General features: G+C 41.5%; 1 protein-coding gene across 1 annotated transcript; it reads right to left on the bottom strand.

The window, feature by feature from the left end:
• Positions 1 to 46,158: 46,158 nt before the first annotated feature.
• On the bottom strand, positions 46,159 to 107,495 carry mtx2 (metaxin 2). Its single transcript, XM_078552038.1, has 10 exons — positions 107,356 to 107,495; positions 96,451 to 96,498; positions 95,646 to 95,692; positions 66,318 to 66,390; positions 60,316 to 60,392; positions 59,722 to 59,814; positions 59,484 to 59,522; positions 55,856 to 55,981; positions 47,337 to 47,413; positions 46,159 to 46,670 (listed from the first exon to the last, which is right to left on the bottom strand). Exons 1-10 carry the CDS (start codon positions 107,393 to 107,395, stop codon positions 46,460 to 46,462), a joined length of 831 nt encoding a protein of 276 aa, XP_078408164.1. The 5' UTR covers positions 107,396 to 107,495; the 3' UTR covers positions 46,159 to 46,459.
• Positions 107,496 to 144,179: the final 36,684 nt, after the last annotated feature.

Raw genomic sequence — 144,179 nt, forward strand, 5'->3', positions numbered from 1 at the left:
GTCGTTAGTGCTCGGACAAATTACAGCTCCATCTTTGTGTTAGTACTAATTACAGCTTCATCTTCGTGGTTAGCACTGGTACAAATTACAGCCCCATCATTGTGATTGGTGCTTGTTCAAATTACAGCCTCATCTTCGTGGCTAGTGAAGGTTCAAATTACAGCCTCATCTTCATGGTTAGTGCTGGTACAAATTACAGCCACATCTAAGAGGCTAGTGGTGGTACAAATTACAGCCCCATCTTCGTGGCTAGTGGTGGTACAAATTACAACCCCATCATCGTGGTTAGTACTGGCACAAATTACAGCCTTATCTAAGTGGTTAGTGCTGGTACAAATTGCAGCCTCATCTTTGTAGTTAGTGCTGGTACAAATTACAACCCCATTACCATGGTTAGTGCTGGTACAAATTACAGTCCCATCTTCGTGGTTAGTGCTGGCACAAATTACAGCCCCATCTGAGTGGTTAGTGCTGGTACAAATTACAGCCCCGTCTTCGTGGTTATTGCTGGCACAAATTACAGCCCCATCATTGTGATTGGTGCTGGTTGAAATTACAGCCTCATCTTCGTGGCCAGTGGTGGTACAAATTACAGCCTCATCTTCGTGGTTAGTGCTGGCACAAATTAAAGCCCCATCTTCGATGTTAGTGCTGGTGCAAATTACAGCCTCATCTTCATGGTTAGTGCTGGCGCATATTACATCCCCATCTTCATGGTTAGTGCTGGCGCAAATTACAACCCCATTACCATGGTTAGTGCTGGTGCAAATTACAGTCCCATCTTCGTGGTTAGTGCTGGCACAAATTACAGCCTCATCTGAGTGGTTAGTGCTGGTACAAATTACAGCCCCGTCTTCATGGTTATTGCTGGCACAAATTACAGCCCCATCATTGTGATTGGTGCTGGTACAAATTACAGCCTCATCTTCGTGGTTAGTGCTGGCACAAATTAAAGCCCCATCTTCGATGTTAGTGCTGGTGCAAATTACAGCCTCATCTTTGTGGTTAGTGCTGGCGCATATTACAGCCCCATCTGAGTGGTTAGTGTTGGTTCAAATTACAGCCTCATCTGAGTGGTTAGTGCTGGTCCAAATTACAGCCCCATCTGATTGGTTAGTGCTGGAAAAAATACAGCCTCATCTGATTGGTTAGTGCTGGTACGTATTACAGCCCCATCTGAGTGGTTTGTGCTGGAAAACATACAGCCTCATCTTCATGGTTAGTGCTGGTACAAATTGCAGCCTCATCTTCGTAGTTCGTGCTGGTACAAATTACAACCCCATTACCATGGTTAGTGCTGGTACAAATTACAGTCCCATCTTCGTGGTTAGTGCTGGCACAAATTGCAGCCCCATCTAAGTGGTTAGTGCTGGTACAACTTACAGCCACATCTAAGTGGCTAGTAGTGGTATAAATTACAGGCCCATTTTCGTGGTTTGTGCTGGTACAAATTACAGCCCCATCTTCGTGCTTGGTGCTGGTACAAATTACAGCCCCATCGTTGTGATTGGTGCTGGTTCAAATTACAGCCTCATCTTCGTGGCTAGTGGTGGTACAAATTCCAACCCCATCATCGTGGTTAGTACTGGCACAAATTACAGCCTCATCTAAGTGGTTAGTGCTGGTACAAATTACAGCCTCATCTTCGTGGTTATTGCTGGCACAAATTGCAGCCCCATCATTGTGATTGGTGCTGGTTCAAATTACAGCCTCATCTTCGTGGCCAGTGGTGGTACAAATTACAGCCTCATCTTCGTGGTTAGTGCTGGCACAAATTAAAGCCCCATCTTCGATGTTAGTGCTGGTGCAAATTACAGCCTCATCTAAGTGGTTAGTGCTGGTACAAATTACAGCCTCATTTTCGTGGTTAGTGCTGGCACAAATTACAGCCCCCATCTTCGTGCTTGGTGCTGGTACTAATTACAGCTTCAACTTTGTGCTTAGCGCTGGTATAAATTACAGCCGCATCTGAGTGATTAGTGCTGGTCCAAATTACAGCCCCATCTGAGTGGTTAGTGCTGGTACAAATTACAGCCTCATCTTCATGGTTTGTGCTGATACAAATTACAGCCCCATCTTCGTAGTTAGTACTGGCACAAATTACAGCCTCATCTAAGTGCTTAGTGCTGGTACAAATTACAGCCTCATCTTCGTAGTTAATGCTGGTACAAATTACAACCCCATCATCATGGTTAATGCTGGCACAAATTACAGCCCCATCTTCGTCGTTAGTGCTCGGACAAATTACAGCTCCATCATTGTGTTAGTACTAATTACAGCTTCATCTTCGTGGTTAGTGCTGGCACAAATTACAGCCCCATCATTGTGATTGGTGCTTGTTCAAATTACAGCCTCATCTTCGTGGCTAGTGAAGGTTCAAATTACAGCCTCATCTTCATGGTTAGTGCTGGTACAAATTACAGCCACATCTAAGTGGCTAGTGGTGGTACAAATTACAGCCCCATCTTCGTGGCTAGTGGTGGTACAAATTACAACCCCATCATCGTGGTTAGTACTGGCACAAATTACAGCCTCATCTAAGTGGTTAGTGCTGGTACAAATTGCAGCCTCATCTTTGTAGTTAGTGCTGGTACAAATTACAACCCCATTACCATGGTTAGTGCTGGTACAAATTACAGTCCCATCTTCGTGGTTAGTGCTGGCACAAATGGCAGCCCCATCTGAGTGGTTAGTGCTGGTACACATTACAGCCACATCTAAGTGGCTAGTAGTGGTATAAATTACAGCCCCATTTTCGTGGTTTGTGCTGGTACAAATTACAGCCTCATCTTCGTGCTTGGTGCTGGTACAAATTACAGCCCCATCGTTGTGATTGGTGCTGGTTCAAATTACAGCCTCATCTTCGTGGCTAGTGGTGGTACAAATTCCAACCCCATCATCGTGGTTAGTACTGGCACAAATTACAGCCTCATCTAAGTGGTTAGTGCTGGTACAAATTACAGCCTCATCTTCGTGGTTATTGCTGGCACAGATTACAGCCCCATCATTGTGATTGGTGCTGGTTCAAATTACAGCCTCATCTTCGTGGCCAGTGGTGGTACAAATTACAGCCTCATCTTCGTGGTTAGTGCTGGCACAAATTAAAGCCCCATCTTCGATGTTAGTGCTGGTGCAAATTACAGCCTCATCTTCGTGGTTAGTGCTGGCGCATATTACATCCCCATCTGGGTGGTTAGTGCTGGTTCAAATTACAGCCCCATCTGAGTGGTTAGTGCTGGTCCAAATTACAGCCCCATCTGAGTGGTTAGTGCTGGTACAAATTACAGCCTCATCTTCATGGTTTGTGCTGATACAAATTACAGCCCCATCTTCGTAGTTAGTACTGGCACAAATTACAGCCTCATCTAAGTGCTTAGTGCTGGTACAAATTACAGCCTCATCTTCGTAGTTAGTGCTGGTACAAATTACAACCCCATCATCATGGTTAATGCTGGCACAAATTACAGCCCCATCTTCGTCGTTAGTGCTCGGACAAATTACAGCTCCATCTTTGTGTTGGTACTAATTACAGCTTCATCTTCGTGGTTAGCACTGGTACAAATTACAGCCCCATCATTGTGATTGGTGCTTGTTCAAATTACAGCCTCATCTTCGTAGCTAGTGAAGGTTCAAATTACAGCTTCATCTTCATGGTTAGTGCTGGTACAAATTACAGCCACATCTAAGTGGCTAGTGGTGGTACAAATTACAGCCCCATCTTCGTGGCTAGTGGTGGTACAAATTTCAACCCCATCATCGTGGTTAGTACTGGCACAAATTACAGCCTCATCTAAGTGGTTAGTGCTGGTACAAATTGCAGCCTCATCTTCGTAGTTAGTGCTGGTACAAATTACAGCCGCATCTGAGTGGTTAGTGCTGGTACATATTACAGCCCCCATCTTCGTGGCTAGTGCTGGTACAAATTACAGCCCCATCGTTGTGATTGGTGCTGGTTCAAATTACAGCCCCATCTTCGTGGCCAGTGGTGCTACAAATTACAGCCTCATCTTCGTGGTTAGTGCTGGCACAAATTAAAGCCCCATCTTCGATGTTAGTGCTGGTGCAAATTACAGCCTCATCTTCGTGGTTAGTGCTGGCGCAAATTACAACCCCATTACCATGGTTAGTGCTGGTACAAATTACAGTCCCATCTTTGTGGTTAGTGCTGGTACAAATTACAGCCCCGTCTTCATGGTTATTGCTGGCACAAATTACAGCCCCATCATTGTGATTGGTGCTGGTTCAAATTACAGCCTCATCTTCGTGGCCAGTGGTGCTACAAATTACAGCCTCATCTTCGTGTTTAGTGCTGGCACAAATTAAAGCCCCATCTTCGATGTTAGTGCTGGTGCAAATTACAGCCTCATCTTCGTGGTTAGTGCTGGCGCATATTACATCCCCATCTGAGTGGTTAGTGCTGGCGCAAATTAGAGCCCCATCTGAGTGGTTAGTGCTGGTTCAAATTACAGCCTAGTGCTGGTCCAAATTACAGCCCCATCTGATTGGTTAGTGCTGGAAAAAATACAGCCTCATCTGATTGGTTAGTGCTGGTACAAATTACAGCTGCATGTGAGTGGTTATTGCTTGTACAAATTACAGCCACATCTAAGTGGCTAGTAGTGGTATAAATTACAGCCCCATTTTCGTGGTTTGTGCTGGTACAAATTACAGCCGCATCTGAGTGGTTAGTGCTGGTATAAATTACAGCCCCGTCTTCGTGGTTATTACTGGCACAGATTACAGCCCCATCTTCGTGCTGGTACTAATTACAGCTTCATCTTCGTGGTTAGCGCTGGTACAAATTACAGCCGCAACTGAGTGGTTAGTGCTGGTACATATTACAGCCCCCATTTTCGTGGTTAGTGCTGGTACAAATTACAACCTCATCTTCGTGGCTAGTGATGGTTCAAATTACAGCCTCATCTTCGTGGCTAGTGGTGGTACAAATTACAACCCCAACATTGTGGTTAGTACTGGCACAAATTACAACCCCATCATTATGGTTAGTACTGGCACAAATTCCAGCCTCATCTAAGTGCTTAGTGCTGGTACAAATTGCAGCCTCATCTTCATAGTTAGTGCTGGTACAAATTACAACCCCATCATCATGGTTAGTGCTGGCACAAATTACAGTCCCATCTTTGTGGTTAGTGCTGGCACAAATTACAGCCCCATCTTTGTGCTAGTACTAATTACAGCCCCGTCTTCGTGGTTATTGCTGGCACAAATTACAGCCCCATCTTCGTGCTGGTACTAATTACAGCTTCATCTTCGTGGTTAGCGCTGGTACAAATTACAGCCACATCTGAGTGGTTAGTGCTGGTACATATTACAGCCCCCATCTTCGTGGTTAGTGCTGGTACAAATTACAGCCCCATCGTTGTGATTGGTGCTGATTCAAATTACAACCTCATCTTCGTGGCTAGTGCTGGTTCAAATTACAGCCTCATGTTCGTGGTTTGTGCTGGTACAAATTACAGTTCCATCTAAGTGATTAGTGCTGGTAGAAGATACAGCCTCATCTGAGTGCTTAGTGCTGGTGCAAATTACAGCCCCATCTAACTGGTTAGAGCTAGTATAAAATACAGCTCATCTGAGTCATTAGTACTGGTATAAAATATAGCTTATCTGAGTGGTTAGTGCTGGTACAAATTACTCTCCCACCTGAGTAGTTAGTGCTGGTAGAAAATACAGTCCCAACTTCGTGGTTAGTGCTGGTACAAATTAGAACCTCATCTTCGCAGTTAGTGCTGGTACAAATTACAGCTTCATTTTAGTGGTTAGTGTCCAATCTCATTTTAGCATTGGTACAATACAAACTACAGCCTTATTTTAGGGACTACTGCAGATACAAATTACAGCCTTACCCTAGGGAATATGGAGCAATGAGAGCTTTGCTTTAAGGTTAGGGCTAGTAGAAAGTGTGGTTTACAGAATAACATTTTTATTTTGATTTCTATAAACTGTAGCTTACTGCAGCATTATAACAGGGAATATAGGAGTATTAAATGTATTGTCCTTTTATTTTCTAAAATAATTAAGTGATCCTTAGGATTGTTCTGACTTTTATTTTGGTCAGCCAGGTATTTGACAAGCACACACCTTTTACCGATACTAAAGGATCTACTAACCTAACACAAGAGGATTGCACATAGATAATTTCTATTTGAATGTTGTAAGTTGTGGAATCTCTTTCCATAATGTTCTCATTATCTAAACCCAGAGAAGAAGGTGGCAAGAACCAAAGCTTAGAAAACACCAAGTATGTATAAGGATATGACTAGAGTTGAATCAGCTAAACCCACAGCTGGCCCAGAAGTTCTCCTGTGTAGCATAATGAGTAACACAATTCATCATAAATGTATGGATGCCTTGACATCACAGAGTGATTTCACAGTCTATTTACTTAAGAGAATCCTATCCATTAGAGTATTAATTTGAAAAGTTATCTCAACAGCATTTGACATATCGATCTGCACACTATCCTCCTCCATCGCTATTCCTCTGCTCTCTGGCCCTGTGTGGTTCTAACCTACCTATCTAAACATAGCCACTGCATCTCCTGTAACAGCTCCTCTTCATATCTCTGCACCATTAGTTCCCTAGTTCTCCATGAATCTATTGTTACAATCAGGTGAGGAGGGGTCAAATGGCTCCCCCTTTTCCTTCTCCTCATTTTTGCAAAAGTTTTCTTTTAAAAAGGATATACTTGCCAATCCAGTGAATGTTTAACTGTTTACATGCTGTGAGAATAAAATACACACGCAGACAGGTTTCCTTGAGTTTTTTTTAAAAAGAGAATAGTATCTATTGTACTTAAACTAGTTGAAGAAAAAGAATAAAAATGCTTCACCTTTCACACACACACACAAACAACTCAAAGTGTGCACACACACAAATAAATTGCAGAGTGGGAGGATAGATTAAACAATTTATAAAGTCCAGTAAAGTTAAAGGATATGGTTCCTGAAGGTTGCTGACTTCGTGGGCTTCATGCTCAACTCAATGGTCCTTTGGGGTTGGCACCAAGGTAGTTTAAAGATGTAGATGGATGACTTTTTGTTCTTCTGAAGATAGCAGTTGCGGGGTTGAGTTCTTGGTAAAATCTCTGTCTGTAGCACTTGGACAGTCAAAAAACAGCAGACAGGGTTCAAACTTGTAAGTTTTCTGGAAAGAGAGAGAGAGAGAGAGGCCCACATGGGGATTTTGCTTCTTCAGTGTCTTGTGTGCTTAGTCTGCAGTAAAAATAGGTGCTTAAACACACCAAGGGTTAGCTGGCTTGTCACATGACCCTCTCTCTACAACTGCCCAGTGATCCAAATATGATCATGCTTAATGTATTCCAGTTGTAACTTGATTAGATTATCACTGGGAATCCTCAGCCAGAGTCTATTGCCTGAAATAATTATATCTAATGCCAGTTCCCCACTCAGTTGAGTCTGGATGTCCTGCAAATGGGGACAGAAGATGTGGTTGATTCACATTTCACTAAGGTCTTTGATGGACTCTTGCAGACAGGTAGGCTACACTTATTAGCTTTGTAATGTAGAATGTACAGTGATGCATCTTTGATTGTGATCTAAGTCCTTCAAATGTGGCTTTAGTCCTTTTTAAAATTTGATTAGTAGGTTCCAGCCAGTAAATTCATAGTCATTTTTTTAATAAAACACGGTTTCACAACACTATCCTTGCCCCACTCTTCCACCTCTTGTACATGTTGTCTTTCAGTGACTTCATCCATATCGGGTTGGGTTCCGTATCTATGGCTGATAACAGCCAATACCAGCTTCAACTCTATAATAACCTCCATGATATTCAACTGACTTTTCCCTATTTCTTATGTTCGTACATTTTTATGTTATATACATGTATATGTATATATGTATATGTACACATGTATATGTACATGTATGTTATATACACTTGACTTGTACTTTCCTGAGTATTGGAATTGAGTGATTCAAGATGATTGAGTGATTATCTGATTGATGTATTTAAAATGCTTAAAAGATTTGATAGGATAGATACAAAGAAACTAGTTGTTCTGTTGAGGGAATCAAGAAAAGGACATAATCATAAAACTAGAGCTATGCCATTCAGGAGTGAAATCAGGAAACACTTTTTGTTCCACAAGGAGGTTGATAGATATCTAGAAATCTTCTTCTATAAGCTGTGTACTCTGGGACAGTTGGAGCCTTCAAGTTAGTTATATAGATTTTTGTTAGTAAGGGTCTGAAAGAATGTGGAGCAAATGGAGTGGATATGTGGATCAGCTATGGTCCAACTCCATGGTGGACTAGGCCCCCTGCGTGAAAGACTTATTTCTGTTCCAAATGTTCTTATGTCATCCATCCTAAACTCCAACCTTGCTTTGATATGTTTCCTTATTTATTTCCACTGTCAAGTCTCTTGAGTTTTATTTTATGGAAATTGTTGAGAAAGAGAATTGGCACCAAAGGATTGCAATAGGTCACTTTCAGGTGTGATCACTATTGCTTCTCGATAAGCAAAGCTCAGGCTGTCTCAGCAGTTTTCCCTTCGTCCCAGACACTGATCTCACTTGCCCACTTTGTATTTAGATCGGGCTGTGAGAAGTCGCTTAACCTTGCTCAAATCCCTCTGTTTCTTCAGAAAGAAGAGCGAAATAAACCAAGGCCCAGCCTCTGCAACACAGACGCTCTTTTCACTAATTCCCACAGAAAACCCGAATCACGTGAATGATTTTTTTGGAAGCAGACTAAATAGATAAGTCACGTGGATAGACCCCGCTCCTTTCACAGAGATTCTGCATTGTTTCTAGCATTAGAATAAGTCTTAACTCTCAAAAGGAATGTTAAACCAGGGCAAATTAAAATAGTGTAAGCTAAATATATTACTCCGATGGGATACGTCGTTGCACACTACTATCGCAACATTATCCCTTAGAGGGTGGAGTTTATTGACTGCCAATGTTAATAATATTACGTAGGCTTGTGTGCGATTGACTGGAATCGCTGTAAATTACAGCTTCGACTCTTTCTATAAATGTCGCCTCTACTTTGTTTCGGCAGCATCTGCCAGGCCATCATTACAGTATTCTTACACTCAACATTTGTCTTAATATATAAGGGATACATCTTCCAGCAGCTGCAGTTTCGGTATCAAACAGGACGTTATTTTACAGATTTCTGAAACAAGCCGGATTCAGTAAATGTTTTCCACACCGACTGTACTCGACGGGTGAAAAGGACACCGTTTTGTAACTGGTGTGCAGTCAATGTTCAATATGACAATGGTTACGCTTTAAAACTTTAACCCGGTGTTTAAACCAGTTCTTTAACTAAATGATTTATAATGGAATATTTCAAAAGATCCTTCTATACTTTTGTTTTTGTCTGTAGACAACGGTAAAAATGTTCAGATGGCATTGAAACCTAGTTCTTGTCAATAAATGGCCCACGGACAATATTAACACGCTCTCTGTACATTATAGCTCTTAACCGCAAATGCTTACAAAATATAATTGATACAGGTAGCGGAGGGACACCAAATGCATTCTCATTATAAATGCAAGCACCTGACAACCAATCAAAGCAGTTTGATAATAGATGTGGGAGATGTACTTTACAGGCCATGTAGAAAAATTGAATCAGTTAATGGCTAAACATTAATCATGTATTGTCCAGCTGAATATGTGCCAATCACTTTTGACCAGGCCTGTTACTCCCTGGATTTGCATATAAGACACCATTGTGACATAATCTGATTTTTCAATGACGTTGATTGAGGGATAAATCAACACCTCTGTTTCTCTTCACAATTGTGCCATTGTGTTGTTTATGTCCACCTGAGAGCGCACAGGACCGTGGTTTAATGTCTCAACCAAAACTTGGTTTCTTGACAATGCATAGCAGTATCCACTTATGATTGTACTTCCAGAACAAGAAAGCACCATCATGTTCATTTATGCACAACCTAATCCTTTGCCTAATTTCATGCCTATGCACCAACCATCTTTTACTCCTGCTGCTGGGAGTCACTAAAACAAAAGCCAATAGCTGATTCAGAAGTTCAATTCAAAATTCATATTCAACATCACACTGGTTCGAATGTATGGCCTAGGAAGTCCCAGACTGACATATTTTCATATGTCTTTATATCACTATTTTCTGGAAATCAAGTCATGTGTCCCTGAAGGACTCCAAGGAATCAGGCACTACCTTCATTAGAATTCAGTTTATCCTTCATTTTCTGAACAAGCAACCCCACTCCTGATTCTTATTTGTATGGATGACCCCCTACTTCTGCCTGACATCATCATCTCATACAATATCATGACATCTATCCTTTAACATTAATAACAAGATCAGGATCTTTCTAAGCTTTCATTTTTCTTTTGTCTTCTTTCATTAATCTCTCCAGTGAATATAAAGAATTATGTCTATCTGCACAGCTTAATGATCTCAGACCAGAATCATCCTCATTTTCCTCCTCTCTACCTTTTTTATCACAAAGTTCTTTATCATCACAAAGTCCTTCATGAGGACATTACACACGATTCTTTAAATAAGTTCTTATCAAAGCCTTATAGAACTCCATTATAGTGGTCATAGATTTGTAATGAATACAGTTTGCTTTGGCTGCAGCCTCCTGACAATGAATGTGAAGGGAGTGCTCAGTGATCACTACCAGGTCTTATCCTCTTTAATTTCCCTTTAACCGACACCTACTCATGTTTATTGTCATTATTAAGTGCAGCTAAGTGCATAACGGCAAATTTGTCAACATTGTAAAGCATTTGGCTGTCTAGGATCCACTTTCTCAATCAATCCACATTCATTTGCACACAATCTAGTATGGTCCACTGTGCTGCTTATATTCTCTGCCAGATCATTAATTAATATGAAGCACCAAAGAGGACCCAGCACTGAACCCTGAGACACCCTACTCATCATCATATCCTATTGGGAACCAATACCATTTACAACCACCTATTGTTTATGATCCCTTCTGCAGTGTTTATCCATATTTCCATTTCACCTCCCATCTTTCTTTTCTTCTTTCTGCTTCTTCTGCTTCTGCTTACTTGAGGTCGCCACAATGCTGGTTGATCACCCTTCTCTGCTTCCTCCTGTCAATCAGCCATTCCTCTTCCAACCCCACTGTACTTAAGTCTCATATCTTTCGTATCTTTCCAATTGGTTTTAGGCCTTCCTCTTTGCCTTCTTACTGGCAGTCCCATCCCCATTACTCGCCTGACCACATTTCCTCTCTCTCTCTCCTCAACAGATGACCATAGCATTTCAATCTCTTTTCGCCTCCCACACTCTAAGGTCTAATTTTCTCACACATATCTCATGTGATATTTTATTGAAAGCATTTTGAAAGTCCAATGATATCTATTGGATCTCCAATGTGATTACGTATTCAAAAACTGGATCAGGTTTGTCTACCCTGCTTCCCAAAACCATATACCCTGAGCATTCTAAATGCCCATTTATAGCATCCTTTATGAAGTTGCCAATGACTTCTCCACTACGGAGCATAGAACTCATTAAAGTTCCCAGGAGTGACATTAATTCTATTTTGAATAAGGGAAATACAGATGCTTTCCTGCAATTCCAAGAGATCTAATGGAGGTGTCTGCCTAACCAAGGGGAATTAGGTCCTAAAGCAGCCATGATCACATTGAGTAACAGAATAGGCTTGAGGGGCTACGGAAGGACATGTTTGTATATGGGGATGGAATCAGTCATAGGATAGAGCAAACACATTGAACTATCGAATGGTACAGCACAGAAAGAGGCCATTTGATTCATCATGCCTGTACCAGCCCGTTAGGAAAGTTATCCAATAAATTCCACTCCACTGCTCTTTCCCCATAGCTCTATAGTATTTCTCTTCAATTGTTCATCCAATTCCCTTTTGAATCTTACTATTAAATTTGCTTCAACCACCCTTATAGGCAGTCCTTTCCAGATCACAACACTTTCCATGGACAAAAATGTTTCCTCATGTCACCTCTGGTTCTTTTGCCAATCACCTTAAATCTGATCTCTGGTTACTGACCCTTTTGCCACTGTAACTAGTTTCTGCATGTTTATTCTATCCAAACCATTCATGATTTTGAACACTTCTATCAAATCTCCTCCTAAACTTTTCCGCTCAAGGAGAACAATACCAGTTTCTCCAATCTCTCCACATAACTGAAGTCTTGTCATCCCTGGTACCATTCCAGTAAATCTCTTCTGCATCCTAAGGCATTGACATCCTTCCTAAAGTGTGGTGCCCAGAATTGGGCACAATAATCCAGCTAGGGCCCGGCCAGAGTTTTATAAAGGTTTAGCATAACTTACTTGCTTTTGTACTCCATTCCTCTATTAATCAAGCCAACAATCATAGCAGCCTCTGAGCTTATCCTGCCACCTACAAAGGTGTTTTTAAACACAGTCCCAGGCATCTCTGTTCCTTATGGGCTTGGTGGCCTTTACTCATCCTGGATTCACAAACGTGAAGGAACAATGTTATCTCTCAGTTAGTTAATGACACCCAAGGTACAGAAAATAATAAGAAATCTGAAATTTACTGTTTGTTAGCTTGCTTTTACAGGATTTCAGGGCACTTTGCAAAATGTATGTTACCCCTATCCAGTGTTACTTATGTTTTGAATGGCACGCATTTAACCTAGTAGAAATACAGAATGACCCACCATACTTTTCTGAGTAATTCTGAGTGGGAGATTACCCATTCCAGTCATCACCATCATCATAGTCTAGGATTTGCTGTGTTAGGAATTCCTCATGTGGGCATTGATCAGGTGAATTTGCCAAGTGCTGTACCTTTCAGTCTGCAATCTAACTTACTTAGAGTGCATTAGGATTATAAATAGGAAGATAGGCAGTGCTACTTGCTTTCACCCTGACATATGCAAATGAAGTCAACCAGAAATCAAGTCATATCACAGAAAGCTCAAAAAGTGCAAGGCAACCTGGGAGAAACATTTTACTGGTGAACATTAGGAAGAGATATCTTCCACGTGATCTTGCAGCAAAAATATTTTTCCTGCATTGTTTATACACCATCAATCTGTTGAAAATGATGAGAAAATTCAACCCCAAAGAGTTTAGGTACAATGTAAATGCTTGTCTTTTTTACTATTTCATCTTTCCATTCATTCCAGTAGTGCAAATTACAGCTTACTTTTTGCCAATTTTCTCCCATCATCCCCTCCTAGATGCATTGATTATTTTAGTGCTACAGTTCCATTGAAATCAGTCACTCTCAGGTATTGTCCCAAGAGGTATAATTAGTGGTTGATATCACCATGGAGATTTGATTGTGAGGTATCGCGACCAAACTCCAGTCCATCTTGATACAACATCCACAAATAAGCACTTTCCAGGAGGGGATCACTGAATAAGGATCAGGAACAGGAACCCATTCATGAATTTTGTGTCTTTAGTCCAAGGATGTTTTGCCAACTGTAGCATCCCAATTGCATTGCAGCTGAAATGAGCTGGCTCAACACAGCCTAGCTAACTGGTCTATATCATTTAGTTACTTTATTAATTTACCATTTGGAAATAACTTTCTTTTTAAACATATTTTTCAAATAATAAATTGGTGAGGAAGTACAGCAATGCCCCTTTGTACTTATCAGTATCCACGATGAACAATTTAAGCAGGTTTGAAATACAGACTACAGAACAGCACAGGTAACATAGTTATCTAATTAAGATTTATGTTTTGGGTTGCTTTGTACCTCAGTGGAAAAACTAGCAATGAATTTCAGTGTAATGTTACAGAGTTTTGCAACCAGATTTGCTAATACCAATGCAAAATTTCCTTTGGAGAGTTAAGGATTTTTTTTAATGCCTTTTTCCTTACTGTAAGGTCCTTGGTATTTCTAAGGCTTACTATGTTGTGAATTAAGTTGGAATCATCTGGTTGCATCACACATGTGTTAAACCCACTATATATTCCATTACCTTTGCTTCAAATTATGCTTCAATATTCTCAGTTAGACGCACAAAAGAACATTTTAACAATCATCTTAAGAGACAACCAAGTTGGCAAGTAGATTTATTTTACACTGAATAAACAGGAACGTGTTGAAGCTGAAGCCAATGTAAATGAGGGGATAAAAGGTGAAGAGAAACTTGCAGTTTTTACAGTGGTAAAACAGAGCCCTTTTACCAAGGTTAAAACATTATTGTTATATAGCAGAAAAGAGCCCTTATAATCCAGTTTTATGCCACAGCCTTCCATAGAGATTTTATTCAATCCTATGCATGTCTGGAGCAGGAAAGAAATTCAAAGACCTTGAAGGTTCTGAGACCAGCTTATGAGCGACAAATGTTTGAAAGCCAATAGTATTAAATCCCTTCAGCTTGAGCTTCATGAAAAGATATATTGGTCAAATGTTTCAATTATTCATGGTCAATAGTCAGAACATAGGAACAGGAGTAGGGCATTCAGCACCTCAAGTTCTGCATTCAATGAGATCGTAGCTGATTTCTATCCTAATGCTATCCACCCACGTTGGTTTCTCATTCCTTAATATCCTTAAACTAGCAAAAATCTACCAATCTCAGACATATTTATGAATTAACCTAGTATTTATTGTTTTTTGTGGGAAAGAGTTCCAAATGTTGGCTTTTTGCTTCGAAAAAAAAGAGCCAATTTCATCAAAAGAAGTGGAATCTTAGAATTGTTTTTATGGCATAAGATGATGAGAAAAAGAAGCCATTCAGTATAAGTTATCCAACTAAGGAACTTCATTCAACTTTACTGTCATTACTTGCATTCGCAATAAAAAATATTTAATTTCTATTTTGGTCAATAATTTGCTTAACAGTTTTAACATTTTTTGGAAAGATAGTTACAAGTCATTCCTTTGAGGAGACCATAAAGAAAAACCTTTTCCTTTGTGACCTACGATATCTCACAGACTTTACTGGAGCATGATAAATACTGGGTGAAACTGGCTATTCAGCACTGAAGCAGTACAGTCTGTCCCTTGGTACACAGGAGATGGAAACGCTTTGTTCTGAAACACCATTAGTCCAGCCAGGAGAGGCTTTTCCTCTGCATGAGTAATTGCCAAGTCAGTACAGTAGTAAGAAGTATTTATTGCTTGTAAGTAAATAAAGCTTTTTTTTTACTGCAGCAGAATCACTGTGGTTTTAGCTTTCCCTAATGGATTTCATTGGAAACAAATTAATGATCAGTCCATTGATATTTTATAAAATAACCAGTTGTTATAAATTATAATAGAACAGATGTCTTGTCAAAGCATCACAACTTTTATTTATATTATAGATTTCAAAACCCATTTGCCTTAAAAAGTATGTTGGTGGATTCTCAAATCTCAGAAAAATGTGTTGTTTAAATTGAAAATACTGTATTTGAGAACATTTCCAAGATTTGGATTCAAAATGTCACAGTTCAAACACAGCTAAATTAAGAATTCCTGAAGTCCTGGGTATAAAGATTATTTGGGGTCCCTTTCCATCTTTTACCCTAACCCCTCAATCCATTAAAATGCAAACATGTAGTAAAATACACAAAGAGATAATCTCATGGAATATTTCTTTCTGACAGCACTGACTGTTTACCGGAATGTGATTCCTCAGATACTGTGCTCCCTTTGATATCTCACCCAAGTAACTATTATTGATGTGTGATCTTGATAGGGAAGATTGGCAGCCACTTTGGAGCCTTTGCCTGATAGCAAAACTGACGTCAGGGGAAAACTCTCTACTGGTTGAAGTCATATGTAGCACAAAGGAAGACGGTTGTGGTTGTTGGAGGTCAATCATCTCAGTCCCAGGACATTGCTGCAGGAGTTCCTCAGTCCTTGGCCCGACCATCCTCAGGTGCTTCATCTATGACCTTCCCTCCATCATAAGGTCAGAAGCGGGGATGGTTGCTCATGATTGTTCAATGTTCAGCACCATTCACAACTCCTCAGGTACTGAAACAATCCATATTCATATGCAGCAAGACCTGGACAACATTCATGCTTGGGCTCATAAGTGACAAGTAACGTATGTGCCACACAAGTACCAGGCAATAACCATCTCCAACAAGAGAGAATCTAGAATTCAATGGCAATACTATCACTGAATCCCCCACCATCATGGCATCATTGGCCAAAAACTGAACTGGGCCTGCCATAATAAATACTGTGGCTATAAGAGCAGGTCAGAGGCTGGGAATTCTGTGGCGAGTAACTCACCTCCTGACTCCCCAAAACCTGTCCACCAAGGCACAAGTCAGGAGTGTAATGGAATCCTCTCCACTTGCCTGGATGTGTGCAATTCCAATGACTCTCAAAAGCTCAACACCATCCAGGCCAAAACAGCCCACTTGATTGACACACCATCTAATAACTTAAACATTCATTCCCTTCGGCACCGACGCACAGTAGCTGCAGTGTGTACCATCTACAAGATGCAGTGCAGCAATTCACCAAGGCTCCTGCAACAGCACCTTCCAAACCTACAACTGCTACCATCTAGAAGGACAAGGGAAACCCACCACCCATAAATTCCCCTCCAAGCCACTCACCATCCTGACTTGAGGCTATATCGCCATTCCTTCACTGTCACTTGGTCAAAGTTCTGGAACTCCTCCCTAACTGCACTGTGGGTGTACCTACACCAGATGAATTGCAGTAGTTCAAAAAGGTAGCTCACCACCACCTTCTCAAGGGCAGTTGGGGATGGGCAACAAATGTAACACCCACATCCCATGAAAGAATAAAATAAAAGTCCACATAAGTGCATTTGCAGCAGCTGTTAGTCGATGGTAATCAGGAGCCCCTGGCCAATTTTTCCCTCACAACCAAAGGGTTCAGAGGCTAACTATTGGACCCCAGTTACTACCCTAACTGAGATTAGCTAACTCAACACAAATTTAGGGCTACATCTGGAATTTTCCTAGTCAATTGCCTCAGATAAAGTTATATTATTATTGAAAGAACACAGTTCTTTTTTTTTAAGTATTTTTGCTTCTTCTTTAGACATTACTCACATATGCTTAGAATGAAGTACAATCAGCCTTTCTTGTGAACAACCAGCATACAGTACTTAATATTATTGTGGCAGCTTCATCACCACAAGGACTGTAGCAGTTCAAGGAGAAGGCTCAGCAAAATGTTCTCAGGCCAATTAGGAATGGACAAAACAAGCAGACTTGTCAGCATCATCTACCTGCAGCTCACAAACAAATAAGAAAAACTAATAGGAAAAAACATATCAATTAAGGAACACATAATTTTGGCAAAATAGAGATGAAGAAGAATTCTTCAAGACAGTCAAGGAGGAATTCATTGTTTTTAAAAAAATTTTACTCCGTGTTATGTATACTGCTACGTTTAAGAACAGAGAAATAGTGGCAGAATTGTGAGCACATGTGCACAGAGCTGACCCGGACTGCAGGTAATAACAGCAAAGCTCTTGAGAGGAAAAACATCAAATTAAAATAGCAGACCTGATGTTCTGATCTAGCCATCTACCAGAAGGTGTACAATGGGCAAGACCAGCGTGAATGACTTGTCCTCTTTGTCTTTCCCAGGAGGTAAATATACTGGGGCTCCCAGGTGCTATAGGTTCAAATCTGCTCAGGGTCAAATCCTTCAGCTCAACTCAGTGCAGCTGAGGAACAGTGGACTGTACGTGATCCAGAATGGTGTGCCTTTCCAATAATTTTTCCTTGACTAATAGCTCGCTATATTTTGAAGGAATTACGCCAGAACTGTAATGTTTCTTTAGTACGTGAAGCCATATGGCATTGCAACGGCTAAATCCTCTGCCCCCACCTCCCACTAATACAAAACATTCCCACAGCCATAAATTCTTCCATCCCATTCACACCCTTTGCTCATCCCCCACTCTGGATAGAGCTGTCTCCTGAAGGCTAATGGTGTTTTACAATTGTATAGGGCTTTGGTGAGGCCACATCTGAAACAGAATCTTCTGGTCAGCGTGCGGGGGTGGGCCCGATATGCCGACACTTAAAATGATGCAGGATGACATCGGGCATGCATCCCGACATCATCGCACGCCATCGCGATATTTCGTTCGGCGGGCAAGCGCCGGAGTCGGCTGCGCGCCCGCCGAAATGTATTAAGGCAATTAAGAAATTAATTAAAGTAAAGAATGCTGCCAGTCCAACCTTAAGGTTGGCAAGCAGGAGAAAAGCCCAAGCAGCCTTCGCGTTTTTCAGGAAACCTCATCCACGGGTGGGATGAGGTTCCCTGAAGCTTTTAGAAAATAAATAAATAAATTTTCCCACCTTTACAATTTGAGCTCTACCAGCCGCGCATTACATTGGGCTGGCTTTAATTGGCCCACCCGCATAAAATCGACTCCGCGCCGCTCCCACCCAGCCCACCTGCCATAGGAAAAATCCAGGCCCTGGAGTACTTACTGTGCACTGTTTTAGTCTCCATATTGAAGGAAGAAAATGCCTGTCTTGGAGGAGGTACAGCAAAGGTTCACTAGGTTGGAGCCTGCGATGAGAAGGTTGTCCTATGATGAGAAGCTGAGTAAATTGGGTCTATACTCTCTGGAGTTTAGAAGAATGACAGGTCATCACATTGAACCACACAAGAAGCTGAAGGGGCTTGACAGGGCAGACACTGAGAGCTTGTTTTCCCTATCTGGTGAAACAAGAATATGGGCCACAGCCTCAAGATAATGGATTAATTATTTAGGACTTAGATGAGGAGAAACTTCTTCACTCAAAGGGTTGTGAATCTTTGGAATTCTCTACCACAGAGGGTTGTGGATGCTCCTTCGCTGAATATATTTAAGGCCGGGATAGACAGATGCTTGGTCTCTCAGGGAATCAAGAGATATGGGGAGCGGGCAGGAAAGTGGAGTTGATGCAGAAGATAAGCCATAATTATATTGAATGGGACAGCAGGCTCGAGGGGCCAAATGTTTACTCCTGTTCTTATTTCTTATGCTCTTATGTTTCATTTGGAATTCAGGATTCAGTAATGGAGTTGGCAGGACAATGCAGAGTTCAAATGAAGTTCTTGATTCATTTAAATTTCCATAGATATAATGGCACTGACATTGTCATAAATGCCCAAGTGAATACCCTTGTGCAACAGAAGTCTTCCTCTTCTGATTTCTGTTACACCTACGTGGTGCTAGCCCTGTGGCTTCAACTGAGCTCCAGGCAGACTGTTTGTTCCCTGCTTCAACAATTGAGGTGCCTATGGGAAATGGCCTCTAGGTTTTGGAGCCTTTTAGGGCCCCACCAAAGACTGTCTCACATGCACATCTATAGGGGCAGATTTAGCCACTGGGGCATGAGACAGCATGTGATGCACAAGGAATGAGAAGTGGGAGTATCTTGAGAAGAGTTCCCTCTTAAATTTGCCCTTTCTCCATCTTCTCAGTCATGGCCCACCTGCACTTTCCTGGTAGCCAAGAGCTGGAGAGCTGTTTGCTACACTTCAGTGAGACATTGAACAGACAAGATGAGTCTTTTCTCCATCCTGTTTAAAGTGGCGGACTGAGTGTGCAGGCCATTCATCAGGGCAAGCATGCACTCAGTTGCCTGTCACGTCTGATTGTCCAAGAAGGTCTTCCGCTGGGTGTGGACACCAGCACAAATGCTCAAGACAGCCTGTCATTCACAGCAGAGATGGACTCCTCCAAGAGTGTGCATTGCCTCTGGAAATGCTGACAGAAGTACAAACATTTCCTGTTGCTGCTCTAGAAGCGTCTTCTTCATAAATGACCCCCGAGGCTCAGCATCTGTGTCCAGTTGAGAAGGCCTTGGAGTGTCCTGCGTCTCTAATGGGGATTCTCCACTGCTATCCCTGTCTCCATCACCTGCTCCTGCCTCACCATGTGACAGCCTCACTATCTATATTGCAGCCCCCACTGTGGTGGAATGTGTTTCTGTGAAAGTGGACAGTCTTATATGCCCTCCTTTGAGGATTGCTTGGCTTCCTCCCACTCCAACTCCTCTGTCACCATTGAAGGACCTCTGGGAGATGAAATTTGAACTGACATTTGGAAAGGGTTCAAAGTCACTATCATGTGGATCTTGACATTTCAGTTTGTAGTGGTAGCAATTCAACATGAGTGACTGTCACGTGCCAAGTAGCAGTGTGATACCTAATTCTGTCGCTGACTATGTGGGAGACCCCCATTTCTCCATCACCTACGCCCATGGACTGTCCCACTCTCTCAATCTCTAATGCCCTCTCCACCACAGCAGCCAGGGTGGCTGTTACTGCGGGGCAACCCCTGATCTCTGCCTCTCCCTGGAGTTGTACATTCTCTTCTGCAATGTGAGAAAGCAGAAATTTATGAATGTGAGGAGTGGGATGAGAACATTTGTGGAGGAACGGGTTTGTTTGTTTGTTTTGCATACTTTCATACTTTTTTCCCCTTTGGAAAATGGTGTGGAGTGTTGGAAGGATTTTGCAGGCTGATTAACAGCCTACTTTGAGCCACAGGAAGACTCCTTCCTGGCCTACAGATCCCAGAGTAGGACTTGAACAAAGAGCTTTCCAGTTTAGAGGCAGAAAGGCGACCAACTGAGCAACTTTGGCACCTGATGGATGGGTGCGTGATGGTAATAAGATGCGTGTGAGGGTGAGTATTGGCTGTTCTGATGGGGATGAGAGGAGGTGCCTGGAGAGAGAGGAATGCCTGGAGCTGCAAAGTTTGTTATTTTGAGGAGTGCTGTGCAGCAGAATGTTAGGAACTTCAGAGTGAGGATGTTGGCATCTAAAATTGGTCGGCCACTCACCTTTCCTGCCCTTATGAGGTTAGTGAATCTTTTGGTCTCACAGGGAATTACGGGATATGGGGATTGGGTGGGAAAATGAAGTTGAAGCCCAAGATCAGCCATGATCATATTGAATGGCGGAGCAGACTCAACAGGCCATATGGTCTACTCCTGCTCTTAGTTCTTGTGTTCCTTTGGCAATGCATCCATGTTCTGAGATCCACACTCCTGTTGCTGACTGCCTCAGCCAGGTCTGTTTGGTTTGAGTGGTTAGCCTCTTACTCCCATCCATAGGAAACAATGCATCTCTTCAAGGCCTTACAACCTCCAGTATGACCTCCAGTGAACATTAAGAGGACTAGGGCAGCTTTCCTATGTCTTACTGCCATTGCTTTGTTTCCAGAGCTATCTAGATCCAATGCAAGGTGCAGCCATTCCGACCCCAGCTGGAGTTCCTTTAAGAGATCCTTCCATTGACAGGCGCAGGTCATCATCATGCTTCTCCGATTTTTGGGAAATCCAAAGGTTAGATGCGAATGCTGTGACTGAGTTAAACAGCCATGGCAAAACCCACTGCTTCAATAATCCAGTTCTCAGCCTGATGTAGGCCAGTTAAAGTTCCACCCATTGTTTTCATAATGACTATTAACATGGTTTGTAATTTTGCAGCATTTAGTGAGGTAAATATATTAGGAGTTCTTACAAAATATAAGGGTTAGTTATCTGAAATTGTAAGATATTTCATTTGGCCATAAGTTAACCACATCAGTTCTACAGTCCCTGTCTTTACCTTATTGGCGTTAGGCAAAAAAAATCATGTTGTTTTTTTCCTGCCCTGCTAGTGACGAAGGTTATACTAGAGGGAATATAAAGAGACTTGCTAATTGTCTGATTATATTCACAAGAGAGACTGATGTATTTCCTCTTTTTCAAATATTGTGATTCAAGCCACTGTGCAAAATAACAAACCACACCCAAGCCATTTAGTTTCAACTGATCTTTAAAAGAGTAAATCCTCTGAAATTTCATTTCAGTGAATCCTAAATGCAATGTATTGGATCACTGGTGTGGGGCGCCATGGCTGTGAACATGGGTTCACTTAGCTGGTTCCCAAGTAGTGAATCCCTGCTGCCAGCTGAGTTATCTGAAGGGTCAACCTGTCACAGTTGTACTGGGTACCTACTGAAATCCATTGACTGAGGCCTGGGAGAAAGTAATACGTGGAGAGGAGGGAGAAAAGATTAAAGGCTGATTCTTAACACCAAAAAACGGGTAACTTGGGGGTTGTATCAGAGGTTAAAATGTAAAAAACTGAAACAGGAACCCACTGTGCCTCAAAACCACCCTCTTCTGGTTTGAACAGAGGAGGGCCAAGAAGCAGGCAACCAAGATACTCATGGGAAGTGTGTTGGTCATTTGAATATTATAATGAGGCAGCCTGCCATCATTTTAACAGTGATTTGTTAAGATCCCCACAGGGACTGATAAATTTAAAAAAAGAAATTCGAACTCCCAGTTGACAGCTGAAAGGGTGAGGTGCCAACATTTCATCTTTAAGAGTTTTACTATTACAGGCTAAAAGCACTTTTGACTAAACCTTATTATTTTTGGCAACTTGTACTTTAAACTACAGAATTGAACTTTCCCTTTTTACTTTTAACACAACCAAAAAACGCACTCCATAGGTAAATTTCACTCTTAAGAACATAAGAAATAGGAGCAGGGGTAGGCCATTCAGCCCATCAAGCTGATTCCGCCATTTAATAAGATCATGGTTGATCTGATTGTGGCCTTAGCTCCTTTTTCTCGCCTGTCCCCCATAGCCCTTGACTCTTGTCAATTAAAAATCTGTCAAACTCAGCCTTGAATATATTCAATAACACAGCCTCCACTGCTCTCCGGGGGAGAGAATTCCAAACACTGACAACCCTTTGATGGAAGAAATTCCTCCTCATCTCCATCTTAAATAGGAGATGCCTTGTTTTTAAACTGTGCCCCCTAATTCTAGTTTCCCATATAAGAGGAAACATCCTCTCAGCATCTACCCTGTCAAGCTCCCTCAGAATAAGAGCACCCCTCTTTCTTCTAAACTCCAATGAGTGCAGACCCAACCTGCTCAACCTTTCTTCATAAGGCAAACTCCTCATCCCAGGAATCAGCCTAGTGAACATTCTCAGAACTGCTTCCGACGCAAGTATGTCCCTTCTTAAGTAAGGAGACCAAAACTGTACACAGTACTCTAGGTGTGGTCTCACCAATGCCCTGTACAGTTGTAGCAAGACTTCCCTACTTTTATACATTCCCCTTGCTATAAAGGATAACATTCCATTTGCCTTCCTAATTACTTGCTGTATCTGCATGCTGACATTTTATGATTCGCAAAGAAGGACACCCAGATCCCTCCATACTACAACATTATGCAGTCTTTCTCCATTTAAATAATATCCTGCTTTTCAATTCTTCCTGCTAAAGTGAACAAACTACCATTTTCCCATAATATAATCCATTTTCCACACTTTTGTCTCCACATTTAACCTATCTATATTTCTTTGCAAACTCTTTGTATCCTCCTCACAGCTTACTTTCCTACCTATTTCGTACTCCCAGTAAATTTGACTACAATACAGTTGGTCCCTTCACCCAAGAGGTTAACATAGATCGTACATAGTTGAGGTCCCAGCACTGACCCCTGTGACACTCCACTAGTTACAGTTTGCCACCTGAAAATGAGCCATTTATCCCAACTCTCTGTTTCCTGTTAGGTAGCCAGTTCTCTATCCATGCTAATGTATCACCCCCAACAGTTTGAGCTCTTATCTTATGTAGTAACCTTTATGTGGCACCTTATCAAATGCCTTATCAAATACAGTGTCCCTTAAGTAGTCATTCGATTTTTCTGGACCCAGTCCAAAGTGATTTTTCGCTCCTGAGTGTTTAGTTCCATTCCTTTCCTTTCCCAGCCTGGTAACCTTTAACCCCCAAACTGTCTTTCATGGTGACGGTTTTTGCTAATGATTCCCCCTCTGGTGCAAGGCAAGCGAATCTTCTAGCTTCATTTCAAATCCTCACAAATTTAGTCTTTTCAATCCTAGTGTGAGCTCTCACACCGATTCCTGTGCGGTGAGCCTTTCGGTTTCTAGTTGTTCTCTCTCTCTGTCCCGGATCCAGGCAGACTAACTTGTCTGTGAGATTCAGTGACATTTTAAGAATCCTTTTCCCTCTCAAAGCCCATCTGTATGGCACTGTGACTCACATGGTCTTGTATTCAGGTAGAAATGCTGATTAGCTATTCTTCAGACCTCAACTCTATTCTATCTTGGAAGTAAATTGATAGTTTAAAGCATAACTGTTTACGGCCCAACATTCTCAACGCCTTCCTGGATCTTGAGAGACTATCAGTTGAATCATTGTAAACACAGATGCTGCCATGGTCTCCAAGTGTGAACACCTTGCATCTTCTTTCTAACAAACAACCCAGATCTCCCTTGACTTTTTAACAGCCACATCGCCCAGGTCTGTTGTCAAGCAGACTGCAGAATAGGCCACATGACCCCTTCAGCTTATCCTAAGTTAAAGATACAGTCCTGAAACATAACAATCTTATAAACCTCAAATTTGTAACGCATTTTGTTTTTAACTCATTTCAGCCGTGTTCCCCAGGCATCAGAATCTCTGGCAGCAGCAAGGAAGCAGGAATGGCTGAATCCATAAGGTAGGTGTCTTTACAGCACTGCTTGTGGGCCACGAAGAGCAGAAGTATTTCTGCCAGACCCAACAAGTAAGTATCCCCCTCTTGCAATCTGTCTGCTCCCGCTGGCCACTTTCAGACCCCCACCCCCTGAACACCATTTATTCCTCTGACTACCATCTGCCCTTCCCCAGCCATCATTGAAGCGCCTCCCCCCACCAAGCCTCTAGCAATCAAAGTCCCACTTCCCACCTTTGGAGCAACCTCCCACAATTTGGACCTCCTCCCTCCCCTTGGTCAGGACCCCTCCGGTCTCTCTCACTCCCTAAATACAGCTATCTGTTCTTGTAGGCTTCAGCCCGCTGAAGCAGTGTCCAACCAGAAAGGCTCAAACCTGCCAAACCTGCCTGTGGATGGAAACATGAAAGAGAAATATTGAAAGGGGCTCTGCAGTTAAGAACTGCATAAGATTTGGGGAAATACGGTTTTCCAGGTTTCCCACCTGCACAACAACCCCCCCCCAGCACAGAGCTCACCTCCAGGCCAAAAAATTTAGCATTGGAGAGAAAAGAAACTCGAGATATCCCTTTTGGAGTTGATCTAGTAGCTTTTTCATATTAAATTTACTCCACAGTTCTACATTGCGCTCTTTTTATCAACATTTTAGTTTCTATTTACTTAGACAACTTTTTCTTCATGAAACTTTTATATCTCATGATTATACATATGAATTACATTTTTAAAAGCCCTGAAGACCAGTAGGGAGACTTCATATCAAATCTGACTGCTTGGTCGAGCGTACAAAAAAATCTCCTGATGCAAGCATTCCCCATCAGAATTTAGGGAACCTATCTATCGAAAAGCACATTTTGTGGCAGTCGAAAAGTTAAGTTCTTGTAAGCACGTGGAGTAAGTCATGGAAACCATTGAATCCTAATGAAGTAAAAAATGATTGAGAAGATATATACCAGTTTGAGGTTACTTTGACAACACAACAGATGAAGTGGAAGAAGGCTGATTTATTTCAAAACTTGAAGAGTGGGCATGTTTAAAAACAAGGTTACTTGGAATAATGTGAGGTAAAGAAATGTAAGGGGAGTATATAAATAAATAAGGCACCGTGTTGATCAAATGTAAAGAAGGATGCATGCAATCAGACATACTCACAAAAATGAAATTAGCTGTACTTAAAACACACTAGGACTGTGTTTTCCCAATACATATTAAATGGTTGAACTCAGCAGGTCTGGCAGCATCGGCGGAGAAGAAATTTCTTCTCCGCCGATGCTGCCAGACCTGCTGAGTTTTTCCAGGTAATTCTGTTTTTGTTTTGGATTTCCAGCATCCGCAGTAGCTTTTAGCTTTTTGTTTTCATATTAAATGGTTCCTTTGATTTGGTTGCTATAAAGCAGCTACTGGGCAATAATCATCAAGAGAAATTGCTTCTTTTTTTAATTGCATTAGCACATTTCATACTGTGCATTCTAAAAACATTATTGACCTGTATTTAATTAAGGACATGAATGCCTTTGTTGCATCACTGGAGGCAGCAGCACTCAGTTTTCCTGTGTGGCCTTGGTTGCACATTTTTATACAGGCTATTAGCCCAATTAACTCAAAAAAAATTTTCACTGAAGTTATATTCTTCTTTTCATATGCTTCTAACAGAAGCAGTTTTCAGAAGTTAAACGCTTGATCATTTCTTATTTTCTTTTCACTTGCAAAAAAAATCCACCTATTTTGCAAGGAACACCAATGCTTTACAAGTGGAACAGAATATAGAATTGATTTATGTTGCAGATTTTATGACTGTGGGACTACAGTGGTTATTAATATTGAGGTGTCACTAAGGGGCGTAGTCCTGCCTTTTACAACTGCATTAATGTGTAGCTACAGAAGCACCCGTTTGATTTCCAAGTTCAAGGAAAATGCACTAAGAACACAGAGACCATTAAAAAGCAATACAGCTGTGAGCCTGTGATAATAGCTCATTTCCTGGCCATTAATCTAGACATCATTTAATCACTCTCAGAAATCCATTTTTCTTCACTGCTATTTTGAGCTCAGTGCCCTATTGTCACAGGTGCAGGCGATCTGTGACTTGGTGGTATGAGCCATTCTTTAAATTAGGACAGTGCTGACATCCCTTTGGACACAACTGGTTTTCCTCTGAGAATCTGTCATTCAGTTCCAGTACACGGGCATCAAATGAGTTCAGACTCTAAACAAAGAATCTTTCAGATAAAGACAGCTGTTAGAAAGGCAATGCGAGGAAACAGAGGCTTATGGACCATAGGCAAATGGTTAGGTTCCTGTCTATACAGCTCCTCATAGACTGGCACCATTTAGTTCATTCCCTTGTTTCCTGTCATTCTTTTGTTTCCTAACTCAGTACAATGAACATCTGACATATTCACGCAATAAATTGAATGGTAACAGTTCAACATTTTGAGGCTCAACTAGTACAAGTTATGCAAAATTTTATTTTTCAATTTGTATCGGTCTTTACATTTCTGGGATTGTAATTATTAGGATTTTGCTCAGAAAGACTTGCTTTTGTGTCTTTATGGATAAAGAAGCAGAGGTTGACACACTTTTTTTTTCTGAGCACTCCGCTTCAGAGATCCATGCATATATCGGTCTTTTAAGAAATAGTATTCTCATATAATTAAAGTTAGCATAGATAAAATTGGTAACCTGGGAAACCTCAGCAGTATTTGTCACGTGAACAGTTTTAGTTCTGCTGCTTTAAACTTTTGGATTTTAATGCAAAGTCCAATCAGATCATTAGCAATCCTGGATGGAAAATTCCTCTGACCTGCTCCCTTTCAGCAGCAGTATGGCAGAAACTCTAGCTTATGGGCATAAACAGGAATGCTGCTGCAGTCCCAGCCAAGTTTCGCCAGCAAAATAGGAGCAGGTCTGAGGGATTTCCTGGTTACTATGTTTTGCTTTTTGTTTATATGCTTTATGTTCTATTGGGATCTCTGTCCCCTGGACATGGAATAGCAGCAGACACAAAATCCATAATAGCTTTTAAATGGGAAATGGATGAATATTTGAAATAGAAAAATGTAAAAGGGTTACGGAGAAAGGCCAAGGGAATGGGAGTAAGTGGATGGCTCTTTCAGAGTAATGGCACAAGCACAATGAGCCAAATTGCCTCCTTATCAACTATAAAGTTCTATGAATATTTGATATTTGTAAAGTTCATTATCTTTGGATGAAATGTTGAATCCACTGAACTGTTTTAGTTGCAAATGCTACTTATTTCATAAATGAATCACCAACATTTATATAACCCTTCAACTCAGAATAACAACCCAGGGTATTTCATATAAATGTAATCAGACACAAATGAGCACCAAGCCAAAGAAGGAGGTTACAGGAGCTTGATCAGAAGTGAGCTTAAGGAGGTTCTTAAAGCAGGCGAGGTAGAGAGATGGATGGGTTTGGAGAGGTAATTCCAGTGCATGGGCCTGGATGGCTGAATGTATGACCACCCGAGGTGAGGCAAAAGGAGGGGACATAGAGGCTACAGTTGAAGAAACAGAAATTGGTGGGAGTTGTAGGGCTTAAGCAGATAGGGAAGTGCAGACCCACAAAGGATTTAAATATAAGGATAACAATATTAAATTGGAGGAATTGGAGGATCAGAAGCCAATGTTGATCAACAAGGTCAATAGAAATGGTTGAGATGTTTTGTTGCAAGACAGGATACAGCAGTAGAGCTTTGAATGAGCTGATGTTTACAGAGGGCAGATGATGGGAGGCTGGTCAGGAGATCATTATATATATCGTCAAATCAGGAGGTGGAAAAGTCCTGGGCAGAGGGTTTCAGCAGCGATGGGCTGAGTGTGAAGATGGAGGTGGCAGTGTTAAGGAGATAGAAATAGGCATCTTTGTGATGGAGACGATAAGGAATTGGAAGCTCAACTCGAGATAGAAAAGAGGCCCCAGTTGCAAACAGTCTGATTCAATCTGAAACTGAGGCCAGGAAGGGAGTGAAATTGGTGAGGACAGTGCAGAGTTTATGGTGGGAGCCAAGGGTGAGGACTTCAGTTTTCCTAATATTCAACTGGATGAAATTTTGTCTTAGTTAAGGCCGAATATTACACAAGCAGTGGTGGGATTGAGTATGGTCATGCAAAATTAGCATTGGGCATCATCAGTGTACATGTGGAAACTTATGTATTTGATAGCATTGCAAAGTGTCAGTATGTATATGAGGAAGAAGAAGGGACCAAAATTCTTGTTGGAGTCCAGAGTTAACAATGAATGCAAAAAGAAGCCATTGCTGAGGTGTCCTGTGGGTAGGTGAGAGTAGAACCAGTTACTAGGATGTCATTTGTGATTTTGATAACAGACTTTTGAGTACTCTGGCAGGGATAGAGACCCGATTGGAGGGATTCAAAAATGGAGTTCCAGGAAAGGTGGGCATAGACTTGGGAGGCGACAACATGTTTAAGGACTTTGGAAAGGGAAGTTGGAGATGAGGCAGAACTTTACTAGTATGGTGGGGTTTTTTTTGAGAAGTGGGGTGATGATAGCAGATTTGAAGCAGAGGGTGACAGTACTTTAAGAGAAAGGGTCATTTGTAATATCAGCTAACATGGGGAAGTTGGGTGGTCAGCAGTTTAGTGGGAATAGGGTTGAGGGAGCAGGAGGTGGGTCTCATGGGCAAGATGGGCTCAAAGAAGGATTAAGGGAGATAGGGGAGAAACTGGGGAGCAATATATGTTCAGAGCTAGGACAAGAGGGGTCGTCAGAGGATATTTGGTCTATTGTGCTCGGGGAGTGGCAGAGGCAGCTGATAAGATGGTCTGAATCACAGAGGCTGTAAGTGCATGAGCTCCTCACGTTTATTGTTGGAGAGAGAGTAGAGGAGACAGGAGAGAGGGGTTTAAGAATATGGCTTGCAGCAGAGAAAAGAAGCCAGAAGTTGTCATTGCATTCCAGGATGATCTGGAATTCTGAGCAGCTTTGGTAGGCAAGAGCAGGACCAAACCTGTGATCCTGAAGATCTGCTGATAGAAGGCTAAACCAGTTGTCTATCATATCTGTTGAAGTCCACACCCCTTGGACTTAAGGGAGTGGAGATGAAGGCAACAGCCCCAGAAAGTAATGGTTTTAATGTAGACAATGGGTTAAAGGTGGGAGTGAGGGTGTGGTTGAGCAAATTAGCAGCTGCAGAAATATTGTAGTGAAAGGAATGCCAAAGGCTAGACAGTTGGGATTTTGAAAGTACAACTTATGGGAACTGGGGAATAGGCTTTTCCAGGGTTAGGTACATAAGGAAGAAAGATTGGGATAGGGAAGCGTGTTGCAGTGGAAAGTGATACAAGGAAATGATCAGAGATAACATTTCTATTGTTATTTCCTTCCCTACACTCATTTGCTCCCCTTGCATCCCACACTGTTCACAGCTGAGAGGCCTGACAAGATGTTTCACATTCCTTTGCAAGGCCGCCTTAGAATCTCTTAAAAGGAAGTGATTGAGAAGATCCATGGAATAGCTTTCTCTAAGATTCCACTCTGGAATGCCTAGTTGCTACTCAGGGCTTCCTGAGTAACACAACTGAGATTGGGAATTCAATGTTCTGGGGGATCATAAACATAGACCTCCATTTTATGGGTCTGTGGAACTGTGGTATGCTGGCCTAGAATAGCATTATCATATCCAAGAAGATTGTTTAAAATGCCTCCCATATAATAAAAACATATTTATTTAACTAGAGAAGTATTATAGGTTTGGATTTGTCTAATGAATGTTGTGTAAGTTTCAACTCTTCCAATAGCTTTTAGGCATGTCCTAAGATACCAGATTGATATCAGAATGACATAAAAACATTTAAGATAGAAAGGGGGAAATAATTGATAAACAAATTAAAATTAGCGAGGGAAAGATGCCCGGCCCAGACAGATTGCTTCCACGCACATTTAACAAAGTTAGGGAAGAGATTGCAAAGGCACCATTACATATACATATAAAACAATTCATTAGAAAAGGGAATAATGTCAGTTAATGTGATTCCTATGTTCAAAAAGGGAGGTGGGATAAATCCAGGGAGCTATAGACTAATTGGTTGATTGTTGATGGCGGGAAATATAATGCAATCCCTATTTAAAGATGCAATAGTGAAACATCTAAAAACTGAAAATATAATAATAGAGCATAGTCAACTCAGACTTTAAAAGAGAAGGTCATGCTTGATCAACTGTGTTGCATTCTTTAAATACGTAATAGAAAGGGTAGGCAAGGATAATGCGATAAACTAATATATTTAGATTTATAAAAGGCCTTCGATAAAGTAGCATTCATGAGTAAGATCACAGCATGTGGAACCAGAGGAGAAGTAGTAGAATGAATAGCAAACTGACTGCAAAAGTGAAAACAGAGAGTGCTCGCACAGGTAAAAGGATTGGTGCTTAGACACTATTGTTCACCATTTATATAGATTTGCACTCAGGAATCAGAAGTACAGTTTCAACATTTGCAGACAGGACCAAACTTGGGAAAGTAGGGGGTGGGGGAGGTGATGTAGTTAACTTAGAGGAAGACTGTAACAAGTCACAAGAAAATATTAATAAACTCACAGAATGGGTGTTTAGTTGGAAAATGGGCCTCAATATAAGTGTGAGTTTATAATTTTTGGTAGGAAGAATAGAGAGGCCACATACTCCCTGGTAAGTAAAGGGAATAAATGGATCTGGCGTGCAGATACACAAAACACTAGAAGTAGCGACACAGGTTAATAGGGCTATTTAAAAAAGCAAAGCACTGCCGTTCACTTCTAGAGGGATAGAATCGAAAAGCTAAGAAGTTACATTAAATTTATATAGACCATTGTTTAGATTGCACTTGGAAAATTGTGAACAGTTCTGGTCATGATATTATTAAAAGAATATAATGGTAATGGAGAAGGTGATTTGCTGGAATGATACCAGAACTGAGAGCTTATACCTAGCAGGAAAGATTGAATAGACTGCGGGTTTTATTCCCTGCTAAAAACTTAGGGGTGTCCTGATCAAAATCCTAAGGTTACGAAAAATAGACTTAGAGAACATGTTTCCGCATGCAGGGATGACCAGACCTAGGGGCCAAAAGCATAGGATAGTCATTAATGAATCAAATAGGAAACTCACTTCTTTAACCTGAGTGGCTAATGGAGCTCACTACCACTCACTTGAGGCAACTAACATGGACACATATAAGGGGAAGCTAGATAAATACATGAGGGTGAAAGAAATGTTGATGGTGTTAGATAAAAAGGGATGGGAGGAGGCTTGTGTGGAGCATAAAAACTAGTAGGGACCTATTGGATCTAATGTAAAAGCAAAATACTGCGGATGCTGGAAATTTGAAACAAAACAAAACTACCTGGAAAAACTCAGCTGGTCTGACAGCATCTGCGGAGAGGAATACAGTTAACGTTTCGAGTCCGTATCTTTGGCAATCCCTTCTTTACCTCCACCTATCACTGGCCTCCTATCCAGCTCTACCTGTCCCACCCCCTCTACTAGCTTATATTTCACCTCATTTCTCTATTTCCTTAGTTCTGATGAAGAGTCATTCGGACTCGAAACGTCAACTGTATCCCTCTCCGCAGATGCTGTCAGACCTGCTGAGTTTTTCCAGGTATTTTTGTTTTTGTTATTGGATCTAATGGCTTGTTTCTGTGTTGTAAATACTGAAAACATACTTTTTTAGAGTGTAGAGGTTTCCTAATGGCTCAGTAAGTTTATTCAATGAGTAGCTGAATTATACAAATCAGGAAAGTGCAAGGTTCATCTGGTTGTGTTAGATCATCTAAGCTGCAACAGAAAACAGGACTGTTATAATTTGCCTTAGTGTCTGGGTTCAGAAGGAGAAAAACAGTCAGATTTGGTCAGGAGCAAACAGGGCCATGATTCCTCCAGCAGTATAATAGTTTGTTGATGTTTAGACTTAGATTTATGTGCTGCTCACGTTCAGTAGAAAATTAGACCAGGAAGGCCCTCCTGCTGAATCCCCACCTCTAAAAGAGTCTTTCAGAATTTTTTTCATTCCCTCCCCCCACCTCAAATAAGAAATTTGGATTTTGTGGGCATGGAAATGCAAGAAATTTATAACACAGAACCTCACAATCTAAATCTAAGATAGAAGCTCACCAGTTAATTTAATTATGGCAGTTCTATATATATATATATATATGGCACATTCCAAACACCCAAAAGGCTGGATTCATCTACCTGGTAACCAATTAAAAGAAATCCTTAAGCATTTTCAAATTGTTAATTTAAACTTTTGCAACATTATCACATGATGAAGACAATTTACATATTAATTGATTTTCCATAAAAACATTTGAACGGCACCAAATTGAATTCCAAAACAACTTCAGAAATCTTAAGATTGGGAATGTGTTCTAAATCAGTTTGTGTAGCTTTGAGATCAGACAGCAGGGCACAAAATGGCTGCTGTCACCTCAGTAAAAGCTCCAACCACAACAGCAGTGAGGTGTGGTTCAGACTTAATAGGAAAATGGAAGTAATTAGTAAGGTTGCTAGCTAAAGCATGCCAAAGGATGACCTTGTATCACTCTGGCCAGGATACAGGAATTAAAATGTGCATTGAAACGGATACAGATGCTTTTATAAATTAAGAAAGCTTTTTATGATATTCAATTAAAAGTGCATAAATTATTCTTATCAGTAATTGTTTCCTACATGAGTACACCATATGGATTTTGCTGATAATCTGTGTTTTTATATATTCAAATGCTTTTACTGGTTGTGCAGAAAGCTTTTTACTGCCCTTCCTCTACCTGTGTCACTGGTAATCAGCTTGTGCAATTAGAGAGTCTCATCCAAGCTGATTTGTAATGCACCTCCCTAACATCAATACATGACATGAGAATTCAATATTTTTCTGTGGGAAAATGTTTGTCAATTTAGATTAGTGTCAGTTTTATTAAAACAAGTTTAGTTCAGATTGAAACACTTTCAGTATAAAGTACTTGGCGCATTCTGTTCAAAAATATTACTTTATCTTTCCTTAAACTAATGTTTAAATATGAACCTTTTAGGAAAAAGCTGCTTCTAACACATTAACTAAATATTAAAAGAGCATATGTGCTTAGCTTGTATCAGCCAAATGGACATTTACTACATGGTATGGAGAAAGGCATCATATTTTTCATGGATGTAAGTTGGGAGCCAGGGTTGGCTTCCTAAACCTGTAATCCTAAATGTTGTTGCTGGTTAGCTGCAAATATATCAAAATTGTGTATCTCTTTAGGAAATAAAGATCCAGAAATTTGATTGCAGTGTCTGTTTTTCAGGTGTTGCAGGACACAATATGGAGTGTGAATGCTCAGTTTGCACAAGAAATGCATCACAAATCTTATTGGTTAAGGTGCCCGATAATCACCCAGGACAATTGCCTGAAGCTCATAGTTTATGCAAATTGACAGTCTAGTTGTTTCTGGCCCCTTTGTAGAATTTGTTTGCCACAAACCATAGCATGTGCTGTTCAGCCCTGCATGTCGCAGTTTTCTTATCACACAGGAGAAAAATCACTGGTCATTAAATGAACTTCTGAACTCTGCCACCCTAAAGGTATGTTTTAAATTATTTGCTTACCCCAATATGAAGCCAGGTGGAGGATCCTGGAACAGGCGTGGCTCCACGTGAAAGCCGTGGACTGTGCCAGGCACCACTTGCCCTGACTCCTGGTTACCTGCATACCAGTGGACCTAACTGAGGACCATGGCCAGAGGCCCAAACACTTGAATTCCTCCTCTGCACCTGGTAGGCTGTTTCTGGGGCAAATTTCCCCATTTCATGAACAGACTGTATTTGTATTTAATCTCTCCATGGATAATTCTGTATCTAGTTCCTTTTTTGAGTGTCATTAAGTTTTATCAAGTTAGATTTGGTAATCTTCCAGATTGAAGGGAGTTCACTCATCAGTCAGATGTAGAAGTGACTTCTCCCAATGTTGGAGATGACCAGAGTGACCAGAAGTTGAGTATTTAAATTTATTCCATACAGCACACACACTGATTTATAAACATGTACCCCATGCAGTTCTTAATATATGTCCAGTCTCAGTTAGGGGTAAATCTAGACTATCAGTGCTTTCTCAGAATCCATTTTACTTTAACAACTTTACAGAAAGCAACATTTAGGTGTATGAGAACGATTGAGCCCATTTACATCAATAACATCACCACTTGCTAATTCAGTCTTGTGATTGGATCAATGGCATATAATGATGTTTGGATATTTACCTCAGAGATGCTACACTGTCTGAACCTGAACCTGGCCCACTCTCTTGTTGGATCCGCTCAGGAGTGGAAGCCCTGAGCGTTTTCCCAATCTAACCAAAGGCACTATTGACATTTACACATAATAGCTTATAGTAAGCATCAAATCCAGTCTCTACGAGACTCTACTAAGGTCAGCTTTTCATTAGAACTATTACCAATGACTTATTGCCTACTGTATAGTCAATTTATTATTCAATTTACAACATACTTCTTTACCCCAAAAGTTTTCACATTAGGCATTTGTGAGGGATCACAATATATGCTAACCATAACATAATTGCCCGTTAATTATTGCTCACTCACTCATCTAGAACCAATTCATCCAATTCAGGGCCATGGGGAGTCAGAGCCTATCCTGACAGGTAATGGGCACTAGGCAGGGTACACCGAGGATGTCCCACCAATCCATCACAGAGTACACACTCACACGCACTGGGAGGTTATTTAACGTAGCTAATCCACCTATGCAGTATGACTTTGGACAGTGGGAGGAAACCGGAGCAGTTGGTGAAAACCCATACATACACAGGGAGAATGTGCAAATTCGACACAGACAGACACCAGAGGTCAGGATCAAACCCAGGTCCCTGGAGCTGTGAGGCAGCAGCGCTAACCACTGTGCCACCATGCCGGCCCTATATTAATTATTGCCTTTTTTGTGGAATTTAAATAGATTTGTTGGATATTACCTAGCTCACAGCCAACGAAGGACTTTTGAAGTAATCACTATTGTAAGATCCTACAAAAAGAAATGCGATAAATGACCAGTGAACCTGTTTTAGTTATGTTATCAAAACAGAAAGAATTTCCATTTTATAATGCCTTTCAAGACCTCAGGGCATCACAAAATGCTTTGCAAGAAATTAAGTACTTTTGAAGTGCAGTCACTGTTCTAATGTTGGAAACACAGCAACCAATTTGCGCACATCAAAGACGAACAAATTGTAATTAAATTTAATGTTGCGATCATCTGTGTTAGGTGTTGATTGAGGTATAAATGTTGGCCAGGATACTGCAAGAACTCCCCTGCTGTTCTATGAACAATGTTGTGCAATCTTTTACATTTGTCCGAGAGAACTGGTGGGGACTCAGTTTAAGGTCTCATCTGAATTATTGGAATTCTGACAGTGCAACACCCCATTAATGCCCTGAAGTATCATCCCACATTATGTGTTAGAAGTCTCTGGGAGTGGGGGTGTGGGGCAGTGGTTAAACCTACAATCTTCTGATTCAGGAAGGAATACAGTCATTGAACCAAGGCTGACCCTTAAAAGTGAAGGACAACTAGAAAACAATCAGGCTTGGATATTTAAATAAATCATAATTGGATCCAAATGTGAAATTTAGCTTCAAATTCACCCCTTTTAAGGTCCAAGTGAAAAGGTATGAAACAATATGAACATTAATCTACTTTAATATATTCTACAGTAAAAAAAACTTTTTGGCATTATTACTGTAAGAGATACTTCAGAAAAAAAAATATTTGAACATCAGAGATTTCTAGGGCACTACGAACAGATCTTTGGAGGCAACAAGGTATCTGAAAGATCAGAAGATAGAGGTTGAATTCCAACTGTGGCAATTTTAAGAAACTGGCTAAAATCTTACTAAAAATTACTAATTGATTATTTCAGAACAACAGATTGGTAAGATTTGTCAATATAAGATTAATAACTTGATACCAAAATGGTGCATGAAGTGCAAGAAAACACAATAAGTAGATTATAGTGATTCATGTTTTTGTGTGCACAGTGAAACAGATTAAACCTTCTTTCCGCAAACAAAATTTGGTAATTCTGAAGTTGTAATTTTCTTTTAGGTCTTCCTGATTTTGTTGTGATTGAGGTCAGATCTTTATCTTCACCTGTCATCTGAAGGCTAAGACCTAGGTAGCAATTGAATGAATCTTATTCTGGCCCAACTAAGTACAAGTTTTTTAGTTATCATCTTTCTAATAAATAGTTGAGTCTTAGCAGAGAGAAAAAAAATGGTGGTAACATCATCACATTTTCTTCACTGATCCTACTCCAGCAGTTCTGCACTACCAAGGTAAAAAGTATGGGAAGCTATCCGAGATGTAAGTAAAATCTACAGCTAACAACAGTTGAAGGGCTTTACCAAATTGTTGCAAACTGTAGTGGCACTGTCAATATCTTAACCTGACACATTGATACCCATTGTGTGAACGATGCCCTGTAAATGTCAAACCATTTGCAAATTATTTATGTCACTTTTCCACTATTGTTTAACAGTACATAAATGGCCTCTCCAGTGTAACACTGTCAGCAAAAAAAAGCTGAACTGAGCTTTTTCCTATAGTTGGATGTTGAGCAATCTGTACAGGGACGAACATACACAGGTTTGTCATTTGTCCAAGACTGTACATGATCTGAAGGTTTTTCACTTTAAACGCCAACCTATGTGGCAGATGATGTATGTGTTTCTTCAGTTCTGTGATTACCAGCTCAGAGCTGTGGTGCAACATTCTTCACCTCATCAGTTCCAGGAGCTGCGTTCCAACGTGGGTGAAGTATTCGCAGCAAGATGGCTTCTGACATTCAGTGAGGAGGTGGCATTCTGCTGTAATTTCGGTTTATAGATTTTTGAACAAATCTTCTGCTGCTGGCTGACTAAAACAATGTGTCTGCTGAACTATTAGTATCCATACATTATATTTGTGGACTTATCTTTTCAAAAACATCTAACTTTTATAGAAAGCTACTGTCACTATCTGAAGGTGGCAACAGACACAATTCTTCAAGCGCATAACCCAGTTTGGATTTGTAAGACCAGATAATGAGCAGCAGTTTTTCTCTGTAGTGAATCATTAATCAGAGAAATGATCCTTGCTGGTGTTTAGATGTTTTACTTAATTCCTTACCTCTGGCCTGCTGCCCCACTAGTGTCAAAATTATTATTTCTCACCCAGCAGGTGATAAATAACAACTTCAGCCATGATTAATACTGTGAATTTCTCAACCAGACTAATGTAAAAAACAAAACCTGCAGAACAAGTGGGTGATAATTGTTGTGAGAGCCATGGGAGTTGTGGTCTTGCTTGTAAAAGAAACTGCAGGAAATGAAGCGCACACTAGTAGCCCAGCTGATCCTAAGAGGCATCATTAGAGGAACATCACTAGCAGCCTTCATTTGAACATCCCTTTTCTTTCTTCTCCCAACTGTACATTTGAATCATTTGGTCAAAAATCAGTTTGTATATCTGGCTGAGGCTCATTGAAGGGACTCAGAACCTTGTGCAAAGTTCTACAAGTAAAGTGCTACACTAACAATAACAACCATAATCAATTATGCCTGGTTAGTCAAGAACTTTGATCAGCAGGCAGCTACAAAGGGATATTGCAGTCCAGCTATCTTTAATATGCAGCTTCTTTCAGGATTACTTTTTCAGTACCTGAGTAATTAATAGTAATGCATCAAAAGGCCTGGATATTTCAAAAAGTTTAAAATATTGTTACATTCTTTGTATTGTTACAACTGATATAGTGACCACATAAAGTTTTTCACAATTGGTTTGGACTCGACATTTAGTCTTTGGGCAGGGGATAAGTTGTGTTTCTCGCTTATTGTTGTTTTTTGCATTTGTGGCATGATGTGCAACATCAGCTCATTGTAAATTTGAATCATTTGGAACAAATTGAAACAATTTTGGCAACAATGCAACATATGCAACAAAAACATTCCAATACAGACCAGGCAAATTGTGCTGCATTTAGAATTAATACTTTGTTACTTTATAAAAACAATGCTTTTTATTTGATTAGTTTAAATCTTTCATAAAGTTTGCAAATTACAAATGCTTTTGTTCATTCACTTCGCTCTTCCTGCAATACGTTTTATTGCTTTTGTTCTTTGATTTCGAGCTTTCTAAACATTCAAAAGCCATCACGCTGCCCTGTGTGGATTTGCAATGTCAATTTAAAACATACCAGTCACATTATTAGCAATTCAAATATTTTCAAACATTGAGATGAAGTGCTGAGAAAAACGTACAAAATTCTGTCGTGCATTCTGTTTATACAAGTCATACTGCAAGCAGTTTCCCATCAAATAGTAACACTTGAGAATACTCTATAAATATGGTGAAATAAATCTATATTGACCAACCTTTGGGCTGACTCCATTCAGACTTTATGGATAGGCAAATCTCCAAAATACAAGTTTAAAGATGGATTATCAATTTGTCATTGGGCCCAATTAATGCTTACTAAATGAGTGATGTGCAACATCAGCTCATTGTAAATTTGAATCATCACTGATGAGTTTTAAATAGCTTGAAGTAAGATTAAATTTTATTTTTTTTGGTAGTATCTAGAACTGAGAAGAAATGGAGTATCATTGCTATAAGATTAGTTCTGTTCTACACTGAGGCAGAGCATTAGATTGTGTAGAAAATCTCATTTTAACTTGTTAAACATACTAAAATGTTTTACTCTAAAATACAATATTAAGATTGCATAAAGCAAACAATGAAATAAACCCCTTTAAATATACATAAAAGTATGCCACGGATCTTAGCTTTACATCACAAACACTTCTTTACACAATAAAAGCAAGATAACATTAAAGAAGTCTTCAGTAAAAAAGTTAATTCACAGTTCAAAGTACATATAGGAGGTGAAGCTAGAGGCTGTGGGCTAAATTTGATTGCTCCCCAAACCATGTCTGTTGCCTGCAATGTAGGCAGCATGCCAAATGTGTTGCCTGCTATTTTAAATGATTGCAGCATCTAGCCAGCACCCACTGCGTTGTTTATTGGCTGGGTATTGTTGCAGGGGACCAATATTGTGAGTGGCTAGCACCAATTAAAGCTAACCTGCACCTCTTAAGGGGAAGCTGACATTATGGCTGGTGCAGGTGTTGGGAGTCTTTTGTGAGTGGAATCCTACCTGGGAAACACTGAAGAATGGTAGAATGTGTGAGAGATAGCCTTTGAAGTTTTCAGATGTTGCACTTGGTGAAGGAAATGCAGAGCTGAGATGTTCTGCATCTTCAGGGGGGTCACATGACCTTCGAGACGCAATCAGTAAGAGCAAATAGAGGAGAGGAAAAGGCTAAGAGTAAAGCCCTGAGGACCTGGATGCAGTGCCGCAAGAATTTCAATATCCTCACAAGTGGTCAAGGTCAGTGAATCCATCTTCAAAAGTCATATGTAACACCCCCTCCCCACCCCCAACTGGCTATCTGTCACTTGTTTCTATGTTGTGCTTTCACAGAGCACTGAACCTTATTCTGCTAGTAACACATTCTGCTATCTTACCTTTATGCCACTATCAGCACCTTCTTTAATCTTTACTACTACCATTAATACGCCCTTTGTCTTGTGTCCATGACATCTTTGTCAATCTCTCCTTAGCTCCCACCTATCCCTGACCTCCTTTCTTGCTCCACCCCCACATAAACAATATAAAATCCATCACATTTCTACTTCTCTTTAGCTCTGAAGAAGAGTCATACGGACTCGAAACGTTATCTGTTTCTCTCTCCACAGATGCTGCCAGAACTGCTGAGTTTTTCCAGCATGTTCTGTTTTTATTTCAAATTTCAGCATCTGCAGTATTTTGCTTTCATTCAAAAATCATATCCTACAAACTGCACTGCTAGCATCAGACACTGCTCAATTCATCATATCCCCTCCATTCACCTACCAACAGTCTCTATCAAATCATGGCTCATATCTGACATCCATATGCTCCAACACATCGTGACACACTTTGCCCCACTGCTAGCCTCACACCCACATCTCACAGCTTGCACAGACTGCCAGATATTCAACTATGGCATCTATATCACCCAAATAGATTGCACCACACTCACTAACACACTTCCTTCTCTCTTGCAGGACAAGGTGACACATAGCTGGAGGCAGCAGGAGTTAATCAGAGGAGTTAATCATGTCCTAACCTCCTTGGAGTTGATGACTGAGGCCTTGGCCAAAATGATTGAAAATGATGGTATCTTCACACCTAATCCTCCTCCCACTCCCCTTCATCCCATGTTCTCTTCTGATTTACAAACTCAGATGGTGTAAGCATGCACCTCTTTCTACCCCCTCCCCACACGATCTTACCCAAGAAGTGTACCTTGGCCAGAAAGTGGAGGAGCAGCAAGAGTACAGTGATGAAGAAGGCAAAGCACCGCCGCTCAATTTCACACTCATAGCCACTAACTCCGATAGTAGCACCCGTATGTAATTTAGTGGAAAGTAAAGAGGCAGGATCTGCACATGGAGACACACTGGGCAGTGGCAATTACTTCATGGAGCATAGAGTATGAATTTACCATCTTCTCACCCTTGGCATTCCATCAATGCTCTTTGCTGGTGCCAATCAGCTAGCCAGCCCAGACTGCTACTGCCCACACAGAGATGGTGCAGTCTGCAGCCAGGAATTTCTGGCCCAAAGCTGCTTGAGGACGTACTCCAAGGCCATCTGCAGGCAGGCATTGAAGGAATGCACCAGGGTGATTAGTTGACTTTTGTACAGAATATGGAATGTTTCAACTTATAAATTTTGCTTGAAATGTTTATTTTGTGGTGGCATTTAATTTTGCATTGTGGCCAACTCGACAATGTGATGGTCAGTGACAGAGGGGCAGTAAGACGTGGGACAGTCGGTGAGTGGGGAATTGAGGTTATGGTTACTGGTGGGATGAATTCTTCCAGACAAATTTTCATCATGTTTATTTGGTTAACATTCAAATGCATATTCTTTTGAGAAGGATTTATCAAACTTTGAGGCAATGCAGCACATATTCACTAGAATGATGCCTGGACTCCAAGGTTTAAGCTTTGAAGCTTTGATTAAACAAGCTAGGGTTATATTCTGTGGAATTTAGAAGGTTAATGGGTGATTTGATCAAAGTTTTCAAGATGTAGATAGAGAGAAACTATTCCTGCTGGTTGGTAAGTCTGGGGCTAGGGCATGTAGTCACATAATTAGAGCCAGGCCTTTCAGGAGTGATGTTAGGAAACCATTTCTTCAAGCAAAGGGTTGTAGAATCTTGGAAATGGCAAATGATCAAATGCTAATTTTAAAACCAACATGGATAGATTTTTGTTAGCCAAAGTTACTAAGAGATACACAGCAAAGGCAAGTCAATAGAGTTAGGTCGCAGATCAGCCACGATCTTACTGAATGGTGGAATAGGCTCAAGAGTCTAACTAGCCACTTCTGTCCTGTGTATATTTAGTCTAAACTAAACTAAAGTGCAAGCCTCTACTCAGTTGGTAGCCACTTTCACCTCTGAGTCATGAGGTTATGGTTCAAGTCCCACTCCAGGACTTGAGCATAAAAATTAAGGCTGAGCAAGTGCTGCGCTGTCAGAGATGCCAACTTTGGGATGAGATGTTAAACTGAGGCCCTCTCTACCCCCTCAGGTAGATGTAAAAGATCCCATGGCACTATTTTGAAGAAGAGCCAGGGAGTTATCCCTGGTGTCCTGGCCAATATTTAACCTTCAATCAAAAGCAGATCATCTGTTAATTGTCACATTGCTGCGTGGGACCTTGCTGCTTGCAAATTAGCAGCCGCTTTTCCTACATTACAATAGTGACTTAAACTTCAAAAATACATTGGCTGTAAAGCATTGAGATGGCAGGTGGTCTTGAAAGGTGCTATATAAATGCAAGCTTTTCTTTTCTAAAATAATCGGCAGGTTAATTGATGCCACAACCAGTCAAACCGCAAGGAAAACTATTATAGGGGAAACATTTTAAACAGCTCACTAAAACTAATATTTTTCTAAATATTATATAATATGCTTATTCAGATTTTATTCAGGCCAAGAAAATCTATCATAAATGAACAGAAATTTTGTCCAAATAAAGAAACCAGGTAATAGGCTGGACTCTAAACTAAATGCAAAATACTGCAGATGCTGGAAATCTGAAACAACAGAAAATGCTGGAAAAACTCAGCAGGTCTGGCTGCATCGGTGGAGAGAGAAACAGTGTTAACGTTTTGAGTCCGTATGACCATTCTTCAGAGCTGAAGAGAGGTGGAAATGTGATTAAATTTATACTGTTTAAGGGAGGTGGGGCAGGTGGAGCTGGATAGAAGGCCAGCGATAGGTGGGGACAAATGAGGGATTGACAAAGATGTCACGAACTAAAGGACAAAGGGAGTGTTAATGATTGTGGTTAGTGCTAAAAAAGGTGCTAATAGTGGCATAAAAGAAAGCAGAAAGTGATAATAGCAGAACGAGGGTAGCATTGTGTGAAAGAACAACATGGAAGTAGTAACAGATGGCCCTGTAGGGGATGGGATGGGGGAGGGGGCGGTGGTGGGGGAAAAAAGGATAGAAAATGGGATAGAAGAGGGGATAAAAAAGGGAATTAAATCATGGATTAATGAATAAAAATAAGTGGATAAAAAATAAAAATTAATGTAGAAAAAAAGGGGGGTGGGGGGTGCAGGAGGATTTAAAAAAGCGGGTGAGGATTGGAGAGAGTTCATGGTCTGAAGTTGTTGAACTCAACATTCAGTCTGGAAGGCTGTAAAGTGCCTAATGGGAAGATGAGGTGCTGTTCCTCCAGTTTGTGTTGAGCTTCACTGGAACATTGCAGCAGGCCAAGGACGGACATGTGGGCATGAGAGCAGGGTGGTGTGTTGAAATGGCAAGCGACAGGAAGGTCTGGGTAATGCTTGCGGACAGACCGAAGGTGTTCCGCAAAGCGGTCACCCAGTCTGCATTTGGTCTCTCCAATGTAGAGGAGACTGAATTGGGAGCAGTGGATGCAGTAGACAAAATTGAACACGGTGCAAGTGAAGTGCTGCTTCACCTGAAAGGAGTGTTTAGGCCCTTGGGCAGTGAGGATGGAGGTGGTAAAGGGGCAGGTGTTGCACCTTCTGCAATTGTATGGGAAGGTGCCGTGGAAAGGGGATGAGGTGTTGGGGGTGATGGAGGAGTGGACTAGGGTGTCCCGGAGGGAACATGGAATGCTGATAGCCGGGGATGAGGAGAAGGCTTTTGGTGGTGGCATCATGTTGGAGTTGGTGGAAATGGCAGAGGATGATCCTTTGAATGCGAAGGCTGATGGGGCGATAAGTGAGGACAAGGGGGACCCTATCATGGTTCTGGGAGGGAGGGGAAGGTGTGAGGGCAGAGGTGCGGGTGATGGGTCGGACACGGCTGAGGGCCCATCAACCACAGTGGCTGGGGGGGAGGGGCAAGGGGTTGGGGGTGGGTTGGACTTCCGTTAAGGAAAAAGGAATACATGTCAGAAGCGTCGTTTTGGAAAGTGGCATCATTGGAACAGATGCGGCAGAGGCTAAGGAATTGAGAGAATGGGATGGAGTCCTTCCAGGAAGCAGGGTGTGAGGAGCTGAGGAGCTAATGGGCTTGCAATGAATATTGGTGGACAGTCTATCACCAGAAATGGACACAAAGAGGTTAAGGAAGGGAAGGGAAGTGTCTGAGATGGATCATGTGAGGTGATAGAGGGGTAGAAATTGGAAACAAAATTGATAACTTTTTCCAGGTCCAGACGAGAGCGTGAAGTGGCACCGAAACAGTCATCGATGTACTGAGTAGGACTGGAACAAGGAATGTTCCACATACTCCATAGAGAGGCATAACAGGGACCCATGCGGGTACCCATAGCCACACCTTTTATTTGGAGGAAGTGAGACAAGTTTAAGGAGAAATTGTTCAGTGAGAGAACAAGTTCAGCCAGGCGGAGGAGAGTGGTGGTGGATGGTGATTGTTCGGGCCTCTGTTCAAGGAAGAAGCGGAGAGCCCTCAGGTGGGGGATGGAGGTGTAGAGGAATTGGACGTCCATGGTGCAGGGGAGGCAGTTAGGGGCAGGGAACTGGAAATTGTTAATATGGCATAAGGCATCAAAGGAATCACAGATGTAGGTGGGAAGAGACTGGGCAAGGGGAGAGAGAACAGAGTCAAGATAGGAAGGAATGAGTTTCGTGGGGCAGGAACAGGCTGACATGATCGATCTACTGGGACATTCCTGTTTGTGGATTTTGGGGAGGTAGAAGCGGGCTGTCCGGTGTTGGGAGACTATGAGGTTGGAGGCTGGGGAGGGAAGATCTCTGGAGGAGATGAAGTCAGTGAGAACCCTGGAAACAATGGCTTGATGTTTGATGCTGGGCCATGGTCCAGGGGGAGGTTGGAAGAAGTGTCTGAGAGTTGGTGCTCAGCCTCTGCGAGGTAGAGGTTAGTATGCCAAACAACAACAGCACCACCCTTGTCAGCAGGTTTGATAAAGTCAGGTTTGGACCTAAGAGAACGGAGTGCAGCAAGTTCAGAAGGAGACAGGTTAGAGCGGGTGAGAGGGGCTGACAAATTGAGATGGCCGATGTCACGCTGACGGTTCTCAATCAAAAGATTGAGGGCAGGTAAGAGGCCAGAGGGAGGGGTCCAGGTGGAGGGAGAATACTGGAGGCGGGTGAAACAATCTGTTGAATTGGAGGGGGGGAAGAGGCCTCCTGCCCAAATAAGTAAGCACGGAGACGAAGGTGGTGGAAGAAGAGTCTGAGAGTTGGCGCTCAGCCTCTGCAAGATAGAGGTTCAACATCGTGCCTAGCCCGAAATTCATTGAGGTGAGGGCGTGAAACAAAATGTTTAGCATCAGAGAGGGGAAAGTCAGAGGGTAAATTTATTTTTTATCTACTTATTTCTATTTTTATTCATTTATCCATGGTTTTATCCCCTTTTATATCCCCCGTTCTATCCATTTTTTCCCCACCCCCACCCCCTACAGGGCCATCTGTTACTTGTTCCATGTTGTTCTTTCACACAATGCTACCCTTGTTCTGCTATTATCACATTCTGCTTTCTTACCTTTATGCCACTATCAGCACCTTTTTTAGCACTAACCAATACCGTCAACACACTCGCTGTCCTTTATAGTTCATGACATCTTTGTCAATCCCTCCTTTGTCCCCACATATCGCTGGCCTTCTATCCAGCTGCACCTGCCCCACCCCCCTTAAACAGTATAAATTTCATCACATTTCCACTTCTCTTCAGCTCTGAAGAAGGGCAATACGGAGTCGAAACATTAATTCTTGTTTCTCTCTCCACCGATGCTGAGTTTTTCCAGCATTTTCTGTTTTTGTTTGTAATAGGCTGGACTCTGTTGGCCACACTTGGACAAACGAACTACTTACAAGTGAGTGATCCTCTTTCTGGCTCATTTCTGGAGGTGGCTTTCCCATGAATGCTAATATGAAACAGGGGCTAATCACCTTGTAAATGCAAGGATCTTCTTTCAATACATACTTGTTAAACCCAAAAAGAGCAGATTACCAGTTTAGGCTATAACAGCTAACATGATAATCCTCTAATGTGCAATGCAAATTGTATCCTTTTGTGCTTGTGGGGATAATCAGAAGTCACAGTGTTTGCTAATGTTTAAAAGCACTAAGATCAAAGAGGACATTTAGAGTTTTCAGATTAATCTTTAATTGACATTTCATAGACATGTCCATCAAATTGTTCATGAAATTTATATTTAATAGAAAACAAAGCACTGGGTTCATCATGCTAACAGTTAGGGTCTGCAGATTTTTGTATAATGTTATCTATACAATATTACAGGAGACTAACTATAATTGTGTTAACCACACTGAACTTGGCAACCAACTCTTTAAATACTCCAGTTTTTTTTTGTAGCTTGATGTCATGTTAAATTATTTTATTATTTCTGACAATTTCTCATTTTGCTTAGTCCTTCCATTAATTACTTTGTAGAAGAACCTCTTGAGCACCTGGATGCTGAACTCAGAGCACTCTCTTGATCATGCTCTTCAAAGTAATGTTGTTCTATTCTTCTACAAAATTTGATGAGGTTTTCATAATTTTTCACCTTTTCACCAAGTGCATCATCGGTCAGCTGAGTTGTAAGGATTGTGAACAGGTGACCAAACACCAGTGCATCCAGTTCTGTTGGCCTGCAACACAAACATTAAAAGGTTAGCTAACCATTTATTTTCGAAGGCAACGTTGAAGCCTGTAGCAATATTCTGTCACAAAGAACAGGTTAAGGAAAGGTCACTGCAAGGGATATTAGCATACCACTCTGTTCCCCAATAAGCTGTTGGCATTTCCTAACTAAATTAAGGCGATCTCTTTAGGTTTCACAGACACAGGCCATCTTAATTTTTATTACTGTAATTTATTATACAGGTACATCAGCCTTATGAAAAAACCTGCCATTAACAGATTAATTACATTTTTCCCAAATGAACATAAATTAAATATACCAAAATAGTATGCTTAAGAATGTATGTAGGATAATGTCTTGTGATCACTGACAGTTGCTCTTCATTTCTGTGAAGAAAAAGAACAGGAGTCTGCCTCCCCTGCAGCTACTGTGCATAACAAAGCCATCCTTAAAATAGAATGTTGTACTTCAAATAGCCAAATAGATTGCTTCTGGGCATTTCATCTGCTAAAGACTCTTAACACTGTTGATAAAAGAAACTACATGGTAGTAAAATTCCTTTGTATTAGTGGCTAAACAAATGGAAAGTACACAAAAATTGAATGAATACACCACTGGCCTAAAAAGAGCACCACTTTACTACTATATCTGTAACCATAACAATGTGACTTACTGTCGAGTAAAGAAATAGGGTTGGGTTCCCAGCCTTTGAGAGAGAGCCTGACAGCATCGATCCACATCTTCGAGCACCTAATAGTCACCCAGAAGGATAAAATCAGAAGTTTACATGGGTAATATACTGAAGTCTGGCATGAAATATGATAAAATATCTCCTCACATTTGGGTCAAATACTATAAATACAAGAATTACAGTATTCTGCTTAGTTGAATACTTTTCATTCCAAACAACATTTGGAATGAAAATCTCTCCCCCCATCCCCACCCCGTTTCTCCCCCCTCCCTTTTTTTTCAATAATTCATATAGATTCTTCTTTTCCCACCTATTTCCATTATTTTTAAATCTAAAACTAAAACTTTGTTAGTCTTTCCACCCCACCCCCACTAGAGCTGTACCTTGAGTATCCTGCCTTCCATTCTTAATTAGCACTTTTCTTAGACAATATCACCACCTTCAACACCTCTTTGATCCTTTTGTCTGTGACATCTTTTGATTATCTGCTCCTATCACTGCTTGCTTATCTCCACAATCACCACACCCTCAACTTCTCTCTCCCCCCGCCCCCCCACCTTAGACCAGCTTATATTTCACCTTTCTCCTAACTATACTCAGTTCTGCCGAAGGGTCATGAAGACTCGAAACGTTAACTGATTTCTTCTCCACCGATGCTGCCAGACCTGCTGAGTTTTTCCAGGTAATTCTGTTTTTGTTTAACATTTGGAACTTTGTTAGATTTCACTGGGCTTCAAAAATTGCTAATTCTGGTGCCATATCAGATTCTAAAGGGGGAGTCTTTAACCTTATAGAACTTCAGAAAATGTTCTTCTCCACACCTCTTTATTAGCCTGTTGCTTTAATATTCCCTATTTAAAAATCAAAATATATAAGACGTGTGTGTGTGTGTGTGTGTGTGTCTGATATCATGACTAGATCAAGTCATCCCCAAAGCCATTAGCAGTCATGGCTCTGTACTTGAGACTTGCTATTAGAACAGCTTTAGTATTTCATTATTAATGTGACAAGTGACAATTTTACAGGTTGTGAAGGGAGTGTTGTAATCACATTCACAGAGCAAAATATTGATACGAACTCTTTAGTAAAGCAGGAAACCATGAATCAGGCATGGTTCAAACATGGACAAAGGAGCTAAACTCCTGAGGTGCGGTGAGAGTGACTGCCCTTGACATTAAGGCCGTATTTGAACGAGTGTGGCATCAAGGAGCCTAGCAAAACTGGAGTCAATGGGAATCAGGGGGAAAACTCTCCGCTGGTTGGAGTCATACCGAGCACAAAAGAAGATGTTTGTGGTTATTGAAGGTCAGTCATCTCAGCTCCAGGACATCACTGCAGGAGTTCCTCCGGGTAGTGTCCTTGGCCTAACCATCTTTAGCTGCTTCATCAATGACCTTCCTTCCATCATAATGTCACAAGTGGGGATGTTCGCTGATGTTCAGCACCAATGCTCCTTCGACAGCACCTTTCACTACCACTACCATCTAGAAGGACAATGACAGCAGATAGATGGGAACACCACCACCTGGAAGATCTCCTCCAAGTCACTCATCATCCTGACTTGGAAACATATTGCCGATCCTTCACTGTTGCTAGGTCAAAATCCTGGAGCTCCCTTCCTAACAGCACTGTGGATGTACCTACACCACATGGACTGCAGCGGTTCAAGAAGGCAGCTCACCACCACCTTCTCAAGGGCAACTAGGGATGGGCGATAAATGCTGGCCCAGCCAGCGAAGACCACATCCTGTGAATGAAAAAGATACAACAGATTTTTCAATATTGTGGCGGCTTCTCTTCAGGTACCATGCCCTTCGAGGGTGATGGCAACGTTGACCTCCATGTCAAATTGTGTTCTAGAGGTGTGGATGATCTTCATTGGTGGCACATTCATTCAGTTTGCGAGGCTCTTTAAAAACATCGTTCCTTGTTTACCTCGATCTCTTTTACCATCAATCTTTCCCATCAGCATCAGACTTTGTAAATCATGATTTCTTATTATGTGCCCAAGAAATTCCAACTGTCTTTTCCTGATCTTGGTCAACAGGACTTTTTTGGTCTCAGGTTTTACTAGCGCCTCTTCATTGGCAGTGTGACTTGTCCAAGATATCTTCATTATTCCCCTCAAAAACCACAACTCTTCAGCCTCAGTTCTTCCCTACATTGCTTCACCGATTGTCCAACATTCACTATTATATGTCAAAATTGGTGTGATGTGGCATTCCAAGGTTCTCTGCCTTGTTTTCATGGCTATTTTTGAGTTGAACATAACTTTTTTCGTTTTTTTGAAATGCACTCTCTGTCTGATGTTAACATACTTCCTAGGTAACAAAATTTGTCTATCGTTTGATCTTTTCATTCTTCACTGTGATTTTACATTCTGGTACGATTTTCTTTTTGGACACTCCTCAACATTTTGTTTTCCTCCACATAATAAGATTCCTTCTGGACTTATAATTCCATTAGAACTACAGTAATATGTGTTACTACAGTAATATGTGTTATGTTTGTTCTAAAAAAATACTGTCATGCATATATACTATATACTCTATACTCAGACAATACAATCATAATTTGCGCAACTTCCAGGTCTTCAAATTCGTTCATGATCAAACTAGATAAGCTACAGATAGATAAATGATGGTTTCACACCCCACAGAAATTTTATTTTGAATGTTAATGCCCATTATCCAGGGCATACCCATGATGCTTTCATTGTGCAGCAGCCTACATTATCTGACAGTCCCCAGAGAATGAGCAGATTGCTGTTGGGACAACAGAGCTACCTCATGTAACCATAATTACTGACACCAATTAGAAACCCCCACATTGCTCTTTAGCAAAAGAAATCTGCCATCCTTACCGGATCAGGCCGACATGTGACTTCAGACCCACAGCAATGTAGTTGACTCTTAAGTGTCGAATATATCATCTACAAGATGCACTGCAGCAACTCACCAAGGCTCCTTCGACAGCACCTTTCAAACCTGTGACCTCTACCACCTAGAAGGATACGGGCACAGATGCATGGGAACACTACTTCCTGCAAGTTCCTCTCCAAGCCACATACCATCCTGACTTGGAATTATATTGCCAGTGCGAGTGTACCTACAACACATATGGGCTGCAGCAGCTCAAGAAGGGGACTCACCAATTAGGGATGGGCAACTAACCCAAGAAATAATTTTTAAAAATCGCAGCAGAGTGCAAATACAATGTGGTGCACTTTGACCTTCTAGTCAAAGGGAAGGACAGGAACCTGGAAAAGGTCCTGTTAAGTGAAGTTAAGAGTAAGGAGGACTAGAAGGTCTTCTTCAGACTTTTTCCTGTTCCACAACCCTGGATTTTTGGGGTTTTTCCTTTAGCTTGGGACTGGCTATCTGTCCCCTTTGCTCCAGTCTCTCACACCAGGTCAAACATGGACAAGGAAGCCTCCTGTTGATTACCACCTGCTGCCCTCCCTCAATTGATGAATCAATATTCCTCCATGATGAACACTATTTGAAAGAAGCACTGCGTGTAACAATGGCACAGTGTACTCTGGGTGAGGGACTTCAATGTTGATAAATAGCATCACTACTGAACAAGCTGGTTGAGCCCTGAAGGACATATCCATCAAACGGGGCCTGCAGCAGAACCAAAATGAGGGAAAAATCTACTTGCTGCAGATGCATCTGTCCATGACAGTATTGGTAGTAATGACCACCACACAGTCCTATCTTCACATTGAGGACTCTCTCCATCATGTTGTGCAGCACTACCATTATGCTAAATGGGATAGAGTGCGAGTGAGCAAGAGCTTTAGAGGCAAAACTCCCGAGCTGAAGAATAGAAGAACCAGAAAGCTTCTGATCTGAGGTGGCCACGCTGACGATGCCCAAATTGAACAGGGAGTTTACAATCGTGGTGGAGATTTGAAGGGAAATCCTTTCCCAAAGCAAGCAGAAAGCCCAAAAAATCTCAACCCTTATACGAATGATTGAAACAGTACTCAATCCTAGTGGTTAATCTTTCAATTTTTAAGTGTCTGACTTATCTTACTGGGGTGTACGTCAAAATGAAGGAAAGCGGAGTTATGACATTTCATTTAGAGTAAAGCAACTGTTCTCTTTCTACTTTTAACATCTTTAACGTAACTATTTAAGGTAATGTAATCATTACTATTCATTTTCTTTGATTTTTGTGTGGTACGATTCTTTTGATTTAAACCATGAACCTCATGGCTTCATTCTTTTTCAAAGTATCTATGTTTTCGGATTCTAATAAAAACTACATCTACAGAGATCATAACACCATACCTAACAAAAATTGATCAATTTTGGTTGACCAAGCATCTTTTGGGTGCAGCTGTTCCAGGTTTCTACTTTCTGAATACAAAAGAAAAAGTGGTTTGTTTCCACTCCTAAATGGCCCAACTCCAATTTTAAGATTATGCCATCTTGTTCTGGGTTCCCACAGCAGGTCAACTGGTTATCCATTAGATCACTTCTCAATTTTCTAAATTCAAAGGAATGCAAGTGCTTTATATTGAGCTACTCAGACATCAGGAATAACCTGATTATTGTAACTTTAACCCTAAATTAAGTTATTGGCCGGGATTTTCCGGCCCCATCGTGGGCGTGACCCACCGCAGGCGAGACAGCGCCCCAGCCAGAAGTCCATTGACTTGCGGCGGGACTGGACGATCCCGGCGGCAGGCGGGTGCAGAAAATCCCACCCATGAAATCTAAAAAGCCCAAAATCCAATTTATCTAAGAATAAACACTAATATATTCTTCTGTCTCGGTGTATAATTTTTAAATCTGATTTTCAGTGTGTGAAAACTATCTTTAAATGACTGGCTTGCCAGTAAACCAAATATACAGATTTTGAAGATTGCCATAGTCACACCATAGATGTAATTAGGGAAATGCACCAACACTTGGAAAACTTAATGCCAATGATTCTGATCAACAATTCAGACCTACATTTGTCAATGCTGCCCCAATGATTCTCATTTCCTTTATTTGCCTGAGAATCACTGAATAATTTGCCATATAAACAATGTGATAGCATAATTTTGTTTGCCGGAAAGGCCAATATTTTGTCAATGAATGTTTTCCTGCATTGAAGCGGCAGGATAATTCAATAGTACTAAATTATTCTATCTTCACTACAATGCCAAGAATTAACTGTCAGGCAAATAGAGCATATTATAATAATAAAGAGGGTGTGAAGTGCTTGATTTCAATCCAAGAACTAAGGACTATCCTTGAACAGTTCAAACTACACCCCGAACTAATCACTCACGTTTAATAATACACTATCCTAAACACAAAATCCCTTTGAATGTCATAAGTTACAAGCTAAATATAGGTGAGAAGGTATCTTCATTCATCCATTTAGAAAAGCTTACAATCTCTCCATCAAAAATGATAGCAAGAATTCTATTTCAAAGGCTGACCACTCTTTGCACAAAAGAATTTATTTTAAAGAACTTATATTTATGTGAGCACAATTTACAACCTCAGCACATCCCAAAGTGCATTATAACTAATCAAGTACCTTTGAAGCATAGTCATTCTTGCAACATATACGGAAACACAGTAGCCAATTTGCGCAAAGCAATATTCTAAGAACAGCAATAACAGAAATAACCAAATAATCCATCTTAGTGATGTTGCCTGAAGGGTACATATTGGTCAGGAGACGGGGAAAACTGCACTTTTTCAAATTGTGCCATGGTATATTTTACCTTCTCCCAAGAGGGGAGAAGAGGCCTCCATTTAACGTCCCAATTGAAGGACAGTTCTTCTGACGTTATAGTATGTACTGCAGTGTCAGCTTAGATTGTGTACTCAAGTTTGTGGAGCAGAATTTCAACTCATGGCCTTCTGATTCAGAGGTGACCATGCTACTATTGATGAAAGACTGATACAAAAGGGTTGAGAGAGCAGTTGTAAGTATGCCTGTCATCAATTTGACCTCTTGTTCTATCAGTTTACCTTCTGTAACACGATTGCCTCTCAGATTTCTTAGCAAGATTCAAGAACAAAATGTTTCTCTGTATCTTGGTAACAGAAACTAAACACAGTACTACAGGTGTGGTCTGAGTGATGCATCATAAACTTTCAACATGGCATCCTCCAATTTGTGACCACTCTATTGCCACCACAACCACCACCAACCTACCCCCCTCCCCCCAATGGTTTCTAATCTACATCTACAAATTGTATTCAGGAACTCGATGTAAACTAGTCAAAATTAAATTGGAGTGGAACACCAAGGAAATTAGTCAGATAAAATCGAAGTGGGAAAAACACAGATTAAGTTTAATACAGTTAAGTATATGGCACTGCACATTTAAAAAAAAAAATTGATAACATATATTCTCCATGAACAGTCTTGAACTAGTTGAGCTAGAGAATACTTAAGTGCCTTCTTGCTGTTCAGCAACAATTAACAAACCAAATAAATGTTGAGGTAAATTGTTAAATCAATAGAGTACAAGTTAGAGGATGTTGTGCTGAACCTGTACAGTGACAACTAATATTATGTGGATCATGTTACAGATTTAAGTAATAAATTGTCAGAAGAAGTGTGCAAGGCAATAAACAGTTTCGCAGTAGATTAGCTGCCAGGGCCACAGGCTATGGCATTTAATCAAAGTGCAGGAGCAGTTTATTACTACACACTTTATAAAGTCAAAAAGCATGAGTGATTTTAAAATTGTAGCGTCCAAATTGCTTAAGTATATTTTTGTTAGTCAAGTTATTTTCACTTTCTTGGACAGTGTGACTAACAGTAGGATATGTCACCCATTGTGAAACGCTTCTGAACTTGAACTGAGTAGTGTATTTTTTCGGAATTAACAGTCATAGTATAGAACTGAGCTTACAGCTATTATGGACAGGAGGGGGGGGGTTAATTTAAACAGCTCTGATTTCCCCTCTCACCATCCCTCCGTAAACAGATTTTTGTTTTTGTAAACAGGTTTTTGATTTTGATTGCCCCCTTTATAAATGGCAGTGTATTTCCCAACCCTTCAGTTTTGGTGTGATCCAATTTCTATTAATAACCCCACAGCAAACTCCTGATAGGATGAACTCAAGGAGAGTTAGTTTATTTGCATACTCAAAACACGGGGGTGGGTGGGCACGGCCACATAGCCCCCTGCGCACTCATGCAATAAAAGAGGGATAGAGAAAAGTCAGATTTACAGGGTAAAGACCACAGAGAAAGGAATTATTGTTTCACGTGAGTCCAGAATCAGATTCCAAAGGCGTATTCCTTCACAGACAGGAAGGCTGAGCTGATGCCGGATAATTCACTTATCCAGTAGAATTGGCTTCCATGATGAAATAGGCACGCAGAGATGAATCAGTCTTATAGGCGATAGTGCTGGTGCAGAAGTTCCAGTATAAAGTGTAGATGGGGCTAGGTATTTAAACCTGGACAGAGCCCCTTTTTCTGTGCTGCTGCTTGGTGGATGGAAAGAAGACGACTGAACTTTGCAGCTCCAGAAGGCAATATTACTGGCTCCACCAGCTATGGGGGTTGTGTCACTTGACTCCCACTTCTGCTCTTTGGCTCTGACAAAGGGTTTGTCTTGGTCCCTGAAATTGTTAATGCTCCAAGTCTTAAAGTGAGGTTGCGGTGTCCTTTGTCCTAGCAGACGAATTGGCTCCGGTTGGCCAGGCCTGGCTTATGAAATGGAGATGGCCTCTGTATAGTTTCCTTTGAATTTGGATCCTGCAGCCCACAGGGTGTCGTTAGGGTCTCTTCAGATATAACGATGAGCAAATTTCTTTCATAATGTCAAATAGCCCCTTTTCTTTAAGGTCACAGACAGACATAGCTTCAGTCATTTTAAAAGGACATTGTCCAGTTTTTAAAAAATATTAGAAATTAGCCATGAGTACGGATACACGTTTATATATACTTTATAAAATTGGTGGTTTTAGCCCCCTGATACAGCAGTTACTCGATGTCACTTGATGTAGTTCTCTGTTGTGATTAATGTAATCATTTAGTCTGGTATTTTCATCTTCTATGTCCGCTTGTGTTATAAATATAGATTTTGGGAGTAAGCTAGCGCGCAAGTGAGGGAGCGGTTGGGTCGTATCGGGTGGGTAGCTCAGGGTTGTAGACATTCGCGGAGGGCCCCAGGCAGCACAAATCAGCCCATCGCAAGTTTAAGCTTTGCAGGCATTTGCAGCACATATGTGCGTCAGAACTTCTGCAGGGTCCCAATGCGCAACACAGACTTGAGTCCAGATTTCACTGCTCTAGATATTGGAAAATTCAGGCCAATGGATTTTTAAGGGAAAAAAAATCCAACATGCGAATTCTAGGATAGTTCTAAAATATCAGTTCTATCTTGCTTAACTGGATTTATTTTGAAATAGCAAATAGCTTCATGCAACACAAACTTCTGTATTATAGTCACCATTGGACTAGAATTGGAAAACAAAGTTATAAATACAACAATGGCAACTTCGGAAAAAATATTAATGACCGACCTGTTTAAGAGATTTTCCAGCCCATCCAATTGCCTTCATCTTGCGTCTTACTTCCCATTGCTTCTGATAGGCCAATATATGGTTTAAAGGCCAGGGATATGGTGAGCCATATCTCGAACGAGTTATCTTAAAACATCAAAAAGTTTGGTTCATTAAAGATCTTTCATTTTACACTATCTACAAATATCCAGCTGATCCTTTAATCGGAGTGGTACACCATTTATAGGTAGTAATAAAATTGACCAATATTGTGATCATCTTGAAATCTTATAGATAAATGGTCATACCAGCTCGACCATACCAGACTTGACTTCACATTCTTTCTCCCCAAGAATGTATTAGAGTCTCTAATTTTCTAACATTTATATTTTATCAGTGTAACTTCTGCATTCCTATCACTTGCCAGTCTTAAATTTTGTGGATGAGGTTTCCTGAAAAACGCAAAGGCCACCAACCTTAACGGGCAGTGTTGATAATTACTTTAATTAGTTTTTTTAATGGCCTTAACAGACCTTGATAGTTCGGCGGGTGTGCGACCGCTTCCAGCACGCACCCGCTGAACGAAAGATCTGAATGACGCATGGTGACGTCGGGGTGCACGCCTGACGTCACCATGCATCATTTTACACATCGGCATGCTGGGCCCGCCCCCGCATGCTGACATGAAAATTCTGGCCATTGTCTTAAGCATCCGACACAGAGTTCATCGAATTCGTTCTGAGTCATTTTCGTTATGGAGTCATCGTAAGGATCCCAACTCTGGATCAGGTGTGGCACTTCACTTTCAGAATCATCCCTCCACAACAAATCATCTTCCTCTCCATCCATTGAATTGGATATTCTGTGTTTTTTGAATGATCTGATGACACTTGGTGCACTAATAGCATCCGATGATTTGATAATAAAACCGCACAAAACACCAAGCGGCGCAGCCAATATATCAGCGTGCATCCACTTATTCCACTCAGTGCAAAAATGATCCTTGAATGTCTTATTGACACACCCACCTGAAGGTTGAACTATGAATGCTAGACCCTGAGGTATAGCTTAGCAGGCACCTCTTGATCTCATCGGTTATAAGGGGCAGAATATTGCACTCGTCGGGCAGTCAAGCACCTGACCTGAACAAGCATAAAATGACGCACGATGACGTCATTGCACACTCGCGCAATATTTCGGTTGGCAGGCACCTACAGGAGCCAGCAGCGTGCCTGCTGACAATTAACAGGCCTTTAAGGCCATTAAAGTAATAATTAAATGAAATTTTTCGCTGTCCATCCAACCTTACGGTTGGCGGGCAGGCAAAAAAAAAGGCCAAGCAGCCTCTGGATTTTTCAGGAAATCTCATCCACGGGCGGATTCCAACAGCAAATAAAAATAAAATAAAAATTTTAAAATTTCATTCATAACCTGCTCATGTGAGAGTCATATGACGGGACATGTTTTTATCATTGCTTAAGTTTTTAATCTTTAATTTAAAAAATCTTCAGCTTCCTGAAGCAGCTCTGTGCCTCAGGGAGCTTTTACTATGCGCGCCTGGGCGCATGCATGAACTTCAGTGCTCGTACTCCTCCTGCGCCCCCCACGCTGGCAGCGCTGGGTGCTGCAACGTGCGTTTCAAGGTGGCTAGCCATTAATTGGCCAGCCAGCATGAAATCGCAGTTGGAGCCCAATCGCGTGCGGTGGTCGGCTTCCCCAGTGCTCCCAGGACTGCCCACCGAGTCTGCCCGACCACCAGGAAATCCTGGTCATGGAATCTGAACATGCCCCACACTAATAAGCTGCATTCCTTGTATAGACCCCCGGGATGCCTATTCTACACATTACCAATTCATAACTTCTCTCCATCTTCATCCATCCAATTGCTGTCATGGACAGGCACAAAAACTCCTACAGGGAACTTGATGTTCAACATGTTTTACCTTCTAAAGTTACCACGGGCTTGAATTTTGTTTCGTCAGCCAGGCAGGCTAGTACCACTGTGAATCTTGTCTTTTCACGTCCTGTTTAACTAGAACTTTTTTTGAACCTTTCCACTCTACAGTTCAGTTGCTGGGCCTATCGAAATTCATGGGCGTCTCATCCATGTTGCCAATGTGACTTAATGGGTACTCGTGTTTGTGCTGCTGTCTAATGATGAATTGTTGGAAATTGGTAATTTTGGTTTTGAGGTCTTTTGGTAGTCTGAGCGATCTTGGTCTTCTGCCACAAGTTAGACTGTCTCATTCCATTAAACGGCTAAACCAACTAGCTGTTTATCTGAAATCTTTGCTGGACTCGGGGTTTGATTTGGCCCACTTAAGTGCATATATCTGCATTGTAGGTGCAGATATAACCATTCCTACAATTTTCGAGAACCCCTTCCGATACATGTTTCTCAAGATCAGGCCAATAGCTGGTCCCTGTTCTGAGAGCACATTTGGTCTTGGGCATCTTCCTCAGTGCAGATTATTTCTTTTTCCATTCTTGCAACAGTTTTTCACTAACATTGAACTCTCTCTTGCAGCACTGTTATTTGATGAGTTAGCAAACATTACAGTTTTTAGCTCGAAGCCAACTTCATACTTCATTCATTTACTGGAGGGCCCATTTCTGTTTGTCACTTGCCACTCCATGCGCAGTCTGCTCTGTGTGGTTGTGTCTTAAACTCCCACGTATCTTCCTCACAACACAGCTGCTACCGCATGTTTGATCCCATGCGCTGACTTACAAGGTAAGTAAAACATGCAGTTCTGGGGTGTAAAATTGAGGCCAGCTATCAATGCAAGTAATATTTTGTAGCTGAAAAGGCAGGGGGTAGTGGTGGTCAACTTACACACTGAGTATAAATAAAAGCATAATTTTTGGCACTGAAAAAATGGGGTCATGTTATATGCTGGGTCAACTTATACACCACAGTCTACAGTAGCTTGTAAATATTAAGAACTTTGGGCTCGTAATCATTCTTGAAATGGATATTCATAGTGAATGAACTGGGGAACAGTAGCATAGTGATAATGTTGCTGGATTAATAATCCAGAGGCCTGGACAAATGCTCTAGTAGAGACAGGAGTTCAATCTCCCTCATAGCAGATGGAGGAATTTAAATGCAATTAATTAATAAATCTGGAATAAAATGCTAACCTCATCAATAATGATCATGAAACTAGTGGATTGTCGTAAAAATCCACCTGCTTCGCTAATGTCCATCAGGGAGAAAATCTGCTGTCCTTGCCCGGTCTGGCCCACGTGATTCCAGGCCCACAATGTGGTAAATTCTTAAGTGGCCTCTGAAATACAAGTCACTCAGTTGGACGTGGCTCAGCACCAGCTGCTCAAGAGCAGTTAGGGATGGGCAGCAAATGCTGGCCTTGCCAGCGATGCTCACATCCCAAGAACAAATAAGAAAGATAGATTCTTGTGGCGCTGCAACTTTGGACTCCTTGATCCTGTCAAAATGTATCCACAGATAATCAGAATATTGCATCAAGTTACCCTGTATTAGAATACTTGTGAAAGCAGTGCACTGAAATGGAACAAATATGCAATCATTGCTGTAGTGCTAAAGCTAGCACCAATGTTGATACAAGTGCAAATTAAAGGCCCATTTGATTAAATTAATTGTTGTAAATGCTGACAGATTTCTCACCTTCGCTGATGTGCTGTCATCACACCACTGTATGTAAAGCTGCAAGGTAAAACATATTGCTAAAGTTAGTCAACAACTAATCATACATAAGACTGCAAATTGCAAAAATGCATAAAACATGACAGCTATTGTTGCAATCATTAATCATAGAAACAGAAAAGACCAACTGGGCTGTTTGTTATTGGTTTACAATATTAAGAAAACAAGAATAATAAAATAAACCTTTGATCTGGCATACCTCTGCTGTCAACAGCATATTATTCACCAGTTCAGTATAGGCTTTCATTTCAGCCTTCTGAATTTCATCCAGTCCATCACTGAGTGAGTGACCCTAAAGAGACAGATTATGCAAATACAAGAGTCAACAGTAGACAAGCTCATAATGCAGTCAAACAATAATTACCAACACTGTACATACACAACTGATTTCCTTTTAGTTGCCCACAATACCAACCATACACAAATTGTGCAAAATGAAAGTCAAAATAGTTCTAATACCTATAGATTGCACTGTAAATTTTAGGAAAAAGATAAACTCTAGGTTCACAAAACAATCCTTTGACCTTAAAAGTCCAATATTAAATTAAGTTGAACATAAATTTGGAGGATTAGAAATACCAAAACTTACCCTTGTCCGATTAATTTGGAAATTATTTTATTATGAGACAGTATTACACTTATTTATTGCACTAAAGAAAAAATGTAAAATACTCAAAATGGCAATAAATGCTTTTATATATATTGCTGAATCAACACACTTGCCAAAAGTGACAGATGAAATGGCATTTATAGTTGCACTAACAAAGTATGCTAACAGCTGTAATTTTCTTACCTTGGCTTTTGCAAACTGTACTATGGGGCCAAGTTCTGATACAACATGATTACCCACATGTATAAAGGGAGCCTTGCCTAATGCAAAACAAGATCACTCAGATTATTACAACGATTTTATAGTGTAAATGGAAACAACTACCAAAAATAACAAGGTTGAATAAATTAAAGCTAAGAATATTACTCATAAAGCGATCAAAATGTCACGAGAACAAAAACAAGAGATACACAAATTGTAAACCGACAGGCTCAATTTTGAAACATATACTAACAAATATATACCCTGGGAAAAAGAACAATGTGGAACTTCATTTGACTATTTGTTTGCTACTTTAAAAAGGCACTGTGTGTTGTGCATTTGGGCTCATTTTGCACAGCAAGAGTGTACTTCTTTATGTTTAGTCAAGCCCACTAGTATGCAACTCTAATGGTGTGAACATTTTTTCTAGGATGAAATCAGTTACTGATTACATTTCACACTTCTGAGACCATACGGTTCAACTGGTCACTGAAGCAATAGAAAATCCCGCTAGTGGAAGAACAAAGTGATTTGAAGGGTTTCAGTTTTCTTTCCATTTGCCACGTGTCCGGAAAGTGCCACGTGAGATCCTATAACACCAGGTTTAATTTATGAAGTTTGTCAACACTAGCCATCCAACTACCCACTTTGAAACTAAACATTAGCAATGCTGTCACACTAGCCTAAAGGAAAAGCGTAAACACTGCTAGTGGTGGTTAGGGTGCCATTAATTATGAATACGTGCAGAATTGGGAGTCAATTTAAAAACAGAGTTGGAGGAGCATTATTGCTTATATTCCTATTCATAAAATTCAGAAAAGTCAGAAAAGTTGATAAGCAGCATCAAAATAGTTGACATGGCCCCAAAAGGGCTGACAACTCTAAAAACAATCTATAAATGAAAAACAGCCCCAAACAAATACTTGCAACCAAGGTCACGGCTACATGGTGATTTAAGAAGTTAAATTCCTTTTCATTTAATTGAATTTCAGGAGCTTGCTTAATGTTCTACAATTTAGTTTGTTTTCTGAAACCCAACAATCTCATGTATGACATACAATAGTGCTATAATCTCGTTTAAAGCTGCTACCTGCGGAGATTGCTCACTAGGTTTGATTGATAGGCTTCTGAAGCTTCTGCTACTCATGCCAACAACCTGAAGAATCACCTTAAGAACTACTCATTTCAAGGATACTCAACAAATACAAAATTTCAGGGCATTCTTGGATAATGATAAGAAATAACAAAGGCAGTAAGCACCAATTTTGATCAGCAATGATTTGCAAACAGAGCTTAAACAACATTGAAGATCAGCATTAAATGCTGATCGTTGACGTGTGTCAATAATGGCAACTTGGGAGAGATCCCAGAAAACAACCAGAGTCTATAGAACCAGATAGCAACGAGGTTTAATTTTATGAAGGGGAAAAGGAAAGAAAAAAAGTTATTCTCTCTTTAAACTGTCAGGGGTGGTAATAAGTCAAACATGAGGGAATAAAATAATTAAATCAAAGTTATGAACTAATTCGTAACCGTAAAGTATATTAGTAGGGAGCGAACGTTAAAACTGAGGCAGGACTCCTGAGAGGGAAGCACTGTCAATTTTTTAGATGATGATCAAAAAAACGCATAGGCATTTAATTAAGTACTTTGCTTTGGCCTTTATTAAAGAGAAGAATATTGGAGAGGAAGTGAAGTCTAATGTAGTGAGAGTGAGATGAATGATATCATGATGGCTAAAGCAAAGTTTTTAGGTAAATTAGTTAGACTAAAGAAAGAATAAGCATCAGGGCCAAACAGGATTTGTCATAGGATTTGAGCATGAGACAGAAATTGCAAAGGCCCAAGAAATTATATTTCCCTGGATACTTGCACCATTAGAATGGTGCATCTACATTGTAGAATTCCTAGAATGGTGCAAAAAAAAAGTGGAAATCAAGTACTTGCACCATTATTTTGTGATCTTTGCGCCACTCCGCCATTACCCTCACCAAAAACAGTGAGGTCATTATCAGAGACCTGCCCCAGTATGGTGATTATAAACTTCCAGCACTTAAGCCAATTTTCAATAACAATGTCACTTAGATTTAAAAATAATGGTCCAAGTGGTCTGGCAGCAATGTAATTTATTGCACCAAGATTGGGCTTAGCCTCCCAGTTGTTAAAAATAGATCACCATTGCGGAGATTGAACTAGGATCTTTTGAGCATGCACTTCAGGCACCTGGGATTTTCAATATGAATATTGACACACTATATTGTATGACCAGAGCCCATTCAATTGATCAGATCATTTTCAGAATTTAAATGGCCACTTCTGTGCTCAACATCAGTAAATAAAGCCAATAGCACAGCAAACATGTTTTCTAATTAATCCAATGCACTGAGCAATTCCAATTATTTTAAACAATTTAAAGTAATTTGCTGCACATATGCCCAAAAAACATTTCAAGTCCATCTACTCAGAGGAAAGTCAGCATGCAATTACGTAAATTTCTGCTGTCCACAAAGATTTGCAATCTCCAGTGCTACTCAAAACAAAATCAAGTTCAACTTAAAAATTCAAGGTTAGTTTGTTTAAATTAATCACTTATAATGCAGCAACTTGGGAGTGGCCTGAATTCACAGATCACACACTAGTGAAACTGACAGAAATCTCAAACTTGAAAAGGGATGCATTTAAGCAGTCTGGGCTTCCATTCACTGACACCCTCCAGTGGCTCTAAATGGTGAATGTGATAGCACTTCAGCTCTTAGATCACCAATGAATGACTGATTGCCTGCCAAGCTCATTGCGGCACATTCCAATAGAAAACCAGCAAAATTTGCAGCACGTTAGCAATGGCGAGATTGGTGCACTAGATGGCAAGGTTTGCAATGTACGTCACCAATCTTGTTTTTGCAGGAAAATCTGGGCTTGTATTTCAGGGCTCTATTGATTGTGGATATGTATTAGAGGACAGGAAAGTGGTCAATATAATGCCCATCTTTAATAATAGAATACAGCTAATCCAGATAATTACTGCCTAGATATCTAACATCTATTGCAGAGAAATTTTTCAGAGTTTCTGTAAATTGCTTTGTATCTAGATAGAGCGAAAATCAAAGCAGCCAGCCTGGTTTTCAAAAGGAACACTGTGCTTGACAAACCTCATCAGACTCCTTCAGGAGGTAACAGGGAAGGTAGGGGAAATATAGTGGATGTTGTGCACATGGACTTCAAGAAAACTTTTGACAAGGTGCTACAGAGGAGATTACCAGAGAAGATCAAGGTGTATGGAATTAGGCAAGGATAGTAAACTGAATTAAAACTGTTTAGAAATTAGAAGAGAGTTATTAAAGCAGTTATTAAAAGTGGTTGAAAGTGGGTAGAGGTGTCCCAAGTTTACCAGCTCATTTCTGTTTATTGTAAGCATCAATGATTTGGACATAGGCTTAGAAAGATTGCAGTTAAAATTTGCAATGGTACCATAATATAAGGTATAGACAATTCTTTAGAAGACCAAAAGGATAATGACACAATTAAGAAACAAGCTCAAAAAAATGGCAAGCGGAATTTAATGTCAGTGAGTGTGAGGTGATGCGTTAAGCTCTATACTGTCAAACAGCAGAGAAATTTGTGGGTATAGGTTCAATGGCCATTAAAGGCAGAACCTCAGGATGATAACGCTGTAAAAACAAGCTAATGGGATTCTAGGTTTTGTGGAATTTTTAAAAAAAAATGTTTTAGTGCAAAACATGTAGAATATAAAAGTCAAGAGGAAATGATGAGCCTATGAAAAAACTTGTGTTGGGTTAGGTGTTAAAGCCTGCTATCATAGCGACAATAGATGGTACTACCTGGGACTCATCAGAGTGCTGGGTAACAGTTAAGTAACCTGGCAACCTCCAGAAAGTGCCAACAGCTTCAGGCGGATAAACGCCCGAAAGCAGAATAGTGGAGCCCCTGATGGATGAAATACATTGACAAGTGGATGAGCTAATCCTTGAATTATCCAACAGCATCCATAACCTGCAAGCCATGACTCAGCTGCACTGCATATTAAGTTAACAAAAGAGTAACTAATAGACAATTCAAAACTGAGTTTAAGTATTAATACAGAAACAAAATACTTTGGATGTTGGAAATCTGAAATAATTACAAAAAATTCTGGAAACACACAGCAGGTCAGGCCCCTCCTTAACCCTGCCAATTGCATTATTATGCCTTGTATTGTTGCCAACTGTACTATTTCATTGTACCAAGCTGAGATAAGCTAACACAACACAAATAGAACCTGGGATCTTCCTGGTTACTATGACTTCCTGGGTACTATGAAGTACACAAAGCAATGCACAACCTATAAGCAACTGGGGGAGTCATCTGTACCAATTCTACTTCTTTAGTATCTTTCTGTAGAAGATTCCATTTCCCAACTGTGAAGACAGGTAGTTAGGCTATTCAAGGCTTCTGTCAACAATGCTCTTGAACTAGTTATCAAAACATGTGACTGCAGATCACCTTGTCTTCACATTCTACTTTCATGTCAAGGGAGAGGGCAGCAAAAGAAATTCTTCAGAGATAGCCAGTTGGGATTAGAATCTATTGTTGGGGCCCTGATGAGTTATGAAACAGCATACTACCATAACAATGCCACTGTTTCTTAGAGCATTTATGAAATTTATATTCAAATTAATTCTATAGTTTATATCCAAAGCCACTGACATGAGTACTCAAGTTAACTTGTACTGTCATATAAATAATTGTGGCTTAAAATGTAAACATGTGCAGTAGTCAAAATAGATTTAAAAATTAAAATATTCAATAGTAACCGACACATTGCCCAAAGTAATTTTCAAAGAATTAGCCTAAAGTTCTCAATCACCCTTTTAGGGCCCCTTGCACAATGTAGCATTTCCCTGTTGAAGCAGTAGAGCAGCTGATTTGCTCTTAGGTCTCTAGCCAATGCTTTTCAATAATCAACTGCTAGGAGGTATGGTTGGGTGACTGCATCCTCCAAATTTCTCTTCCTTTTCCCAACACCTGATACTATGGAATTATAGGTGCGCTGTAGTAAAATACTTCTCTTTTGATAGCTCTCAGCAGTAAATATTTAGTAAAATTTTCAGCGTTTTACTTTAATCAAACTTAATAGAAATAGTCAAGCTTTTGCACAAACATAGGCAAATTATGTTTTGTTTCATATTGAAGAGAAAAAGATAAGGAATAGTGTTTTACTCAAATGCACAAAACCTGCTGTTAAGGCCAGTTCATATACAGTTCACACTAACAGCAGGCTCTGTCGTGCTTCTTTTGAATAGATTCATTCTTCATTGCCTTCACAGGCAGCCTTAGGGTAATAGATGAGGTAAAACGTATGAACAAAAGCCTCATCTGCATCCATACGATAAGTGTATCACAAAAGAATTGCAGGTCTCTTTGAACATAGTGATCTCTGAGCTTTTATTCATATGTGTTCAGGCACAAAGGAAACCCCAATAAAGGCCAAGAGCATCACATAGACACTGCTAAGATCCAAATGTCAGTCTTAAGAATTTTGAGTCTATCCACCATTTAATTTCCTTTTTCTTTACTTAGGACAATATAGATAATGGCCAGAAGTGAACTTTGCTGTAATAGATATATACTAATTTATTTAATAAAAAATGTTGGTAGGTATACATAGCATTTATAGTTATTTGTTTGAAAAATCATTCACAGTGGAATAATCTATGTAATGTGCTACTTTGCTAACAAGGTCATATCATCACAGATGATCCTAATTTACACATCTCTCAATGAAAATTCATAAACAACAGCAACCTTTAGTCATTTATTCCTCAAATAAGCAAGGCTGAGAATGAAGACAGGGGCAACGTAAAAACGTATGAAAAAAAATAGCTCATGACCAGTACTATGTTGTTTATAGGCTACAGGATTAGATATGTTGCCATGGCATCACATAAAACAACCCCTCCAGGAATTTAAGTCAGCTCCAGACTTACCAGATGGGGACATGTACTCTGCATTTGCCCTACAAACCACCTGGACTGGCAGATTGCACATCCGCAGAAATGCCTGAAATATAGCAACATTTTGTCATGAAATTAACATTTCAAAAATATTGATTATACCAACTTATGATCACACTGCAATATAGACAAATGAGAGAGTAAGCATATCTTTGGCCAGCAGAGGTGGAGCTCATCCAACTGAAAAATTATCTAAAATATCTAGATAGGTATTTTCCCCTTCCCTGCCATATAGACATATTTACAAGTCTTGAAAATACTTAATTCATGAGATTTGCGTTAAACATGCAAACTTGATATTAATGTCTTAAATCTAAAGATATAAACCATAAATAATATATTTTTTTAATTAAATGAACTAATTAGTCAAAATAACGGAACTATTGGCATAGACATGATGAGCCGAATGGCCTCCTGTGCTGTAACCATTCTATGATTTCAAAAAAAAATCTTTTCAGCTAGTAGATCGAGGGGAAGGGGCTTGGTGGATTTTCTTTGACATTTTTATAATACAATATAAAGGGCAGGTTACATTAACATTAGGTTATCACTCTAAATGATGCTTTGTGTTTACTCAGTTTCACAATCATAGAAAAGGTGCTAATAATATTTTCTATTAAAAATATAAGGGACCATACACAAGTGTTGGTATTCAAGTGCTACCTCATTTTCTCTTCATTAATTCTTCCAAATGCAATTCTAAACTAGTTCAAGCTAGAAAAAGGAAAATCTGACTGAAGTAACAGAAATATGAAGGTTTGACACATAGCAAATTTTTCATTATTTTGCTTGGCACACATGTGGTGAGTGCTTCCCCAAAGACTTACAGAAGCATAATGTTAGAGACAAACAATTTGCTGGCACTTTGCCTCAGTGTGCAATGTTGCTAACCTTCAGCCATGTTTCAAATTTTCCACCAACCATTCTGTGCTCTATATGAAAACAAACTGCATTCAAGGTAACTACCCTGAGGTAAACTTTACAATTGTGTCACCGGGTTGCTTGCTGCTGCTGCTATAAGGAGCACTGCTTGAGCTGTGGCGTATTTGTGCTGCCAGCCAGCCAGCAGACTGCACTGGCCCGGAGTGGCATACTGAGAATGGGGTCTTGTGCTAAACTGCTGACATGGAATTCTCAGGATATTTGTATTTTAAATAAGATAAATGCATCGTCAATTTGCTGTCTCTAAAGGGTAGAAAGTAGATTTTTTTGCTTCTACACTGCAGCACTTGAAACTCCTTCATATTTCTTTAACAGCATTTGTTCACATGTCAGCAAGTAAAATCAAAGAAGTAGGCTGTGCAACTTTACTTACTGTGATAAGTGGGACATTTGTTTGGTTTCTCATCTTCTCTTTGTATAAGCTAGCAGGACATAATCATTAACAACAAAGTACTGGAATATGCAATAGCATCAGCACTGAGGGCGTGATAAGCAATGCTCAGATCCCCAGAGCTGAACAATGTACAGTTACTGAAGCAGGTGCTTTATGGGGAACTGATGGATAGCAAAGGAAAGCAGGACAGACAACAAAAGGTGTTACAAAGATACACTGAAGGTTCACATAATGCAGTGCAACATGGTTGTTGACACTTGGGAAATCCTGACCCTGGCAGATGCCAATGGCATGTTTAAGTGAGAGAAGGAATGAATGGCTTTGAGCTGCCAACACCATGCCAGCATGGAGACAAGATTTTGGGAGGGGAGGGAAGGGTTAGCAAAGTCAGAGGGATTAACAGGAGAATTGTCCAGAAATGTGGTTATGTGACATTTGTAATAGACCATGTACAGGATGCAGATCAGCAAAATCATCAACAAACCCTGCAAACATGAACTTACGCTCCCTTCTTTATTGGCACCTTCACCTAGAGTATGTGGGACACACTACCCTTATTGCTATTGTTATACTGCTGTACATGCTTCATTTTTTAAATTACCAGATAATTTGTCAAAAGCATACACTGAGATTTCTAGTGGGATTAATCTGTTTCACAATCTACTTATAGAGACAGAGCCAATCACTGGCCCACTGGGGGTCAGCTAGACAGAAGCCATTATATCTTTTACTTTTGATTACCAACTCTATGCCCAGACAGATAAATTATTCTGCACCCTTTGGCCAGCTCACCAGTTCTTCCTGTTCTATTAACAAATAAGTGAACACATGACGACTCTGTGGGGTAAACCCAACCTCATAAGTTTGAGTTGCGAGTACTGGTCCAGGTTCAATGTGATTAGGAGAGTTAGTGAAGCAAAAATTATGTTGCTAGTTAGTAAAATTACCTATTCCAATTTCTTGCTGCCTATTTTTTTCTTACATATAATAGATCTAATTCATAGAGTATAGCATAAGTCACATGGTCTACCAGAGTGGTTATTTTTCTGTTAAAGATTAAGAGGACATGACAGGTCTTTTGTTATTTATAGCGACCAAATTATAGTCGCAAGGCTGAGGATAGAGAGGGGGAATAAAGGGAATTCGAAGGTGGGGAGCAAGAGCAGGGGTCACAACAGGTTAACTTGGGAGGGCCCACAAGGTAAGCACTCCTACTCTTACTGGCCAACAAGCAACGCTGGAAAAGCAAGTACCTGATGGATCGGCAGTTTTTGCTACCTTTAGCTGCCAATTTCCCAAACCTAGAGAATGCCCATTAAATCCAAATGGCTGCTAAAATCTGAGTCATGCAGCTTCTTTAAAGTACCAGTATTAAAATAACTGTCCTGCCTCTCAAGTAGAGGTTATTTGTTCACTTCCTCCCCAACTTCCCGAATCAAACCAGAAGCAAGAGTATTTGCAGTGGGCTGAATTCGGGTTTTCCATTTTTAAAAATAGGCTGGAATGGGCTGCTTCATTTTCAGATGCATTAGGAATGGAGCTGCAAAATATGGAATAATCAGTGAACAACCCCACTCCTGACACAATGATGGGAGGGTCGTTAATGAAGCAGCTGAAGAGGACTTGGCCAAGGACAGCATGTTTACCTGTGGGACCGGAGGAGTTGTAAAGTGGAAAACTATATACCAAAATCAAAATAATGAAAAAAAGGAAGTCACTAGTGCTGGTCAGAAAGAATAAATACAAATATTATGCTCAAGGTATATTACTAGTAGGAAGTATAAAATATTAGAAGTAAATGTATGTGGTTTGCTATTGCTTTATAAAAATTTATCTACAGGATGAGGGCATCACTGGCTAGGCCAGCATTTATTGCCCATCCCCAATTGCCCTCAAGAAAGCGGAGGTGAGCTGCCTTCTTGAACCGCTGCAGCCCCAGTGATGTAGGTACACCCACAGTGCTGTTAGAGAGGGAGTTCCAGGATTTTGACCCAGCAACAGTGAAGGAATGATGAAATATTTCCAAGTCAGGATGGTGAGTGGCTTGGAAGGGAGCTTACAGGTGGTGGCGTTCCCATGTACCCTCTGCCCTTGTCCTTCTAAGTGGTAGCTGTCATGCTGGAAGGTGCTGTCGAATAAGTCTTGCTGAGTTACTGCAGTGCATCTTGTAGATGCTACGCACTGCTGCTACTGTGTGTCAGTGGTGGAGGGGGTGAATGCTTGCGGAAGTGGTGGCAATCAAGTGGGCTGCTTTGTCTTAGATGGTGTCAAGCTTCTTGAGTGTTGTTGGAATTGCGATCATCCAGACATGTAGAGAGTATTCCATCACACTCCTGACTTGTGCCTTGTAGATGGTGGACAGACTTTGGGAAGTCAGAAGGTGAGTTACTCAGAATTCCCAGCCTCTGACCTGCTCTTTTAGTCACAGTATTTATATGGCTAGTCCAGTTCAGTTTCTGGTCGATGATAACCCCCAGGATGTTGATAGTGGGGGATTCAGCAATGGTAATGCCATCGAATGTCATGGGCGATGGTTAGATTCTCTCTTGTTGGAGGTGGTTATTGCCTGCCACTTGCGTGAAAGTTACTTGCCACTTGTCAGTCCAAGCCTGGATATTGTCCAGGTCTTGCTGCATTTGGACATGGACTACTTCAGTATCTGAGGAACAAAAACAAAAATACCTGTAAAAACTCAGTAGGTCTGACAGCATCTGCGGAGAGGAATACAGTTAACGTTTCGAGTCCATATGACTCTTCACCAGAACTGAAGAGTCATACAGACTCGAAACGTTAACTGTATTCCTCTCCGCAGATGCTGTCAGACCTGCTGAGTTTTTCCAGATATTTTTGTTTTTGTTTCGGATTTCCAGCATCCGCAGTTTTTTGCTTTTATCTCAGTATCTGAGGAGTCGTGAATGGTGCGGAACATTGTGCAATTATCAGCGAACATCCCCACTTCTGACCTTATGATGGAAGGAAGGTCATTGATGAAACAGATGATTGGACCTAGGACACTACCCTGAGGAACTCCTGCAGTGATGTCCTGGAAGTGAGATGATTGACCTCCAACAACCACAACCATCTTCCTTTGTGCTAAGTATGACTCCAACCAGCAGAGTTTCCATTAACTTCAGTTTTGCTAGGGCTTCTTGATGCCACACTCTATCAAATATGGTCTTGATATCAAGGGCAGTCACTCTCACCTCACCTCACCTTTGGAGCTCAGCTCTTTTGTCCATATTTGAACCAAGGCTGTAATGAGGTCAGAAGCTGAGTGACTCCGGCAGAACACAAACTGAGTGTCAGTGAGCAGGTTATTGCTAAGCAAGTGCCACTTAGTAGCACTGTCAATAACCCCTTCCATCACTTTATTGATGATCGAGAGTGGACTGCTGGGGTGGTAGTTGGCTGGGTTGGATCTGTCCTGCTTTTTTGTGTATAGGATATACCTGGGCAATTTTCCACATTGCTGGGTAGATGCCAGTGTTGTAACTGTACTGGAACAGCTTGGCTAGGGGTGCAGCAAGTTCTGGAATATAAGTCTTCAGTACTACTGCCAGAATATTGTCAGGGCCCATAGCCTTTGCAGCATCCAGTGCCTTCAGACATTTCTTGATATCATGTGGAGCGAATCGAATTGGCTGAAGACTGGCATCTATGATGCTGGGGAGCTCCGGAGGAGGCTGAGATGGATCATCCACTTGGCACTTCTGGCTGAAGATTGTTGCGAATGTGGTTGAGTACAATTCTGCTGCTGCTGTCCACAGCGCCTCATGGATGCCCAGTCTCGATTGCTAGGTCTGTTCTAAATCTATAATAAGAAGGACTTTGACAGGGTTTGCCGTCGTCATTTCCGGTGCCCAGATGGATGTGGTCCCGTCCGGTTTCATTCCTTTTTATTTACTTTTTAAGTAGTTTGATACCGCTGACAGCATTTAAGAAGTAACCACATTATTGTGGTATGTGGGTGAGACCAGGTGAGGACAGCAGATTTCCTTCCCTAAAGGGACATTAGTAAACCATATGGGTTTTTATGACAATCAACAATGGTTTCGTGGTCATCATTAGACTTTTAGTTCCATTATGAATTCAAATTCCACCATCTATGAGTGGGATTCTAACCCGGGTCCCCAGAGCATTAGCCTCTGGGTGACCAGTCGAGTGACAATACCACTATGCCGCAGCCTCCTCCTAGAAACACTTGTGAACTTGTATCTGTAAATATTTCCATCAACTCATTGAACCATAAAGTGAATTATTTAATAGTATGCATCATTTCAAAAGTTTTAGTTCCTTTTATATGATTAAATTGCATACAAATTTATCTAACTGGGATACATGTATGTTCTATTTAACATGTTAGTGATTTTTTTTCCTAGACATATAATGATCTACACTATTTCTTCTTTTAAAAAGTGATATGGGAACGTTTTGAATAAAGTAAAATTGTATTTTTTTCAGTTAGCACAGGTTAAAGTTTTGTAATGTTTCCTAAAATAGCCAATACAGAATTCACAAGTATGCCTCATATTCTATCATTCGACTATATAATTAAAAGCCTTGTATATAATCCTTCTCACACACTGAATGTGTTGGTCACTTTAGTGGCAGCACAAAAAATGACCAACACTCTATTCACACTGGCTAACCATGTGATTGGCTCAAATATAAGACAGGTATGAAAATACCAAATCAAGAACACATAATCCACAGAAAGCAAGTAAAACACATTTTTTAAAAGCTACCATAAATGAATTAACCACCAAAATCCATCAACCAACACCAGAAAAAATGTCCTTCGTATGGTCCAAGCAGCCATCTTACTTCTCTACAAATTTCCATTTTTCTTAAGTTGGTTATGTACGTTAGAAATGCTTCCATCTGAAGCCTAGAGCTTCAGTACTGCTGCACTGTGCACCTAGGCCTTGCCTGAAAGGAGAGGTTCAGCTCAGTTGTAAACTCCCATAATTTACTTACTCCACAGGTCACTCTGATGGTTAACAGTTTCAGCTCTAGGCTGATACTTTCCATTAAGTCCAATATTGTACAAACAGGAAATGTGCCAAGTTTTGATGTCACTCAAAAATAACTCTAGCTATAAAGAAGTGCAGTTTTCCACTAGACAAGCAAAAAAGTTCTCAAATTAATAAAAAAAAATCCTAAAACAGCTGACTTTATTTATCTGGTTATAGAAAATTGGACTGTGTAAAATCTGTTACATCTACCTACATAAAATAGTCTGCATTCACAGCACTTCATATTAGGTGAATTGCTTTAAGACATTTCTCAGGAACATGATAAATAGCTGTATAAATGTACTTTTTCTTAACAGACTGTATCTAACCTACTAACTAAGGTTCTGCTTGTGGGGTAAGAGGGGGCCATTGGAGCATTCGAACTATCATGTGTAATGGAGATTATGCACAACTAGCTGTGCAACTGGACTAAATAAATATTTTTCTTTACTGTTCTGGTGAGTTACTGGAGTCTGTTTTAAAGTTAACAGTTGCCGGGGAGAAAATCATTGCAACTCCTTCTTCTCTCAAGGTCTAATGGCTTTAATTTTAGAATACTGGACCTCACTCCCTGATACTTTACTGCCCTTCCTCCTTCCCTATGCAACAGTTATTCCTGCTTCCACCTCTCCCTTATTCAGAACAGTCCTTTAGTAAACATTCAGGCATGCCATAAACAAAAATCTTATATCTGCTTTATACAGCCTCCATCAAGCAATAAAATGTGCATGAGGCATGGAGGAAATGTGGGCCATGTCTGTGGGGGGAAAAGCTTTCTGATAGGCTAACCAATCAAAAAACACACTTAACAGTTTAAGCACCTCTCTGAAGAAACTTTTGCAACTCCACTCCAATATTTACCCCCAAAATGTAAATATCACAACATAAATGCACAAAGTTGAATGGTTCTGAAGAAACCATTCCCCAATCTACTCAACTTGTCCTTGACATGCCCTCCTATGCTAACCCTATAGTCCTCAATGTTGCAATAAGTTGCCCTTCCGGCCTTTCAGGCCTCTCCGTTCTCTGTTTTTTCTACTTGTGCAAATTTTGGTGCCAACTTATGGACAAATGTATTCAACTTGGACTGTGAAAAATTAGGAATTTCAGCAGTGTACCATTTTAGGTTATTCAGAAATAACTTAAATAATGAGAAATCTGCAACCAGCTCAATGAACTAGGAGAATGTTCAAACTGGAAAACAGAGCTAACCATATGCAAAATCAGAGCTGTTAGTGGTGGAGGATGCTGTCTGCAATGTGCTGGGTCAGAGGCTTCATCAACCTAAAAAATATTTGAGGCCAAATAGTCTCAAGGCAAGGACTTGATACACTAACCTTGAGCACAATGGGCAGAGTGGTAAGTCACCCACAATGTCACACAGCATAGCTAAGCAGGGAGTTTGAGTACCTCATCAAAAAGAGCTTCACACCTCATATGGAAAGACTTTGTGGTATTATTGGTGTTGTTTATTTATGCCAAACAAGTTCGCAGCAATGCCATGTCTCATGGTTGTCTTATTAGAAATCCAATTCTGGTTTTGAAACATTAATATTGTAAGCAAGTGTTTCTTGCAGCCAAAGAAAAAAATGGTTGCTAAATGTGGATTGGAGGACCAAATTATTTGATATATAAATCAGGAATTAGATGATAACCTCAATCATGTGCTGGAAATGTGCAGTTCACATTCTATATGCCTGCAAGTTAAACTTAATTAAAGGTGCCTATGCATGTCGAATGTGAAAGTGCTTTAATTTGGTATAGCAAATGCCTCCCAATTGAAGTATAAGTGATGCCAACCTTTCCCTTGCTTTAAACAATTGTTTCTACATTGAATAGGTAAGATGGAACTCCACTCATATTATGATTTTCAAAAGCTCAGTTGGAAGATTCTAAACGGACCAAGATTTCAGACATTATTATTTTGTTTCAGAAACAGTTTAAGCAATGTAAGTGAAATTTCTGCTTCTGAATTATCAGATGCATGCCGTTTATTTCTGTGCATTTAAATATTTTAAAAGTAAATTTGATTATTTTCAGGCTAAACGACACAGGCTGACAGCATGGTATTTTATTCCTTTCGGAAAGCACAGGAGTGCCTGTTGGGCAGCCTGTGTAACCTCTGACATGAAATATCTTAGTGAAAGATAATCGTTAATCTTGCGACACACTACACCCATTCATGGCATAAAGGTGTAAGTTTGAGACAATAAAGGACATCGATTTCTCTATGGAAACTGCATTCTGCTGTGAACACGAATAAAGAAAATTGGGAGAAAGCCTGAATTGTCACATTGAGATGTGCTCCTTGTCTTTTGAGAGATGTCAAGCAAAACTTATAATTTTTTGTATCCATCCAGCCATTGGAAAACAATGTTTACAATGTTGAACTCTCAGATGAGCTTATTTCCAACAGTTCATTTTTAATCTAAAAGTACTATTTACATATATATTTTCTATTACCATCTACATCACCAAAACATCTTGCAGAATCCTATCTTTTACATCTTTCCAAGTTGCTTTTTGTTCTGTTGTCTTTAAATCTTATATATGCGGTGCATGTCTTCTCTATTAATTTATAGTAAAGTTAATCATGTGCAGTTGTTTATTCTTCATCCTTTCTGCATCTTTATTTTGCAATTCTGCTTGCATAACTGCACAACCACAACCAACCTTGACAGTGCAATCTCAATCTCATATTTAGTTAGCTTTGTGAAACAGGATAAAGGCAAGGAATATTTAGAAAAACTGTATGCTTAGACTCAATGAACAATGTCACAGTTGGTCCATTGTACAGCCTGTGGTGAAGCAGTGAAGGACAGATACTAACTCAGAATTTTCGTGTTAATCTGCGGTTGCACTAAATCTTGAAATCGTAATTAGTTTCAGAGGGATAATAACAGCAAAAGAACCACAGGTGACAAGAGGAAAAACTTTTTAAGCAGTGAGTGGCTAGTATCTGGAGTGCACTGCCTGAGAGTGCGGTAGAGGCAGATTCAATCGGTGGCTTTCGAAAGGGAACTGGATAATTACCTTAAGAGAAAAAATTGCAGGGCTACAGTAAAAAGGCAGAGGAGTGGAACTAGCTGAGTTGCTCTTACTGAGAGCTGTCATGGGTGCAATGGGCCAAGTGGCCCCTTTCTGTGCCGTCTATGACAGTTTGCTATCAAAACTCCTGCAATTCCAGGTCAATATATATGATACAGTCACAAACTCCCCAAGGGAACAAAACTCAAAAAGCTCAAAAGTGTAATGGTTATCAGGAAGTTTTGATCTCATTGCTCTACAGAGTTAGTGAAGATATGAAGTGACTGCCCTGGGAGATGGCAGATAGAGGTTGATTGTATATGTGAATTCAAGGTGAAGATAAATGTTTGTCCAGCAAAAAAAGCGGTCAACTGAAATGACAAATGGACTTCTGTACAATAATTTTCAGACTTTGAGATCAATCTGATGGGCCATTATGATCTTCTCTGTTGCTATACGTTCCTAAACTTGCGATCATTGGATTGACTGAAGAATGATGAATTCAGCATTAGAAATACACAGCTGAATTTACATTACAATGGGTCCAAATATCCTCGTCAAAATCATTATACATTGGGACCCTGCTATAACACTCCACAACTCAAGAACATGCTATAGGCAAGTTCCATTCAAAGGCACTATATAAGGGTTATTCTTGGTCAATTATGGAGAAATTAAAGAATTCATGCAAATAGATGTGCTTTAACTATGCCCTGCACTTGCTTCCTATGTTCCAATAAAGTGGTGAAAAATAGTTTTATGCAAAACCTTTGAATGAAAGTCAGGAATTAACTTAAATAAACACAAAAAACGCTGGAAATGCTCAGCAGGTCTTAAGGTCATAAGAGAAAGGAGCAGGGAGCAGGAATAGGCCATTTGATCCATTGCGCCTGCTCCGCCATTCAATAAGATCATGGCTGATCTGATTATGACCTAAACTCCGCTTTCCTGCTGCCCCTCCCATAACCCTCGACTCCCTTGCCAATCAAAAATCTGTCTAACTCAGCCTTGAGTATATTCAATGACCCAGCCTCCACTGCTTGCTGGAGAAGAGAATTCCAAACATTAACAACCATCTGAGAGAAGAAATTCCTCATCTCCTTAAATAGGAGATGCCTTATTTTTTTAAACTGTGCCCCCTAGTTCTAGATCGGACTTGTCCAACCTTTTTGCCTGGGGGCCACATTTCAAAATTTTTCTCACTCAAGGGGCTGACGGGCAAATTTTGGAAAGATAGGGCAGGATTTTCCCTTCATTGAGCGGACGCAGCAATCGGGCCTGGGAGCAGCCGTGAAACAGACCACTGCCTGCGATGGGGCCCCCAATTAATGGCCAGCCAGTGTGAAACGCATGCTGAGGAGCTCAGCATTGCCGGGGTGAGGGTGGGAGGAGTGCAGATGCAGAAGTCTGCGCATGCATGGGAGAGCGCATGCTGAAAGCTCCCTGAGGGCGCAGATCTGCCTCAGGGAGCTGAAGAATTGTGGACACAAAAATAAACATTTTAAAAATAAGAGAAACATGTCCCCACATGTGACTCAGTCACATGAAGAGGGACATGTTTAAAATGATGTTCAAAGATTTGTATTTTTTAAAAATTACTTCTGGAAACTTCATCCCGCCCATGGATGAGGTTTCATAAAAAATCCAAAGGCCGCATGGCCGATTCACCCGCCTGTTGGACGGGCAGCGCAAAATATAAATTAATTACCTGCTTAAGGGCCTTAATAGGCCTCTTAATTGTCAGCAGGCTGCTGTCGACCCTCACGCGCCCCTGCCGACAGAAAGATCATGTGTGATTTTATGCCCGATCAGGTCAGGCGGGCACCCACCGCGGGACATAAAATCCTGCCCATTAAGTTTGACACAACATTAAACATGAATTTTAAAAAAACCTGAGGTATAAAAATAAACTTGCTGAACCAAAAAACAATAAGTAATAAATAAAGATGAGTATTAGAATGTAATAGGGTAAGTGTGTGTCTCCGTCTCACACCCAGTCTCAGGGTGCTCACTCACTCACTCTCACCCACTATGAGTGGATACGAGTGCATGATGATGTGTGGGGGTGAGGGTGAATGAGAACCCTCATACTGGGAGCAACCCAGACCTATGGATACACACATCCTCTGCCCCCACACCCCACCTCACACTCTCTCTCAGCAGCACCCTGACCCTCTCACACACTCACAGCACCACCCCCGCCTCACCCTCTCTCAGTACCACCCTGCCTCACCCTCTGTCAGCACCACCTCCGCCTCACCCTATCTCTCTCTGCACAACCCCACCCCTCCCTCCCTCTCTGCACAACCCCACCCCTCCCTCCCTCTCTGCACAACCCCACCCCTCCCTCCCTCTCTGCACAACCCCACCCCTCCCTCCCTCTCTGCACAACCCCACCCCTCCCTCCCTCTCTGCACAACCCCACCCCTCCCTCCCTCTCTGCACAACCCCACCCCTCCCTCCCTCTCTGCACAACCCCACCCCTCCCTCCCTCTCTGCACAACCCCACCCCTCCCTCCCTCTCTGCACAACCCCACCCCTCCCTCCTTCTCTGCACAACCCCACCCCTCCCTCCCTCTCTGCACAACCCCACCCCTCCCTCCCTCTCTGCACAACCCCACCCCTCCCTCCCTCTCTGCACAACCCCACCCCTCCCTCCCTCTATGCACAACCCCACCCCTCCCTCCCTCTCTGCACAACCCCACCCCTCCCTCCCTCTCTGCACAACCCCACCCCTCCCTCCCTCTCTGCACAACCCCACCCCTCCCTCTCTCTCTGCACAACCCCACCCCTCCCTCTCTCTCTGCACAACCCCACCCCTCCCTCTCTCTCTGCACAACCTCCCCTTCTCTCTCAGCACCACCCCCCTCACCCTCGCTCTCAGCACCACCACCCCCTCGCCCTCTCTCTCAGCACCACCACCCCCTCGTCCTCTCTCTCAGCACCACCACCCCCTTGACCTCTCTCTCAGCACCACCACCCCAGTTACCCTCTCTCTACCGCCCCCGCCCCAACCCTCAAACACTCAGTCTCCAATAATTCACTTACTCAGATGCTAGTGGGCCCTGCTCCAGCTGCCTCATGTCCCACTCCCCGGGCCCCGTATGTCAGGTTCCTGATCCTTGGTCTTCGGTTCCCCGCTCCTCGTTTCTTGGCCTGCGGCTCCTTGGCCCTGAGATCACCACTGCTGATATTCAATTCTCCTCCAATCACAGATCGCACATTTGTTGCTGATAGGTGGGAGTGAAACGGCATGTGATTGGAGGAGCAGCTCCACGCAGAATCTTCCATTCAAACTTACCTGCTTGACCAATGTTTTGAAAACTGGTTCCGGGGGCCGCATTGAGGAGCTTCACAGGCTGCATCTGGCCCAGGGGCCATACGTTGGACAAGCCTGTTCTAGGTACCCCATGAAAGGAAACATCATCACAGCATCTAGCCTATCAAGCTCTCTTAGAATCTTATGTTTCAATAAGATCACCTCTCATTCCTCTAAACTCCAATGAGTATAGAACCTATCTGCTCAACCTTTCCTCATAAGTCAACCCCTTCATCCTAGGAATCAGCCTAGTGAACCTTCTCTGAACTGTTTCCAATGGAAGTAGAACCTTCCTTAAATAAGGAGACCAAAAGTGTACACAGCACTCCGAGTGTGATCTCACCAATGCCCTGTACAGCTGTAGCAAGACTTCTTTACTTTTATACTCCATCCCCGTTGTAATAAAGGCCAACATTTCATTTGCCTTCCTAATTATTTGTACCACCTGCATACTAACTTCTTGTGATTAATGTACAAGTATATCCAGGTCTCTCTGCACTGCAGCACTCTGCAGTCTCTCTCTGTTTAAATAATAGTCTACTTTTCTATTACTCCTGTCAAAGTGGAGAACCTCACATTTTCCCACATCATACCCTGTCAAATGTTTGCCCACTCACCAAACCTATCTACATCCCTTTGCAGACTCTTTGTATCCTCCTCAACTTGCTGTCCTACTTATCTTTGCATTGTCAGGAAATTTGGCTACAATACATTTGGCCCCTTCATCCAAGTCAGTCATATAGATCGTAAATACTTGAGACCCCAGCACTGACCCCTGTGGCACTGCACTAGTTGCAGTCTGCCAACGTGAAAATGATCCACTTATCCCAAATCTTTTTCCTGTTGGTTAGCCAATCCTCTATCCATGCTAGCATATCACCCCCAACACCATGAGCTCTTACCGTCTGCAGTAATCTTTTATGTGGGACCTTATCAAATGCCTTTTGGTAATCCAAATACACCACATCTGCTGATTCTCCTTTCTCCACCCTGCTTGTTACCATTCTCAAAAGAACTCTAATAACTTTGTCAAACATGATTTCCCTTTCACAAAACCATGTTGACTCTGCCTGATTATACTCTGATTTTTTTTTTTTAATGTCCTGTTACTACCTCCTTAATAAAGGATTCTAACATTTTCCCAATGACAGATGTTAGACTAACTGGCCTATAGTTTCCTGCTTTCTATTTCCCTCCTTTCATGAACAGAGGTGTTTCATTTGCAGTTTTCCAATCTGCTGGGACCTTTCCAGAATCTAGGGAATTTTGGAAGATTACAACCAACGTATCCACTATCTCTACAGCCACTTCCTTTAAGACCCTGGGATGTGCGCAATCAGATCTAGGGGACTTGTCAGCCTTTAGTCCCATTAATTTTATAAGTACTTTATCTCTAGTGATCATGACTGTTTTAAGTTCCTCTCTCCCTTTTGCCCCCTGCTTTTCTATTATTCTTGAGATGCCTTCTGTGTATTCTACTGTGAAGACAGATATAAAATATTTGTTCAAAGCTTCTGCTATTTCCTTGTTTCCCATTAATTCCCCAGTCTCACCCTCTAAGGGATCAATGCTGAATTTAGTCACTCTTTTTCTTTTTTCATATGCTTCTCAAGGCTTTTGCTATCTGTTTTTATTTTTCTTGCTAGTTTTCTCATAATCCAATTTCTTCCTCTATTAGTTTTTAGTCATGTTTTGCTAATTTCTAAAATTATCCCAATCTTCTGGCCTACCACTAAATCATTAAAGCATTATACATCTTTTAGCCACTGATGGTGTATCCTTGTTGTAAAGTCTTTCCTTCTTAATGGAATGTATTTTTGTTCTGAGTTATGAAATACCTCCTTAAATGTCTGCCACTGTTTTTCTACTGACTCACCTTTTAGCCTATTTTTCCAGTCCACTTCAGCCAACTCTGACTTCATAAACTTAAATGAAGACAATTACCAGGGTTAAACACCAGTTTCAGACCCAAAAATCTCACCAAACAGAATATGAAATTCTATCATGTTATGATACTCATACCTAGAGGATCCTTTAATTTTTTTTATTCTTTCATGGACTGTGGCATTGCTGGCAATGTATGCATTTGTTGCTCATTCCTTTGAGGGAAGTTAAAAGTCAACCACATTGCTGTGCATCTGGAGTCACATGTAGTCGAGACCAGGTAAGGACAGCAGATTTTCTTCCCCCCAAGGGCATTAGTTAAGCGGATGGGCTTTTTTATAAAAATATACGATGGTTTCATGGTCACCATTACAGAGAATAGCTTTCATTCTTGATTTTTATTTTGATTAATTGAATTTTAGTTCTACCAGCTGTTGTGGTGGGATTTGAATCCATGTGCCCAGAACATTACAAAAACAGAATTACCTGGAAAAACTCAGCAGGTCTGGCAGCATCGGCGGAGAAGAACAAAGTTGACGTTTCGAGTCCTCATGACCCTTCACATGAGGACTCGAAACGTCAACTTTGTTCTTCTCCGCCGATGCTGCCAGACCTGCTGAGTTTTTCCAGGTAATTCTGTTTTTGTTTTGGATTTCCAGCATCCGCAGTTTTTTGTTTTTGCCCAGAACATTAGCCTGGACCCCTGGACTACTAGTCCAGTGACATTGCCACAGGGAGACTATATGACTATGAGGTCATTTATTAATCCTGCGTCATTAAACATTACCAGGACTAAAATAGCCTGTTCCCAGATTGGGTTTCAGGATGTACTGCTCTAAGAAACTGTCCCAAATACACTCTATGAACTCATTCTACAGGCTATGTTTTCCAATTTGATTTGTCCAATCTGTAAGAAGATTAAAATCTCCCATGATTATTGCAGTACTTTTCTTATAAGCCCCCATTATTTCTTGATTTATACTTTGCCCTATAGTGTAGCTACTGTCAGGGGGCCTATAAATCACTTCCACCAATGACTTCTTCACTTTGCTATTTCTTATCTACACCCAAACTGATTCTATATTTTGATCCCCCAAAGCATGATAATTTCTCACTACTGTACTGATCTCATTCTTGATTAACAGAGATACTCCACCTTCTTTTCCTTTCTTCCTGTCCTTCCAGAATGTCAATTACCCTTAAATCTTCAAGTCCTACCCAAGGTCACTTTGCAACCATGTCTCTAATGGCTACATCATACTCATTTACTTCTATTTGTGCTATCAGTGTATCCATCTTATCATGAATGCTGCATACATTCAGATAAAGAGCCTTTAATTCTGTCTTTTTACATTTTCCCTACTCTCACCTTATTTACTGCTGCACTCACATTTGTATGGTCTATCTCTTCCCAACATACTCTGGTTATCATTACCCACTTCTCTACCCTGCACCTTATTGCCTTGTTCTTTCACTTTCCAAATCTCCCATCACGTGAACCAACCCCCCACTATTTGCTTTAAAGCACTCTCTACAGCCCTATTATACGATTCGCCAGTTTACGGTCCTAGCACAGTTCAGGTGAATGTCATCAAACGACTTTCTCAGTCCTGATGCCAGTGTCCCATGGATCAAAACCCATTTCTCCTACACCAATCTTTGAGCCACACATTCAACTCTCTGATCTTATTTACCCAAAGCCAATTTTCTCGTGGCTCAGGTTGTAATCCAGAGATTATTACCTTTTTAATTTAGTTCCTAGCTGCTCATATTCCCTCAGCAGAATCTCTTTCTTGGTCCTGTGACCTTTCATCAGAAACATTAACTCTGTTTTTCTCCACAGATGCTGCCTGACCTGAGTATTTTCAGCATTTTCTGTTTTTGTTTCAGATTTCCAGCACCTGCAGCATTTTGCTTTTATACTGGTGATTAACTTGCCTATTTAAAGAGGTCAAAGCATATGGTACCGAGATGCATTCCACTTGATTACAACTGAAAGTAGAAAACTGTAAGGATGGTGGACTTTAATCAACATTTTAGTCTGCTAATATTTTTCTGTGTGGCAGGATCAGATAAAAATCCAAACATTGATCTAAATGAATGTGCAACTTTTGATCTGTGTACATTATAAAGGAAAATATTTCACTAAGTTTACGTTCCTTCTGACTAAATGTTCTTTTCAAATCGAACTTTTACCCATTGACCCTTACATACTAAAGTGTCAAAATTATTTCTATATAAACTTTTGTTTTGGAAATTTGGTTGCAGAGGACCGAATATATGTACATTACTTTATATTCCATACATTTGTGCAACTTAGTTTGACAAATAATGTTACAAAAAAGGAAAAGTTAGACTTCTAAATGTTTATGATAATCTGATCATAAAATGTTAAACTTTACTATAGTTCAATATTTTTTGCAGTAGATACAATAGAAAACATAATGTCAATATACTTCAGTACTGTGGAACAAGACTTCAGCACATAGTGATATTCTGTTTTGGAGCATGATGGATCTAATTTTGCCTTTGCACTACTTAAATGAAAATTTTGGGGTTCAAGACAGACCCGCTTTATACCGAGTTCCGTGTTATGACAGGGTCCAAGTTTAAAATTTTTATATTATAAAAGGAGATACCAAATAGTGGTCATCTGAAGGAAACAACTAAATGGAATATTTGAAAATCAATTTTAAAACGTGCTACACTGTATAGCCCTTCACCTAAATCATCATCTGAAACAAATTATCCCTGAATTTGAGTGCTTGATGCTGGCATCAATTGGACCGTAGGAAAATCTTTCATTCTTCAGCAAAGATTTTCCTCATGCACTGAGTGCAAAATAGTTACATTTGAAATTAATTGCCTCCTTCCACTTTTTCCACTCGTTTTCGATCTTTACTCAGTGGCAGCAGTCCTCCTCCCAGTTTCAGGTAATACCTTTCACAAGCTAGACATTAGGTATGTGTGTGTGAAAGCAGTCAAATAATACTTCTTTATTCTTTCATAGGATGTGGGCTAGGCCCGCACTTGCTGCCCATCCCTAATTGCCCTTATGAAGGTGGTGGTAAGCTGCCTTCTTGAACCTCTGCAATCCGTGTGGTGCAGGTATATCCACAGCACTGTTAGGAAGGAAATTCCAGGATTTTGATCCAGCAACATTGAAGGAACTGCAATATCATTCCAAGTCAGGATGGTGAGTGGCTTGAAGGGTAACTTGCATCTGCTGCCCTCATCCTTCTAGGTGGTAGAGGTCGTGGAATTGGAAGGTGCTGTCAAAGGAGCCTTGGTGAGTTGCTGCAGTGCATCTTGTAGATGGTAGATTTTGCTACCACTTTGCATCAGTGGTGGAGGGAGTGAATGTTGAAGGTGGTGGATGGGGTGCCAATCAAGCGTGTTGCTTTATCCTGTATGGTGCTGAGCTTCTTCAGTGATGCTGCGATTCACCCAGGTAAGTGCAGAGTATTCCATCACACTCCTGACGTGGTTTTGGGAAGTCAGAAGGTGAGTTACTCAGAATTCCCAGCCTCTGAGTCACAAGGTGAGCTACTCACTGCAAAACTCCCAGGGCAGAATTTCCTGCCTACCGGGCCCGACCCAATCTCCGGCGGGCAGGGAGCCGATCCCCGCCAGAGAAGCGGGCCCCGCCACAATTTTACGTGGGCGGGCCAATTAAGGCCCGCCCAGCGTGACGTCCACCATAGCGCTTCCTGTGCAGGCAGAGGGTGGGGGAATTCTCCCAAAGCGAGAGTGCGCTCTTTCGCGCATATGCACGAAAAAGCGCACATCTCCCTGAGGCTAAGTGCTGCCTCAGGGAGATTGCTGACAGTTCTAAAAACATTAAAAATAGAAACCAAAAAAGTCCTTAACATGTCCCCCTCATGTGACAATATCACAAGAGATGGGACATGTTCATAATTTACACTAACACTTTATTAAACTTTTTAAATCCCTACATGAAACCTCATCCCGCTGGTGGATGAGGTTTCATGTTTTTTCTATTCCCCGCCGGGACTCCTGGCCTGCCTGCCAACCTTAAGGTTGGGCGGGCAGGTCCTTTAATTGTTTTAATGACCCTGTCAATGGCTTCAATTGGCCATTGACAGGTCGGTGGGCCCGCAGCTGATTTTGCTGCGGGCCCGCCTTCCTGAAGATTTAAATGGGGTGGGATGTGTCATTTTACGCTTCGGCGAGCGGGCCCCACCCCCTGCTCGCCGACGGCAAAATTCAGCCCCCAGTCTCTGACTTGCTCTTATAGCCACAGTATTTATATGGCTGGTCCAGTCCAGTTTCTGGTCAATGATAACCTCCAGGATGTTGATAGTGGAGGATTCATCGATGGTAATGCCGTTGATGTCAGGGGAAGATGGTTAGATTTTTTCTTGTTGGAGATGGTCATTACCTGGCACTTGTGGGGCACGAATATTACCTGCCATTTATCAGCTCAAGCCCGAATGCTGTCCAAGTCTTGCTCAATATGGACATGGACTGCTTCTGCATCCAAGTCATCACAAATGGTACTAAACATTGTTCAACTATCAGCAACATCCCCACTTCTGGCCTTATGATGGAAGCAAGGTCATTAATGAAGCAAATCTTCCAACTTTTCATCCTTCCTTGTTAGAAAGCAACCAGACTTCACTTAGGTGCTCTTCTCATTGCTCTTTTGTCTTGTTGTTAACATCAAACAGTTTCCATAAGCAGGCCAAATCTGCTATGAATTTAAGCCTGAATCGTTAAATGAGCAATGGGAGACCTTTAAGGAGGATCTGGTTTAGGGATAGACTAGACACATTCCCATGAGGGGAAAAGGGCATCTAAAGCTACAGCTTCCTGGAGTATTAAAGTTATAGAGATTAAAATATAAGAGCAAAAGAAAGCTTATAATAAAATGTTGGGTTCAAAATTCAGAGGAGAACCAAGCAGATTACAAAAAGTCAGGAGACAACTTAAAAGTGAAATAAGAATGTATGAGAACGCGAGGGACGGGGTGGGCCCGTATGGGCCGGGCGGGCGCGCGTGCAAGACAGACAAAGCGAGCGAGTGCACAAGAACCAGAGTGAGTGCACCAAGAGCCAGAGTGAGCGTCCAAGAGCCAGAAAGCGCCAGAGAGAAAGAGCACCAGAGAGGCAGAGAGAGAGAGAGGAGCCAGGAGCTGGGCAGAGACCACTCGGAAGACAACTGTGAAGTGTGTAGCTTCAGCAGTTAAGTTGGACTGCAAGCTATGGGTTTGAAAAGGATCCACTGGAGTTGAAATCTTAAAGCTGCATAGGGATTTGTATGCACGTTAGTGTTAATTTGGCTGAACTAAAATCTCAAAGGGCGTCATGAGTCAAGAGGCCAGGCTCAAGGAACCAAGAAGATAAGACCCCAGGAATCCCCGGTCCGTCAGAAAGGCAGATAGACACGCATTGAAACTCTTTCGAGTTATCAATAGTCACAGATTGCAACTCTTTCGAGTACAATCACAGTTCTTGGTTTCCGGGAGTGGGACATGAACCCACAACCCTCTGATTCAAAGGCGAGGGTGCTATGAACTGAGCCACAGCTGACACCTCTAGACACACATTGAAACTCTTTCGAGTTATCAACAGTCACAGATTGCAACTCGTTCGAGTACAATCACAGTTCTTGGTTTTCCTGGAGTGGGACATGAACCCACAACCCTCTGATTCAAAGGCGAGGGTGCTATGAACTGAGCCACAGCTGACACCTCTAGACACGCATTGAAACTCTTTCGAGTTATCAACAGTCACAGATTGCAACTCGTTCGAGTACAATCACAGTTCTTGGTTTTCTTGGTTTTCCTGGAGTGGGACATGAACCCACAACCCTCTGATTCAAAGGCGAGGGTGCTATGAACTGAGCCACAGCTGACACCTCTAGACACGCATTGAACCTGTGCATCATGTCATGCCTCGACTAATCAAATGTTAAGTAGCAACCTTTATTGTCCAATAAACCTTGTTAGTTTGCATTCCAAATTAATGATTGTCCTACTTGCCAATATATCTGTTCCTCCAGAAGAATTTTCTTACCCTGGAGTTCAGGAAATAGTCCAAATCCCTACAGCCCTAATATTTCCTTTTGAGGCTTGGTGTCAAATTTTGTTTTATAACACACCTGTGAAGCATAAGTGATGTTTTATTATGATGTATAAATACAAGTTGTTGTTCTTGTTGAGCTGGAATGCACTGCTTCAAAGGGTGGTGGAAGTAGATTCATTGATAACTTTCAAAAAGGAATTGGACAAATAGTTGAAAAGGAAAAAAAATGGGTTGGCAGTCTGGAAAGAACTGGGGATTGGGACTAATTTAATACTTCTTTCAGGAGTCAACATTGACACAATGGGCCAAATGGCCTCCTTCTATGCTGTATTATTCTATAATTCTACACATTGAGTGCGATATCATGCCACATGAATAACAATTACCTTTGTATTACAGTATAATGGACCAGGATACCCTTTGTGGTTTCCTGTTTTCTCCAAAAGGCTGTACACTGTATTTTGAAGTCATTCAGATTAAAACTAAAGCTTTACTCAAATATACAAAAACTGTATGATACAGCACATAGCCAAAGTACAAATACTAGAAAGCAGTAAAGATAGAATCAGATCACAAGGAGTTATAGTATTCTCTTTTGAATATATTATTGCAATCTTTTTGGGTCGAACAATCTTTTGTGGGCTTTCTGATCCAATAGCAAATGCAAGCAACGTGGAGTTCCACTACACAGCGAAATAAACTTAAGATGTGAGAAAAACATTCAGCAATTATGTCAGTACAAAGGTTTCTGAATAAAGTGCCATCAATTAACCAAACTCAAAGACAGAATGGCGCTTACTCTAGAAGAACCTGATGAGCAGATATTCCTACTTCATCTAGACTTTACTCATGTACATTTATTAAGTATGATTTGATTTACATCTCTGAATCTTGACTAATGAGCAGGTCAAACAGCATGGTTTGGATTTTGCAGCGAACTGGGCTTCAATTTCCATTTTGAAATTTGCTGGTAAAATACTGCTTCTACTTTAATCGGAGTTATTTCAAAATGGTATGACATAAAATTTAGAAATTTTCCAAATTTGACTCAGGATGAAAACCCCGATTTTGTCACAATTACTCTGAAATTAATTAGAAAACAAAATAGATACCCTGGAAAATTATTATTCTTATGAGGAGGAATTAGCACGTTTCTCTATTCCCAGGCAACCACAATTCATTTGACCTGTGAAAATGACCAAAGATGGTCTCCAAATAAAACAATTTAGTGTCATAATCCAGCAATGTAGTTGCTGTCACTGCTTGGGGACCTCTTGGGATACTTTTAAGATCACATTTGAGGAGCATACTGAATTTCCAAAGTTCTAATGACACGCATCTCTAACCTAATGATATTATCACTATTTTCTACAAGAACACACAAGTTTAATGTGTTGCCAGCAGAATGAAAAGTATTTAACTGAAAAAAGTCAATTCTATTAAAACATTTGCATTGCTCAGCATTACAAAAATTGAATATTTAGAAGTATCTGTCTCACTTCCTTTTGTAATTTGAGTGTCACAGCATAAAATTGGTTGGTAGTTATAGTTTAAACAGGTTCTGGCCTCTGCAACAGTAATTAGGGACACATGTACAGGATCTATTTTAGCTAGTGATCTACTTCAATTTAAATAAATTTCCAGGTTATGCTGGGGTCAAAATTGCTATGAAATATGAAGTAAAAGCTGTGAAGTTCAGTGAGAAGTATACACATTGATTTGTTTAATTAACTTCCAATGCCAGAGTCACTTGTTTATGCATATTTTTTCAAATTCACTGAAGAGAAAGTATTGAATTTTCTAAATATTAAAATAGAAATTCAACTAAATGTAGACTTAGTGCTTTGGGATTAGTCACTTTATAAAGAATAGCATACTGGCTCTTGCAAAAGCATGAAACATATCCACTAATTGCTGCACTATTGCCCTACAATTTGAAGGTCCAACAAGTGGCCTCAATGAGTAGTACGGTACAAATATAATGGCATGTTTTAATGAGCTTCTGGCCTCACCTGTGCTGTTGTCAAAGTCCAGGCAGCCTTCTCCATTAGGAGGAGAAGAGGGGCATGGAGGAGAATGAAAGATTATCAGATTGGAATGTTCACTGGATAGTTGAGCAAGAGAAAGTTGCTTGGAAGCCCTCTTGGATGTAGGTGTTGGGAGTTAACAAAAAGGGACAAAACTAAGCCAAGAAATTCAAAAGAACTATGCCCCAAAACAAATTCAAGTACTGGGGTTAATTTCATATCATATTGTAAACAGTTCTACACATTGGAATGGAAAAATTGATATTTCACATTATGCTCATCTGCTGCAATTTCAATTTTGGCACACATATAATGGTTCATCAAACTCAATAAAAGTTTTTTTTAAGTTTCCCTTTGTGGCTTCAGCTTAACAAAACTAAATGCAGTTTGCTGCTGTCCAAAGCTGATTTTAGATTTTACAGTTATACTGTCCGTAATTGAACTAATATGTTTGTGGTTACAAATAAAGAGCACATTGCATCATTCTTCATTTCCGAGTCAGAATAAATTCTTAATTTGGTTAGTGTAATGGCTCTATTTGCAGTTTAACACAAATTAAGATGTTAATTCCATTAAATACTATTTTAAGCAATGTAACAAATTTCCTCAATCCTGTGAATGTAATTTACCATCCAGCTACAATCATTTTCAAAATCAATCTATTTTACCCTGCTATGAACAGTACAAATAGTGTAATGTAATCTTATTGTTGTTCCGCATTAGCACAAATGAGTTCTAGAAATGATAAATGATGACACTGTACATTCATCAGTAATCTTAGGATTGTTATATTTGTTTCCTCATCACTCGTAGTAAAATTTACAGGCTATGGCTTCTTAAGCACAAACACTTTGAATCAGTCAAAGCAGATTCTTAAATTCAATTTAGGTTCTGCCAATAACACTGCAGGGAATGCAGCATGCTTTACGTAGATTCTGTCCTTTGAGGATTCAATGGGTAAATTATAGAATGCACAGAATTTAACATTAAAGTTTACATTTATTTTCTTCTGTCTATGCCACCTTAATATCAGTAAAACTGGAGGCATCCTCTCTGGATTCTGACCAGCATCCACATGTCGCTTGGCTTTGACTCCATCAATCTCCCGAGCTACCATTCCAAGCTAAATCTGGAGGGTAGTATTTGGGCATACCGCTCAATCAAAAATTGAGCTTTCTGCCCCCAGTCCGTTGTGTTACCAAATTCTTTCTTGATTCTTTCTTGCATTTCCTATTAAATTTCCACGATTGCCTCTTCCTTGCTGAAACCCTAACCCACATCTTTATCACTTTAAGGTCTATTTCTCTAATGCTGTCACAGTTGGAACACTACCACAAAATATAATTTATTCAGAATACCACAGCCACATTCCCAGACACACAAAGTGATGCACTTCCATTACCCCCCACCCTGGCTCCCTTCTCCGAGTTAACTAAATTTCGTCTCTGTTCACGACACATTTAGATCTCCAGCTCTGATTGCTTTGCACAGCCTCCACTCAACGCCAGATTAGACATGGTCCCAGATTTGCACTAAGTGCGGTAGCGGGCAGGAAAAAGGACGTTTTAGCCGTTGACCACAATGGCGGCTTTTCACACTGTTTTGTCCACTTCCCGCCTCAATTATGCAGCCACAGGAAACACGCCATCTCGCTGGCGGGCAGTCTCTGAATCACCCGCCACAGCGTTATCTTGCCACTTACTCACACAGGGTGCCATATCTAAACTGCAGTCGCCCACAGAGTTTTCAATGCTTGCAGCCTAGGACTGCTCCAGTGAAGATATGGTCTTGAAAGCCAAGAAAGTTGTGACCCGTCACTGGAGTGCTTTTTGGAGGCCCGCTGTGATGTCCTCCACCTCTGCTCTGGCCGCAGGAGGTCCAGCAATCTCATCACCTGGGAGGCAGTAGCAGTGGTGGCCACTGCCAATGCTGCACAGAAGAGGTTGGCCATTCAATACAGAAAGAGGATGAATGGTCTCAACTGTGCCATCAGGGCCAGGCAACCATCACTCTTAACTCTCACACTCACAAGCCCATCACACATTCACTGGCATCTCACTTGCTGGCAGCTCAAGGGACATTGCCACTCACTCTCTCACCTTCACATCTCCATCTAGCCTCATCTCCTCTGGAGACTGCCTTCTCAGCCCTCACCATGTTGAGGCCACTTGCACAGATCAACATGTGCCCCCACACACACCCCCAACCTTTTGCAAGCAAGCCCTATCCCTGCAGCTGCCAAAAATCCACCCCCACCTTACTGCTGGTCTGGTAGGTAATGACCTGCCATAAGCCCCCCTAAAAGTGATGTGGGGCTGCTTGTGAAGCCTGGCACTGATAACCACGAGTGCTGCCCAAAGCCAGGTAGGCAAACAAACCTTAAAGTTCTAAGCCAAAAACAGTTCATCAGGTGCACATCACTTATGTACAGTTGTGAAACACGTCAACGTGCAATCACACTCACGTGCTCAATGATCCAGCGTGGGGGGATGATTCCGGTGAGCTGGCTTATAAGGATATGCAGATGTATTACAAATAAGTTCGCGATGTGCGATGTGCAATGGCGATAAGTGCAGCCCACCATTGACAGGCAGAACGGAAAATCGCAAACTGGTTTCACAATGTCGTGAAACCGATTTTTGGCTTTCCCACCATATTGTCTGCTCACGCCCACCATGACACCTGACGCCAACAGGCACGGAAAATTCCACGCATGGTTCTCCATTCTTCCCACTCCACCACTGCTGACTGATGTTTATGACTCTGCCTTTAAAATTCCTCTTTTAATTCCTTCAGTTTGCTACCTCCTTCCTTTCAAAATCCTTGTACTTAAATGGGCATTAATCCTCTAATATTTCTTTCTCCTCCTTTTCAACGTTTACAACTTACCGGTATTTTGTAAAATAATTTGAGGCATTTAGAAACACAGGCCTTTTTTTTAAAAATTCATTCATGGGGTGTGGGCTTTGCTGGCTGAGCCAGCATTTATTGCCCATTGCTAGTTGCCCTTGAGAAGGTGGCAGTGAGCTGTCTTCTTGAACCGCTGCAGTCCATGTGGTGTAGGTATACCCACAGTACTCTTAGGAAGGGAGTTCCAGGATTTTGACCCAGCGACAGTGAAGGAACTGTAATATATTTCCAAGTCAGGATAGTGAGTGACTTGGAAGGGAACTTCCAGGTGGTGGTGTTCCCATCTATCTGCTGCCCTTGTCCTTCTGGATGGTAATGGTTGTGGGTTTGGAAGGTCCTGTCAAAGGAGCCTTGGTGAATTTCTGCAGTGCATCTTGTAGATGGTACACACTGCTGCTACTGTGCATCAGTGGTGGAGGGAGTGAATGTTTGTGGATGTGGTGCCAATCAAGCGGGCTGCTTTGTCCTGGATGGTGTCCAGCTTCTTGAGTGTCGTGGGGGTTGCACTCATCCAGGCAAGTGGGGAGTATTCCATCACACTCCTGACTTGTGCCTTGTAGATGGTGGACAGGCTTTGGGGAGTCAGGAGGCAAGTTACTCACTGCACGATTCCTAACCTCTAACCTGGTCTTGTAGCCACAGTATTTATATGGCTAGTCCAGTTCAGTTTCTGGTCAGTGGTAACCCCCAGGATGTTGATAGTGGGGGATTCAGTGATGGTAATGTCATTGAATATTTGGCAGGGGGGCAGGGGGGAGATGATGATGATTGGGTTCTCTCTTGTTGGAGATGGTGATTGCCTGACACTTGTGTGGCATGAATGTTACTTGCCACTTGTCAGCTCAAGCCGGGATATTGTCCAGGTCTTGCTGGATTTGGACATGGACTGCTTCAGTATCTGAGGAGTCAAAAATAGTGTTGAACCTTGTGCAATCACCAGCAAACATCCCCACTTCTGACCTTATACTAGAAGGAAGGTCATTGATGAAGCAGCTGAAGGTGGCTGGGCTGAGGACACTAGTGTATGTTGTATGCATAAAGAATCCATGATTTATTTCAAACATATTAGGTTGCCTTTTAACTCTCTTGCAAGCAGTTTCTTTCAAATTGGTCGTGCTAAATATAAGTTTAGGACCAAGACTAGGGAGAGAGGCACCTGCTTTATATTTGAAATATTCTCCTCCAATCAGGTTTCCCTCCTAGTAAAATAATTCTGTCAAGCCACTGAATGTAGTAGCACCATAATAGTGCATTCCTAAGGCTAAAAATGAATAATTTGCATTTATTTGGTGCCTTTGATTATCTCAGAGTGCTCGAAAGCGCTTTACAGCCAACAAAGTACTTTTTGAAGTGTATTATGTTACTTTTGTAATGTAGCTATTATTCTATCCCACTCTTTCAGCAATGATATATCTAAGTGACAACATTTCCTCCCAACTTTTGTTAAGGTCCTGCTACTGATTTAAAATTAGAAATAGCCCAGTAGGATAAATACAATAAAAGAGTTAGGATAAATATAATAAGGGAGTTTTAAGATCAGCAGCAGTCTACAGTGTGTTCAGAAAGACTGTTTCCATTTATATATAACATTGGAGCTGCTAAGAGGACTGGTTGAAATAAGAATCAGCAAGAATCAAAGTTAGCAATCAAAGAGAAAATGGATTTCTGGATACCAGCAACACCAAAGTGAGAATCTTGGTCGGCAGATAGTTTCAATGTCAGCCTTTGACTCATGCAAGAGTCATTATCCGCAATATTTAAAAGGAGGTGGAATACAAGCAGGCAAATGCTTGAGCAGAGGGAAAACCTTGAAATCATAGGGGCATAAAGGTCCTGCATGGCATACAACCACCGCTGCAAAAATGGTGGCAGGTGTGCAGGTAGGGGGTTTGGGTCATGTTTCATTTTTTTGATCCCAGCTCTCCCGCCTTGCCAACATTTCAACTGTTTTTAGAGAAAGGTGGGTGGTGAGAGTTGGGTTTCATATCCACCCCATCAAATATTTTGGATGGAACTTTAAAGGAAAGAAGTGGTAATCTTATGCAAAAGTATGGATGCTTACAAACCAAAACTAAAGTTTTAGATTTCAAATAATAGTAACTTTTCAGTATTGCGCACAAAATTCACTATCTGTATGGGAATGAAGTGAATTAATTAGAATGTGGAACTTACCACCACATGGAGTAGCTGAGGTGACTAGCATAGATACATTTATGGGGAAGCTGGATAAGTACATAAAGGAGAAAGGAATAGAAGGAAATGTTGATAGGGTGTGATGAAGCGAAGTTGGAGGAGGTTCGTGTGGAACAAATCCTGACAATAACCTGTTGGGGGTTGAGTGTCCTGTTTCTGTGGAAGTAATAAGTACTATGTAAGTAGTTACAGCTCACTATACTTTATGTACAGTCTGAGAAGTACATTAATATTTCAGATTAATATAGCTGCATTTGTATTGTTCGTTGTTTATTACATCTCCTTCCTTTTTCACTATATAGGATTTTAGTTTTTTTTTAAAGAGAAACCATCTAAAATTAATGGAGGCTTTTGAGTTTTTCACAAGCATGCAAATAAAATAAGCTGTAATGCTTAAAAGGGTATCAGTAAAAATCAAAGGTTTTTGCTAAAACCCAGGATACACTGAACAAGTACTTTTTCTTAATTTCTGAGGACCTTTGAAATTAGTTTTTTTTTCCTACCGTAAAACTACAACCTGGTGTAAGTGCAATTATGCTTAAGGAATGAATGCTTCTTGGTTAAGTTCAACCTATTAGAAAAATATGCAACACAAATTCATATATCCGAAATGATTAAATTAAAAACATCATGCTAATTTATAGAAGGAAAACAAATTTATAGAAGAAAAACAAATTTAGAGGCAAGCGGGATGATTGAACTTAAACAGAAGCCCCAACAAAAACACAAGCAATTATAATTGCTTATTTACACAATTTACAAAATACAGAAAACACAGTGGTATACTTAGAATCATGTAGCACAAAAAAGGCTACTTGGCTCATTGTGTCTGTGCCAGCACTTTGAAAGAGCTATTCAATTATTCGACTCCCTGCTTTTTCCCTATTGTCTTACAATATTTCCTTTTCAAGTATATATCCAATTCCCTTTAGAAAGTTATTATTGAATTTGTTTCCAACATTCTTTCACTGAATTTCAGATCTTAATAACTATGCACGAAAAGAAAATCTCATCTTCCCACTGGTTCTTTAATTAAGCTTAGATAGAAAAAAATGGGAAAGTTGTCAAAAATACTGAATTATATATGTCAGACCTGCCAAGCAAATAACCTATCCTAAAAGGCTCAACACAATATTGTCACAATTAGATACCCAACAATACTTTTTAACACTGTCATCTAGCAGTGAATACTCTATGAATCTTCTTTTCTATAAAAGTTATTCCACAACTTTTAGGGGCAAACAATATTTAATGAACAAAAATAAAGGCTGTGATACACTGTACAATGTTTAAATTTGATCATCTTTCCTTCCAATTGATCCTCATGTCACCACTTACTGCCAAGTATTAATTGTCTAAGACATTCCTCTGCAAACTGAACAAGTTTTTCAATGCAAACAAGTGTTAATGAGTTTCATAGAACTTATCCTACCAGGTATTATTTTCACTATGTACGCATTTTTCTCTGAAGCTGATTAAAGATTTTGCATCCAATTTGGTTAGTTGACCTTTAATACCAAGAACATCATGCTTATATTCCTACCTGAACAGCAAGACACGAAGCATTGTCTGACAGCAAAATCTGTTCCCCTGCATAATGAGAGGACAAAAGTCATTTGGAAGGTAATTTTATCACCTGAATCAGACCATTAGTACACCACAATCTTTTTGCATTGCTTACTTAAAGCAAGAAAAGTCTCCAATAGTGTTTTAAAAAGCTGTTTGAAGCTAACGTTATAAAACATTTCAGTCTGTCAGAAGAAAGAAAGATGACAAGTTCACTGCAATAAAAATTCCTTGGTTTAGAGGACTGGGGCAGCAACCCATTAGTCTTCATTACTTTGCAGTCTTCTGACAACTGGAGCAGGCTGCTGTGCCCCAAATGGAGGCCATAACATGAGCTGATGATATATGAAGAGCTGCTAAAGGAAACCTGAACTGTCTCTGCCAATGTGAAGCATTTTAAGTTCTTTTTTAATGAGAGCCATATTTGCCATAATATTTAAATATCTGATAGACATACAAATCATTTTCCAACTCTTGGTAAACCTATCAATAGGGTTTCCAAGCATATAGTTTTATAACTAGCTGCTTACACTAGCTGATATGATGACTCAGTAATAAATCATGAAGGTTAGATTTCATGAATGTCTTGTTTATGTTGACAGACGGATGTCAGTAAAACCTCTTAATAGGATGAAATAGTACCATATATTAAAACTTCCACTACACACCCTGAATCTTTGATTGAATAATAGTTAATTGCAAAAAAAAAGTGACAGTCATTTACTGTGCTTGTATTGCAATACGAATTATTATAAGGTTTAATTCCAAGATGTAATGCCTACCCTTCAATGGTTGATATAGTGTTGCATTTTCTGGCCAAGGTTCTGCAGCTGTAAAAACAAAATAAAGATGCAAAATAAATACATTAAATTAAATATAGAGGCATCGAGGCCCATTTCTGAATTTAAAACAGTAGAACTAATTTCTGAGAAAAATTATCACAATCAGTTTGACACAATAACACGCTACAAACCGCATCTACTTGCTCCTCAATTCTGATTTTACACTTCATTGTATGACTTAAGTCACTGAAAAAGTTTTCTGATAAGGCTAATTGATGAAACAAAAGTGATTTCCTAAATCTAGCTTTTCTGTCTTGGCACCTTATATTTTGATGCTTTCTAGCAATTAGCTTAGTTTGATATCAGCTATGAAGAAGTTAACCCATTCATAAGATCAAAAGAAATAGCAGCAGGAGTAGGCCATTTGGCCCCTCAAGCCTGCTCTGCTGTTCAATAAGGTCATGGTTGAACTGATTGTGGCCTTACCTCTACTCTCCTGGTTGCCTCGATAACTCTCGACTCCCTTGCTATTTAAAAAAACTAACTCGACCTTGAATATATTCAATGACCTAGCCTCCACTGCTCTCTGAGGAAGAGAACGACCTCAAGAAGAAATTTCTCCTCATTTCCTTCTTAAATGGGAGACCCTTATTTTTTTTAAACTGTACCCCTAGTTCTAGGTTCCCCTAGGAGGGGAAACATCCTCTTAACATGTGCCCTGTCAAGCCTCCTCAGAATCTCATCTGTTTCAATAAGATCACCTCTCATTCTTCTAAACTTCGATGAGTATAGGTCCAACCTGCTCAACCTTTCCTCATTATACAACCCCTTCATCCCTGGAATCAGCCTAGTGAGCTTTCTCTGAACTGCTTCTAATGCAGGTATATCCCTCCTTAAATAAGATGACCAAAACTGTACACAGCACTCCAGGTGTGGTCTCACCAATGCCCTGTACAGTTGTAGCAAGACTTCTCTACTTTTATATTCCACCCCCGTTGCAATAAAGGTCAGCATTCCATTTGTCATCCTAATTACTTGCTGTGCCTGCATGCTAACTTTTTGTGATTCACATACAAGGACATCCAGATCCCTCTGTACCACAGCATTCTGCAGTCTATCTACATTTAAATAATATTCTGCTTTTCTATTTTTCCTGCCAAAGTAGACAACTTCACATTTTCCCACATCTGCCATCTGTCAAATCTTTTACCCATTCATATCCCTTTGCAGACCCTTTATATCCTCCTCACAATTTTCTTTCCTACCTATTTTTGCATTGTCAGCAAATTTGGCCAAAATGCAGCCAGTCTCTTCATCCAAGCAATTAATATAGATAGTTGAGGCCGTAGCACTGATCCCTGTGATCCACTTATTACAGTTTGCCAACCTGAAAATGACTCATTTATCCCAACTCTGTTTCACTAGACATTGCCATGGTGTCAGCTCTCTTTAGATCATTGACCCATTCTGCACAGCTGCAAAGTGAAATAATCATGTTCTTAGATGAGAATTGTTAGTTGATGGAAAAAATCAAGGGCCTTTAATAATGAACAAATTCAACATTTTAAATGTAACATTTAAGCTATAATTGACTTAGATTAAGGAATAGTGAGCTGTGAATCTAAGTTTGCTGGCAACGCTAAGTTAGGTGGCAGAGTAAATAATGTAAACAGGAGCAGAAGATAGAATAAGTGAGTGGGCAAAATTGTGGGGTTCAATATGGAAAAGTGAGTTCATCCTCTTTGGACTTGAGATAGATCAGAGTACTTTTTAAATGCCTAAAGGCTTAGAATTGTGGATAAGCAGGCAGATTTAGCAGTACAGTAAGGTACAAAAAGTAATTTGAAAGGGTGATGGAATGTTGGTCTTCATCCCAAGAGGGCTAGGAAAGAAAAGTTGAAACAGTGTCACACGTATGCAGAGTTCTGGCAAGAACCTATCTGGTATACTGCATTTCAGTTACTCTGTAAGGATATACTAGTCTTGGCAGGAGTGCAGTGCAGATTCACCAGAATGATAACAGGGCTGAAGGGATTAAATTATGAGGATAGGTTGCACAGGCTAGGCTTGTATCCTCTTGAATATAGTGAGATAAGGAGTGATCTAATTGAGGTATTTAAGACAATTAAAGAATTTGATAGTATGGATAGAGAAAAATAATTTCCTCTGGTGGAAGAGTACAGATCAAGGGCTTAAGGGACTTAACCTAAGAGCTAGAATGTTTAGGGGTGATGTCAGAATCTGCTGCTTCACATAAACGGTGGTGGAAATCTGGATCTCTCCCCCCACAAAAAGTTGTTACGGCTAGGTCAATTGAAAATTTTAAAACTGAGAATGATACAAATTTTGTTAGGCAAGGGTATTAGGGGCTAAAGGGCCAAGGCAGGTAAATGGAGTTAATATGAATCAGCCATGATCTAACTGAATTTTGTAACAGGTTGTAGGGGCTGGATGCCCGACTCCTGTTTCTGTGTAAGCAGATCTCCAACGGCATTACTCAAAACACGTTGAATGCTATCCTGTTTCATAATGGCAAAGGTATCATACCTTGGAATAGTCAATGCATTATTTTTCTATTTAGGTAAAGCTGTCTTTAAGCTGGCCTGACTATTGAAAACTGGAAAATTTGGCTATAAATAAATATTTAAAACCAGATGTTTGGTTAACAAATTTTGGCGATTGTAATGTGTTATTAGTTTTAGGTTAGAGCAGTGAAGCTTCCAAAAATGTTCAATTATTTTTAAAACCTGATGTGTGATGTTTGTACATGTTAATGCACCATTTTTAAGGTGCTATCAGCAGACCTCCCAGATTCTCCATCTACAACAATATGTGACGCCTTCAGCAACCAAACTGCACATAAATTACAGCAGGAAAAGAATGTCATAGAACTTCCGTGACATGGATAAAATTATTTTTAGATTGGATATGTGAAAATGGAAACCGGGGTGGTGGTGGGGGAGAACGGTGCGGAATGGTCAGAATGGGTATTTAAGGTGCAGAGCTAAAAAGCAGCTGAACAGAAAAGTCATCAGTAGCTCTTTGAAAGCAAAAATAAAAACAATTAAGGTAAAAAAAATTTGACAGTTTGAGAATAGGGCCAAGATGGGTAAAATAACACGAGGCAATAGTAGAGCAATGAAAAGCAGAAGATACCGAAGTAATATTAGAACAGCACAGGAAAGAGGACTAAGGGGGCTCAATAAGATAGAAATGGTCAAGACTGTGGAAACACAAAGTGTGAATAAAGGTCTTGAAATTAATTCAGTGAAGCACAGAGTTAATGGGTCCTGATGAGTACCTATATAGCAAAAATACAAGACCTTAAGCAGCAAGAACACAGGCAAAGGTTTTCTGGACGAACTGCGATCTAAGGAGGGTGGCAGACCAGTAAAGTATTTGCGTAATCAAGCTGAGAGTTACAAAGGCCTGAATAACAGTCTCAGTGACAATAGGAAGAAGCAGACATCAAGACTTAGAAAGTAGCAACGGTGGAAGAAAGTAGTATGCAACGCAATGGCTATCTGCACACATACTGTTAGTATAGTAACAATGTGGCTCTGTGGTAGCATTTTCACCCGACACCAGAGTACATTAGACATTTACAATGTACAAACTGTTCCAGAAGCCATTCGAAATCTAAGGGAATGCTCCAAGTGCCGTTGCCAGCAAGAATGAGATTCAGATTCTACCTTTTTGCTACAAGTGAGTTTCCTTAGCAATACTACTGACTGAAGCCAACTTTTAAAACACACTCTTGTTTGCCTAAAGTCTACAAACTGAAATTTCCCAAATCATTGCAGGACAGAAAACTTATACTTGCTGTATTTATTCTATTTGCAATTTTTTCCTGAATCTTGAGGTAAGCCACCTATCCTTAAAGTTTACTTTATACAAATACAACTTCATTTCAAAAGTTCTGACATCGTCAATATAATAAAGCACATAAATAAATGTGTTGTAATATTGTTCTACTAATCATGAATGAGCTGAAAATCCACCCTCTACCCTTACAACAGTGAACAAAAATAATTGGGCAAATGCTTTCCAAGAAAGGTTATTTGTAGAACAACAGCATTGTATTATTTTGTGAATAGCAATGTAAAAAAATTCCTGTAATACTTGAGCGATAAAAATAGTTTGAGCTTCTAAATTTCATAGCCAAAAAACAAAATTAGGGATAACTATAAACGTTCAATATTCACTCTTTCAACAGTAATAGGTTACAAGAAACAACAAAAACTAAATGTATATTATCCTAAAAATTAATTTTGCAATACTGGATTAATATTAAATTTAATTCAGTAATACAAACTACAGTGATCTGCTAAACTCAAAAAGTTTTAAAAACAATACAGATTACATTTCAATACCACAACACAACACAATCCACATTGTTTCAAATAGAGAATAAAGAAAAACCATGCCTCTATTTACCATATTAAACTTAATATTTGCCGTGGAACCTTAAATACAGATTTTTGTAAAACACAAAAATAAAGATTTAATACACAAACAATTCCAAGTTTTAACATCAGCCAGCAGTCGTCTTCTGCATTTGAACCTTCTGCCTGACAGATTGTTCAGGGCCAATAAATAATACAACAGTAAATATCACAGTTGACAGCTACAGCTGTGATTCTCAGGCTAAAATAAGAGTCTTGTATAGAACCTGCATTTAAAAGTACTGAACATGATACAAAATTTCTTACATCACCAAACACTAAAATTGCATGTAGCTTAACCATACAAGCCTGTTTTCTTCTATCACAGTGATTTATGACACAAAAATTTCCACTAAAATCAAACCTCATTTATCCTTGGGCTACACATTTCCATAGCATATGGATTACAGTTTGTAACTCACCATGTCTACCATCAGAGCATAAAAAAGAAATTTCCCCAAGGTCTTCTGCTTACCAATAGAGGTCTCTAGAACATTTCAAGATCTGATTTTTATAGTATGTTATTTAAATCTTTGCTTTTGTCCACGATTATATTAAAATAAAAATGTTTATTAGGCTTTAGTCTCCCATTCAGTACAGAAAGCACTACCATTTACTCAGGTGTAGTCCCGCTCAGGTAGAAGCAGCTGTCCAGTACCTAACCAAAGTGTCTATTCTTCATTTATGTGCCAAGACAGCACATTTCAGCAGGCTGTTCAGCTACATAGAGCATTGCAACCAAGATTGATATCCGCACATACCCATTTTCCAGTTAGGGTTCAGTGGATAGTGGCCAAGAGCCTGGTATTTATAAACGTTTCATATGGTCATTCACACATGTACATAATTATGCAAGACTTCTGCTCATTAGTTTTCTTTGCTGTGAGTAATATTCAGGAAGCTAAGTAACTAGTCAATGATAATACCAATAGCCATAACATCTTACAAGGCTTATAATTATCTATGGGCACTAAATAGTTCATCATTATGTCTGTGCCTAGGTTGGCAATCGAACCTATTTGTGCTATGTAAACATTACTGCTGCTTCCACGTGATTAGCCACTGCTGGAGGAGTAAAATAAAAAATAAAAAAGATACATTTACAAAAGCAAAAACAAATCTGGCCTAACCTGGTAAGACAATGAGCAATTGAGTTATATACAGCTGGAAGCTCCTAGGTTTTATCTCCAGTTTTTGATGCAATGGTGTGGTGGTAGGGGTGCTATAATTCATCTAGCATAGGTTAGAGAAGGAAAGGAAAGTAAACTGATAGTGTCTTAAAAGTGTTCCTATTCCTGATCAACATGCAGCAACCATCGCAGGAAGTTTATATGTATGGACATCAGGCAAGACAGGAATGGTTGGGCCGATTCCCTGGTGGTCTACACTCACTGTCTAGATTCAGACATGTAGAGTAGCTACTTAGCTGCGATACTAGAGGACAACCAGTGCACATGCAACTGCATTTGAGCAAGAATTGCTACTGTACGGTAATGGGAAAAGGAAGAGTACATGGGACAAAAAAACGGTTCAAGGAAAGGGAAAATGCTAAAATAAATTATTTCATAAGATGTGTCTTTTGCAGCAATGTATTTTATGCACAAATACTGACTTAGATTGACGTTACACAAAGTCTTGTGACTTTCAGCAATCTCAGAAATGAGTTGAGGGAGCTACAACCTGATTTCCACCATTAGTTCTACAAAAAATTCATCCATGGTTTAGCATAATTTGCTAATTATCTGGTGGTCATACTGTCTTAAGGATGGCTGGTGTGAGAAATATAAATAATTGTTTTTTCTAAAGTTGCGACAAGTTACAGGGAGTTTTATTTTGCATCTGGCTATGTTATACTAATGTAGAAATGCTTGATGTTCACAGTGATCCCAAGCTGCAAAAATGCTCCATTCCCCAACACTATCATCTTGCCTTAATTAGAAGGACTACACAATAACTAGCACAATGAAAGCGTCGTGAATGGCATTATAAATTGCAGTGTTGGTACATTATTGGGGAGTCAGGAGGGGAGTTACTCACCACAGGATTCCTAGCCTTTGACCTCCTCCTGTAGCCACAATATTTATATGGCTAGTCCAGTTCAGTTCTTGGTCAATGGTAACTCCCAGGATGTCGATAGTAGGGGATTCAGTGATGGTAATGCCATTGATTGTCAAGGGGCGATGGCTGGATTCTCTCTTGTTGGTGATGGTAATTTCCTGGCACTTGTGTGGTGTGAATGTTACCTGCCATTTATCAGCCCAAGCCTGGCTATTGTCCAGGTCTTGCTGCATTTGGACATGGACTGCCTCAGTATATGAGAAGTCACAAACAGTGCTGAACATTGTGCAATCATCAGCGGACATCCCACTTCTGACTTTAAGATGGAAGGGAGTTATTGATGAAGCAGCTGAAGATGGTTGGGCCGAGGGTGCTACCCTGATTATTTGCAGCATCCAAACAACATAAACAATATTTGTCAATTAAAACATAATGCATTTCTCATGATATTAATTACAACTTAATAAATGACCGAGTGCTCTTCTCCAAGGTCATTTATGTGACTATGTCCAGCACTGTTGCCTCTGGTTCATCAATATAAACTGTGATGGTACAAGAATGATCAGGACAAGTTAGGGCTTTTTTCACTCTTTCAAAGTAATTTAGGCCTTAACAGACTTGATCACTTGAATGGGCTTCTCCTTTGGGATTAAGTCACTAAATACCATAACTACAATTATGATAATAGTTGGACAACCTGAATTATGCCCGTTGTTGTTTCTTGGCAATAGCATGAACCACACAACTTGCATTTACATAGCACCTTCAGTGTAGTAAAAACACCCAAGGTGTTTCACATGAGCATTATGAAAAGAAAACTGACAGCAAAGCACTCAGAAGATATTAGGCCAATTGACCAAAAGCTTGGTCCGACAGGTAGTACTTAAAGAGTATCTTAAAGGAAGAGAGAGAAGCAATCAATCTTGACATAGCTGGGCCTCAGCCTCCCACAATCTAGATAATTGCCACATTAAAAAAGAACCTCAAAAATGCTAATATTAAATTTTTTCAAGCCTTAAATACCTTGCTTGGCTTAACTGTGTTAATTTGTCAGGTCATGCTTAAGCTGTCCCTTCCACATCTAAGTAAAAATAATTTTAAAAATGTTGGAGCGTGGTCATGGATTTTCATGTAGATAGGTACCGCTTTTAAAGATACTCTTTAAAACCTACCTGTTAGACCAAGCTTTTGGTCAATTGGCCTAATATCTTCTGAGTGCTTTGCTGTCAGTTTTCTTTTCATAATGTTCCTGTGAAACACCTTGGGTGTTTTTACTACACAGAAGGTGCTATATAAATGCAAGTTGTTGTGTGGTTCATGCTATTGCCAAGAAACAACAACGGGCATAATTCAGGTTATCCAACTATTATCACAATTGTAGTTATGGTACTGCTTTTCTCATACAGCTCTGACAATGTAAAAAATACGGAGTGTAACTAAGCCTACGTGCTAAATGGCACCTCACAATAAACACTGGTCTGGTCTAGAGTTGTCATATTCTTCGTGCTCGCTACCTTCTCTACCATGCAAAGCATCAGCCTCCATCAAATAATTTTGCTCATAATATCCTATAAAAAGAGGCACGTTCTTGTTCTTCTTTGGGACCAATACCACTAGAAACATCCAAAGGCTCTGGCATAATTACATAACCTGCATTTCCAGCATAGTCTATCCCTTCTGGTTTATCTATTATCTCCTGTTGTGTAGCATGGGATACACACATTGGTACACTGGTTTTGACGTATCTGTGTCGCCCTCATAAACAAATTGCATAATAGGCTTTAGTTGACCAAGCGCATTGAGCAAAAGCCTAACAGCAGTTCCTGGTTTGCTTTTTCTTTGTGGCGGATAGCAGAGTTAATAAAATGATTTTATCTGTGAGGAACTTAATCTACTTTCGTACAAGAGACCTCTAATATCACTTACTGTTCCTCCTGTAGGACAATATAACAACAACCTCAAGGCAAAAATTAAAGCTTAACAGATTCATGTGATTGATTCAGATTCAGACCTGGCATTCACATGAATGACTGGATATTCGTGTACATAGTGTACTTCATTACATGTGATTGATTCAGATTCAGACCTGGCATTCACATGAATGACTGGATATTCGTGCACATAGTGTACTTCATTACAGATTTCTACCGCACATCCAATGAACCTGTAATGTATTACTCTTCACAAGTAGCAGCACCAGCGTACTCTGTCTTAACAGACACTCTTTGCCCAGCACAGTAGTTGTGCCAGCTTTTGAGATGGCCTCATCTATATTTAGGTTCTTTTGTGAAAGTTCAGCCAACCTATGATGTCGCTCTTTAAAGTACAAATTTGACTATATTTCAGTAGTCTTCCCTACTATGTCTCTCTGACTTGAGTGCAATGTGCTCAATGTGCCCGCAAAGCAATTCAAATGGCAAGAACACTATAGGTTCTTGGGAGATCTCCCTGAGAGAAAATATGATATTTTAACCCTGTCCTTGGGATGTTTGGATATAAATGCAGCACGCAAGGTCATGGATCATCTCTACCATCACGTTCATCTGAAGATAATATGATGTTTGGTTTGGCATTGTTGCCATTACTAAATGAAGTAGAAAATTAACCCATTTATCAGAAAAAAAATTCTCTGGTAACCCAACTCAAGTGAGTACTCCTAGTAATACTTTAGCCACAATGGTTGCTTCTGTGGAAGTGAGTCAGTTGTTGGAAGGCATTCAGTGAGATAATCAAAATGTCCACTTTATTGCAGAGATTGATTTATCACTGCTTATACCTTTTGCCACAATTAATTTGTGTGAAAATAAATAGCAAATAAATTTGACAGTTCAGGCTAAACACAATAACCTTGTCAAAATATCAGCAGATGCAATTTCAAATATAGATGAGTACTTGAACTTTAATTGCCTTTCCTTCAAAAATAAGAGATTGCAACTACAATTTCAAGTATTAAAATGTGATTTGAAAAGACTTTCTATTAATTCTGGTGAAAGGCATCAGCCTAAAATGTTAACTTCTCTCCACAGATGCTGCCTGACCTGCTAAGTGTTTCCAGTGCTTTGTTTTTACTTCAGATTTCCAATATCTACAGTATTTTCTTTTGTTCCATAATTCTACATCTTCATTGATACATTAATCTTTCAATATGTTACAATGCTGCTGTATGTTCACAAGGTAAGAACTATTTGGGCAAGCAAAGGAAGCAGCAGCCAGAAAAAGCATCTACTGCATAGAAAATCCAGACATTTGAGTATGTAATATACGCCTGATCATTTATAGTAATTTTTGCACTGAAACAATAATGAATTCTAATCAAGCAAGACTGAAAATTAGCCAAGTATTAGAATTATCAGATACCTTGAATCATAGAGCATAGTGATATTGTTGCTGGAATGGTAATCCAGAGACCCAGGGTAATGCTCTGGGGACCTGGGTTTGAATGCCGCCACGGCAGATGGGGGAATTTGAATTCAATAAAAAATTAAATTAATCTAATGATGACCATGCAACCATTGTCGTAAAAACTCGTCTGGTTCACTAATGCCCTTTAGGGAAGAAAATCTGCTGTCCTTACCTGGTCTGACCTACATGTGACTCCAGACCCACAGCAATGTGGTTGACTCTGAAATGCCCTCTGAATAAGGGCAAATAGGGATGAGCAATAAATGCTGGCCTATCCAGCAACACCCACACCCACATCCCATGAATGAATAAAAAATATGTGACTGAGTTCAAAGGATGAGCCTCATGAGAGCTCTGAAGAAGGGTCATACAGACTTGAAACATTAACTCTGTTTCTCTTTCCACAGATGCTGTCAGCCTGCTGAGTTTTTCCAGCATTTTCTGTTTTTACTTCAGATTTCCATCATCTGTAGTATTTTGCTTTAATTTTGTCTTGTGGTTTGGATGAGAGATCACTTATGGGAAGTTTCCTCGCATCTGTTTTACCTTCAAATTGATTGCAGTAGAACGTGAAGTAATGTAATATTTATTTTTTAAATATTAAAATCCAAAATTACAAATAATCTAGGTGGTTTGCGCAATCATATTTAAATTTTTAATTTGGAAAACAGCCTCTGCTAGGTAACCCTCAAATATCAGAAATGTCATTGGCATTTGGAGGCTGATGACCAAAGTACTGGACACACATTGACAAAGTTGTGCTTTTGTTGAACAAAACATATCTGCGTAGGCTATACAACCCAATGCTAATGTGTAAAAAAAATACGATAACTGACCCAAATTAAATTCTGGCAATCTCATACATTCCTTAGAAAGCAATACGAATTGAGAATCTTACCGCCCACCCAACCGTTCACCTGTTGCTCCCTCCATCAGAGCCCAAAGCTAACCCTGTTATCCACTGACTTGACACAGCATTAAGCAGCTCTGAAGTCATTACCTGCCATTTGGCAGACAAACATGTCTGTTGCTATTGCCATGGCGCAAAAGCGTTTCTCTCCTCTCCTGGGCCGGGGTAAAGCTTCTCAACCTCCCCGAGACAATGTCAACACAGCAGCAGCTCACTTCCGGCAATGAACACCTCACTTCCGGCAGTGTCGCGCACGCGCAGTATCTGCTGCTCCGGGATGGGTGGGCGGTGATAAGCAGCCGGCACAACATTGCCTTCAACTTCATTCCGATAACATGGTGTGATCTATAATTTTTAGCAGAGTTAGAACAACAGCTTTCATTTGTACAGCGCCTTTAAGGTTGGAAAACGCCCGATGTTCTTCAGAGCAGCATAATCCTGAAGAACAGTAGGTTGGATAACTGAAAGCTTGGTCAAAATGGTATGTTTTAAAGGAGGAGCAGGAGAAGTTTAGAGAAAGAATTCCCTAGTGCGTGGTGTCAATGCTGCTGAAGGCGCGAGCACCAGCTATGGAGCAAAGAAAGGGCTTGTATTTATATAGCGCCTTTCATAACCGCAGACGTCTCAAACCATTTTACAGACAACAAAATACTCATGAAGTTAGTCTCTGTTGTAATGCAGGAAACACAACAGCCCCTTGTAATTTATATTAAGGTAATAGAACACCCCAAGGCATGTCACTGAGCAACATTGAAGGTTCAGATGACCAAAAGCTTGGTTAAAGGTAGGTTTTGGGGCATCTTAAGAGGAAAGTGAAGTAGAGAGGTGTAGGGAGGGTTTTTCAGAGCTTAGGGCCTAGGCAGTTGAAGGCATGGTCACCAATGGTGGAGCAATTAAAATCGGGGCTGCTCATACGAACTTATGAAATAGGAGCAGATGTAGGCCCTCGAGTCTGCTCTGCCATGGCTGATCTGTTTGTGTTTCAAATTCCACATGCCTATCCGCCCCCCAATAACCTTTGATTCCTTTGCCTAACAAGAGCCTGTCTACCTCTGCCTTAAAAATATTCAATGACCCCACTTCCACCACCTTCTGAAGTAGAGTTCCAAAGTCGCACAACCCTCTGAGAGAAAACAATTTCACCTCCAATCTGCCCTAAAAGGGTGACCACTAATTTTAAAACAGTCCCCCCGCCCCACCCAGCCAGTTCTGGAGTCACCCAGAAGAGGAAACATCCTTTCTACGTCTATCACGTCCACCTCGTCAATGCCATTCAGGATCTTATATACTTCAATCAAGTCACCCCTCACTGTTCTAAACAACAGTCCGGCCCAGTCTATCTAACCTTTCCTCATAAGACAACCTGCTTATTCCAGGTATTAATCTAGTAAACCTCCTCTGAACCACCTCCAACGCATTTACATCCTTCCTTAAAGAAGGAGACCAAAACTGCACATAATATTTGAGATGTGGTCTCACCAATGCCCTATTTAACAAGCATAACATCCTTACTTTTATGTTCAATTCCTCTTGTAATAAAGGGTAGCATTCCATTAGCCTTCTTAATTATTTGCTGTGCCTGCATACTAACTTTTTGTGAGTCATGCACTAGAATTCTGGATCCTAGATCCCTCTGCACCTCGGAATTCTGTAGTCGTTCTCCATTTAAGTAATTCTCTGCCTTTTACTCTTCCTGTCAAAGTGAACAACTTCACATTTTCCCACATTGTACACCATCTGCCAGATTTTTGCCCACTCACTCAACCTATCTTTATCTGTCTGCAACCTCCTTATGTCCTCTTCACAACATACTTTCCTACCTATCTTTGTGTCATTTGCAAATTTAGCTTCCATGCCTTCGCTCCCCTCATCTGAGTCATTGATATAAATTGTAAAATGTTGCAGCCCCAGCACAGATCCCTGCAGGTCTCCACTCATCACATCCTGCCAGTTAAAAAAAGATCTGTTTATGCATACTCTCTGTTTTCTGCCAGCCAGAAAATCTTCTATCTATGCTAATATGTTACCCCCTACACCATGAGCTTTTATTTTCCGCAATGACGTTTGATGTGGCACCTTATCAAATGCCTTCTGGAAATCTAAGCACAGCATGTCTACAGGTTCCCCTTTATCCACAGTTCCTCTTTATCCAAAGAATTCCAATGAATTGGTTAAACATGATTTCCCTTTCAAAAAACCATGCTGACTCTTCCTGATTTCCTTGAGTTTTCTGAAGTGCATAGTGTAGCACTGGTGGAGACCAAAAATAACAGACAGAAACCACCCTCTGTCATGAAAAACTGATTATAGCCACAAGCTACTTATGGGCATATTGAACTTTTTAAGGAAGACTTGTGTGTTTTTAAAGAAGTACAAACAAGGACACTGAGTGAAGGATGGCTGATAATGTAAAATGAGCACTTTCTTGAACGTTCCTATATGGATTAAACTGACAGCCCTGTCCTGAGAGAACATGGAATGTCGCACTTGAAAAGGTGTCATGGCCTTTTTCAAGCAGAAACACTTAAAAGGGAGATGGGAAAGATGCAAAAGACTGAACTTTTGTCTCCGCAACGACAGGGGATTAAAGCCTGATTTGCACATCTCAGCAGTCACCCGAAAATCCATCCCCTGTTGATTTATATCTCAGAATGTGTAAATAGTTCTGAGGTGGATGCAAGATGACTGTTTCCCCTCATGAGAATACACAGGGAAAAATCAATTAAATAGCAATGTGTACTGGTGTGCTGTATGAGTGACAGCAAGTAAAAGAACATAGTCACCCCTTGAAGCTTGCAGGCGAAAGATCTCTCTCTCTCTCGTTGCAACCAACTCAGGGGTTTGAATAAAGATGGGGAGCTAGTTCATTCCTCTTCACCCAGGAGCATATCAAAATTGGGGTCCCATTCAGTAAGTTAACAAATTGGGGGACCTTGCCCGGGGGCTGATCGTGACACCTCCCACCGGTCTGCCAACTCCTGTTGACACAAAGAATGGCTCCAAGCCAAGCTAAGACTGACTGGCCTCCTGATATAATTAATAAGAAGCACAGTATGCTGCTGCTGCCGAAGTTCCTTTAATCACTTTATTGATTAAATAATAATTGCCAATAATTTTATTAACAACTAATATATGTAGCATAATAGCTAAAATATATAGTAAAAACAACTAATAACAATATAACACCATAAGATGTAGGAGCGGAGTAGGCCATTCGGCCCATTGAGGTCTGCTTTGCTATTCAATGAGATCATGACTGATCTGATAACCCCCAACTCCACTTTCCTGCCTTTTCCCCATAACTCTTGATTCCCTTACTGATTAAAAATCTGTCTATCTCAGCCTTGAATATACTTAACAACCCAGCCTTTACAGCCCTCTGCAGTAAAGAATTCCACAGATTCACTACCCTCTGAGAGAAGAAATTCCTCCTCATCTCTGTTTTAAATGGGTGATCCCTTACTCTGAGATTATGCCCTCTGGTCCTAGACTCTCCGACAAGGGAAAACAACGTCTCAGCATCTATCCTGTCAAGCCCCCTGAGAATCTTATATGTTTCAATAAGGTTGCCTTTCATTCTTCTAAACTTCAAAGAGTACAGACCCAACCTACTCAACCTGTCCTCATAAGAAAATCCTTCCATACCCGGAATCAACCTAGCGAACCTTCTCTAGGGGGACCAAAACAGTTCATAGTATTCTAGGTGTGATCTAACTAGTGCCTTGTATAGTTTCGCAAGACTTCCCTATTTTATACTCCATCCCCTTTGAAATAAAGGTGAACGTTCCATTTGCCTTCCCTATTACCTGCTGAACTTGTATGCTAACTTTTTGTGATTCATGTGCGAGGACCCCCAAATCCCTTTATGCTGCAGCTTTCTGCAGTCTTTCTCCATTTAAATAATATTTAGCTCCTCTATTTTTTCTCCAAAGTGCATAACGTCACATTTTCCCACATTATATTCCATCTACCAAGTTTTTGCCCACTCACTTAAGCTGTCTGTATCCCTGTGTAGACTGTATGTGTCACCCTCACCACTTGCCTTCCCACCTATTTTTGTGTCATCCGCAAACTTGACGATAGTACATTCACTTCCCTCACCTAAGTCATTGATATATATTGTAAATAATTGTGGCCCCATCACTGACCCCTGTGGCACTCCACTAGTTACAGGTTGCCATCCTCAAAATGCCCTCCTCATCCCAACTCTTTGTCTTCTGTGAGTTAGCCAATCTTCTATCCATGCTAATATACTACCCCAACACCATGGGCTCTTATCTTATTAAGTAGCCTTATGTGCGGTACCTTATCAAACGCCTTTTGGAAATCCAAATATATTACACCTCCTGGTTCCCCTTTATCTATCCTGCTTGTTACCTCTTCAAGGAATTTTAATAAATTTGTCAGGCATGATTTCCCCTTCATGAAGCCATGCTGACTCTGCTTGATTATATTCTACATTTCTAAATGCTCTGCTATTACATCCTTTATAATAGACTCTAACATTTTCCCAATGATGGATGTTAAGCTAACTGGCCCATAGTTGCCTATTTTTTGTCTCCCTCCCTTTTTGAATAAGGGTGTTACATTGGCAGTTTTCCAATCCTTTGGGACTTTTCCAGAACCTAAGGATTATTGGCAGATTACTACCAGTGCATCCACTATCTCTGTAGCTACTTCCTTTAATATCCTAGGATGCAACCCATCAGGTCTAAAGGACTTATCGGCCTTTAGCCCCATTAGTTTCCCTAGTAATTTTTCTCTAGTGATAGTTGTTGTATTTCCTACCCCCCTTTTGCCCCTTGATTATTTAGTATGTTTTGGAATGCTATTAGTGTTTTCTACCATGAAGACTGATGCAGAGTATTTATTCAACTCTGCCATTTCCTGGTTCCCCATTATTATTTCCCCAGCCTCATTCTCTAAGGGGCCTATGTTCACTTTGGCCTCTCCCTTCCTTTTATATATTTAAAGAAGCTCTTACTGTCTGTTTTTATATTACTTGCTAGTTTACCCTCAAAGTTTATTTTCTCCCTCTTTATTCTTTTTTTGGTCATCTTTTATTGGTTTTTAAAACTTTCCCAATCCTCTGGCTTACCACTAATCTTTGCCACATTGTATGTTTTTCTTTCAATTTGAAATTGTCCTTAACTTACTTGGTTAACCATGGTTGGTTTATCCCCTTCCGAGAATCCTTCTTCCTCACTGGGATATACCTTTGTTGTGAGTCATGAACTATTTTCCTAAACGTCTGCCATTGTTCATCAACTGTCTTTTCTGCTAAACTCCTTTCCCAGTCCACTCCAACCAACTCTGCCCTCATTCCTTTGTAATTACACTTATTTAAGTTTAGCACAGTTGTTTCTGACCCAAGTTTCTCACTCTCAAACTGAATGCTAAATTCTACCATGTTATGGTCACTGTTTCTTAGGGGATCTTTTACTCTGAGATCATTTATTAAACCTGCCTCATTACACATTACCAGATCCAAAATAGCCTGATCCCTGGTTGGATCCACAACATATTGTTCTGGGAAACTGTCCCAAATACACACTATGAATTCTTGTTCATGGCTACCTCCGCCAATTTGATTTTCCCAGTCTACATGAATATTAAAATCACCCATGATTAATGTACTGCCCTTTTTACATGCCCTCGTTATCTCCTGATTTATTCTCTGTCCTACAGCATAGCTACTGTTAGAGGGCATAGAGACTACTCCCACCAGTGTCAATAATTTAAAGCCAATGTACCCATTATAGCAGTGGGATGACTAGTGGTTATACTTTTGTCCAGGCTGGTGGCATTCAAATGTTTTGTTCCCCAAGAACACAGATTATGTATCTGCATTCTTCTGAAATATTGATGCAGATCAGGAGCTCCGCTTTCATGCTGTCCACTTCCAGCCTGTTCCTCTCACTTCTCCCAGCATTGATCACCATGGAGGTAACACATTCTGAATGAGCATAGTACATGGTCGGAGAACATATAGGAGCTGATTTTCTTCATGTTTGTGAAATAGTTTCCCCGGGTTTTACTGCAAAGTTTCAGGTACCTCTCCTCAATGGTCCAGCAATGTTTCATCTTAGGGGAGGATGTAACATTTTCCACATATTGAATTCTTTGTACAGCGCATCCATGTCAATCTCCTTAAGATGGTTTGCTTGAAATCATTGCAAAATTCTTCAAAGGGCACAGCATTCACAAGGGCCGGTTTATTCTAAAACAAAACAAAAACAGAATTACCTGGAAAAACTCAGCAAGTCTGGCAGCATCGGCGTAGAAGAAATCAGTCAACGTCCCGAAACGTTGACTGATTTCTTCTCCGCCGATGCTGCCAGACTTGCTGAGTTTTTCCAGGTAATTCTGTTTTTGTTTTGTTTTGGATTTCCAGCATCCGCAGTAGCTTTTAGCTTTTTGTTTTGGCCGGTTTATTCTGTTGTGAAAGCTGTTTTCACCTAAGTCATATCTTTACTCAATACTCATGTACTTCTTGTCTCTTTTAGAAATTTATAAAGTCTCTCACCTTTTCCTGCCACATCTAGTGTTAATTGCTTCAGTCTGCCATTCACTGCAAACCCAAGAAGCTTATTCCGAATTCTTCTCTCCAGTTCCCTAATCATGTCACTCATATGCCTAGAGGACACTGAATGATTTGGCCTCCAAAAGTTCAACAGTCAGTGAATATTTTCAGAGTAATGCTGACAAAGGGGAGGTGAACCTCAGCCACTCTGTTGGCAACCCACTTGTCTATGAAGCATCTCCATAGCTTTTTGGGCGCACTCTTAGTCACCTACACTCTGAAAGTAGCTTGTCACAGGTCCCCAGCATTTCAGCAATCTGTGATTAGCAAACAGTACAGAAAGCCATCTGGCCACAAGATGCCTCAATAGATTTCAATCCACCACCTCAACAAAGTCATAGAACTCTCTCATTCATTGGTTTTGCTAGCAGAAATACTAAAATTTACCTTGAGAATGATATTTTCTGCATTAACAACAAGGTTTCTGACATGCGACCTTGTGGAGTTGTGAAAAATATGAGCCAAACAGTTGGCTGCAATGATTTCCCTTTGAGCACTTTTCAGTTTTTGGTAAAGACTGTGCTTTCCATAATTAAAAGTCTTGCCAGCTGAGAATGCAGAAAGTCTGCCAGGGCTGCGATCTAAGTCACTGAGTTTGGATAATATTTCTGATGTGATTGCTGCCAAGGTTCCCTGGCTATCACTATAGAAATCCATAAATGCTTGGATCATCTCCACCCACACACACACACACAACCACACACCCACCAGCCCCCCCCCACCCCCCCCCCCCGGCCCCCACCCTCCCCCACCATCACCTTACTCAAAATTGAAATAGTTCAATCTAAGGAGAAATACTTCATCGCACCCTTGTTTGAGGAATCAGTTGCCAAAGAGAAAACTTGCTTTAATGTAATCCAAGTGCTTTTGTACAGAATATGGACTAGAACATTCTCACTCACTTGCCTTTGTTTTCCCACACACTGGGCCTCTTGCCATGGAGGATTCACAGTAGCTTTCTTTATCAACTTTTAGGCTGCAGTCGCTACTCCTTTAAGACTGCTGGTACCTCATGGCATGATATCTTTTGCCTAGTTTAGCAGCAAACACTATTATTTATAGGCAATGCAGGCAATTTAAAAGAGGAGCTCAATGATGATGATACATGCAAGTTGAGTATTTTGCTTTTCTGACAAAATGTGTTGATTCACATTCCTTGGTGTCTGACAAGGATACCATATCGGCACAAAGTGCAGAATGCATGATGCTCTCCCTACCTGCTCTATGCTATGAAATCACATTTGTTTGACCATTCAAATTGAACATCTTTCTCTTAGGCATTTTGAGGTGAATGGTGTGGTGTGTGAGGGTATATGGCCTGATAAGGATGATGCTAGAATCTTTTACCCTGGACACTCGCTGACCTGGAAATGATTTTGAATGACCAATATTGGTATTAGCCAATGAGGCTGGTAGAACAAGCTGAGAGTGGCGCCAATAGAATGCAGGATGGGTCCAATAGGACCCTTTATGTTGGGCACACTAATCAGCCTGGAAATGATCACGAGGGGGATGAGCTGACGTTTAGCTAATAGGGTGACCTTTTGGAGCCACACAGTCTCCAATCGGTTGACTTTTATATAATTCATTTCTGATTCGTCACTACATTGGTCAGCGAGTGGCTGCAAAATGAGCAGATCTTTAGCCGGCTTGGCCATTTGGCATTACGAACAGTGCAAGGCAAGATTTTGAAATATCAGACCTAAGCCGTAACGGGTCCTCATGCAGTGAAATCCACTGTCCAGTACAAAACCGAACACTGGCCACCCAAGATGCTCAAGAGGCCAGATTTAGATGGGCGCAGGTATCTTGAGGCAGGAGGAAATTACAGAGAAAAAGAGGGGCGAGTTCATGGGGTATTTGAAAACAAGGATGAGAATTTAAAACCAAAATATTGTTTGACCCGGAGCTAATGTAGGTCAGTGAGCATAGAGGTGATGGGTGAATGGGAAACACAGTAGCCAGTTTGTGCACTGCAATGTAATAATGACCATATAATCTGTTTTTGTGTTTTGATTGAGGGATAAGTATTGACCAGGACACTGGGAATAACGCCCTGTGAAATAGTGCCATGGGATCTACTGAGTCAAAATCCTGGAACACCCTCCCCAACAGGATGTACCTACACCATATGGACTGCAGCAGTTCAAGAAATCAGCTTACCACTGCCTTCTCAAGGACAATTAGGGATGGGCAATAAATGCTGGCCTGGCCAGCGACACTCACATCCCATGAATGAATTTTTAAAAATCTATTATGCCCCGCTGCGAGAGTAGGCGGGGCCTCAGTTTCACATCTTATCTGAAAGACGGCACCTCCGACAGTACCTCACTGTCAGCCCAGATTTTTGTGCTCAAGCTCTGGAGTAGGACTTGAACCCACAACCTTCTGATCAGAGGCAAGAGTGCTATCAACTGAAGTGCAAGTGACCAGAGTTGGAGAAATGTAGATTTCTCGAAATGTCATCGAGGTGGAGGTACTTGCAGAAATAGGGAATAGCTATGAATGGATTTCATCATGAGTATGAGAATTTTAAAATTTAGATATTTATGAATTATGAGTAACGTAGATTAGTGAACATAGGAGTTATGGGTGAATGGGATTTGGTGTGATTTAGATTATGGGTAGCAGAGTTTTGATAAATTACATTCATGGAGCGTGGAAGATGGGACACTGACTGGAACAGCATTACAATAGTCAAATCTGGTCGTAACAAGCATGGATAATGGTTTCAACAGCAGAAGGGCTGAGGCAAGGGTGGAGATGGGTTGTGTTATGTTACGGGGGTGGAAGTACGTGTAGGGGTACATAGGTCTTAAATGTGACAGTTCAAGCAGATAATCTGCCAAATTCCAAAACTGGAAAATACCTTCAAACACACCAGCAACTCAAAAAACCTACATACAACTGAACAGCCCAGAAATAAAGCCCACGACCAGGGCCACGGTTAGAAGGTGACTGAATTTTACTGCATTTCATTTCAAATTTTTGTCACTATATTGTGATCACCTACAGCAACTCCATTTTCTTTCTATTAATAGTAAACCTCCATTCTTCACCCTGTGATGTGTTATGACCGGTCTCTGGGCAAGGTTCCCCCAATTTGTTATGCTCCCGAGTAAGGAAGAATGAACTGGCTCCCTTTCTTTATTCAACCCCACGGTTGGTCGCAAGAAGGTTAACTTAAAAAGGATCCCTTCCCTCAAGGATAGCTATTCCCAATCAAATGTATTTATGTTTTAAAAGGAGCCAATTTAACCAGGCTTTCTTGAGTTAAAGAAAGAGTGAGTTTATTAGTTACTAAAACACGAGAAAAAAAATCATAAAAATGCAACACACATACACACATTTGAAATGAGAAGTGAGTCCAAAAATAAAGGTTAAAAAGATATATGAATCTGTCTGTGGTTGGACCATGAGGAGTTGATGATGAAACGTTGTGGCCGTTAAGTTGGAAAATTCCGGTAGAGCTGACTTTGGGCAGTTGAGCAGTTAGTTTGGAGATTCTTGGTCCTGCAGGTTGGCTGAAAGGAGTTGTCCTGTTCCCTTTTCGACTGTGGCTTTGCTGACTTGTGACTTGCTTCCAGCAATCAAAGAGAAAGGACTTTTTTTACCTGTACGTTCAAGGATGCCTAGTTGATGTTCTTCAGCTATGATCTTCACAGCACACTTTTGTTTTTTTTTCAAAAATATACTTTATTCATAAAATATCTTGAAGAACATTCCAAAACATTTCAAAATCACAATCACAAAAGTACAATCAGATTCAACTTTTACACATGGATCACAAGGTGCATCAATACAATCAATGAATATTACAATCATTTCAATATGGTCAATGCAGACAATCAGACAATGGTATTGGAGTTATCAACATACATCATGTTGCACTCTGAGGTGCTTCATTACAATCATTATACAATTAGTATTCAATGCATACATTCATTGTGAGCTGTACAGCCCGAGGGGCTCTCAACAGTTCCCAGCCCCTCGGTGCACTGTGGCAGAAAGGCCTTAGACAGCGACCTTTCCCCATTGCGCCTTTGCGGCTGCTGCCCCAAGCTATAATGCGTCCCTCAGCACGTAGTCCTGGACTTTGGAATGTACCAGTCTGCAACATTCAGTCGGGGACAACTCTTCGCGCTGGAAGACCAACAAGTTCCAGGCATACCAAAGAACATCTTTCACCGAGTTGATGATCCTCCAGCTGCAGTTGATGTTTGTCTCGGTGTGTGTCCCTGGGAACAGCTCGTAGAGCACAGAGTCCTGTGTCACAGAACTGCTCGGGATGAACCTCGACAGAAACCACTGCATCTCTCTCCAGACCTTCTTTGCAAAGGCACAATCCACAAGGAGGTGAACAACGGTCTCGTCCCCACGACAGCCACCTACGTCTTGGTGCTTGTTGGAAAGTTCTGCCGATGAGGCATTCTGCCATATGACTTTGACAATCTGCTCGGGGAACCATCCCACAGGATCCACCCTCTCCTTTTCCCACAGGGCCTCTAAGACGTTACGTGCCGACCACTGCCTGATGGACTTGTGGTCAAAGGTGTTTCTCTGCATAAATTTTTCCACCAGGGACAGGTGGTATGGTACGGTCCAACTACTTGGAGCGTTCCACGGCAGTGTGGCCAGACCCATCCTTTGCAACACCAGGGACAGGTAGAACCTCAGCACGTAGTGACACTTGGTGTTTGCGTACCGAGGGTCTACGCATAGTTTGATGCAGCCGCACACAACGGTGGTCATCAGTATGAGGGTGATGTTGGGCATGTTTTTTCCCCCTTTATCTAGAAGCTTGTACATCGCACCCCTGCGGACACGATCCATTTTCGACCTCCAGATAAAGCAAAAGATGGCTCGGGTGATCGCCATCACGCAGGAGTCTGGAATGGGCCAGACCTGCGCCACGTACAGCAACAGCGAGAGTGCCTCACACCTGATGACCAGGTTCTTACCCACAATGGAGAGGGAGTGTCGCTCCCACATGCCCAGTTTTTCTTTTCACCATTGACACTTGCTCCTTCCAGATTCTAACACATGCCCCGGCCCCTCCGAATCATATCCCCAGCACCTTCAGGCCGTCAGCCCTGACGGTGAAGGGGACAAAGGATAGGTCAGCCCAGTTCCCAAAGAACATGGCCTCGCTCTTCCCACGATTTACCTTGGCTCCCGAGGCCAGTTCGAACTGGTCGCAGATGTGGATCAGTCTGCGCACCGACAGCGGATCTGAGCAGAAGACGGCGACATCGTCCATGTACAGGGAGGCTTTGACCTGAGTGCCTCCACTGCCTGGGATTGTCACTCCTCTTATGCCCGGATCCTTCCTGATGGACTTAGCAAAGGGTTCTATGCAACACACGAAAAGAACAGGTGAGAGAGGGCAGCCCTGCCTGACTCCAGATTTAATAGGAAAGCTATCTGATTCCCAACCATTGATTGAGACTGCGCTATTGATGTTAGTGTAGAGCAGTTGGATCCAATTGCAAATTCCCTCCCCAAACCCCATTTTGGAGAGCACATCCACCATGTAGGTGTGCGATATACTGTCAAAGGCCTTCTCCTGATCCAGGCTGATGAGACCCCTGTCCTGCAAATAGGCAATGGTATCCCTGAGCAGCACGAGGCTGTCAGAGATCTTCCTGCCTGGCCAATTCCAGAGCGGACTTGACCCGATTGGCGATGACTTTGGACAGAATCTTATAGTCCACATTCATCAGTGAAATGGGTCGCCAATTTCTAATTTCCTCCCTTTCCCCCTTGTACTTGTAGATGAGGGTAATGATGCCTTTCCTCATGGATCCTGACATGCTGCCAGCCAGAAGCATACTCTCGTACGCTTCTAGCAGGTCTGGGCCGATCCAGTCCCACAGAGCCGAATAGAACTCCGCCGGCAAGCCGCCGCTTCCGAGAGTTTTACTCTTCTCGAAGGACTCAAGGGCCTTAGTCAGTTCGCTGGGAATTAGCGGTTTGTCCAGGCTCTCCCATGTACAGTCGTCTAAGACCTCCGTGATAGAGGACAGGAAGGACTGGGAGGCCGTGCTGTCTGTGGGCTTCACGTCATACAATCCGGCATAAAAGGATTTGCTGATCCTCAAAATGTCGGACTGCGATGACTTTACTGAGCCGTCTTCTTCCTTCAGGCTGCTGATCACAGAGCTCTCTCTGTGTAGCTTTTGGAAGAAGAAACGTGAGCACGTCTCATCCTGCTCCACGGAGCGGACTCTGGACCGGAAGATGATCTTAGAGGCCTCCGAGGCAAAGAGTGAGGTTTGCTGGCTCTTCACCTCTTGGAGTTCCTCCTTGACATCGACCCCCATCGACTGCAGCCGGAGCAGATTCTGCATGTTTTTCTGGAGTTGGGACATTTCCCTCTGTTCCTTTCTAGTTTTCTGGGCGCCTTTGAGGGTGAATAACCTCTTGATGTTTCCCTTGATCGCTTCCCACCAGTGTGTCAGGGACTCAAAGAGGGGTTTCACGGTTCTCCAACCTTTGTAATCCCTCTTGAGCTCCTCAATGTTCTCTGGGGTCAGCAGTTGCACGTTTAGCTTCCATGCCCCCCTGCCCACCCTCTGGTCTTCCTCTAAGTGACAGTCCGCCAGTAGGAGGCAGTGGTCAGAGAAGAACACTGGCTTGACGTCGGTGGATCTGACTGCAAACGCACGGGACACAAACAGGAAGTCTATCCTGGAACGGATGGACCCGTCTGGCCGTGACCAGGTGTATCTACGCTGAGCTCCATCTGCAGGGTTGCTGAAGATGTCGTGCAGCTTGGCATCCTTAACTGTTTCCATCAGGGATCTGGACGTAGCGCCCAATCTGCTGTCGGCCCTGCCGGATCGTCCAGCCGCATTGATGATGCAGTTGAAGTCACCGCCCAGAATGACCGGCCTGGAGGTCGCCAGCAGCAGCGGGAGCTGCTGAAAAACTGCCAGCTGCGCGCCCTTTTGTGCCGGGGCGTACACGTTAATTAACTGGAGTGGAGTATTCTTGTACATTACGTCTGCTACGAGGAGGCGCCCACCCACCACCTCCTTAACCTCGGAGACGGTGAAGTTGCCTCCCCGCAGCAGAATACCAAGGCCGGAGGAACGAGCGTTGTTTCCTCCCAACCAGATCGATAGCCCATGGGACCACCATCGTGACCATTGCCTGTAGGAGCTGAGGAGCGGTATCGCACACTCCTGCAGAAGCAACAGGTCAGCTTTGACCTTGGCAAGATAGTCCATGGTCGCAACACACCACGTAGTAGATTTAATGCTACGCACATTTATGGATACAATCTTTACACCCATTTTAAAGCATTTAGTCTCTTACCAAACCTGTTGTCTCTGACAGTCCCAGACCTTTGGTCTGCTCCTGCATCCCCATAGTGTTCACAAATTGCCTCGCTTTGGATGGGCTGAGGAAAGTGTCCTGAACCTCCCCATTGGCAATGTTCTGCTCAGGTGGCATCTGGGGGTGCGTGCAGAGAACGGGATTTCAAATGTCCTCTGTTGGAGAAGCTTCTCCAATCCTCTCCCCTTCTGGGGCGTTGCTGCTCCTGGCTTCCCGGATCTGTGGTGCGCTGAACACTTCACTGCTCCCAGATTCCTGGGGCTGGGGTGCGCTGGCCTCTTCGGGTTGTGGGCAAAGTTGGGGTGCGCTGGTCTCCTCATTGTCTCCAATGTTCTGGAGCTCGGGTGTCTCGTCCTCCAACTCCCTAGAGCTTTGCCGCTTTTTCTGTAGATGCCGCCCTTTCCCTTCTTCGTCCGAAGAGCAGCTGCCCTTGTCATCCGTGTCGGATGGAAGACGCCTCTTACCACTTGTCTGGGAAGTGGCTTGGTCCCTTCTTAGCCCCTTCTTCCTTTTGGCTCTCTTCACCAGCTGCTACTCCCCCTGCTGATTTTCCGCTGCTTCCTCCTCCTCCTCCTCCTCCTTGATTCACTCTCCTGAGGAGTGGGAGGTTCAGGGGGCAGTGTTGTTGATTGGCTGTCTGCTGCCTCAATCTTTTCCTCCACCTTGTCTCTCTCTGTGTCCTCCTTTGTCCCGTTGTTCTCATTGAGGGCCTTGGTGGTTGGAGTGTTGCAAGTGTCCTTGGTAGTAGTGACATGAAGCATTTCCTCTGCTTCCCCCAAGTTGGCTTTGGCTGCCTGTGTATAAGTGAGGCAGTGTTTGGGGCAGTTCCTGTAGAGGTGACCTGCCTCGCCACACAGGTTGCAGCACTTAGTCTGTTTGCAGTCCTTTGTCTGGTGCCCTTCCTGTTTGCAGTTCTTGCAGAGGGCGGCGCTGCAGTTGGCCGCCTCATGACCAGACTTGCTGCATGAGCGACAAAGTTTGGGCTGCCTGGCATAGACAAGGTAGCCACGGCTTCCCCCGATAGCGAAGCTGGAAGGAGGGTGGAAGATGGCTCCCTTCCCATTGGTCTTGAGCGTGACCTTGACCTGGCGTTTGCATGTCCAAATCCCGAAGGCGTCTCTAACCTGGGTGCAGCTCCCAACCTTGTCGACGTACCTGGCGAGGAAGGTGAACACATCGGCGACAGGGACATAGGGATTGTAGATATGCACCGTCACCACACGGTCCCATTGCAACGGCAGAGCAAAGAGCGGCTCCACCGTCAGGATCTTCATCTCCGGCTGGTCTCTCTTCTCCTCGAACACCTTCAGGAACTTGACGCAAGCTGCCACACGCTTGAAAGTCACGTCGAAACACCCAGCTCTGGGGAAGACTTGCAGGGAGTAGATCTCCTCCGCTTCAAATCCACACACCTTCAACAGGATCCACTTGATGATGAAGGCCTGATCCATGGGTACTCCTCCTTCGCTGTCTTTCACCGTCACCCGGACGGTGTTACATACCCCATGGTATGGGGCTCGACTGGTTTTGGGAATCCCTTCACGACTACACTTGATCTTAGCCAAAAGGCCACAGCACACCCTCGCACAACGGGCCTGGAATACCAAAACAAACACACAGAACTAGGGTTGCAGTTGGATTTTTAACCCATTTTCTTGTGTATTCCCAGAAGGGAAAAAACAAACATGTCTTTCGCCCAAATCATCTTTCTTTGGAACTCACATCATGTCCACAGTCTGGGATATAACCCACAGGAGCTGGTTTCTGCTGAGATGGAAATCAGCCTTCATTATCTTCATAACCACAGGAGATTACAGTTCAGTTTTTGCATTGCATCTTTTCCCATAAAGTGTCTCTGTCTGAAGTAAGCCTTGACACATTTTTAAGTGCAACATTCCATTCTCTGGACTAGTTGGTCAAGGGTAATCCACATAGGAATTTTCCAGCAAGAGGTTACTTTACAGTCTTGGCCAGATTTTACTTGCAGGTCCTTTTTAAAAAATAAACATGTCTTACCTAAAAGTTCAATATGTCCATAAGTAATTCAGGGCTATGATCCACTGGTCATGACGGATGTTTGAAATATTAGAATGGGAGCACAGTGGGACATAAGCCTAAACTGCAGGAATAACCAATACTTCCATTAGTTATATGATATGGTTAAAACTAAAGCCCACAAAAGTGATTTAGATATTTCTGAAAAGGGACATGAGAACTGACAGGAAATAACTCGTGCATCAGGGTGCCTGGGGGAATAGTTCCCTTTGAAATTTTGATATTTTTGAGGCATTTTTCAACATTTTGGTATTTATTGTATTTTTACCTTTGAAACAAAAAATTATGGTGAGTGCATTTAATCACCAGATGCTCCTGTGCCGTAAACACACATTCAGAATTGAAAAGCCAAATAGGCTCTTTCTTCGCTGTAAGTTGTAAAGCTTTCTCTCAATTTGTTTGCCAGATCACCCAAAGTGTGATATTGCTGTGTAAATATTGCAGATTTAGGGAATTCAGAATATATATTTGCCATCGGTGTTTATTTAAGGTATTCAATAAGTTTGTCAGTGTTGTTCCCATTTCAAATTCATAAGTTCAACATCAACCTTTGACTCAAGCCCAAATTGCAAATTGTTTCAACTAGATCCGCCTCTTGAAGGTAAGGGAGAATACAAGAAAACGTTTTCAAAAATGTGTATGATTTAGCCAAATTGTCAGACTTAAAAATTGTATTTCTAAATTCATGTTCTGCTTTGCGACAAATTCAATTTTTGAAATGAATTGGCCTTTTCTCACCACCGTCCTTTGAAGTAGCTGATATGATAATTTGGTAAAAAGAAGCAAAATATTGCAGAGCCTGGAAACCTGAAATTAAAAAGTAGACAATGTTGGAAATACCTAACAGGTGTGGCAGTATCATTGGAAAGAGAAACAGGCTTAATGACAAATGTTCACTTTTCAGACTAGACATTGGGCAGAATTTTCCGTGCTCGCTGGCAGTGGGCATGATAGGTGGCGGGCGCAGACAATATGGCACGGTTTGGTTAACAACAGCAGGAAGGCAGGTCACAATCGACCGCTCAGCCCGCCAACGGTGGGCCGCATTTCCTGCCAAAGGTCAGCGGGGAGCTCATTGTAATGCATCAGAATCTCATTAAAAGGCCATGCTGCCAGGCCGTACCCCAGTGCGATCGCCTGACCACATCTGTGGGAAAGCTTCACACCAGCACAAAGGTGACGTGCACTTGGCGGCCTTCTCTTTGGGGGAACTGAGGTGAGTGAACAGCATCGTTTTCCACAGCTCGCCAGGGTTGCCTGTTCCTTTCCAGGCTTCAGGGGTGCCGGGGGGCCTGGGTGAAGTGCTGCCCTGCCACGGAGGCGACTGTTTTCTGTGGAGTGGTGTCCAGGGGCAACTGCTGCCTGACCCCAGAGGTGACTGTACTCGGGGTTGGGGTGTCCGGGGGCAACTGCTGCCCTGGCGTTGGATCCTGCGCACAAGTAATTGAGGTGGGGGGCAGGGTAGGTGAGGGAAGTGGCCACACAGTAGGGACACCTGTATAAACTGACCATCCCTCTGCAACTGAGGCAGTTCAGGCACAGCCACAATGATATGATTGCGGTCGGGCTCCTAGACTGCCCACCCATGCAATAAATGCAAAGGCACCAATGTGCCATCAAGCCCTCCAGACTTTACCCCCGCCGTCCCGGCAGAAACTGCAAGTCTACGACCACTTTACTGGACCGCGGAGCAGTTGTACTGCACAAGTTGTACAATCTCCTTGCCAGTGCTGGTCATGTAGCAGTCATTGCTGGATGCGTTCACAGCCCCTTGCAATCTCAGCATCCCAGTTTGGACCATTGTCTCCCATGTCGCAGGTTGACAGGGCAGCCATTCAACGCACTCATCTGTGGCCATCTGAGAGGTGGCAAGCACTTCCTGGGAAGCATTAAGGGATGGCCACACAGGGCCATGAAAGGATGCTAAGTGCACCCATGCTAACAATGTCTCTCTCACTCTTTCATGCTGCAGGAGGAGCACGTCAGGATCATGGATTTTGGTGACTGAGATGTTTGTCTGATGGCCTACAGAGAGCAGAGAAGATGGAGGAGAGAGCAACTGAGCCCCCTGGCCACGCAAAGGCAGGAGCAGCACCCTCAGGAAGATGGGGCTGCTGGGGCTCCCGCACACGCTGCCCAGGAGAGATAGCGAACTGTGGCTGGTCGGTGCCTAGCAACATGCAGGGTCTATAGACGCTGCCTTTCATTCCTGCAGATGACTGCGGACCAGTGTCGCCAAAGACTGCACATGTCTAGGGACCTGATCGCTCATATCTGCCACTTACTGCAGGACTTGGCACCAAGGGGACATGGAGGACATTCACTGCCAGTGGCTGTGAAAGTGACTGTGATGCTCAATTTCTATGCTAGTGGCTCCTTTCAGGGCTCTGTGGGATCTCACAAGCCGCCACCCACAAATGCATCCATGAGGCCACATATGCCATCTTCTCAAGGGCACACAGCTTTGTTCATTTCGCCTGGGACCGGGACAGCCAGGATACAAGCGCCACTGAATTTGCCAGATCTCGGGATTCCCACAGGTGCAGGGTGCGATCAACTGCACCCATGTGGCGCTCTGGTCTCCGTCGCTACGCACGGTGGACTACATCAACCTCAAGGGCGTCCATTCACTGAATGTGCAGCTGGTGTGCGACCACTTGAAACACATGCTGCAGGTGTGCACACGGTTTCCAGGGAGCATGTATGACACCTACATCCTCAGTCACTCGCAGATCCAGTCTTCCAGGGTCCACAGAGGCTGCAGGGATGGCTTCTCAGGGATAAGGGCTACCTGAAGAGGCTGTAGCTGATGACCCCTGTGCGGTGGCCTCAGACTGCAGCAGAGCGATGGTATAATGAAGCTCATGCTGCAGCTCGCAACTTGGTGGAGCAGACCATCGGGATGCTAAAGATGCGATTCCGGCGCCTGGACCCGTCCAATATAGTCCAGAGAGGGTGTCATGCATTATCGTTGTCTGCTGCGCCCTTTACAACTTGGCACTCCAACAGAGAGACTAGCTGGCTGAAGAGGAGATGGAGAAGATGGAGGCCTACTCGGATGAGGAGGATGGCAGCAGGGAGGAGGTCCACGGTGATGACGATGATGGCTCTCACTCTGGCTAGTCGAGGCAAGCGTGCTCAGGAGGCCCTCATAGCTGCCAGATTTGTGGAGGATGATGATGACATGCAGTGAGGTGACCCCATAGATCCTCACATCACAGTTGTGAACATTTGACTCCAGTCTGGCTTATGGTAACGTCAATACCCTCTGTGAGAATGCTCCTGTCACGGAGATGCAGTGGAGGCCATAATAGTCACTCGATCGCAGGAGGATGATGACAACATGCAGTGAGGACACTCCATGAATCTTCACATAGCGTCTGTGAATGTCTGACTCTTGTCTGGCTGAGGGCAGCTTGCTTGCGCTCCTTCATCAGGGCCATCTCATAGAGATGCAGCCATGAAATTGTAGGCGCATCCGATGATGTGTTCGCCTTCACCACCTGAGCCCATCAGGAGCTGGTGCACAGCATCAGTGGTCGCCCGCCATGGAAATGGCATGTTTCCTGGGAATGCATAAATAATGAGGCGGGTTTGGGACAATACGGTGTGAAAACTCGCCATCACGGCCGGTGGGTAAAGCATTGTTTTACCCACCCGCTACCGCACTTAGTGCAAATCTGTGAAAATTCCACCCATTATCTTCTGCAGAGGTCATCGTTGGTGTTACTATTAGATAGGAGGATAATGAAAATCCATTACAAAGAGCTTGGGATGAAAAAGTGAAGAATTACCAACATCTAACTGATAAAATTATTTAGTTAACTCATGGTCGGAATGTTAAATATCTTGGTTTTGTTATCGGGGCGAGAGGGAAGTGGTCTGAACAAAATAATACATTGATGAAGTTTTTGAGAATTACTAAACTTAAAGACTTTGTCCAATGGACATCAAGGCTCACCATGCTTTTAACATTACAACTTTAACAAATTTTTAAGGACGATTGGTTTTGCCTGGTATTAGTTTTTTTATAGATCTGGCTTTATAATTGTTCATTTCAGATTTATTTTAAGTTTTTTGTCTTTTAGTAATAAAGTTTTAAATCTAATAATTGCTTTAACACTATCAAAAGCCTGAAGAAGAGTAATCAACATTGGGCAGAATTTTGCTGGCCCCATGGGGACAGGGGAGGGGATATGGATGGTGAGGGTGGCAGGGATGGCAGTGGAAGGGCATGGACCAGCTCCCTAACATGTTGCCATCACTGACCAATTTTATCAGCTGCGGGTGGCGATTCAGATCAGTGCTGATAGATCGGCAGTGGGCAGGTAATTGAAGTTGTTAAACAGCCAAATGTCAGGTATTTTCCTACTTTTCCCAATTGTATTAACCATGAATGGAATGCACAGAGGCTCAAGTCACACCTACTCAAATGAGGCGACATCTGAGCAGTAGCTAAGATGTGTGGAGGTAACTGGCAGCCATACCGTGAAGCTGTCTGCAGGCTGTGTCTTCAAGAAGCAACATTATCGTGTTTGGAGGCACTGCAGAGGGTGGGGCTGAAGTGCTGCTAGTGGAAAAGTGTCTCCCAGGTCCACAGCAGCCACTAGGTTCTTGAAAGGATCATTGTAGTGGAGGCTTCACCTAGCTATGGCAGGTCAGTGTTTTTCGACTTTGACTCCTTCAGCGAGGAGAAGAGTGGCACAGAGATAGCGATGCAGCCACATGGAACACCTGTGCAGCAGACAAGGGAGCTCCAGTGGCTTGAGGAAGCCATTGGACGTGGACAAGGTGGGCCTATGAGAGCAAAAAAGCAGCCTAATGCCCACAGAAGGTGCTACTTAAAGGGCATACTGTTAAGAGATGCAGCTTCATCGAGGTGTCCAAGCACCAATGTCTGCAAAGACTGTTTCGCCCCAGGGAGGTAGCAGTGAAGCAGGAGTTGATGCCAATAAGAAGTGGCAGACACCCAATTCCTGTAGCCTTAAAGTTGACATTGGCACTCAACTTTCTCGCCAGTGATTCTTTCCAGGGATTGTCTGGGGATCTATGCGACATCTCTCAGTCAGCAACCCATCAGCTATGTAAAGCAGGTCACGGTGCCATGCACCATCGGGCTGACCAATATAGCAAGTTCGAAACCAGCCAGGACAAGAGGGCAATAGAGACAAAATACTGCAGATGCTGGAGATTTGAAATAAAACCAGAAAGCGATGGAAAACGTCAGTAGGCCTGGCAGCAAAGAAACAGAGTTAGGATTTCGAGGCCAATATGATTCTTCTTTGGAACTCCAAACATTTTTGCACACCACAGATATATTTAATTCAACATCTGGTCACTGTCAACTGTTACATGAAAATAAATACATGAGTCATTATGCATTGAATGTCAAGACCTTTAACTCTCATTAAACATTAATGGCTTCTGCAATTAACAAATGATTATCACTCAGCAAAACCCAAGTGCTAGTCCATGAATTTACATGCTGGTGTATGGTCACTTCTGCAGGGTTCTCCCCTTGTGCCTGGAGTTGATGTGGGCAGGCTGCTGCCTTTCTTGCTTTGGTGCATTAGATGGCCATAACCTGTGTCCTCTGTGTGCCTGAAGTTTAAAGGGGCCCGGCACATTTAGGGCCACCTGTACCTGTGCAGGGGCCACCAAATTCCTCCATGCCCCCCCTCTATCTTTGTAATCTCCTCTAGCCCCACAACCCTCCAATATATCTGCCCTCCTCTAATCTGGCCTCATGTGCATTCCCGATTATAATTGTTCCATTGTTTGTGGCCGAGCCTTCAGTTGCCTATGCCCCAAGCTCTGGATTTCGCTCCCTACACCTCTCTGCCTCTCTACCTCACTCTTTTCCTTTAAGACACCCTTAAACCTATTTCTTTGACCAAGCTTTAGGTCATCTAACCGAATATCTCTTTATGAAGTGCCTTGGCATGTAGCATTATATTAAAGGCACTACATCAGACTAGCATGCAGTGTTGGTGTCACCATCAAAGGGGCCGAGGATCTTCCTTCAGCTATTGAAGCATCTTGAGCAGAGCCCCCATTGCTTTCAGCCTGCCTCAGCCCTTTCGAGCCCCACATGCATTCCTGTGGTTGCCTGGGGTGGTTCAGCTGCTGGCAATTGTGAGATATGTGGCTAGCTCATTTCACCCACCCATCACTCCATAAAATCTCATGTCTGAGGCCATGCTATGGAGGTCTGTGTGCACTCCTTGCTTCCACTCAATGCTACACTCCATTTGTCTCTCCATGATGGCCACTACTTTCTCAATGGAGGACACCATGCATTCACATGCTAGAGATATGGCACTACTCATGGCATGGATGCACTGCTCTGAATGGACTGCTGCTGGAAATTCCGAATGATTTTCACCCATTTGTCTCTGGTGCTGAAGCACCTGCTACTTGCCATCTGCATGTAGCTGAGTATCGTTCAGCTCTCCTCACTCTTCCTGGGGAAGAGACCAAAGCTGTCATTGTATCCGTTACCTTTTCCTACAAGCCTGTGCAATGCTCAGCATGCTGTGCCACCTGTTTTGGGCGCGCATCAAAGCCCTCCGATGTGAGTGTATCTGTGCTAGTGGAATAAAATGATGCAGTGTCTGGATGGTGTTGCATCCTCTGAGCTTTACAGTGTAGCAGGAACTCTGGCCCCTTTGTCATCTGCTACTCTACCTGGGGGAGAGACGTGATTTAAGTGAAACAGCTGCTCCTTCGCCCAAGCCCTGGTACATCCTGTTGGTGAGGAGCTTCTAATGGCATTAAACTCCCCCATCAGTGCCACAGGCCACACACAGTCTACAACAACAAGTTAGATTTATGTCGTGCCTTTAATATAATGCTACATGCCAAGGCACTTCATAGGACTATTAAAAAACAAAGGATGACACTGAGCCACATAAAGAAATATTAGGTTAGATGGGCAAAAGCTTGGTTAAAGAAGTAGGTTTAAGGAGTGTCTTAAAGGAAAAAAGTGAGGTAGAGAGGCGGAGAGATGTAGGGAGGGAAATCCAGAGCTTGGGGCACAGCCACAAATGGTGGAACAATTATAATCGGGAATACACAAGAGGCCAGAATTAGAGGAGGGCAGATATCTCGAAGGGTTGTGGGGCTAGAGGAGATTACAGAGTTAGAGAGGGGCATGGAGGAATTTGGAAATAAGAATGAGAATTTTAAAGCCAAGACATTGCTTGACCGGAAGACAATATAAGTCAATGAGCACAAGGATTATAGGTGAACAGGACTCGGTGAAGTTAAGACATGGGCAGCTGAGTTTTGGAGGACATCAAGTTTACGGAGGGTAGAATATGGGACACAAGGTAAGGTTGTGTTGGAGTAGCCAGGTCTAGATGTAACAGACCTATGAATGAGGGTTTCAGCAGCAGATAAGCTGAAACAGGGGCGAAGTCAGGCAATGTTACGGAGGTGAAAGTAGGTGGTCTTATTGATCATATGAGTCTGAGGTCAGAAGCTCATCTCAGAATAAAACGTGACACCAAGGTTGTGAACAGACTGGCTTAACCTCAGACTGTTGCCAGGGAGAGGGATGGAGTCGGTAACTAGGGAACAATGTTTGGAGTGGGGCTGAAAACAATGGCTTTAGCCTTCCCAATATTTAACGGAAGAAAATTTCCGCTCACAAAGTATTGCAAGTCAGATAAGTGGTCTGATAATTTAGCAACAGTGGAGGAGTCAAGAGTGGTGGTGGTGAGGTAAAGCTGGTTGTTGTCAGTGTGCATGTGAAAATTAACTCTGTGCCTTTGAATTATGTGGCCAAGGGACAGCACATAGATGAGAAATAGGAGGGAGCTGAGGGGCATCCGAGATAACATGCAGGATCAGGAAGAGAACCCGTTGCAAGTGATTCTCTGGCTATGATTAGATAAATAAGAATGGAACCACATGAGAGCAGTCCCACCCATCTGGACAACAGTGGAAAAAATTTAGAGGAGGAAGGTGTGGTCATTCATGTCAAAGGATGTAGACAGGTTAGGAAGGATATGGGGTGAAAGTTTACCTTTGTCACAGTTACATAAGATGCCATTTGTGACTTTGATAAGAGCTGGTTTGGTATTGTGGCTGCATGTAAACCTGATTGGAGGGATTCAACCATGGAGTTCCAGGGACGATGGGAATGGATTTGGGAGATAACAACAGGTTCAAAAACTTTGGAGAGGAAAGTGAGGTTGAGGATGGGATGGTAGTTTGCAAGGACAGTGGGATCAAGGGGTTATTTTTTGAGGTGAGGGGTGATGATGGCAGATTTAAAGGAGAAAGGGACAACATCTGAAGGGAAAGAATCTATTAGCTAATATGGGAGCCAAGAGGGGAAGTTGGCTGATCAGCAGTTTAGTGGGAATAGGATTGAGGGAGCAGGAGACAAAAAGGGCATGTGGGGAAATAGGAGAGAAACCAGAGAAAGATGCAAGTTAGCGCTTGGGCAGAGTGGAGCATTAAAGGAAGTTGAGGCAGGCGGGCTAGTGGAAAGGAGTGACATGGCAGAAGCAGCTGATCAGATTATCTCAGTCTTAGAATCAAAGAAGTCCATGAGCTCCTTGCACCTGATGGGGGTAAGGGTGGAGGGGAGAGCAGTTTAATAAGATAGTTTGTGGAAGAGAAAGGAAACCAGGGGTTATCCATGTAATCCAGGATGACCCTGGAATAATGAGCAGGTTTAGCAGATGAGAGCAGGACTTGACAATGTTTCAAGTGGCCCTGCCAATTCTGGCAGTGGATGGCTAAACCAGTTGTCTGTCATATTCTTTCAAGTCTGCATCCTTTGGACTTAAGGGAGTGTGCTGGGGAGATGTCCAGGGTGAGAGAGAATAATGGTTTTATTGGGGACAAGGACATCAAAGGTGGAGATGAGAGTGTGATTGAGTAAATCGAAAGCTGCAGAAATGTTGTGGTGAACAGAGGGCCAAAGACTAGAAAGTTGGGATTTTGGAAATGCAGTTGTAAGTGAATTGGGGAATAGTTTTTTCCAAGGACGGATGCAGAAGGAGGTAGGGTTGGAGCAAGGTGGGTGAATATGGATGATACAAGGAAGTGATAAGAGGTGGCTTTATCTGTGAGTGATAAATGGGAGTGACAAGCCATGTAAGAAGGCAAGTTCAAGGGGATAGCTGTGAACATGGGTTGGGGAGTTTACATGGAGGGAGGATAGGAGGGCAGTGAACTCAGAGGAGAGAGAGCGTGATGAAAAGTCGTTCAGAGCAGAGGCTGAGAGGAAAGCAGTGAAGAAATCTTGGTGATAAAATTTTTATTGTACTTGGGAGGGTGGTACAGAATTATGATTTTGAAAGAGAGGTGAGAGGGATTGACTATGGTGAGATGTTCAAAGGAAGCGAATATGTGAGAGGGGTAGGGGGGAAGGCCAAAATATGATCTTGTGGTAAGTGCCACACTGCCACCACGCTGATCATGATGGGGTAAGTGATGGAAGATGTAGACAGGCAGGGAGGCTTCAATAAGGGGGAAGGTGTTATCACCCCTTAGCTTGGCTTTCATTAAGGATATTATGCCAATGTAATAATCCACAATATGTTCATGGATGGTAAGGACCTTGTTCACAAGTGCGTGGACATTCTGGAGGGTGATGTGCAGAGAGGTGGTGAGAGCTGATCTGCTGGCAGAGTCCACAGGGTCAGCATTGGGAGGGATGAGTTGGACATGAAGAAGATTGGTAAGGTCAGCCCCTAGCGTTTGCATTGAGCGGGAAGATTGACAGGAGAGTGGAATGGGGCCATTGGGGTTGCTGCTTCTAACGAGCAGCGCAGAGCACCTTGATAAGCCCCTCAAAGGTTGCTAAGAAAGGCACAGAGGGAAGCCTATCTGACAGTCAAGCCTGGGATGCTGGCAAGACAGCAGGAAGGTCGAGGAGTACTGGAGGGTTGGGGTAGGGAATTGGGAGGGCAGAGTACCTGAGAGTGGAGAAGTGAAAGGAGGTATGACAATAGTAGAGAGTCAAAGAGGGATAAAGAGAAAAGAAAGTAAAAAGAAAGAGCAAAAGTGGAAATAAACTGATGGGCTTGGGTCAGGAGCATTAAGAAAATGTGAGAATGAATTGACGCATAGAGAGCTCGGGTTACATTGGTCTAGTTACATAAAAACTAGGATGCATAAAAACACGATAGTAAATACGTGATGGGAAGGAGTCCAGAATTTAAGTCGGAGACCCACAGCAGAATACTGACTTAGGAAGGCTGGAGTCAGCATGAAGCATCAACGAACTGTTGTCCAAGTTAGGAGACAGGTTAAGTAAATGAAGTTTAGAAGCTGCTTGAAGGTAAAGTTTCGGACAGCATACTCATGGAAGTACTTTGCACAACTTCCGCTCCTGTCTCACCCTCAGCGACAGGTTGCCCTGCCGTGACCCATCTGAGCTCCATTCCCTCCTCCTCCATCAGTGTCACTATGGCAATGAAAGGCACTCCACCCCTGGTTCATTGACACTCCCTGGCATTCTGAGTGAGTTTCTCCTGCAAGCACAGACATGCATGGTGTCACTCCCATCTAATGGCCCATCTATGTAGGTTGCTCTGTGGCAGTGTAAATGTGCACCACCATGCCACTGGTATGGCATGGTGAGGCAGCCATTCAGCCACCCCAACGAAGCATTCACCCATCACTGACCATTGGGTTCGAATGCATGTGAATTGGGTGCCACAAAGTGGGCGTTGGTGCCTGGTGTTGCCCCATGTATGGGTCTATCACCTGGTTTCACACTTTGTGGGCACCTTTTATGCTGGGCTTCCAGTTTGCAGCTCTAAACGTCATTCACTTTTCTAGACCACAGCAGATCATTAAGTTTCTTTCTGCACTGTATCCATGTTCTTGCAATGACCCCTTAGCTGCTTATGATCTCTTAGCTCCAAACATGCCTTCTTGGTGAGGCTTGCTGGTCTCCCCTCCCGCCTGCTGGCAACAGGGCATCTCTCCTTTCTCTGACTGCCTGCAGGAGAGCCTCCAGAGAGATTTCACAGAATTGTGGAGCTACCCTTCCTTATGCTGAAGCCATTGCTCTGCTACCTCCATTGCTGCAGACTTCCTTGTTTTTTGCCATGCCTTCAGCCTGCCTGACTGCTGCACATGTGCCTTTAAAAATAGAGTCTCCATGCGAGCTGCTAGCACCATGACCCACCCACCACCAATAATTGGCTGGCTCCACTGCCTAAGGGCCCTTAATTGGCTCTTCATGTTAAAAACATGGAGCAAGCCCTGCTGCCCTCTCATGCATGCCACCAACCTGCATACAACCCCAACATCAGCTCATCCACCCAATTGGCAAAATTCAGACTGTTAACTCTGTTCCTTTCTCCAAAGATGCTGCTGGACCTGCTGAGCATTTCCAACATTTTCAGATAAAATGGACTGTTGGGTTTATATCACAATCCTATTATGTCTAGTAAATAGCATAACTACACATGTAGAGAACCTGTTTGATCCAATCAGTCTAATTTTCTATTATTTTCCATGTTAACAGTCCTCCTAATTTCATAAACCTATCCTGTCCATGCCAGGAATGAAGACGCTTTTTGAGAAGTGGGCCTCATTTATGTATAATTGTCAAGCTAACCAACCAAACCCACTTCCCAAAGCAGCTCGTCAGATTTAGGCCAGTGCAATATTAGCAGAGCTAAAGCCACTCCCCCCTGTCATTAGCAAGCTAAGCCCTGGGAGTAGGGTGCATTGGCCATATCGGAAGGGCATGGGCCTGAGATAACAATGGCCAGGATTTGCTGGAGTACTCCTTCTAACCATATCTTTTTGGGGTATCTTCTGCCTTACCACCAGTAAAACTTGTTGGCCTGTTTTTGGCACATGCTCTGCCCAATTGATTTCCAAAGTAGAGCCTTACGTATATTATGAGACTCAAATAATGTACATAATTTTAGTTTAGTATAAAAGCCCACCCAACATTAGGCTTCTTTAAAAATGGCAACAACCAGATGTTAATATAAACTGGATAGGAAGTCTACTGACCCCACTTTGAGGTTGTTAGTACCTCACTAATGACAATTTGGCCAAGTTAAAAGTAGTGCATTCCATAGCCTCACTGCCTAATTTTAAATATTTTTCTTGCTGTATGTCCTAACTCTCTTACGTATAATCTTATAACTATATCCCTTCATTGTATACCCCTCAGACAACTCAAACAACCTGTCTCTATCTATTCTGTCCCGTCCCTCTGTAATTTTAAATATCTCTGTCAAAACACACAGTAAATTCCTCTCTAGCCAAATAGACACAAATTTCAAGTTATTCTTCATATTAGTATTTGCACGCACCAAGTCACATCCTGGTGAATCTGTGTTATGTCATCTATCTGGCCTCAACATCCTTGCTATAGTGTGAAACCCAAACTAGACATAGTACTCCAATAGGTTCACCTTTATATCTCAACTTTCATATTCAACACCATGCCATATTCAGTTAATATTTTTGTGAGCTTATTCCACTTGAATGTCTGCTTTTGATATCTTGTGAACCAGAACTGAAAATCCCCTGCCATTCCACATCACCTAGCGTTAACCCATTCGAAACAGAATACAAAGAAAAACAAACAGTATCTCCTAAAACTTACTGTCATATTTTTCACCATTTCACCGTTTAACCAAAATCACCTTGCGGCTTCCTTTGATTCTCAGAATTATTTAATATGCCTACGAATTTAGTATGCACTTCAAATATGAACTCCACATCCTTTAGCTCTGAGAAGCTGCCCTTAACTCCTGCTATCTGCTTCTTCCCTTCTAACTAGTTTTTAATCCAGTTTTCTACCCTTTCATTAATTCTATTCTTCTTAAAGTAGCTAAGTCACCTGGTCCAGATGGCTTGCATCTAAAGCTGCTGAAGAAAATGGGGGTGGAGATAGTGGAAGTGGATAGTGGAAGCTGGAAGATTTTCCAATCTTCCTAGACACAGGGGAGGTGGCAGAGGATTGCAGAGTGGCAAAAATGACACCCTTATTCAAGAAAAGGTGTAAAGACAGTCCTAGCAACTATAGGCCAGTTAGTTGAACATCAATAGTGGGTAAAGTTTTAGAAACAAACACCAGGGTAAAAAATCAACAGGCACTTGGTGAAGTTTGAATTAATTAAGGAAAGCAAGCACAGATTGGGAAAAGGTAGTTCATGTTTCACCAATTGAATTTTTTGATAGAGCAACAGAGAAGATTGATGACGGCAATGCAATGGATGTTGTCTATATGGATTTAAGAAAGTGTTCGATAAAGTACCACATAAAAGACTGGTCAAAAAAATTGAGGCTCATGGAATAGGAGGGTCAGTGACCAATTGCATAAAAGATTAGCTTAAGGGCAGAAAACAGCAAGCCGTGGTAAATGATTATATTTCAGACTGCAGGATGGTAGACAGTGGTGTTCCCCAAGAGTCAGTGCCAGGATAGTGACTTTCTTTGCTAGATCTTGACTTTAAAATCTTGGAATACAGAGTGGAATTTCAAAATGTAATGGTGATACCAAGCTTGGAGAAGTGGCAAACAGTGAGGATGATACAAGTTGCCTGCAACATGACATAGAAAGGCTAGTAGAATGGACAGACAGGTGGCATTTAATATAGAAAAGTGTGAGATGATACATTTTGGCAAATGGGATAGGAAGAGGCAATATAGACTTAATGGCACCATTCTAAAGAGTGCTCAGGATCAGAGGGGCCTGGGGATGGGTTGGGGGGGGGATGTGCATTGACCTTTGAAGGTGGCAGGGCAGATTGAAAGAGTGGTTAGCAAAGCATTTGGGATCTTGGACTTCATAAATGGAGGCATTGAGTACAAAAGCAGGAAAGTTATGCTGAACCTTTATAAAGCTTTGTTTAGGTCTCAACTGGTGTATTGCATCCAGTTCTGGTCAACACACTTTAGGAAGGTTATGAGGGTCCTTGAGAGGGTGCAGAAGAGATTTAGCAGAATGGTTCCAGGGATGGGGGATTTTGGTTACAAGGTTAGGTTGGAAAAGTTGAGGTTGTTCTCCTTGAAGCAAAGGAGATTGAAGGGAGATTTGATAGAAGCATACAAGATTGTGACAGATTTGAAAAAGATAGGTAGGGAAAAGCTGTTCACATTAGCTGATGGCACAAGAACTAGGCAACACAGATTTAAGGTTTTAGGCAAGAGATGTAGGCCGGATGTGAGGAAGAACTTTTTCACGCAGTGTGTAATAATGACCTGGAACTCGCTGCCTATTAGGGTGGTGGAAGTGGAAACAATCAATGATTTCAAAAGGAAACTGATGGTACTTGAAGGAAATAAATCTGCAAGGCTGCAGGGATCGAGTGGGAGATTGGGACTGACTGGATTGCTTCATGGAGAGTCGGCATGGACCTAATAGGCTAAATAGCCTCATTCTGTGCCATAAATGACTCTATGACTTAGTCTTCTACAATAATGTCCTGTGTGGTACTTTATTAAAGGTTTCTTGAAAGTCTATGTACACCACATCCAATGCATTTACTTGATCCACCATATATGTCACCTCCTCAAAGAACTGTGTCAGGTTCAACAAGCCTATCAACTTATGAAAGCATTGGGCAGGAAACAACTAGCTGGTCCATCCAACACACCCCATATAGTTGTCATGTCTTTTGCATCCCATCAAGAGGCTCCTTAGCCTGGAGGTACCATGTGGCCTCTTGAAAGAGGTAGAAAACTAGAACCAAGGACAATTAAAGAAGAAAAAAATCTGGAAAATCCTCTCCAATCTCCATAGACAATAAAACATGCTCAGGAGATCTTTCTGAAATCTGTGTTGGCTCCTTCTAATTATTTTCTCTTCATCTAGGTATTTAGTAAATTCATGTATAATTAAAGATTTCCAAATCTTCCTCATCACAGATGTTAAACTAACTGGTCTGTAAACACCTAAATTAGCTTTGTCTCCTTTTCGAAAATAGGTATTATGTTAGCTATTCTCCAGTTCTCTTGTTTACACCCAGGTACGATACAGCTCCGAAATATAATTTCTAGAGTCTCTGCTTTTTTTTCTCATCCCATCTCCCTCAGGTTCCTTGAACGTAACGTATCAAATCCCATTTCTTTGCCATCCTTTAGCTTAACTAACTTCAATGCTTTCCTGTTATTTATTAAACCTTTCTTCTTAGGTCTAACAAGTTCAGGATTTACCTTCACACTATCTTTCTATTTTATTTATCATAACTAGATCTAGCAATGCTTTTCTGGTCATAGGCATTCAAACATGAAAGAGTCTTGCATACATTTTAAGAATTACATTTGTCCTTATCTATTTACTCCCTCCCCGTCTCCATAAATAATTAGTCACTTCCATAACATCTCCTACTTCAACCCCTGTCACTCCCCATAATTTTACAACCCCAATCCATATCATTTTCAGCTTAAGACTCAATTTGTCAAAATGTTATTTTTTAGCTAATCTCCACAGATTGTAATATATTCAGGAAACCACAGCCTATGCCTTCACGCATTCCAAGTCCCAAAATAAAACTTATTTTAGAACTAGCAATAATCTTATTTGGAAAATATTAAATACAAAAAAATTCTAAAACAAAATGTAACTATTGCCACAGAATATAATGACAATTTCTGCAAGTTTACATTTGTTCTCTTTAGTTACATATGCTATTACAAATATAAATTAAGACTAAAAATATCTGAGAATAGTGAAATTTCAGAGATTATAGTGTTTACTTTTCCTTTGTAGCATCACATTGCTTGGAAACTGTGATGTAACTTTGTATCTACTTGTCAGTGTAACATATATTCATTTTAAAATCATTCATTTTAAAATCATTCATTTTAAAATCACTCAGTAATTGTATGTGGCCTGGATTTTGAATAATTGTTTGAGCGTAAACATTCTTGCCATAAATAGAGCAGTTAGAAATTAATAAGTCATTTGCAATGCTGAAAATTAAACCCCATTTCAGCTATTATATATCTTTAAGAACATTTTAATATCATATAACATTTATTGACAGAGAGTAATTATTTCCCGTTATTTTGAAACTTATTACACTGCCGGCTCTCCAAACTTGACAACAGAATACAACTGCAATAGCAAGATTAATTCCAAGATCAATAGATTATCATATCATTAGTCTACATATCCACCACAATTCATAAAATTTAAATATAATTAACAATAACTTAAGCCTTGGAACAACAGCTAGCCAATTTCTATTTTAGGAGATCAATGAAAATATCAAATAAATAATAAATATAGAGAATAAAATTCTATGGTTGCATTTTAGATGTTGCAGCTATCACAGTTGACGTTAAATGAAGCACACAGACTGGCTGTGGGTAAAAGAAGGTGTTAATATCCCAGAGTTTATTACATTTGAGATGATAAAGGAGTAATGGATGAGGTAACTGCAATATGAGGCTAAGTCAATTTAGGAAAATCTTACAATGTGTCATATAAAAAGTTAAAGAGGTTATCAGTTTATTTTTCATAACTCCAAAAGCAAGTTATGTTTGTTTTAATGCTATTGGCTAGATGGACTACAGGATTAAGGCAAGAATATGTGGACAGTCAGATCCATAGACTTTATTTTTCCATGAACTCTTAATATGCATGCACTGTCCTTATCTAATGACCAGTTGTTTTACAGAAATTAGAAATTTATTATGCAGACAAAAAGCTTTTGTTGATAAAAAAAATTAAAAACACTATGTAATTGCACAATGGAGTCATGAGAAGGAAAAAGAGAGGCAGTAGAAGCTATGATGGCTGTTATGAACAGGCGGGGGTGGTTAAATTAAACAGCCCTGATTTCTTCTCTCACCATCTGTTCGAAAACAGAAAGGTGTTTTGATTTTGATTTCCCCCTTTATAAATGGTGGCATGTTTCCCAACCCCTCGATTTTGGTGTGATCCAATTTCTATTAGTAACCCCACAGCAAACTCATAATAGGATGAACTCAAAGAGTTAGTTTATTTGCACACACTCAAAATGCAGGAGGTGGGTCACCACATAGCCCCCTATTCACTCATACAACAAAAGAAAGAAAGAGAAAAGATTTACAGGGCAAAGACCACAGAGAAAAGAATTATTGTTTCACATGAGCCCAGAGTCCATAATCAAAGTTCAATGAGGTGTTCCTTCACAGAAGTTGGCAGGTTGAAAGCTGATGCTGTATAGTTCACTTTTCCAGTAGAGTTGACTTCCATGATGAGGTAGACACGTGGAGATGAATCAGTCTTGTAGGCGATGGTACAGAAGTTCCAGCAGAAACAGTGTAGATGAGGCCAGACATTCAAACCTGGACAGAGCCCCTTTTCTGTGCTGCTGCTTGTACATGGTAAAAATGCCAGACTGGCTTTTGCGGTACAGCAAGGCAATATAACTGGTTCCACCAGCTAGAGGCTCATATCACATGGCTCCCATCTCTTCACAGTGTTTTTGACAAAGGGTATCTCCTGTCTGGGTTCCCAAGATGGTTAAATGTTCCAACCATTAATACTTGAAAGGAAGGTTGTGGGATCCTTTGTCCTAGGAGACAAATAGGCTCCAGTTGGCCAGGCCTGGTAGGTGGCCTTTGTATAGTTTTAAAAAAAATTTGGTTTCTGCAGCCCACAGGGAGTCATGGGTGCGTCTTCAGAGATAACGAGGTGTAAGTTTCTGAAAAACTGCCAGATAGCTCCTTTTGTTCAAGGGTCACAGACAGACACAGCTTCAGCCATTTTAAAAGGGCCTTTGCCCAGTTTTTAAAGTTTAGAAATTAGCCATGAGGATACCTATATATATTTTATAAAAATATATAGTGTGAGGTCTCAGTACCCTGACAATGGTGCAAACATGTGGCCAAAAATATGTCAGCAATCCAGTGCTTTTGTAGATAAAACTGCCAGCTTTTTCACACATATCATTTGTAAGATGTTCAAAACCATTTACTCCAATAAGCAATTTCATGAACAACAATACACCAATAGCTGTTAAAAGGTTATGAGGGGATTTGAAAGAGATGTTCAAGATTAAGAGCAGTTTCGACAGAGTAGATAGGGAAAGCCATTTCCATTGGCAGAAGGGTCAAAAAACAGAGGACACAGATTTAAGAGAATTGGCTAAAGAAGTGAGATGGAGGGGATCATAGGAAAGAGAGAAGGGGAATTTTGAGAGAAAAAGAATTCTCATCTCCGTCTTAAAAGGGAAACCTCTTATTCTTAAACTGTGTCTCTTAAATCACTCCCACAAGTGGAAATATCCTCCCAGTATCCACCCTATCCAGTCCCCTCAGGATCTTATATGTTTCAATAAAATTATTTTGTTAGTTTTTTTCATTTATTTTTGTTTTTATTTTTCATTTGTTAGTTTCCAATTCTACAGAAAGGTATTAAACGTAAGCATGTGCGTTTCAGAAGCGGATTCACTGCTGATTGACAATATAAGATATCAGGTCAGATGACCAAAAACCTGGTCAAAAGGTTAAGTACTTTGGCTGCTTGATGACTTGCAGCTAGTTTCAGATTTTGGTTCTCAAACTGCTGACAACTGATGGTACTGGAGTAATAATGGCACTGAAATCAGCTTCATTACATGACTACCGGGTTAACATTTCTCAGGCCCACCAGTCTAATTTTGATGGGGGAGGTTATTATGATACAATGGGAAGTTGATAGTGGCCATTGAGTTTTGATTTGCCCTTTTGCCCGGTGTGAAACATGGATACAGGCAGTCTGGAAACTCTATAGTCTTTAGGTGATGGCCCATCCTTAAACACTGAGATGTATGAATTCCACAGGTGGCTGTGAGATAACCTCAACTATGTCCATATTTAATTGGGCATTTGCCGGAGACTTGATACTGTCTGTAGTCCAGATGTCAAAATTCTCATGATTTGCAGCAGCCATCTTGACAGCTTGTTTGTGTCCAATTTTTAAAGTATTGACTGAAAGTTCATAATATGACATGCCTTTACTGGGCATGATACAGAACTGGTGTCAGCAAATGTTACAGAGGTGGAAGTGGAGGTGGAAGTAGTCGTGGAAGTAGAAGTCTTGATGACGGTCCGGATACATGGTCAGAACCCATCTCATGGTCAAATAAGGGACCAAGGTTGTGAATGGTCTGGTTCAGCCTCAGCTAGTGGAGGGTGATGACCAAGCAATGGGTTTTGTGGTCGGAACCAAAGACAATGACTTCACAGACTAATCTACGTGATCATTTGCCTGATCCAGAGAGATCCAGAGCAGAGAGGAGTCCTAATGGGAAAAGGAAATCTAATATGCTTTCATGGCTGCCAAAATGGACTAAAAGAACAGTTGTTGAGGAATGCAACAATGAGCTGCAAAGGAAAAAGGAAATGATCCACAGATGGAAATGGACAATTACATAGGACCATGTAGTGAAGATGGACAATTTGTACATGAGAACATGATTTGTTTAAAAACATGGATGACTTGCAAATAAAAACAAAGGAACTGGAATGAATGCAGAGTGATAGAGGAGGAAGTTTTCCAATTTCAACCAGGGTGACCCAAATAGAATGTCAGTATCCTGAATTATGCTGGAAATCATCAATTCTCTATTTACACCAAGGAAAGATTAATGGAAATGTCATAGTGAACAGCACAATTGGGCCACCTCATAAGTACTATTTCAAGTATACTGTCCACTATTTAACCCAAAGCTGCAATAAAACTGTTCCAATAGTTCAAGCAATTAGAACCAGTGATAAGCTTGGCTGGAGCTAGATATCTCTGGTGAAATAAACATGTGGCGCTTGCACCAAAAACTCAGTTTGAGAACGAATGCAATTCCAATGGTTAGGGTAACTGGGCATAGATAAACTAATTCAGTGTGTAGAACTTAATTATTGTGCTTTCTTCATCCAATGTGCAGGATTACAGGGAAAATGCAGGAGATTGGCACTAAGTTAAAATGCTCAGAGAGCTGGTGCAGACATGATGGGCCGAATGGCCTCCTTCTACACCATAACAATTCTGTGATTCTGTGATTCTTTGGAAGCTTAGATCCTACAGAATTATAAGATTTCAAGGTCTTAATCACTGTTCCAGAGGGACCGTTAAGTTACAAAAACTATGGAGAAAATATTCCTGAAAAAGCAGACAAGATAACCTGTGCAATGGTTAAGGATTCCTGGAGTTGTATCAAAAAGAAGTTTTATACAATAGTGATAATAAAAACAGAAAATGCTGGAAAAACTCAGCAAGCCTGGCAGCATCTGTGGAGAGACAAACAGAGGGCGGAATTTTCCAAGCCTGCTGGCGGTGGGAGTGATAGGCGGCATGCATGGAAAATATGGCGCGACCTGCTTCATGATGGCTTGAAGGCAGGTCGCGATTGTCCACTCAGCCTGCCAATGGCAGGCCGCGTTTCCCGCCATCGGTTGGCGGGGAGCTAATTGTAATACATCAGTATATAATCAAAAGACCATCCCCCCAGGCTCTTGGAACCCATCGTATCGTTTGTCCACGTTGGCGGGAAAGCACGCCGACGTGTTTCACAACAGGTAACATGCACTTGGCGGCCTTCACTTTGGGGGAATTGAGATGAGTGAGCAGCAGCGTTCTCCACAGTTCACCTGTTGTTTACATGCATCAGGGGCACTGGGGGGGCAGAGGCTACTGATGCCTGGCCCCGAAGGCACCTGCTGAGGGCAGGGGCGGTGTCTGGGGGCAAGTATTGGCCAGCCTCGGAGGTGACTGTTGTTGGTGAGGTGAGGGGGTGGGTGGGGGGGTGTAAGTGCTGCCCTGGCGCTGCATTCCACACACATACAATCGAGGTGGGGGGCAGGGTAAGCGAGGTAAGTAGCCACGCATTAGAGGCACCTGTATAAACTGGCCATGCCCCTGTGACTGAGACAGATCAGGCACAGCCACAGTGATATGATTGGGGTCGGGCTCCTAGCCTGCCCACCCATGCAAGCAATGTGGAAGCACCAAAGATCCACCAAGTGCTCC

Source organism: Cetorhinus maximus, chromosome 11 (assembly GCF_964194155.1).
Source record: "Cetorhinus maximus chromosome 11, sCetMax3.hap1.1, whole genome shotgun sequence".
Lineage (NCBI taxonomy): Eukaryota > Metazoa > Chordata > Chondrichthyes > Lamniformes > Cetorhinidae > Cetorhinus > Cetorhinus maximus.

What these genes read in the sequence shown, in the direction of transcription:
- mtx2 (XM_078552038.1), bottom strand. Translation starts at nt 107,395, where the DNA reads ATGGCAATAGCAACAGACATGTTTGTCTGCCAAATGGCAG. An exon ending in GTTTGTCTGCCAAATGGCAG is followed by an intron (nt 96,499 to 107,355) that starts GTAATGACTTCA and finishes TTGTTTTTACAG; the next exon opens with CTGCAGAACCTTGGCCAGAA. An exon ending in CTTCGTGTCTTGCTGTTCAG is followed by an intron (nt 66,391 to 95,645) that starts GTAGGAATATAA and finishes GCTATATTTCAG; the next exon opens with GCATTTCTGCGGATGTGCAA.